Genomic DNA, 130,714 nt, shown 5'->3' on the forward strand with positions numbered 1-130,714 from the left:
TGTGTTGATTTGAAGGCACCTCGGCCTGCCTGTCAGCCATGTCACCCTCCCAGAGGAACACCCCTTTTCCTCCTTTGACATAATTTTCTGGTGTTTTCCCTGTCAACTTTTATTACCTTTCCTTTCCTGACAAAGCCAGCCCTAGAATTGCCTTGGCCTCTTACCTCTCTCTTGCACTTCATTGCCTTGCATGCCCATCTCCTGCCTTGACTTGCTTGCAACTTTTGTCCCTGGCCTTGCTCAGCTTTGTCTGCCCTTCCTTTGCCTTGCCTTTCCCATGTGAACCTTGCATTTCCTTACTTACACCTCCATGTCCTTCCCTTGCCCTTCCCACCATTCCATTTTCTTGCTTTGCCATAGTCAGTCACACTTCACCTTGGCTTTCCTGCCTCTTTTTTTTCCTGTCTTTGCCTTGCCTTGCTTTCTTCCATGACTCTCATTGCCTTGCCTACCCTTACCTTGCCCTGTTTTGCCTTTCTCTGTTTGGTAGACTGCACCTTGCACCAGAAACACCAAAGAGAAGTGCTTTCCTTCCCAAAGAGTGGAAATGATGTTCTCTGGCAAGAGCTCACCACCAACATTTAGATACTGCTAGCAATAAAGATCTCACAAACAAATAGACCCCATATGAAAGGTGGTAGGACAGAAAGTCTCCTGATATCAGCTCCCTGGGCAGCCTATAACCTCCACCTGAAACACTGGCATTGCATGCTTTCCTTCCCATGGAAAAAAACTTCCTGAATTTTTCAAAGGCCTGCCAAAAATTAGGTTTTGGCTTACAACAGTATATTCAAGGATTGCTCTCACACAAGAGAGAGAAGGACAGAAGTAAAGGTGTGTGCCACTTCATATTCGAATACATGTTTGAAAATAAAAGTAATGTCAGTGAAATCTTTCCGTCCTCGAACATTGTTGGAGAGCAGTGACGAGACTTTTTCCGCGTTGGATCTGCATATTTTGTGGTTTAAAAATACCATGATACATTTACTTCTTTGGTAAGTGCACCCTGCCATCTAGCAGAGCTATTGAAAGGCAGCTGTCCTGGTTTGGGGCACATTTTGGAGGAGACCTCTGAATTGGGGTCCCTCTAGAAAGCAAACCCAAGTGGCCCTTCCCCCAGCTGATTTGGGAAAAGATTTCCTTGGAGAAAAGTGGAAAAAACCTGTTTATTTAACAGGCAAAGCATTCACCAGCAAGAATATTGAACAATATTAATCAATAAACCCTCCTGCAGGTCCGAAGAGGTGACAAGCTCCCCTCGTGGGCCATAGCTCGACTCACTCTGTGACCAGTCACTCCAGGACAGTGGCATCAAGAAGGTAAAAGCCAACAAGTCCTGGCACCCTTAGTATGGGATCAGTAAAGGGGGTGGTTCCTTTTCAGATCCTGCATTGGTGAGAGAGAAGAAATGTGGGTGTACATAAACCTGAGAGGAAAGTGAATAACTCTGTGTTATGTGAGCACATTAAGGACTGGGAAAGGAAGGAGATGCCTACATATGTCATTTTGTTCCAGGATCTTGTTTGTGGGAGCACTTGCTGGATGGTTTAAATTTTAAATATCATTTCTACAAGATAGAATATGCTGCTGAGAGGCAAAGCACATAACACCAATGTGTGTGGTGCAGTTCAAGGGGAGTGAGGGAAAGGTGAAGCCAGCAACAGCTTTCTCCTCTTGCCCATTTTGTGTACATGGCTTTTGTGTGATATTTTAAATTTTGTAGCTAGTGTCTTCAAAAGTGAAATAAGTTGATATTACATACAACTGGAGAGGAATTCATACTGCCCCTTGATTATTGTGCGAATTAAGCATTTCAAATGGACAGTGAAGAGTTTATGCAAATTCCTTCTCAGTTCAGTAACTGCTGCCACCATTAAAAAAGTCCTAGAACAAAAAAGAGTGCTGGGCATCACTTTTCCCCCTACAGTCTTAAACTGCACAACACACATTGTTGCTATGCTTTTTACTTTCAGCTGTGTGCGCTCATATTTTTTTCTCTCTCTCTGAGCCCAGCCCTGTAATTTTAATCTGGCCACAAACAGCGACAGGGACAAAACAGTTTTTGGGTTTAACATATATCAAAGAATATCAATAACAGCATGCTGCCAGGGTTTTGAACTTTCCTCTCCTACCATGTGTCCTACCACTTTCTTTCTAACACACAAAACAAATGGCTCTGGCAGATTTCCTGTAAACTGCACTACACACATATGTCTTCCTTGAGGGAATTTCAGAAATATTAAAATCTTGTAAAAATTAAGTCAGGATTGAAAATATTAAAGCAATTAAAGATGACCTTGAATTCTTTTTTTACCTATGTGTTTGCCTCCTAAAGTTGCATGGGGCAAGACTTCTCCCAGACCAAAGCTGCAACAACCAAGAACTCAGGCTGTCCTTGAAGTGCCAAAGGTCTCCTCCGATATGACATCAAAACACTGGGGGGGTGAGATTTGTTTGAGAGGGAAAAGGGCCAGCATTCATGTCCAGGAACATGTGGCCCTGAGTGGGCTGTCAACTCCTAAAATTCCCAACGGTGCAGGATTTCACCCAGACTGAACCTACTACCATGTACAACTCAGGAAGCCCTGGGAGTGCCAAATGGCTCCTGCAAATTGACATCAAGAAACAGGGGGTGAGTCTTGGTTCCCATGGAAAAGGGCCAGTGTTCAAGTACAGGGACTTGAATCCCACCCAGGGGCTATGACCCTAAGTGGCCTTCTGCCTCCTAAAATTATGAATGGTGCAGGATGTCTCCCAGATAAAACCCAACACGTGCCAGCTAGTGTGAAGAAAGAAACTGAATCCCAGTCCAAGCTAGAGCAGTGGGAGCACGATGAGCGTTCCTTGCAAATCCCGATTTATTTAGAGCAGAGGCACAGCAGAAGTCAGTGAACTGCTAACAAGAGACTCTTCCTGCCCTCCACAGCCAGTTCAGGAGAGCTCCCCAGAGACAGAAGAACGTCAACTCCCTTTGTCTCTGCAGGATCTCTCTCCTCAGGCACACAGTAGTGGGGGCTTCCAGCTGGGAACAAACGTCCCGGGAGCCGTGGGCTGGATGCTGCTGGCACCAGCGCCCTTCCAGGTGCGCCCCTGGCTCCAGGGAACGATGCCTTGCCACGGGCTGAGCTGCCCTTCTCCCTGCCAGCAGCTTTCTCTGGCCACATCCATCTCCAGCCACGAGCCGGTTCTGCTGCCCTCGGGAGCGGGCTGGGCTCTGAGGGCACAGAGGGGCTGAGCGCTGCCCTGAGGCAGGGCTGTGATGTCCCAGGGCTCTGATGTCCCCGGGCTGTGATGTCCCTGGCCTGTCATGTCCAAGGGCTGTGATGTCCCCGGGCTGTGCTGGCCGCAGCACTGTGACATCACCGCGCTGCCGCTTTATAAGCCGGGCCAGCGCCGGCGGCCGCCAGTGCAGTCGCGATGGCACGTGCCGGAGCCACGAGTGACGGCGGCGTCCTGGGGACTGTGCTTGTCCTGCTGCTGGCCGCTGGGGCTGTCTGGTGGGCCCTTGGCCACCGGCACCCACCGAGCCGGCCGGCATGGACGGCAAAGAGGAGCGAGCGCCCCGGGGTCTGGCCCCGAGGCTCACGGAGGAACCGAGGAGCCCCTGTGGCTCCCAGGGCCCCCAGGCCTCGGGCGACTCGGCGCAAGCGGCCACGTGCTCCCGCCAGCCCCCTGGGCAGGCCCTGCAGCTGCGGCCCCTGCGTGGCTCTGGCCCAGGAGCTGCAGGAGCTGATGCGGCTGCTCTGGGATCGCAGCGGGACACGTGCGCCGCTCTACTCGGGGATGTGGCAGGCGCTGTGGAAACAGCTGGAGGAGCTGGTGAAGCGAGGCCACCTGCCCTGCTGTGGCCCCTCCAGCTCCTCCCGAAGCCTCCATCCCTTCAAGAGGCTGCTCCCAGCAAGATTCTCCATCGCTGGGAGAGCCTCAAGGCCTGCAAGGATGGCACAGCAGGGGAGAGCCATCCGTGCAGGAACATCAGGCTGTCAGAGACCCTGCATCCTGCCAGGAGCCTCTGCTATCTCTGACAGCCTCCATGCCTCGCAGAGGCTCACTGAGACCTGTCAGCCTGCAGAAGATGCAGGGCCCATGGACAGGTCTCCCAGCTCCCTTGGACGCACGGGCTTCAACAACGCGGGCGCACCCCTGTCCCCTGACGTGGCCAGGGACAGCCCAGAAGTCCAAATGGGAGCCCAGCCCGACCCAGGGGAGCCTTCTTGGGAGAAGCTGGCCAAGCAGCAAACGTCCTGGAGCCAGCAGTGGTCATCCCACGGCTGCCAGGACGCTGCGCCGCTTGTGCCAGCTGGAGAAAGCCCGAGCCTGGTGGTGGAGACCAGCCTGGATACAGCAAGGAGGCTCCTCCATCTCCAGGAAGCTGTCCCAAGGCAGCCCTCGACTGCCACGAAGGGCTCTCCAATAGCAGGTGAGATCTCCTGAAGAGCTGTCTGAGGCTCCCCCGGAGCTCTTGAGGAGCACGGCCAGGCCAGGCCAGGGCCCCTGGGAGCAGCCTGGTCGCTGGCTCTTTCCAGTGCCTCTGATGGCACGGCTTCAGAAAGCCCTGCTTGCTTTGCAGCTGCTCCTGGCACCCCCCTGGGTGAAGAAGCCTCGGGCTGCAGCCCCGGCCATGGCCAATGGCAGAGTCCAGCCCACGAGGCCGGGGCCAGCGACGGTGCCGCCGTGCCCCGCTGCCCCGGGGCTCCTGCAGCCGCCTGTGCGCGCTGCCCAGGCCCGGCTCTGCCGCTCGCCAGCCCGGCGGCTGCGGAGCAGGGGCCGCTGCCCGGCGCGCAGCAGGGAGCAGGTGAGAGCGGCGCGGCCCGCGGGGGCCCGGCCCGCCGCACTCGCGGCCACTGGGGGGTTCCTGGGCGCAGGGCTGATGGCTGCTCTCGGCCTTTTGCAGGGCACAGGAAGGAGCTGCAGGAGCTGTACCAGCTGGGCCCGCAGCTGGGCAGGGGTGGCTTCGGCACCGTTTTCTCGGGCATCCGCCTCTCCGACGGGAGCCCGGTGAGTGGCCGCGACGGCCGGGCGTGGGACGAGGGGCAGCGCTGGGGAGGGGCAGGACCGGAGCTCAGCCCTCCTCTCTCCATGGCTTGCAGGTGGCCATCAAACGCGTGTCCCGGGAGAGCGTCCTGCAGTGGGACGAGCTGGTGAGGGAGCGGGGCCGGCGGGACAGAGCGGGCCGGGGCGGGCAGGGAGAATGCCGGGGCGCCGACTGGCAGCGGGAAGGGGGGCAGCGGGCGCGGGCTCAGCGTGCAAGCCGCAGCATCGCGGGCCCGGCCGTGCCAAACAGCGGCGGCGGGGCCGGGCAGGGGCACCCCCCCAAGCATCCCCTGGGCGGGAGGAAGCCCCAGCTCCGGGTAGGCCGCGCAAGGGGGCACGGCGGCATCCCAGGCAGGGCGCAGCGCAGCGCAGCAGCCACGGGGCAGCATCAGGCCTGCCAAAGGCACTGGTTTTCCCCTCCTCGCAGCCCAACGGCACCCGCGTGCCCATGGAGGTCGCGCTGATGGAGAAGGTGGGCTCCAGCTGCTACAACATCATCCAGCTCCTCGACTGGTTCGAGCTGCCTGACAGCTTCGTGCTGGTGCTGGAGCGTCCGGAGGCATGGCAGGATCTCCTGCAGCTCCTGCTGGAGCAGGAGTTCCTGTGCGAGGAGATGGCGCGCTGGCTTTTCGTCCAGGTGCTGGAGGCCGTGCGGCACTGCACCGCCTGCGGCGTCCTGCACCGGGACATCAAGCCGGAGAACCTCCTCGTTGACCCGGAGAGCGGCGACCTGAAGCTCATCGACTTCGGTTGCGGCACCTTCCTCCAGGAGCGGCCCTACACGCGGTTTGCCGGTGAGCCCATGGCCCGGGCCCCGCTCCCGGTGCCAGGCACTGCAGGGCCCCACTCCCTCCTGGGCTCTGGGCTGCGGCCTTCAGCCAGCTGCCCTTTGGCCCGGGCAGACGCCGTGCCCCGGGACCCGGCTGCCGGCCCTGCCAGCAGAGGGGGGGGCGGCAAAAGCCAGCTCCGGGCCTCCCGGCTCGGCAGGCCCGCAAGGGCTCGAGACGCTCCACTGGCCTTCTCTGCCTGGCAGAATGGTTCCTTGGCATTGGCCAGCTGGCTGGGGGACGCGGGGTGGCCTCGGGGGGAAGCTGTGGCCGCGGGTGCAGCCCCTGCCTCAGCCAGGAGCCTGGCGCTGGGCTCTGGAAGGCAGCAGCCTGTGCCTGGACAGCGCCGCCCGTCTCCCCCAGGAACGCACGCCTACAGCCCGCCCGAGTGGGTCTGCCTTGGCTGCTACGACGGCCGTGAAGCCACCGTTTGGTCCCTGGGCGTGTTGCTGTACGTCATGGTCTGTGGGAGACTCCCCTTCCAGGACGACCATGCCATCCTGCTGGGGCAGCCCTTCTTCTGGCAGCAGGTCTCTCCAGGTTGGTCTCCGGCCCCAAGCAGGCGGCTATGGCAGCCGGCGGCGCGCAGCCCGGCACGGCCCTCCCCAGCTCCGCGCACCGTCCATCTGCCCCCGGGGCCGGCCGCAGGAGGTGGCCCGTGCCCACGGGGTCAGCGTGGCCCACGTGGCCGAAGGAGGCGGCCGTGTCCCGCCGTGCCGCTCTCTGCCCGCGGGGCACGGTCGCTCGGGAGGCCGGCGCAGCCCCGAGCACACGCAGTGCGGCCCGGGCCCCGCGCGCGCCGGGGGCAGCTGGGCAGGAGCCTTCTGCCAGTGACCGGCGCTGTCTGCCTTCTCTCCGCAGAGTGCCAGCATCTGATCCGCTGGTGCTTGACCAAGCACCCGCTTACAGGCCACAGCTGGAGGAGATCTTGCGCCACCCTTGGGTGCAGGGCAGGCGCTTTTGACACCTTGCTGGAGCCCCTGCTGCACCCACTTAAAGAATCCCACGCGGGACTGAGGACCCGAGAAATAAAACAACAACAAACCCATTGCAGCAAGTCAAGTCTGGTCCTTGTCAGCAACTTCAGCTAAAGAAACCTCTTGGGAAAAGGGGAGATCTGAGTGCTCCCCTCAGCCTTTGTCAAGCTTTCCATGCCTTTCCTCCAGGATGCGCCTTTTGCGTCTCCAAGCACAGGCTGTAGTGCGGGTAGGAGGGGCTTGACACAGCCAAGAAACGCAACAGTGAAACAACAGCTGCCCTTTGAAAGTGACAGGGGCTTCTTGGTGCGTCTCCTGAAGTGACACACTGTCTCTGTGCGCATTGCAAGGGCCGGCGAGTGTCTGGGACAGAGAGGTCTCCTCTCCAAAGCTCTGTGAAGAACCAGAAGCAGCAGAGCGTCATTTCCGGTTGAGCCCTGATGACCTCTTCCTCTTTCTTTCCCTCTCATCGGCAGCAGGCAAATGCGCACCAGGCCTCGTGGCTCATGCCAGAGCCTTCTTCCTCCCCAGGAAGCCTCCTCCCAGTAAGGAGGAGCCCCCACAGCCCAGGACTCTCCAGCTCAGCCCCCACCCTGAGCCAGGCCGCCCTCTGAGCCCAAGGTGCCCTGGGCCAAGCGGGGATTGGGGGCCCTCTTGGCCACAGCTGCCACAAATGAATGGAGGCTCAAACCTGTGACAAGAGGAAAAGGGCCAGCAAAGCCTCAGCTCGAAGCATGAAGAGAGCAGACTTCAGGCTGCTCAGGGAACTGCTAAGCAAGGTCCCCGGGGAAAATGGTTTTGAAGGTGCTGGGTCCATCAGTGCTGGTCGCTTTGGTAACATCACCTCCTAAGGGCACGGAGCGCGTGATGCCCAAATGTCAGAAGCCAAGCGGGTGGGGCATGAGACTGGCTTGTCTGGACGGGCATCTTCTCTGGGAAAGGGGATGGAAAAGGAAGCTTTGTGCCTTGTGGAATCCAGGTCAGGAGAAGAATACACAGACGCCTCTAACCCAGTGCAGGGAGAAATTTGGTGTTGTGAAAGCTCAGCGGGAGATGAAGGTGGCCGGAAATGCAGGGCACGATAAAAAGAGTGGTTTGAAATGCATTAATGGAGAGAAAACCCCATTGTAGAAATAACCTTGAAATAAATGTTCCCTTCCAGAATATGGATGGTCACCTCCCAAACAAGGACACAGACATGGCAAAGGAATTTAGGGTGCACTTGTTGCCTCTGTCTTTGACGCTCATCCCTCCCTTCCCAGTGGGAAACATTGCACTGGTGTACCAAGGGACGCTGCAAAGTGCTTGAAGAGGGCAAGCCCTGCTCAGCAGAAAGCAAAGCACCTCTGTTTGGAGCACAGCATTCCTTTCCACCCAAACCCAACACGTGCCAGCTAGTGTGAAGAAAGAAACTGAATCCCAGTCCAAGCTAGAGCAGTGGGAGCACGATGAGCGTTCCTTGCAAATCCCGATTTATTTAGAGCAGAGGCCAGCAGAAGTCAGTGAACTGCTAACAAGAGACTCTTCCTGCCCTCCACAGCCAGTTCAGGAGAGCTCCCCAGAGACAGAAGAACGTCAACTCCCTTTGTCTCTGCAGGATCTCTCTCCTCAGGCACACAGTAGTGGGGGCTTCCAGCTGGGAACAAACGTCCCGGGAGCCGTGGGCTGGATGCTGCTGGCACCAGCGCCCTTCCAGGTGCGCCCCTGGCTCCAGGGAACGATGCCTTGCCACGGGCTGAGCTGCCCTTCTCCCTGCCAGCAGCTTTCTCTGGCCACATCCATCTCCAGCCACGAGCCGGTTCTGCTGCCCTCGGGAGCGGGCTGGGCCTGAGGGCACAGAGGGGCTGAGCGCTGCCCTGAGGCAGGGCTGTGATGTCCCAGGGCTCTGATGTCCCCGGGCTGTGATGTCCCTGGCCTGTCATGTCCAAGGGCTGTGATGTCCCCGGGCTGTGCTGGCCGCAGCACTGTGACATCACCGCGCTGCCGCTTTAAAAGCCGGGCCAGCGCCGGCGGCCGCCAGTGCAGTCGCGATGGCACGTGCCGGAGCCACGAGTGACGGCGGCGTCCTGGGGACTGTGCTTGTCCTGCTGCTGGCCGCTGGGGCTGTCTGGTGGGCCCTTGGCCACCGGCACCCACCGAGCCGGCCAGCACGGACGGCAAAGAGGAGCGAGCGCCCCAGGGTCTGGCCCCGAGGCTCACGGAGGAACCGAGGAGCCCCTGTGGCTCCCAGGGCCCCCAGGCCTCGGGCGACTCGGCGCAAGCGGCCACGTGCTCCCGCCAGCCCCCTGGGCAGGCCCTGCAGCTGCGGCCCCTGCGTGGCTCTGGCCCAGGAGCTGCAGGAGCTGATGCGGCTGCTCTGGGATCGCAGCGGGACACGTGCGCCGCTCTACTCGGGGATGTGGCAGGCGCTGTGGAAACAGCTGGAGGAGCTGGTGAAGCGAGGCCACCTGCCCTGCTGTGGCCCCTCCAGCTCCTCCCGAAGCCTCCATCCCTTCAAGAGGCTGCTCCCAGCAAGATTCTCCATCGCTGGGAGAGCCTCAAGGCCTGCAAGGATGGCACAGCAGGGGAGAGCCATCCGTGCAGGAACATCAGGCTGTCAGAGACCTTGCATCCTGCCAGGAGCCTCTGCTATCTCTGACAGCCTCCATGCCTTCGCAGAGGCTCACTGAGACCTGTCAGCCTGCAGAAGATGCAGGGCCCATGGACAGGTCTCCCAGCTCCCTTGGACGCACGGGCTTCAACAACGCGGGCGCACCCCTGTCCCCTGACGTGGCCAGGGACAGCCCAGAAGTCCAAATGGGAGCCCAGCCCGACCCAGGGGAGCCTTCTTGGGAGAAGCTGGCCAAGCAGCAAGCGTCCTGGAGCCAGCAGTGGTCATCCCACAGCTGCCAGGACGCTGGCCGCTTGTGCCAGCTGGAGAAAGCCCGAGCCTGGTGGTGGAGACCAGCCTGGATACAGCAAGGAGGCTCCTCCATCTCCAGGAAGCTGTCCCAAGGCAGCCCTCGACTGCCACGAAGGGCTCTCCAATAGCAGGTGAGATCTCCTGAAGAGCTGTCTGAGGCTCCCCCGGAGCTCTTGAGGAGCACGGCCAGGCCAGGCCAGGGCCCCTGGGAGCAGCCTGGTCGCTGGCTCTTTCCAGTGCCTCTGATGGCACGGCTTCAGAAAGCCCTGCTTGCTTTGCAGCTGCTCCTGGCACCCCCCTGGGTGAAGAAGCCTCGGGCTGCAGCCCCGGCCATGGCCAATGGCAGAGTCCAGCCCACGAGGCCGGGGCCAGTGACGGTGCCGCCGTGCCCCGCTGCCCCGGGGCTCCTGCAGCCGCCTGTGCGCGCTGCCCAGGCCCGGCTCTGCCGCTCGCCAGCCCGGCGGCTGCGGAGCAGGGGCCGCTGCCCGGCGCGCAGCAGGGAGCAGGTGAGAGCGGCGCGGCCCGCGGGGGCCCGGCCCGCCGCACTCGCGGCCACTGGGGGGTTCCTGGGCGCAGGGCTGATGGCTGCTCTCGGCCTTTTGCAGGGCACAGGAAGGAGCTGCAGGAGCTGTACCAGCTGGGCCCGCAGCTGGGCAGGGGTGGCTTCGGCACCGTTTTCTCGGGCATCCGCCTCTCCGACGGGAGCCCGGTGAGTGGCCGCGACGGCCGGGCGTGGGACGAGGGGCAGCGCTGGGGAGGGGCAGGACCGGAGCTCAGCCCTCCTCTCTCCATGGCTTGCAGGTGGCCATCAAACGCGTGTCCCGGGAGAGCGTCCTGCAGTGGGACGAGCTGGTGAGGGAGCGGGGCCGGCGGGACAGAGCGGGCCGGGGCGGGCAGGGAGAATGCCGGGGCGCCGACTGGCAGCGGGAAGCGGGGGCAGCGGGCGCGGGCTCAGCGTGCAAGCCGCAGCATCGCGGGCCCGGCCGTGCCAAACAGCGGCGGCGGGGCCGGGCAGGGGCACCCCCCCAAGCATCCCCTGGGCGGGAGGAAGCCCCAGCTCCGGGTAGGCCGCGCAAGGGGGCACGGCGGCATCCCAGGCAGGGCGCAGCGCAGCGCAGCAGCCACGGGGCAGCATCAGGCCTGCCAAAGGCACTGGTTTTCCCCTCCTCGCAGCCCAACGGCACCCGCGTGCCCATGGAGGTCGCGCTGATGGAGAAGGTGGGCTCCAGCTGCTACAACATCATCCAGCTCCTCGACTGGTTCGAGCTGCCTGACAGCTTCGTGCTGGTGCTGGAGCGTCCGGAGGCATGGCAGGATCTCCTGCAGCTCCTGCTGGAGCAGGAGTTCCTGTGCGAGGAGATGGCGCGCTGGCTTTTCGTCCAGGTGCTGGAGGCCGTGCGGCACTGCACCGCCTGCGGCGTCCTGCACCGGGACATCAAGCCGGAGAACCTCCTCGTTGACCCGGAGAGCGGCGACCTGAAGCTCATCGACTTCGGTTGCGGCACCTTCCTCCAGGAGCGGCCCTACACGCGGTTTGCCGGTGAGCCCATGGCCCGGGCCCCGCTCCCGGTGCCAGGCACTGCAGGGCCCCACTCCCTCCTGGGCTCTGGGCTGCGGCCTTCAGCCAGCTGCCCTTTGGCCCGGGGCAGACGCCGTGCCCCGGGACCCGGCTGCCGGCCCTGCCAGCAGAGGGGGGGGCGGCAAAAGCCAGCTCCGGGCCTCCCGGCTCGGCAGGCCCGCAAGGGCTCGAGACGCTCCACTGGCCTTCTCTGCCTGGCAGAATGGTTCCTTGGCATTGGCCAGCTGGCTGGGGGACGCGGGGTGGCCTCGGGGGGGAAGCTGTGGCCGCGGGTGCAGCCCCTGCCTCAGCCAGGAGCCTGGCGCTGGGCTCTGGAAGGCAGCAGCCTGTGCCTGGACAGCGCCGCCCGTCTCCCCCAGGAACGCACGCCTACAGCCCGCCCGAGTGGGTCTGCCTTGGCTGCTACGACGGCCGTGAAGCCACCGTTTGGTCCCTGGGCGTGTTGCTGTACGTCATGGTCTGCGGGAGACTCCCCTTCCAGGACGACCATGCCATCCTGCTGGGGCAGCCCTTCTTCTGGCAGCAGGTCTCTCCAGGTTGGTCTCCGGCCCCAAGCAGGCGGCTATGGCAGCCGGCGGCGCGCAGCCCGGCACGGCCCTCCCCCAGCTCCGCGCACCGTCCATCTGCCCCCGGGGCCGGCCGCAGGAGGTGGCCCGTGCCCACGGGGTCAGCGTGGCCCACGTGGCCGAAGGAGGCGGCCGTGTCCCGCCGTGCCGCTCTCTGCCCGCGGGGCACGGTCGCTCGGGAGGCCGGCGCAGCCCCGAGCACACGCAGTGCGGCCGGGCCCCGCGGGCGCCGGGGGCAGCTGGGCAGGAGCCTTCTGCCAGTGACCGGCGCTGTCTGCCTTCTCTCCGCAGAGTGCCAGCATCTGATCCGCTGGTGCTTGACCAAGCACCCCGCTTACAGGCCACAGCTGGAGGAGATCTTGCGCCACCCTTGGGTGCAGGGCAGGCGCTTTTGACACCTTGCTGGAGCCCCTGCTGCACCCACTTAAAGAATCCCACGCGGGACTGAGGACCCGAGAAATAAAACAACAACAAACCCATTGCAGCAAGTCAAGTCTGGTCCTTGTCAGCAACTTCAGCTAAAGAAACCTCTTGGGAAAAGGGGAGATCTGAGTGCTCCCCTCAGCCTTTGTCAAGCTTTCCATGCCTTTCCTCCAGGATGCGCCTTTTGCGTCTCCAAGCACAGGCTGTAGTGCGGGTAGGAGGGGCTTGACACAGCCAAGAAACGCAACAGTGAAACAACAGCTGCCCTTTGAAAGTGACAGGGGCTTCTTGGTGCGTCTCCTGAAGTGACACACTGTCTCTGTGCGCATTGCAAGGGCCGGCGAGTGTCTGGGACAGAGAGGTCTCCTCTCCAAAGCTCTGTGAAGAACCAGAAGCAGCAGAGCGTCATTTCCGGTTGAGCCCTGATGACCTCTTCCTCTTTCTTTCCCTCTCATCGGCAGCAGGCAAATGCGCACCAGGCCTCGTGGCTCATGCCAGAGCCTTCTTCCTCCCCAGGAAGCCTCCTCCCAGTAAGGGAGGAGCCCCCACAGCCCAGGACTCTCCAGCTCAGCCCCCACCCTGAGCCAGGCCGCCCTCTGAGCCCAAGGTGCCCTGGGCCAAGCGGGGATTGGGGGCCCTCTTGGCCACAGCTGCCACAAATGAATGGAGGCTCAAACCTGTGACAAGAGGAAAAGGGCCAGCAAAGCCTCAGCTCGAAGCATGAAGAGAGCAGACTTCAGGCTGCTCAGGGAACTGCTAAGCAAGGTCCCCGGGGAAAATGGTTTTGAAGGTGCTGGGGTCCATCAGTGCTGGTCGCTTTGGTAACATCACCTCCTAAGGGCACGGAGCGCGTGATGCCCAAATGTCAGAAGCCAAGCGGGTGAGGCATGAGACTGGCTTGTCTGGACGGGCATCTTCTCTGGGAAAGGGGATGGAAAAGGAAGCTTTGTGCCTTGTGGAATCCAGGTCAGGAGAAGAATACACAGACGCCTCTAACCCAGTGCAGGGAGAAATTTGGTGTTGTGAAAGCTCAGCGGGAGATGAAGGTGGCCGGAAATGCAGGGCACGATAAAAAGAGTGGTTTGAAATGCATTAATGGAGAGAAAACCCCATTGTAGAAATAACCTTGAAATAAATGTTCCCTTCCAGAATATGGATGGTCACCTCCCAAACAAGGACACAGACATGGCAAAGGAATTTAGGGTGCACTTGTTGCCTCTGTCTTTGACGCTCATCCCTCCCTTCCCAGTGGGAAACATTGCACTGGTGTACCAAGGGACGCTGCAAAGTGCTTGAAGAGGGCAAGCCCTGCTCAGCAGAAAGCAAAGCACCTCTGTTTGGAGCACAGCATTCCTTTCCACCCAAACCCAACACGTGCCAGCTAGTGTGAAGAAAGAAACTGAATCCCAGTCCAAGCTAGAGCAGTGGGAGCACGATGAGCGTTCCTTGCAAATCCCGATTTATTTAGAGCAGAGGCACAGCAGAAGTCAGTGAACTGCTAACAAGAGACTCTTCCTGCCCTCCACAGCCAGTTCAGGAGAGCTCCCCAGAGACAGAAGAACGTCAACTCCCTTTGTCTCTGCAGGATCTCTCTCCTCAGGCACACAGTAGTGGGGGCTTCCAGCTGGGAACAAACGTCCCGGGAGCCGTGGGCTGGATGCTGCTGGCACCAGCGCCCTTCCAGGTGCGCCCCTGGCTCCAGGGAACGATGCCTTGCCACGGGCTGAGCTGCCCTTCTCCCTGCCAGCAGCTTTCTCTGGCCACATCCATCTCCAGCCACGAGCCGGTTCTGCTGCCCTCGGGAGCGGGCTGGGCACTGAGGGCACAGAGGGGCTGAGCGCTGCCCTGAGGCAGGGCTGTGATGTCCCAGGGCTCTGATGTCCCCGGGCTGTGATGTCCCTGGCCTGTCATGTCCAAGGGCTGTGATGTCCCCGGGCTGTGCTGGCCGCAGCACTGTGACATCACCGCGCTGCCGCTTTAAAAGCCGGGCCAGCGCCGGCGGCCGCCAGTGCAGTCGCGATGGCACGTGCCGGAGCCACGAGTGACGGCGGCGTCCTGGGGACTGTGCTTGTCCTGCTGCTGGCCGCTGGGGCTGTCTGGTGGGCCCTTGGCCACCGGCACCCACCGAGCCGGCCAGCACGGACGGCAAAGAGGAGCGAGCGCCCCAGGGTCTGGCCCCGAGGCTCACGGAGGAACCGAGGAGCCCCTGTGGCTCCCAGGGCCCCCAGGCCTCGGGCGACTCGGCGCAAGCGGCCACGTGCTCCCGCCAGCCCCCTGGGCAGGCCCTGCAGCTGCGGCCCCTGCGTGGCTCTGGCCCAGGAGCTGCAGGAGCTGATGCGGCTGCTCTGGGATCGCAGCGGGACACGTGCGCCGCTCTACTCGGGGATGTGGCAGGCGCTGTGGAAACAGCTGGAGGAGCTGGTGAAGCGAGGCCACCTGCCCTGCTGTGGCCCCTCCAGCTCCTCCCGAAGCCTCCATCCCTTCAAGAGGCTGCTCCCAGCAAGATTCTCCATCGCTGGGAGAGCCTCAAGGCCTGCAAGGATGGCACAGCAGGGGAGAGCCATCCGTGCAGGAACATCAGGCTGTCAGAGACCTTGCATCCTGCCAGGAGCCTCTGCTATCTCTGACAGCCTCCATGCCTCGCAGAGGCTCACTGAGACCTGTCAGCCTGCAGAAGATGCAGGGCCCATGGACAGGTCTCCCAGCTCCCTTGGACGCACGGGCTTCAACAACGCGGGCGCACCCTGTCCCCTGACGTGGCCAGGGACAGCCCAGAAGTCCAAATGGGAGCCCAGCCCGACCCAGGGGAGCCTTCTTGGGAGAAGCTGGCCAAGCAGCAAGCGTCCTGGAGCCAGCAGTGGTCATCCCACAGCTGCCAGGACGCTGCGCCGCTTGTGCCAGCTGGAGAAAGCCCGAGCCTGGTGGTGGAGACCAGCCTGGATACAGCAAGGAGGCTCCTCCATCTCCAGGAAGCTGTCCCAAGGCAGCCCTCGACTGCCACGAAGGGCTCTCCAATAGCAGGTGAGATCTCCTGAAGAGCTGTCTGAGGCTCCCCCGGAGCTCTTGAGGAGCACGGCCAGGCCAGGCCAGGGCCCCTGGGAGCAGCCTGGTCGCTGGCTCTTTCCAGTGCCTCTGATGGCACGGCTTCAGAAAGCCCTGCTTGCTTTGCAGCTGCTCCTGGCACCCCCCTGGGTGAAGAAGCCTCGGGCTGCAGCCCCGGCCATGGCCAATGGCAGAGTCCAGCCCACGAGGCCGGGGCCAGCGACGGTGCCGCCGTGCCCCGCTGCCCCGGGGCTCCTGCAGCCGCCTGTGCGCGCTGCCCAGGCCCGGCTCTGCCGCTCGCCAGCCCGGCGGCTGCGGAGCAGGGGCCGCTGCCCGGCGCGCAGCAGGGAGCAGGTGAGAGCGGCGCGGCCCGCGGGGGCCCGGCCCGCCGCACTCGCGGCCACTGGGGGGTTCCTGGGCGCAGGGCTGATGGCTGCTCTCGGCCTTTTGCAGGGCACAGGAAGGAGCTGCAGGAGCTGTACCAGCTGGGCCCGCAGCTGGGCAGGGGTGGCTTCGGCACCGTTTTCTCGGGCATCCGCCTCTCCGACGGGAGCCCGGTGAGTGGCCGTGACGGCCGGGCGTGGGACGAGGGGCAGCGCTGGGGAGGGGCAGGACCGGAGCTCAGCCCTCCTCTCTCCATGGCTTGCAGGTGGCCATCAAACGCGTGTCCCGGGAGAGCGTCCTGCAGTGGGATGAGCTGGTGAGGGAGCGGGGCCGGCGGGACAGAGCGGGCCGGGGCGGGCAGGGAGAATGCCGGGGCGCCGACTGGCAGCGGGAAGCGGGGGCAGCGGGCGCGGGCTCAGCGTGCAAGCCGCAGCATCGCGGGCCCGGCCGTGCCAAACAGCGGCGGCGGGGCCGGGCAGGGGCACCCCCCCAAGCATCCCCTGGGCGGGAGGAAGCCCCAGCTCTGGGTAGGCCGCGCAAGGGGGCACGGCGGCATCCCAGGCAGGGCGCAGCGCAGCGCAGCAGCCACGGGGCAGCATCAGGCCTGCCAAAGGCACTGGTTTTCCCCTCCTCGCAGCCCAACGGCACCCGCGTGCCCATGGAGGTCGCGCTGATGGAGAAGGTGGGCTCCAGCTGCTACAACATCATCCAGCTCCTCGACTGGTTCGAGCTGCCTGACAGCTTCGTGCTGGTGCTGGAGCGTCCGGAGGCATGGCAGGATCTCCTGCAGCTCCTGCTGGAGCAGGAGTTCCTGTGCGAGGAGATGGCGCGCTGGCTTTTCGTCCAGGTGCTGGAGGCCGTGCGGCACTGCACCGCCTGCGGCGTCCTGCACCGGGACATCAAGCCGGAGAACCTCCTCGTTGACCCGGAGAGCGGCGACCTGAAGCTCATCGACTTCGGTTGCGGCACCTTCCTCCAGGAGCGGCCCTACACGCGGTTTGCCGGTGAGCCCATGGCCCGGGCCCCGCTCCCGGTGCCAGGCACTGCAGGGCCCCACTCCCTCCTGGGCTCTGGGCTGCGGCCTTCAGCCAGCTGCCCTTTGGCCCGGGGCAGACGCCGTGCCCCGGGACCCGGCTGCCGGCCCTGCCAGCAGAGGGGGGGGCGGCAAAAGCCAGCTCCGGGCCTCCCGGCTCGGCAGGCCCGCAAGGGCTCGAGACGCTCCACTGGCCTTCTCTGCCTGGCAGAATGGTTCCTTGGCATTGGCCAGCTGGCTGGGGGACGCGGGGTGGCCTCGGGGGGGAAGCTGTGGCCGCGGGTGCAGCCCCTGCCTCAGCCAGGAGCCTGGCGCTGGGCTCTGGAAGGCAGCAGCCTGTGCCTGGACAGCGCCGCCCGTCTCCCCCAGGAACGCACGCCTACAGCCCGCCCGAGTGGGTCTGCCTTGGCTGCTACGACGGCCGTGAAGCCACCGTTTGGTCCCTGGGCGTGTTGCTGTACGTCATGGTCTGCGGGAGACTCCCCTTCCAGGACGACCATGCCATCCTGCTGGGGCAGCCCTTCTTCTGGCAGCAGGTCTCTCCAGGTTGGTCTCCGGCCCCAAGCAGGCGGCTATGGCAGCCGGCGGCGCGCAGCCCGGCACGGCCCTCCCCCAGCTCCGCGCACCGTCCATCTGCCCCCGGGGCCGGCCGCAGGAGGTGGCCCGTGCCCACGGGGTCAGCGTGGCCCACGTGGCCGAAGGAGGCGGCCGTGTCCCGCCGTGCCGCTCTCTGCCCGCGGGGCACGGTCGCTCGGGAGGCCGGCGCAGCCCCGAGCACACGCAGTGCGGCCCGGGCCCCGCGGGCGCCGGGGGCAGCTGGGCAGGAGCCTTCTGCCAGTGACCGGCGCTGTCTGCCTTCTCTCCGCAGAGTGCCAGCATCTGATCCGCTGGTGCTTGACCAAGCACCCCGCTTACAGGCCACAGCTGGAGGAGATCTTGCGCCACCCTTGGGTGCAGGGCAGGCGCTTTTGACACCTTGCTGGAGCCCCTGCTGCACCCACTTAAAGAATCCCACGCGGGACTGAGGACCCGAGAAATAAAACAACAACAAACCCATTGCAGCAAGTCAAGTCTGGTCCTTGTCAGCAACTTCAGCTAAAGAAACCTCTTGGGAAAAGGGGAGATCTGAGTGCTCCCCTCAGCCTTTGTCAAGCTTTCCATGCCTTTCCTCCAGGATGCGCCTTTTGCGTCTCCAAGCACAGGCTGTAGTGCGGGTAGGAGGGGCTTGACACAGCCAAGAAACGCAACAGTGAAACAACAGCTGCCCTTTGAAAGTGACAGGGGCTTCTTGGTGCGTCTCCTGAAGTGACACACTGTCTCTGTGCGCATTGCAAGGGCCGGCGAGTGTCTGGGACAGAGAGGTCTCCTCTCCAAAGCTCTGTGAAGAACCAGAAGCAGCAGAGCGTCATTTCCGGTTGAGCCCTGATGACCTCTTCCTCTTTCTTTCCCTCTCATCGGCAGCAGGCAAATGCGCACCAGGCCTCGTGGCTCATGCCAGAGCCTTCTTCCTCCCCAGGAAGCCTCCTCCCAGTAAGGGGAGCCCCACAGCCCAGGACTCTCCAGCTCAGCCCCCACCCTGAGCCAGGCCGCCCTCTGAGCCAAGGTGCCCTGGGCCAAGCGGGGATTGGGGGCCCTTTGGCCACAGCTGCCACAAATGAATGGAGGCTCAAACCTGTGACAAGAGGAAAAGGGCCAGCAAAGCCTCAGCTCGAAGCATGAAGAGAGCAGACTTCAGGCTGCTCAGGGAACTGCTAAGCAAGGTCCCCGGGGAAAATGGTTTTGAAGGTGCTGGGGTCCATCAGTGCTGGTCGCTTTGGTAACATCACCTCCTAAGGCACGGAGCGCGTGATGCCCAAATGTCAGAAGCCAAGCGGGTGAGGCATGAGACTGGCTTGTCTGGACGGGCATCTTCTCTGGGAAAGGGGATGGAAAAGGAAGCTTTGTGCCTTGTGGAATCCAGGTCAGGAGAAGAATACACAGACGCCTCTAACCCAGTGCAGGGAGAAATTTGGTGTTGTGAAACTCAGCGGGAGATGAAGGTGGCCGAAATGCAGGGCACGATAAAAAGAGTGGTTTGAAATGCATTAATGGAGAGAAAACCCCATTGTAGAAATAACCTTGAAATAAATGTTCCCTTCCAGAATATGGATGGTCACCTCCCAAACAAGGACACAGACATGGCAAAGGAATTTAGGGTGCACTTGTTGCCTCTGTCTTTGACGCTCATCCCTCCTTCCCAGTGGGAAACATTGCACTGGTGTACCAAGGGACGCTGCAAAGTGCTTGAAGAGGGCAAGCCCTGCTCAGCAGAAAGCAAAGCACCTCTGTTTGGAGCACAGCATTCCTTTCCACCCAAACCCAACACGTGCCAGCTAGTGTGAAGAAAGAAACTGAATCCCAGTCCAAGCTAGAGCAGTGGGAGCACGATGAGCGTTCCTTGCAAATCCCGATTTATTTAGAGCAGAGGCACAGCAGAAGTCAGTGAACTGCTAACAAGAGACTCTTCCTGCCCTCCACAGCCAGTTCAGGAGAGCTCCCCAGAGACAGAAGAACGTCAACTCCCTTTGTCTCTGCAGGATCTCTCTCCTCAGGCACACAGTACTGGGGGCTTCCAGCTGGGAACAAACGTCCCGGGAGCCGTGGGCTGGATGGCTCGGCACCAGCGCCCTTCCAGGTGCGCCCCTGGCTCCAGGGAACGATGCCTTGCCACGGGCTGAGCTGCCCTTCTCCCTGCCAGCAGCTTTCTCTGGCCACATCCATCTCCAGCCACGAGCCGGTTCTGCTGCCCTCGGGAGCGGGCTGGGCACTGAGGGCACAGAGGGGCTGAGCGCTGCCCTGAGGCAGGGCTGTGATGTCCCAGGGCTCTGATGTCCCCGGGCTGTGATGTCCCTGGCCTGTCATGTCCAAGGGCTGTGATGTCCCCGGGCTGTGCTGGCCGCAGCACTGTGACATCACCGCGCTGCCGCTTTAAAAGCCGGGCCAGCGCCGGCGGCCGCCAGTGCAGTCGCGATGGCACGTGCCGGAGCCACGAGTGACGGCGGCGTCCTGGGGACTGTGCTTGTCCTGCTGCTGGCCGCTGGGGCTGTCTGGTGGGCCCTTGGCCACCGGCACCCACCGAGCCGGCCAGCACGGACGGCAAAGAGGAGCGAGCGCCCCAGGGTCGGCCCCGAGGCTCACGGAGGAACCGAGGAGCCCCTGTGGCTCCCAGGGCCCCCAGGCCTCGGGCGACTCGGCGCAAGCGGCCACGTGCTCCCGCCAGCCCCCTGGGCAGGCCCTGCAGCTGCGGCCCCTGCGTGGCTCTGGCCCAGGAGCTGCAGGAGCTGATGCGGCTGCTCTGGGATCGCAGCGGGACACGTGCGCCGCTCTACTCGGGGATGTGGCAGGCGCTGTGGAAACAGCTGGAGGAGCTGGTGAAGCGAGGCCACCTGCCCTGCTGTGGCCCCTCCAGCTCCTCCCGAAGCCTCCATCCCTTCAAGAGGCTGCTCCCAGCAAGATTCTCCATCGCTGGGAGAGCCTCAAGGCCTGCAAGGATGGCACAGCAGGGGAGAGCCATCCGTGCAGGAACATCAGGCTGTCAGAGACCCTGCATCCTGCCAGGAGCCTCTGCTATCTCTGACAGCCTCCATGCCTCGCAGAGGCTCACTGAGACCTGTCAGCCTGCAGAAGATGCAGGGCCCATGGACAGGTCTCCCAGCTCCCTTGGACGCACGGGCTTCAACAACGCGGGCGCACCCCTGTCCCCTGACGTGGCCAGGGACAGCCCAGAAGTCCAAATGGGAGCCCAGCCCGACCCAGGGGAGCCTTCTTGGGAGAAGCTGGCCAAGCAGCAAGCGTCCTGGAGCCAGCAGTGGTCATCCCACAGCTGCCAGGACGCTGCGCCGCTTGTGCCAGCTGGAGAAAGCCCGAGCCTGGTGGTGGAGACCAGCCTGGATACAGCAAGGAGGCTCCTCCATCTCCAGGAAGCTGTCCCAAGGCAGCCCTCGACTGCCACGAAGGGCTCTCCAATAGCAGGTGAGATCTCCTGAAGAGCTGTCTGAGGCTCCCCCGGAGCTCTTGAGGAGCACGGCCAGGCCAGGCCAGGGCCCCTGGGAGCAGCCTGGTCGCTGGCTCTTTCCAGTGCCTCTGATGGCACGGCTTCAGAAAGCCCTGCTTGCTTTGCAGCTGCTCCTGGCACCCCCCTGGGTGAAGAAGCCTCGGGCTGCAGCCCCGGCCATGGCCAATGGCAGAGTCCAGCCCACGAGGCCGGGGCCAGGACGGTGCCGCCGTGCCCCGCTGCCCCGGGGCTCCTGCAGCCGCCTGTGCGCGCTGCCCAGGCCCGGCTCTGCCGCTCGCCAGCCCGGCGGCTGCGGAGCAGGGGCCGCTGCCCGGCGCGCAGCAGGGAGCAGGTGAGAGCGGCGCGGCCCGCGGGGGCCCGGCCCGCCGCACTCGCGGCCACTGGGGGGTTCCTGGGCGCAGGGCTGATGGCTGCTCTCGGCCTTTTGCAGGGCACAGGAAGGAGCTGCAGGAGCTGTACCAGCTGGGCCCGCAGCTGGGCAGGGGTGGCTTCGGCACCGTTTTCTCGGGCATCCGCCTCTCCGACGGGAGCCCGGTGAGTGGCCGCGACGGCCGGGCGTGGGACGAGGGGCAGCGCTGGGGAGGGGCAGGACCGGAGCTCAGCCCTCCTCTCTCCATGGCTTGCAGGTGGCCATCAAACGCGTGTCCCGGGAGAGCGTCCTGCAGTGGGACGAGCTGGTGAGGGAGCGGGGCCGGCGGGACAGAGCGGGCCGGGCGGGCAGGGAGAATGCCGGGGCGCCGACTGGCAGCGGGAAGCGGGGGCAGCGGGCGCGGGCTCAGCGTGCAAGCCGCAGCATCGCGGGCCCGGCCGTGCCAAACAGCGGCGGCGGGGCCGGGCAGGGGCACCCCCCCAAGCATCCCCTGGGCGGGAGGAAGCCCCAGCTCCGGGTAGGCCGCGCAAGGGGGCACGGCGGCATCCCAGGCAGGGCGCAGCGCAGCGCAGCAGCCACGGGGCAGCATCAGGCCTGCCAAAGGCACTGGTTTTCCCCTCCTCGCAGCCCAACGGCACCCGCGTGCCCATGGAGGTCGCGCTGATGGAGAAGGTGGGCTCCAGCTGCTACAACATCATCCAGCTCCTCGACTGGTTCGAGCTGCCTGACAGCTTCGTGCTGGTGCTGGAGCGTCCGGAGGCATGGCAGGATCTCCTGCAGCTCCTGCTGGAGCAGGAGTTCCTGTGCGAGGAGATGGCGCGCTGGCTTTTCGTCCAGGTGCTGGAGGCCGTGCGGCACTGCACCGCCTGCGGCGTCCTGCACCGGGACATCAAGCCGGAGAACCTCCTCGTTGACCCGGAGAGCGGCGACCTGAAGCTCATCGACTTCGGTTGCGGCACCTTCCTCCAGGAGCGGCCCTACACGCGGTTTGCCGGTGAGCCCATGGCCCGGGCCCCGCTCCCGGTGCCAGGCACTGCAGGGCCCCACTCCCTCCTGGGCTCTGGGCTGCGGCCTTCAGCCAGCTGCCCTTTGGCCCGGGGCAGACGCCGTGCCCCGGGACCCGGCTGCCGGCCCTGCCAGCAGAGGGGGGGGCGGCAAAAGCCAGCTCCGGGCCTCCCGGCTCGGCAGGCCCGCAAGGGCTCGAGACGCTCCACTGGCCTTCTCTGCCTGGCAGAATGGTTCCTTGGCATTGGCCAGCTGGCTGGGGGACGCGGGGTGGCCTCGGGGGGGAAGCTGTGGCCGCGGGTGCAGCCCCTGCCTCAGCCAGGAGCCTGGCGCTGGGCTCTGGAAGGCAGCAGCCTGTGCCTGGACAGCGCCGCCCGTCTCCCCCAGGAACGCACGCCTACAGCCCGCCCGAGTGGGTCTGCCTTGGCTGCTACGACGGCCGTGAAGCCACCGTTTGGTCCCTGGGCGTGTTGCTGTACGTCATGGTCTGCGGGAGACTCCCCTTCCAGGACGACCATGCCATCCTGCTGGGGCAGCCCTTCTTCTGGCAGCAGGTCTCTCCAGGTTGGTCTCCGGCCCCAAGCAGGCGGCTATGGCAGCCGGCGGCGCGCAGCCCGGCACGGCCCTCCCCCAGCTCCGCGCACCGTCCATCTGCCCCCGGGGCCGGCCGCAGGAGGTGGCCCGTGCCCACGGGGTCAGCGTGGCCCACGTGGCCGAAGGAGGCGGCCGTGTCCCGCCGTGCCGCTCTCTGCCCGCGGGGCACGGTCGCTCGGGAGGCCGGCGCAGCCCCGAGCACACGCAGTGTGGCCGGGCCCCGCGGGCGCCGGGGGCAGCTGGGCAGGAGCCTTCTGCCAGTGACCGGCGCTGTCTGCCTTCTCTCCGCAGAGTGCCAGCATCTGATCCGCTGGTGCTTGACCAAGCACCCTGCTTACAGGCCACAGCTGGAGGAGATCTTGCGCCACCCTTGGGTGCAGGGCAGGCGCTTTTGACACCTTGCTGGAGCCCCTGCTGCACCCACTTAAAGAATCCCACGCGGGACTGAGGACCCGAGAAATAAAACAACAACAAACCCATTGCAGCAAGTCAAGTCTGGTCCTTGTCAGCAACTTCAGCTAAAGAAACCTCTTGGGAAAAGGGGAGATCTGAGTGCTCCCCTCAGCCTTTGTCAAGCTTTCCATGCCTTTCCTCCAGGATGCGCCTTTTGCGTCTCCAAGCACAGGCTGTAGTGCGGGTAGGAGGGGCTTGACACAGCCAAGAAACGCAACAGTGAAACAACAGCTGCCCTTTGAAAGTGACAGGGGCTTCTTGGTGCGTCTCCTGAAGTGACACACTGTCTCTGTGCGCATTGCAAGGGCCGGCGAGTGTCTGGGACAGAGAGGTCTCCTCTCCAAAGCTCTGTGAAGAACCAGAAGCAGCAGAGCGTCATTTCCGGTTGAGCCCTGATGACCTCTTCCTCTTTCTTTCCCTCTCATCGGCAGCAGGCAAATGCGCACCAGGCCTCGTGGCTCATGCCAGAGCCTTCTTCCTCCCCAGGAAGCCTCCTCCCAGTAAGGGAGGAGCCCCCACAGCCCAGGACTCTCCAGCTCAGCCCCCACCCTGAGCCAGGCCGCCCTCTGAGCCCAAGGTGCCCTGGGCCAAGCGGGGATTGGGGGCCCTCTTGGCCACAGCTGCCACAAATGAATGGAGGCTCAAACCTGTGACAAGAGGAAAAGGGCCAGCAAAGCCTCAGCTCGAAGCATGAAGAGAGCAGACTTCAGGCTGCTCAGGGAACTGCTAAGCAAGGTCCCCGGGGAAAATGGTTTTGAAGGTGCTGGGGTCCATCAGTGCTGGTCGCTTTGGTAACATCACCTCCTAAGGGCACGGAGCGCGTGATGCCCAAATGTCAGAAGCCAAGCGGGTGAGGCATGAGACTGGCTTGTCTGGACGGGCATCTTCTCTGGGAAAGGGATGGAAAAGGAAGCTTTGTGCCTTGTGGAATCCAGGTCAGGAGAAGAATACACAGACGCCTCTAACCCAGTGCAGGGAGAAATTTGGTGTTGTGAAAACTCAGCGGGAGATGAAGGTGGCCAGAAATGCAGGGCACGATAAAAAGAGTGGTTTGAAATGCATTAATGGAGAGAAAACCCCATTGTAGAAATAACCTTGAAATAAATGTTCCCTTCCAGAATATGGATGGTCACCTCCCAAACAAGGACACAGACATGGCAAAGGAATTTAGGGTGCACTTGTTGCCTCTGTCTTTGACGCTCATCCTCCTTCCAGTGGGAAACATTGCACTGGTGTACCAAGGGACGCTGCAAAGTGCTTGAAGAGGGCAAGCCCTGCTCAGCAGAAAGCAAAGCACCTCTGTTTGGAGCACAGCATTCCTTTCCACCCAAACCCAACACGTGCCAGCTAGTGTGAAGAAAGAAACTGAATCCCAGTCCAAGCTAGAGCAGTGGGAGCACGATGAGCGTTCCTTGCAAATCCCGATTTATTTAGAGCAGAGGCACAGCAGAAGTCAGTGAACTGCTAACAAGAGACTCTTCCTGCCCTCCACAGCCAGTTCAGGAGAGCTCCCCAGAGACAGAAGAACGTCAACTCCCTTTGTCTCTGCAGGATCTCTCTCCTCAGGCACACAGTAGTGGGGGCTTCCAGCTGGGAACAAACGTCCCGGGAGCCGTGGGCTGGATGCTGCTGGCACCAGCGCCCTTCCAGGTGCGCCCCTGGCTCCAGGGAACGATGCCTTGCCACGGGCTGAGCTGCCCTTCTCCCTGCCAGCAGCTTTCTCTGGCCACATCCATCTCCAGCCACGAGCCGGTTCTGCTGCCCTCGGGAGCGGGCTGGGCACTGAGGGCACAGAGGGGCTGAGCGCTGCCCTGAGGCAGGGCTGTGATGTCCCAGGGCTCTGATGTCCCCGGGCTGTGATGTCCCTGGCCTGTCATGTCCAAGGGCTGTGATGTCCCCGGGCTGTGCTGGCCGCAGCACTGTGACATCACCGCGCTGCCGCTTTAAAAGCCGGGCCAGCGCCGGCGGCCGCCAGTGCAGTCGCGATGGCACGTGCCGGAGCCACGAGTGACGGCGGCGTCCTGGGGACTGTGCTTGTCCTGCTGCTGGCCGCTGGGGCTGTCTGGTGGGCCCTTGGCCACCGGCACCCACCGAGCCGGCCAGCACGGACGGCAAAGAGGAGCGAGCGCCCCAGGGTCTGGCCCCGAGGCTCACGGAGGAACCGAGGAGCCCCTGTGGCTCCCAGGGCCCCCAGGCCTCGGGCGACTCGGCGCAAGCGGCCACGTGCTCCCGCCAGCCCCCTGGGCAGGCCCTGCAGCTGCGGCCCCTGCGTGGCTCTGGCCCAGGAGCTGCAGGAGCTGATGCGGCTGCTCTGGGATCGCAGCGGGACACGTGCGCCGCTCTACTCGGGGATGTGGCAGGCGCTGTGGAAACAGCTGGAGGAGCTGGTGAAGCGAGGCCACCTGCCCTGCTGTGGCCCCTCCAGCTCCTCCCGAAGCCTCCATCCCTTCAAGAGGCTGCTCCCAGCAAGATTCTCCATCGCTGGGAGAGCCTCAAGGCCTGCAAGGATGGCACAGCAGGGGAGAGCCATCCGTGCAGGAACATCAGGCTGTCAGAGACCTTGCATCCTGCCAGGAGCCTCTGCTATCTCTGACAGCCTCCATGCCTCGCAGAGGCTCACTGAGACCTGTCAGCCTGCAGAAGATGCAGGGCCCATGGACAGGTCTCCCAGCTCCCTTGGACGCACGGGCTTCAACAACGCGGGCGCACCCCTGTCCCCTGACGTGGCCAGGGACAGCCCAGAAGTCCAAATGGGAGCCCAGCCCGACCCAGGGGAGCCTTCTTGGGAGAAGCTGGCCAAGCAGCAAGCGTCCTGGAGCCAGCAGTGGTCATCCCACAGCTGCCAGGACGCTGCGCCGCTTGTGCCAGCTGGAGAAAGCCCGAGCCTGGTGGTGGAGACCAGCCTGGATACAGCAAGGAGGCTCCTCCATCTCCAGGAAGCTGTCCCAAGGCAGCCCTCGACTGCCACGAAGGGCTCTCCAATAGCAGGTGAGATCTCCTGAAGAGCTGTCTGAGGCTCCCCCGGAGCTCTTGAGGAGCACGGCCAGGCCAGGCCAGGGCCCCTGGGAGCAGCCTGGTCGCTGGCTCTTTCCAGTGCCTCTGATGGCACGGCTTCAGAAAGCCCTGCTTGCTTTGCAGCTGCTCCTGGCACCCCCCTGGGTGAAGAAGCCTCGGGCTGCAGCCCCGGCCATGGCCAATGGCAGAGTCCAGCCCACGAGGCCGGGGCCAGTGACGGTGCCGCCGTGCCCCGCTGCCCCGGGGCTCCTGCAGCCGCCTGTGCGCGCTGCCCAGGCCCGGCTCTGCCGCTCGCCAGCCCGGCGGCTGCGGAGCAGGGGCCGCTGCCCGGCGCGCAGCAGGGAGCAGGTGAGAGCGGCGCGGCCCGCGGGGGCCCGGCCCGCCGCACTCGCGGCCACTGGGGGGTTCCTGGGCGCAGGGCTGATGGCTGCTCTCGGCCTTTTGCAGGGCACAGGAAGGAGCTGCAGGAGCTGTACCAGCTGGGCCCGCAGCTGGGCAGGGGTGGCTTCGGCACCGTTTTCTCGGGCATCCGCCTCTCCGACGGGAGCCCGGTGAGTGGCCGCGACGGCCGGGCGTGGGACGAGGGGCAGCGCTGGGGAGGGGCAGGACCGGAGCTCAGCCCTCCTCTCTCCATGGCTTGCAGGTGGCCATCAAACGCGTGTCCGGGAGAGCGTCCTGCAGTGGGACGAGCTGGTGAGGGAGCGGGGCCGGCGGGACAGAGCGGGCCGGGGCGGGCAGGGAGAATGCCGGGGCGCCGACTGGCAGCGGGAAGCGGGGGCAGCGGGCGCGGGCTCAGCGTGCAAGCCGCAGCATCGCGGGCCCGGCCGTGCCAAACAGCGGCGGCGGGGCCGGGCAGGGGCACCCCCCCAAGCATCCCCTGGGCGGGAGGAAGCCCCAGCTCGGGTAGGCCGCGCAAGGGGGCACGGCGGCATCCCAGGCAGGGCGCAGCGCAGCGCAGCAGCCACGGGGCAGCATCAGGCCTGCCAAAGGCACTGGTTTTCCCCTCCTCGCAGCCCAACGGCACCCGCGTGCCCATGGAGGTCGCGCTGATGGAGAAGGTGGGCTCCAGCTGCTACAACATCATCCAGCTCCTCGACTGGTTCGAGCTGCCTGACAGCTTCGTGCTGGTGCTGGAGCGTCCGGAGGCATGGCAGGATCTCCTGCAGCTCCTGCTGGAGCAGGAGTTCCTGTGCGAGGAGATGGCGCGCTGGCTTTTCGTCCAGGTGCTGGAGGCCGTGCGGCACTGCACCGCCTGCGGCGTCCTGCACCGGGACATCAAGCCGGAGAACCTCCTCGTTGACCCGGAGAGCGGCGACCTGAAGCTCATCGACTTCGGTTGCGGCACCTTCCTCCAGGAGCGGCCCTACACGCGGTTTGCCGGTGAGCCCATGGCCCGGGCCCCGCTCCCGGTGCCAGGCACTGCAGGGCCCCACTCCCTCCTGGGCTCTGGGCTGCGGCCTTCAGCCAGCTGCCCTTTGGCCCGGGGCAGACGCCGTGCCCCGGGACCCGGCTGCCGGCCCTGCCAGCAGAGGGGGGGGCGGCAAAAGCCAGCTCCGGGCCTCCCGGCTCGGCAGGCCCGCAAGGGCTCGAGACGCTCCACTGGCCTTCTCTGCCTGGCAGAATGGTTCCTTGGCATTGGCCAGCTGGCTGGGGGACGCGGGGTGGCCTCGGGGGGGAAGCTGTGGCCGCGGGTGCAGCCCCTGCCTCAGCCAGGAGCCTGGCGCTGGGCTCTGGAAGGCAGCAGCCTGTGCCTGGACAGCGCCGCCCGTCTCCCCCAGGAACGCACGCCTACAGCCCGCCCGAGTGGGTCTGCCTTGGCTGCTACGACGGCCGTGAAGCCACCGTTTGGTCCCTGGGCGTGTTGCTGTACGTCATGGTCTGCGGGAGACTCCCCTTCCAGGACGACCATGCCATCCTGCTGGGGCAGCCCTTCTTCTGGCAGCAGGTCTCTCCAGGTTGGTCTCCGGCCCCAAGCAGGCGGCTATGGCAGCCGGCGGCGCGCAGCCCGGCACGGCCCTCCCCCAGCTCCGCGCACCGTCCATCTGCCCCCGGGGCCGGCCGCAGGAGGTGGCCCGTGCCCACGGGGTCAGCGTGGCCCACGTGGCCGAAGGAGGCGGCCGTGTCCCGCCGTGCCGCTCTCTGCCCGCGGGGCACGGTCGCTCGGGAGGCCGGCGCAGCCCCGAGCACACGCAGTGCGGCCCGGGCCCCGCGGGCGCCGGGGGCAGCTGGGCAGGAGCCTTCTGCCAGTGACCGGCGCTGTCTGCCTTCTCTCCGCAGAGTGCCAGCATCTGATCCGCTGGTGCTTGACCAAGCACCCCGCTTACAGGCCACAGCTGGAGGAGATCTTGCGCCACCCTTGGGTGCAGGGCAGGCGCTTTTGACACCTTGCTGGAGCCCCTGCTGCACCCACTTAAAGAATCCCACGCGGGACTGAGGACCCGAGAAATAAAACAACAACAAACCCATTGCAGCAAGTCAAGTCTGGTCCTTGTCAGCAACTTCAGCTAAAGAAACCTCTTGGGAAAAGGGGAGATCTGAGTGCTCCCCTCAGCCTTTGTCAAGCTTTCCATGCCTTTCCTCCAGGATGCGCCTTTTGCGTCTCCAAGCACAGGCTGTAGTGCGGGTAGGAGGGGCTTGACACAGCCAAGAAACGCAACAGTGAAACAACAGCTGCCCTTTGAAAGTGACAGGGGCTTCTTGGTGCGTCTCCTGAAGTGACACACTGTCTCTGTGCGCATTGCAAGGGCCGGCGAGTGTCTGGGACAGAGAGGTCTCCTCTCCAAAGCTCTGTGAAGAACCAGAAGCAGCAGAGCGTCATTTCCGGTTGAGCCCTGATGACCTCTTCCTCTTTCTTTCCCTCTCATCGGCAGCAGGCAAATGCGCACCAGGCCTCGTGGCTCATGCCAGAGCCTTCTTCCTCCCCAGGAAGCCTCCTCCCAGTAAGGGAGGAGCCCCCACAGCCCAGGACTCTCCAGCTCAGCCCCCACCCTGAGCCAGGCCGCCCTCTGAGCCCAAGGTGCCCTGGGCCAAGCGGGGATTGGGGGCCCTCTTGGCCACAGCTGCCACAAATGAATGGAGGCTCAAACCTGTGACAAGAGGAAAAGGGCCAGCAAAGCCTCAGCTCGAAGCATGAAGAGAGCAGACTTCAGGCTGCTCAGGGAACTGCTAAGCAAGGTCCCCGGGGAAAATGGTTTTGAAGGTGCTGGGGTCCATCAGTGCTGGTCGCTTTGGTAACATCACCTCCTAAGGGCACGGAGCGCGTGATGCCCAAATGTCAGAAGCCAAGCGGGTGAGGCATGAGACTGGCTTGTCTGGACGGGCATCTTCTCTGGGAAAGGGGATGGAAAAGGAAGCTTTGTGCCTTGTGGAATCCAGGTCAGGAGAAGAATACACAGACGCCTCTAACCCAGTGCAGGGAGAAATTTGGTGTTGTGAAACTCAGCGGGAGATGAAGGTGGCCAGAAATGCAGGGCACGATAAAAAGAGTGGTTTGAAATGCATTAATGGAGAGAAAACCCCATTGTAGAAATAACCTTGAAATAAATGTTCCCTTCCAGAATATGGATGGTCACCTCCCAAACAAGGACACAGACATGGCAAAGGAATTTAGGGTGCACTTGTTGCCTCTGTCTTTGACGCTCATCCCTCCCTTCCCAGTGGGAAACATTGCACTGGTGTACCAAGGGACGCTGCAAAGTGCTTGAAGAGGGCAAGCCCTGCTCAGCAGAAAGCAAAGCACCTCTGTTTGGAGCACAGCATTCCTTTCCACCCAAACCCAACACGTGCCAGCTAGTGTGAAGAAAGAAACTGAATCCCAGTCCAAGCTAGAGCAGTGGGAGCACGATGAGCGTTCCTTGCAAATCCCGATTTATTTAGAGCAGAGGCACAGCAGAAGTCAGTGAACTGCTAACAAGAGACTCTTCCTGCCCTCCACAGCCAGTTCAGGAGAGCTCCCCAGAGACAGAAGAACGTCAACTCCCTTTGTCTCTGCAGGATCTCTCTCCTCAGGCACACAGTAGTGGGGGCTTCCAGCTGGGAACAAACGTCCCGGGAGCCGTGGGCTGGATGCTGCTGGCACCAGCGCCCTTCCAGGTGCGCCCCTGGCTCCAGGGAACGATGCCTTGCCACGGGCTGAGCTGCCCTTCTCCCTGCCAGCAGCTTTCTCTGGCCACATCCATCTCCAGCCACGAGCCGGTTCTGCTGCCCTCGGGAGCGGGCTGGGCACTGAGGGCACAGAGGGGCTGAGCGCTGCCCTGAGGCAGGGCTGTGATGTCCCAGGGCTCTGATGTCCCCGGGCTGTGATGTCCCTGGCCTGTCATGTCCAAGGGCTGTGATGTCCCCGGGCTGTGCTGGCCGCAGCACTGTGACATCACCGCGCTGCCGCTTTAAAAGCCGGGCCAGCGCCGGCGGCCGCCAGTGCAGTCGCGATGGCACGTGCCGGAGCCACGAGTGACGGCGGCGTCCTGGGGACTGTGCTTGTCCTGCTGCTGGCCGCTGGGGCTGTCTGGTGGGCCCTTGGCCACCGGCACCCACCGAGCCGGCCAGCACGGACGGCAAAGAGGAGCGAGCGCCCCGGGGTCCGGCCCCGAGGCTCACGGAGGAACCGAGGAGCCCCTGTGGCTCCCAGGGCCCCCAGGCCTCGGGCGACTCGGCGCAAGCGGCCACGTGCTCCCGCCAGCCCCCTGGGCAGGCCCTGCAGCTGCGGCCCCTGCGTGGCTCTGGCCCAGGAGCTGCAGGAGCTGATGCGGCTGCTCTGGGATCGCAGCGGGACACGTGCGCCGCTCTACTCGGGGATGTGGCAGGCGCTGTGGAAACAGCTGGAGGAGCTGGTGAAGCGAGGCCACCTGCCCTGCTGTGGCCCCTCCAGCTCCTCCCGAAGCCTCCATCCCTTCAAGAGGCTGCTCCCAGCAAGATTCTCCATCGCTGGGAGAGCCTCAAGGCCTGCAAGGATGGCACAGCAGGGGAGAGCCATCCGTGCAGGAACATCAGGCTGTCAGAGACCCTGCATCCTGCCAGGAGCCTCTGCTATCTCTGACAGCCTCCATCCCTCGCAGAGGCTCACTGAGACCTGCCAGCCTGCAGAAGATGCAGGGCCCATGGACAGGTCTCCCAGCTCCCTTGGACGCACGGGCTTCAACAACGCGGGCGCACCCCTGTCCCCTGACGTGGCCAGGGACAGCCCAGAAGTCCAAATGGGAGCCCAGCCCGACCCAGGGGAGCCTTCTTGGGAGAAGCTGGCCAAGCAGCAAGCGTCCTGGAGCCAGCAGTGGTCATCCCACAGCTGCCAGGACGCTGCGCCGCTTGTGCCAGCTGGAGAAAGCCCGAGCCTGGTGGTGGAGACCAGCCTGGATACAGCAAGGAGGCTCCTCCATCTCCAGGAAGCTGTCCCAAGGCAGCCCTCGACTGCCACGAAGGGCTCTCCAATAGCAGGTGAGATCTCCTGAAGAGCTGTCTGAGGCTCCCCCGGAGCTCTTGAGGAGCACGGCCAGGCCAGGCCAGGGCCCCTGGGAGCAGCCTGGTCGCTGGCTCTTTCCAGTGCCTCTGATGGCACGGCTTCAGAAAGCCCTGCTTGCTTTGCAGCTGCTCCTGGCACCCCCCTGGGTGAAGAAGCCTCGGGCTGCAGCCCCGGCCATGGCCAATGGCAGAGTCCAGCCCACGAGGCCGGGGCCAGCGACGGTGCCGCCGTGCCCCGCTGCCCCGGGGCTCCTGCAGCCGCCTGTGCGCGCTGCCCAGGCCCGGCTCTGCCGCTCGCCAGCCCGGCGGCTGCGGAGCAGGGGCCGCTGCCCGGCGCGCAGCAGGGAGCAGGTGAGAGCGGCGCGGCCCGCGGGGGCCCGGCCCGCCGCACTCGCGGCCACTGGGGGGTTCCTGGGCGCAGGGCTGATGGCTGCTCTCGGCCTTTTGCAGGGCACAGGAAGGAGCTGCAGGAGCTGTACCAGCTGGGCCCGCAGCTGGGCAGGGGTGGCTTCGGCACCGTTTTCTCGGGCATCCGCCTCTCCGACGGGAGCCCGGTGAGTGGCCGCGACGGCCGGGCGTGGGACGAGGGGCAGCGCTGGGGAGGGGCAGGACCGGAGCTCAGCCCTCCTCTCTCCATGGCTTGCAGGTGGCCATCAAACGCGTGTCCCGGGAGAGCGTCCTGCAGTGGGACGAGCTGGTGAGGGAGCGGGGCCGGCGGGACAGAGCGGGCCGGGGCGGGCAGGGAGAATGCCGGGGCGCCGACTGGCAGCGGGAAGCGGGGGCAGCGGGCGCGGGCTCAGCGTGCAAGCCGCAGCATCGCGGGCCCGGCCGTGCCAAACAGCGGCGGCGGGGCCGGGCAGGGGCACCCCCCCAAGCATCCCCTGGGCGGGAGGAAGCCCCAGCTCCGGGTAGGCCGCGCAAGGGGGCACGGCGGCATCCCAGGCAGGGCGCAGCGCAGCGCAGCAGCCACGGGGCAGCATCAGGCCTGCCAAAGGCACTGGTTTTCCCCTCCTCGCAGCCCAACGGCACCCGCGTGCCCATGGAGGTCGCGCTGATGGAGAAGGTGGGCTCCAGCTGCTACAACATCATCCAGCTCCTCGACTGGTTCGAGCTGCCTGACAGCTTCGTGCTGGTGCTGGAGCGTCCGGAGGCATGGCAGGATCTCCTGCAGCTCCTGCTGGAGCAGGAGTTCCTGTGCGAGGAGATGGCGCGCTGGCTTTTCGTCCAGGTGCTGGAGGCCGTGCGGCACTGCACCGCCTGCGGCGTCCTGCACCGGGACATCAAGCCGGAGAACCTCCTCGTTGACCCGGAGAGCGGCGACCTGAAGCTCATCGACTTCGGTTGCGGCACCTTCCTCCAGGAGCGGCCCTACACGCGGTTTGCCGGTGAGCCCATGGCCCGGGCCCCGCTCCCGGTGCCAGGCACTGCAGGGCCCCACTCCCTCCTGGGCTCTGGGCTGCGGCCTTCAGCCAGCTGCCCTTTGGCCCGGGGCAGACGCCGTGCCCCGGGACCCGGCTGCCGGCCCTGCCAGCAGAGGGGGGGGCGGCAAAAGCCAGCTCCGGGCCTCCCGGCTCGGCAGGCCCGCAAGGGCTCGAGACGCTCCACTGGCCTTCTCTGCCTGGCAGAATGGTTCCTTGGCATTGGCCAGCTGGCTGGGGGACGCGGGGTGGCCTCGGGGGGGAAGCTGTGGCCGCGGGTGCAGCCCCTGCCTCAGCCAGGAGCCTGGCGCTGGGCTCTGGAAGGCAGCAGCCTGTGCCTGGACAGCGCCGCCCGTCTCCCCCAGGAACGCACGCCTACAGCCCGCCCGAGTGGGTCTGCCTTGGCTGCTACGACGGCCGTGAAGCCACCGTTTGGTCCCTGGGCGTGTTGCTGTACGTCATGGTCTGCGGGAGACTCCCCTTCCAGGACGACCATGCCATCCTGCTGGGGCAGCCCTTCTTCTGGCAGCAGGTCTCTCCAGGTTGGTCTCCGGCCCCAAGCAGGCGGCTATGGCAGCCGGCGGCGCGCAGCCCGGCACGGCCCTCCCCCAGCTCCGCGCACCGTCCATCTGCCCCCGGGGCCGGCCGCAGGAGGTGGCCCGTGCCCACGGGGTCAGCGTGGCCCACGTGGCCGAAGGAGGCGGCCGTGTCCCGCCGTGCCGCTCTCTGCCCGCGGGGCACGGTCGCTCGGGAGGCCGGCGCAGCCCCGAGCATACGCAGTGCGGCCCGGGCCCCTGGGCGCCGGGGGCAGCTGGGCAGGAGCCTTCTGCCAGTGACCGGCGCTGTCTGCCTTCTCTCCGCAGAGTGCCAGCATCTGATCCGCTGGTGCTTGACCAAGCACCCCGCTTACAGGCCACAGCTGGAGGAGATCTTGCGCCACCCTTGGGTGCAGGGCAGGCGCTTTTGACACCTTGCTGGAGCCCCTGCTGCACCCACTTAAAGAATCCCACGCGGGACTGAGGACCCGAGAAATAAAACAACAACAAACCCATTGCAGCAAGTCAAGTCTGGTCCTTGTCAGCAACTTCAGCTAAAGAAACCTCTTGGGAAAAGGGGAGATCTGAGTGCTCCCCTCAGCCTTTGTCAAGCTTTCCATGCCTTTCCTCCAGGATGCGCCTTTTGCGTCTCCAAGCACAGGCTGTAGTGCGGGTAGGAGGGGCTTGACACAGCCAAGAAACGCAACAGTGAAACAACAGCTGCCCTTTGAAAGTGACAGGGGCTTCTTGGTGCGTCTCCTGAAGTGACACACTGTCTCTGTGCGCATTGCAAGGGCCGGCGAGTGTCTGGACAGAGAGGTCTCCTCTCCAAAGCTCTGTGAAGAACCAGAAGCAGCAGAGCGTCATTTCCGGTTGAGCCCTGATGACCTCTTCCTCTTTCTTTCCCTCTCATCGGCAGCAGGCAAATGCGCACCAGGCCTCGTGGCTCATGCCAGAGCCTTCTTCCTCCCCAGGAAGCCTCCTCCCAGTAAGGGAGGAGCCCCCACAGCCCAGGACTCTCCAGCTCAGCCCCCCCCTGAGCCAGGCCGCCCTCTGAGCCCAAGGTGCCCTGGGCCAAGCGGGGATTGGGGGCCCTCTTGGCCACAGCTGCCACAAATGAATGGAGGCTCAAACCTGTGACAAGAGGAAAAGGGCCAGCAAAGCCTCAGCTCGAAGCATGAAGAGAGCAGACTTCAGGCTGCTCAGGGAACTGCTAAGCAAGGTCCCCGGGGAAAATGGTTTTGAAGGTGCTGGGGTCCATCAGTGCTGGTCGCTTTGGTAACATCACCTCCTAAGGGCACGGAGCGCGTGATGCCCAAATGTCAGAAGCCAAGCGGGTGAGGCATGAGACTGGCTTGTCTGGACGGGCATCTTCTCTGGGAAAGGGGATGGAAAAGGAAGCTTTGTGCCTTGTGGAATCCAGGTCAGGAGAAGAATACACAGACGCCTCTAACCCAGTGCAGGGAGAAATTTGGTGTTGTGAAAGCTCAGGGAGATGAAGGTGGCCGGAAATGCAGGGCACGATAAAAAGAGTGGTTTGAAATGCATTAATGGAGAGAAAACCCCATTGTAGAAATAACCTTGAAATAAATGTTCCCTTCCAGAATATGGATGGTCACCTCCCAAACAAGGACACAGACATGGCAAAGGAATTTAGGGTGCACTTGTTGCCTCTGTCTTTGACGCTCATCCCTCCCTTCCCAGTGGGAAACATTGCACTGGTGTACCAAGGGACGCTGCAAAGTGCTTGAAGAGGGCAAGCCCTGCTCAGCAGAAAGCAAAGCACCTCTGTTTGGAGCACAGCATTCCTTTCCACCCAAACCCAACACGTGCCAGCTAGTGTGAAGAAAGAAACTGAATCCCAGTCCAAGCTAGAGCAGTGGGAGCACGATGAGCGTTCCTTGCAAATCCCGATTTATTTAGAGCAGAGGCACAGCAGAAGTCAGTGAACTGCTAACAAGAGACTCTTCCTGCCCTCCACAGCCAGTTCAGGAGAGCTCCCCAGAGACAGAAGAACGTCAACTCCCTTTGTCTCTGCAGGATCTCTCTCCTCAGGCACACAGTAGTGGGGGCTTCCAGCTGGGAACAAACGTCCCGGGAGCCGTGGGCTGGATGCTGCTGGCACCAGCGCCCTTCCAGGTGCGCCCCTGGCTCCAGGGAACGATGCCTTGCCACGGGCTGAGCTGCCCTTCTCCCTGCCAGCAGCTCTCTCTGGCCCTGTGTGACGCTTTTCAGCGGGGTCTTAGGTTGAGGGAAGAGACGAGGATCTGATTCCATGTTTCAGACGGCATGATTTATTATTTTATGATATATACTATATTGAAACTGTACTAAAAGAACAGAAGAAAGGTTCTCTTCAGAAGGCTAGCTAAGAATTGAAAAAGATAGGATGAAAACAAAGGCTTTTTTCTTGGACAGAGAATCCAAGAAAGCTGGCTGTGATTAGCCATTAATTAAAAAGAGCCACAAGAGACCATTCATAGATGCACCTCTTCCATCCCACAGCAGCAAATAAACCTTCTGTTCATTTTCTTCCTGAGGCCTCTCAGTTTCGCAGGATAAAAAAATCCCAAGGAAAGGATCTTTCAAAAATTTCTTTTTTTTTTTTACGTGTCCGTGCCATATGTCTCAGATCTTCACCTCCAAGTTTTCCCTTCATCCTTGATTGTTTCCCCTCCTTTTACATCATCTGTGAGCTCAGTTTTTGCATGTTTTGGTCCATTGCAATGCCACTTATTTCCTCACAGCCTGTTTTTTTGACTTACGGAATTTCTGGGGTTTTTTTTAATTATCCATGCCATGTCCCTCATATCTTCACCTCCAAGTTTTGTCTTTCTCCTTGACTTTTTCCCCTGCTTTTGCAACATCTCTGAGCTTAGTTTTGGCATGTTTTGGTCTTTTGCAATGCAGCTCATTTCCTCACAGCCTATTTTTTGAAGACATTATAAATCCAGATTTTCTGGTCTTTTAGATTTTGTCAATTGCATTTCATTTGATCCTTTCTCCTTTCCTAAATGATTGTAAGCCTTTCCCTTTGGGTTCGCAAGATTCCTTTTGCCTTCCCGAAAGGAAATTTCATTCAATGGGGACCAAAACAGGAATCTTTGGGGCATGACCCTGCCCTTGGTGACATCCCATGCCATTTCATGACTTTGGCTTAGGGATAGATTGGTTTTTGTTGTTTTTTTTTTTGTTTTTTTTTAGAGTATCCGTGCCATGTCCCTCAGATCTTCCCCGTCCAAATTTTGTCTTCCTCCTTGACTTTTCCCCTGCTTTTACATCATCTGTGCGCTCAGTTTTGGCATGTTTTTGGTCCTTTGCAATGCATCTCATTTCCTGACAGCCTATTTTTTGGACTTAGGGAAATTTCTTTTTTCTTTTTTTTAAAGTAGCCATGCAATGTCCCTCATATCTTCCCGTCAAAGTTTTGTCTTCCCCCTTGACTTTTTCCCCTGCTTTTACATCATCTGTCACCTCAGTTTTTGCATGTTGTTGTCCTATGCAATGCAGCTCATTTCCTCACACCCTATTTTTTGGACTTAGGGGAAGTTTTGGTTTTCTTTTTTCTTTTTTTTTTTGAAGTATCCATGCCATGTCCCTCATATCTTGCCCTCCAAGATTTGTCTCTCTCCTTGACTGTCTCACCTGCTCTTGCAACATCTGTGAGCTCACTTTTGGCCTGTTTTGGTCCTTTGCAATGCAGCTCATTTCCTCAAACCCTATATTTTGGACTTAGGGAAAGTTTTGGTTTTGTTTTTATTTTTTTGTTTTAAGTATCCATGCCATGTGCCTCATGTCTTCCCATCCAAATTTTGTCTTTCTCGTTGTCTGTTTCCCCTGCTTTTGCAACATCTGTGAGCTAAGTTTTGGCATGTTTTGGTCCTTTGCAATGCAGCTCATTTCCTCACACCCTATTTTTTGAAGACAGTGAAACTCCCGATTTTCTGGTTTTTTCAATTGCATTTCATTTGATCCTTTCTCCTTTCCTGAGTGTTTGTAAGCCTTTCTTTTTGGGTTTGCAAGATTCCTTTTCCCTTCCTAAACAGAAATTTCATTTCCTTTCAGAAAGTGAAAAGGAATCTTGCAATTTCATCGGGGATCAATAGAAGAATCTTTGGTGCATGTCCCTGCTCTTGATGGCATGCCATGGCTTTTGATGACTTTGACTTAGAGATAGAGTTTTTTGGGTTTTTTTTTAATTTTTTATGTATCCATGACACGTCCCTCATATCTTCCCCTCCAAGTTTTGTCTTCCTCCTTGACGTTTTTCTCTGTTTTTTCAACATCTGTGAGCTTAGTTTTGGCATGTTTTGGGTATTTGCAATGCTGCTCATTTCCTCACAGCCTATTTTTTAAGACACTAAAACTCCCAATTTTCTGGTCTGTTCAATTGCATTTGATTTGATCCTATCTCCATTTCCAGAGTGTTTGTAAGTTCTAAGTCATGGTGTGTCCCCTGAATATCAAAACACTACAAGACATGACCATCTGACATCTCTCCTTTATATTAAAGAGTTGAATGCAAGTGGTGAAGAATAGAAAAATCTCTTTTGGTCTGGGCTATGGTGTTCTCTGGAACTTTGGAACACATCCCATGAGGTCATGCTCAATGCAAACAAAGGCACACAATGCACTGCTGCTTCCTCCACAACCTGTTCTGTAGTGTGTGAGATTGCAAAGATCAAAGAGATTCAAAACACCAGGGGTATATAAAAATATTTCTATTCTAATGCAATGCAAACAGCGCATGGGCATAGAACAGTTTGACCTTATTTCACTTTCTTTTGCTTTCAGAATAAACATCACATCAGCATGGTCACTCTGGTTGGTGATGGAGCAGCCCTTTTGTTGTGTCTGCTGTGCTATTTCTATACGCAAATACAGCACTAACAGGTAGGGTGATGCATCAAGAAAGGCACTGGAGAGATTTCACTGGAGAGATTTCCCTTATGCTTTTGTGGGACTCAGGTTAACACTTTTAACAGAACCAGGTCAAACTTTCAGGGGAGTGCTGACACAGAGGAGACATTCCCAGCGTCATCATGTTTACAGTGCTTCTTTCAAAGACAATATGCAGATGATGGGGATGGGGATGGGAGTGTGGTTGCTCTGCCTTCTCAGAGCCAAAGTGACAATTTCTACTAGAGCCTCAGCTTACCAAAGATGAAAGTGACTTATTCCATAGAGGTCACAGATCCAGGCTGCTTTAATACAACAGTCTTCTCACCTTATTGACTGCCATGCACTCCTTTAGTCTATAGCATCAGCTCCTTCATACGACTGTAGTAGCTTTTTTGTTTATAGAGCCTCCCTACTTTATTTAAGGAGGAAAATACCTCACAATCCTATTAAATAAGGATAATATTAGGTGCATTTACAAACAGAGGGGTTCTTTGCCTACTGTAACCAAAGTGAAGGCAAAATGAGAACAAGCAATGGTTTGGGCAAGGTCCTGTCTTACTCTACTGAGGTGTTCCTAGGGTGAAGAATCAGGCTGTACCAAACATGTCAGCACCCCACCACCATTAATTACTACCACCCCTGGGCTCAGAAAGGAACTGATCACGAGCTACATCTACCTATTTTGGGCACTGCTTTGTGTGAAGGACAGCTGTAAGCACACACATGGACCTAAGATATTAAGGTGAGTGGAGACTCTTACCTTCCCAACTCACACATTGAGTCACCTACAGAAGGAGGATGTAAATGCTGGGGAATGTATCGTCCCAGAGACCAGCACTACTATCTGCAGGAAAGTCAGGCTAAAATGACTTCCAATTAATTAGGAATATGCAAGGCTTCAGAAAAGGATAAAATCTACTTGTGTCTCCTGGACTACCTCTGTTACAGAGGACATAGAATCATAAAACATATAGAATATTGTCCTAAGAGCAAAGATCAGGAAAGATTCTGATCACAGGACTTAGGACCCCTCAGATACCTCTCTCTTGTTTTATGTCAGACTTTGTGGAGGCTGAAACAAAGATAAAATTTTGTGACATTTTCACTGAAGCCAGACTTGCCTTTAGCTTAATTATAATGCTGAGTTTTCATCATATAAACCAAGTAACCTGTGATGTGAGTGAAATTACTCTCTTTTAAAACAATGGAGAAGTACCTGTAAAATCAGATGATTGGCAACCTCTGGTAAAATCAGACAGATGCGAGTTCACAGAAACAAATGGATACCTTCTCTTTGATGCAGAAGCAGCATTTCAATATCTAAGACTTTAATGTGCTGCAAACATCATGATATTGTGAGAACAAAACCAGCATTCCCTTGCAGTGGCATCTTTTTGTTCTCTCACACACCTGTCAGTCACCCAGGCCACATTTCTTCAGCCTTTATGTGTGCACAGGTAAATCTTGACTGCAAGTCCAAGAGAGTACTTCAGCATTCCTGAGAACACCCTGCTGAATGCAGTAGGGATGGACAGGAACAGGAGTCAAAGCAGATGCTTCTAATCTGAACACAGAATCCTACAGATGTACAAATCAGGTTCAATTTCAGTATCAAGTGAAATGCCTGAGTCCTTCTGGGTCGAAACCTTCATGGTACAGCAGTCTGCTTTGCCTGTAGGATCTCTGCTGGTGAAGCATCTTGCAACACACACACACATTGTAAAACATAACAATTATATCCCTGTTACTCTTTTGTGGTAACCCACAGTTATTGCACTCTTTCATATCACACTTCAAACTGTGTCGAAGGAAGGGGACTAGGACACCATATGGTTCATCACAGGCTTAAAGGTCCTTCAGGTCCGGTCTCAGTCTTTCAGGTCATTCAGGTCCGGTCCAGTTTATTAAAGAAAGTATCAAACACTTATACAGCAAATAATAAGCTTATGAATATTCTGTAAGCTAAGCAATCTACTGGTTAAACTATACCATGAACTCTTCTTCATTCCTTAGGGGTTACATCTCTCTTTTCTCATGTCTCTTTCACTGTTTGTTATGTTACTACAGCTAGGCCCCAAGGACACACTATCTTGCAGGTGCAGGACTTGGAATTAACCACGGTTTTGTACTTTTCCAGTCCTTAGCTAGCCAAATTCCCAACACTTCCCCTGTTTTTATAAAAAAAAAAAAAGTTGTTTTAGCTTAGTATTTTAGAAGCAAGCCTGTAAGTTATAGTAAATGCTATATTCTATTTCTATAGTAAGTTTTATTTGTTACTAAGTAGTTTAAGTTATCTATTAAATGCCATTAAATGTTAAATACTGTTAAAGTTAAGTGTTTTTAAGTTTCATTTTTGTTAAATTTATTATTTGTTAAGTCATATTAAGTTTAAATACTTTAAATATTTTAAGTCTAGATGCTATTAAGTTTAAGTAACATTAGATAGATTTTTGCTTTTATGATAAGCGTTTATTTTATGACCTGTGTGCAAAATATTGTTGTGAACATTAGAGAAACCTTGCTAGCTGAGAATACTGTTCAGTTGTTAGAATTGCCTATTTTTGTGTTGCAAAGAGTGTGACACAGTTAGCCCATAGAACTTTTTTTTTAAAAATAAAAACAGGGGAGATGTTGGGAATTTAGCTGCTAGAGAATGGAAAATTACAAAGCTGTGGCTAATTCCAAGTCCTGCACCTGCAAGATAGAGTGTCCTTGGGCATAGCTGTAGTATGATAACAAACAGTGAAAGAGACATGAGAAAAGAGAGATGTAACCCCTGAGGAATGGGGAAGAGCTGATGTTGTGGTGTGGCCAATGGCCGGTGTAAATTACAGAATATTCATGAGCTTAATGCTCGCTATATAAGTGTCTGATGCTCTCTTCAATAAACGGAACTTGCTTATCACTCATATTGAGTGTCCGAGTCTCCCCTCACCAACAAATGGCTCATCCCCGACAAAGGCCTCATTCTGCGACAAAAGTGACGTCTGTAATTAACCCATAAGGAATCCACATATGCATCAGATGACACGTCAGAGCTGAAAATAAATAAGCACAGGTTAGGATCTCTGGTTTCATCTGAAGAGATGCAAAAACGAGCAAGTGATGAAATCTGTTGCCCACCTCTCACTTGTTTTCTGCCAAACCAATCCTGACTTAATAGATGGGCTCTCATCCAGTCTGCCTTGTAGCTGAAAGGGCCAGATTCAGACTGCTAGGTGGAAGTGACAGTAGACTCACTCTAACACCAGACAACAGGTTCCCAGCCCCTAAGTTGCCTTTTATTTATGTAACTTCAGATAAACCATTTGAAATTACCCCTTGCATTCTTAAATTTAAACCTGAGGGTTATAAAGTGACAGTTTCATCTGAACTCGTGAAATCTATTCTATTTCTTTGCTCATTTGCACATATTTTTGTGGCAGCATTAAAGTTTCTAGACTGTGCAAGATATGCAAAAGCAGCAGGGCATAGTACACCAGTGGAGTAAGTGTACTGTCCCAGCATTATTTAAAACCCAGATTCCAATCTAGAGCAAGAGAGATGGACATGACTAAGAGAAAGCTATCTATTTTTTAAAGTCTTGCTCCAGCTACTGGCTTCACAACACACACTGTGGTCTACACTGATAAGAAGCAGAAATTTGCATAAGAGCTGATGACACTTTATATACTCCAAAACCCCTTGTGAAATCCACAGGGTACATGGATATGGACAGCACATTACAAGCACCATGTGGCTGACCAATATCCCAAGCAACCAGAAATTTTTGGCAGCCTGCACATAGTCCAGTAGTTAACATCAGGGAGGAAAAAAAAATACTTTCTCTTTGGCTAATATAACACTCTGCCTTTTTAAAGTAGCACTTGCAAAATAAATGAAGTTATTAATGACAAAACACACAGGATGTGGCCTAGATATCAGACTTTCTGAAGTATCCGATGTCTCATAGAAGGCGTACTTAGAGATATTTGGGCTACTTTGTGGGTTTGGCTTGTGGATTGAGGATGTGGTGCCAAGATATGATCTGCTGTTCTCTCTTGGTTTTTTGTGCAGAGCCAGCCTAGCCTGCAAGTAACTCTGCTCAAGTATTAAGATAATTTACAAGATGCAGGGGCATAGGGAGACATGAGAGGAGCTGAACAGTATGGTCAGGTCTGTCTCTGGATCCCGCAGGCAGATATGAGCATGGGATCTGAGATGCCAGCACTCACACACAGAGCTCACTGTCCCCTCCAGGCCCTACACATCTGCCAGAGGAAAGCAGATGGCCTCAAGGGCAGGTTAAAACAGTCCAGTTCCCCTTGCACTTCAGCAGGGTCAAGCAGGTGAACAAGTCATGGCACAAGATGAGGGAGTGCTCTGAGCCCATCAAGGATCAAATCTAAATTTGCAGAGAAGCAGCTGTTTAGACAATTAGAAATGGACATTTCTCCATCCCGATTTCTACCACTGTCATGGGGAACATTACAGGGAAAATAGAGAGAATTTCTTCAATTTTTCTTTTAGAGACACTTATCTTCTAAAAGCTCTAACATTCTTTGGGTATAATTACCTTTAGGTAAAGCAAGAAGATACATCATTCAGTTCTACATTAATTTCCTTCTCTGCTCAACTCCAGCCTCACTACCCACAATCCCAAAAGGCCAGCAAAAGAGAAAGCCACATATATACCTTTTGTTTCATGATGCTTCTTTTCTGTTAAGTATCCAAACCCACCAGTCCAGGTTAACCTGCCCAAGCAGCTGAGCTGGCCAGCACTCCTTTGAGAGGGAAATGAGAGCAAGATGTGGAGGTTGATACATAGCAGAAATGTGACAGGTAGACACATCAACCACCAGAGCAAAAGGAAGAAATTGAGCATTTTAAACTGTAAAAAGTCTATTCAGATGTCTAAATAGCATGGGTAGCTGTCCCACAGCCAGCAGACACTGTTTAAATAGTCTATAGTTCAGCCAGCTGAAGAGATTGGACAGTTGTGAGAGCTTGTCAAGTTCTAAGACCACTGGTTTTTTAAAAAAAGTTGCCTAAAATCACTTTTGCCCTTGAGGCAATGTTCGGAAAAAGATTTTTCCTACAGTATGTCACAAGCCATTAACCAGTGCAAGGAATGCAGCTTATAGCTCTGCCTCACACACCTACAAGAGGAGGAGTGAGATTCATCTTTCTTCTGAAACACTGGAGATGCACCTTTACTTGTTCCTCAGTGCTCTGTTGATGATACTCAACCCAGCTGAAAGGATCATGTATCTTGCTTCTATGCTCAGGGTAAAATTATTCCCAGATGTGAAATCCAAGAGGAATCCTCCCTTAGCCCCTGTCCTGGTCAGGTCACTGGGGCTGCCAATGAGGCTGCTGCAAACTTTCAACTAATATATTTCTTTCACAGCCTTAGTGATGTCCTTGCTTTCTTCTTCTGCTCTCCTCTGGCTGCTTACCTGTGAAAAAGCTTATAGGGCCTTTCTGGCTTGTTTCTGCATCTTTTATCCATAGAATATGTTCAGACTATGGCAAAGTCCATGCCTGTGACCAAGAGAGTCACCTTTTGTGTTGTGTTTTGAAGTGCCTTGCATTTCTCAAATGCTTTAGGCAATGGGATTTGAAGTACTTCAATATCTTAAAAAAACCCACCACTTAAGTGACATTTCTTTATCTTCCCCATCTCCCACATGGAGTCAAGCCCAGGTCTGCTACTCACTCACACTGCCTGCAGTGATGGTGCTTTTGGGCTGCTCCAGAATGCTTCTCTCCTTGACTCTGAGCAGGAGACCAGATTTCATCTCCTCCCTATCAGCAGTCCCATAAAAAATTCTTTACTAAGAACTCAGCAACTCCTGTGGATTCATCCTCACTTTAATAAATACCTCAGTAGTAGCAATAAAAATGACCCAACTGTAAAGACAGCGCAGAAAACATTCCTCACCACAGACACCGTAACAGATATGTGGTGAACCTGTTTTTTTATTAAGGATTCTCATTAATATGCTTTTTCAGAGTCTGAACTCAGGACAAACTCTGCTTTAATTTACCTGACAAATATTTTCACAGCACACTTACTGACTCTGTTCATAGTCCATCTTTTGATTCTTTGATTCTGAGATAATACATCAATGGGACAATCTGGGGATACAATAATTTTCACCACTAAATAGAAAACTCTCAGCATAAAGTCTCAGTCTTAAAACCTCATGAGATATTTCAGACCAAGCTGGGGTCTCCAACAAGATGCTGCCCTAAAACATGCTTCTCTGTTTTGTATTCAGCTTGTATTATTTACTTGATCTTACCCCAGGACTCTTGCAAAATACAAACAAAATTTCCAGCAACCATCCATATATTACTTATCTCCTCTCAGCTCTCCTTCTCTAAAGTAATGAGACATTAAAGAAGACATCCTCAGGTCTGTGCACATTTGAGGAAAACATGCGGACAACAGAGAAGAGAAACCAACAATAAGGCAAACAAATATACATTTGGGACTGGAAAGAGAATAAAAATGTTCAGAGCTCTGCCCTAACTTCAGGAAGCCACTCCTATTCAGTAGTAGATGTAAGCATGAGTACCAGCATGATTCTGAACCTATGTTTTCTGGTTTCAGTTTGGGCTAGAGTCAGCAGTTCCAAGGACATTCTCTGTTTGTTTCCACTTAACAATTTAAAATGTCCACCCATGCTTTCCCACAATTGCATGAGTTTGGTTTTTATTCCAGTATCATTTTTCCATTTTGAATCCTGCTTTGCCTTTAGGACAATTATTTTGCTGTATTTCATGAAGTCATGTTGTGCTTGCTTCCAATAAATTAATCATGTTTATACTACACGAAGATATTTGGCAGCATTACAAATGCACCAAAATATATTCACAATCTGATAATCTATACTTTTTATTTGCAATCTTCTTTCTGCCTTCTGCTTAAAAGCAAGATGGCCAATTTCCAGTCCTAAGCATTCATGTGATCAGGATCTCAGAGCCAGAGTAGGCCACAGCTTGGGCATTCCTAATGCTCTGTTTTCCTGTTTTATGAGCTTCTCATAATCCAAAATACCTACAGCGTCTTTTACATCCATGACAAAATCAAGGATGCAAATGCAGAATTTTCTTCCATAATGTGCACAGCCAACCTATGGGGTGATTAACTTCAAAAGATGGTTTGATAAATAGAGAAAAATTCAAGTTCCAAATTTGGGACTATTTTTCATAGTTTTAAAAATAATATTACTAAAATATTAAGAATTCCTGAAATAAAGTCCCACCTTAAATCTGTTGCAAAAATTAAACCTATGCAATTATAAGGACCTAAAATCATTGAAGGAATTCAGAAAAGTATGTACTCCTTAGGAGAAAATTTTTCAACTAAAAGAGTGTCCTAGCTTCCCAGTGCTTCCTGAGCACATTGAGAACCTTTAGCAGTGAGAAATCCCTGCAGCTCTCAAAGCACTCCTGAAAAACAGGTTTAACTTTTTTAACTCAGATAATTTCAGGGTGAGACTCCCAGGAACAGCTGCCACTGTGTGAAAATTAAGCTTAAGTATTTAACTCAAGATCATTAAAAAACCATAAATCTTCAGAATGCAAAGAAGACACAGAAATTCTGGCCTGGGGTATTGTTTTTTAAATGACCACACAGAAGAAAAGACATAATTATGCAAATTGTAAAACTGAATTGGTTAAATAAACCAAGCTGGTTACAGGCAAGTTATTCAAATAATGACTTTTTTTTACTGATTAAAAACAGGCTGTTATACTTGGATCCTGACTTATCCTTAGTTAAACACCACTTAAATCCACATTAAGTCACTCTGTTCTCGTCAACAGATTTTGGATTGAGTCAGGTCTGTGCACCCTACAAAGGGTTATTTACTCTCTTAAAACAAACACCATTTAATATGACTGTTGGATAGAGGGCTGTGTGAGTTTAATCAGGCATAACTCACTCATTCACTCACACACTCACCAAACAAGCTTGAACAAATGGTACCTAATATTTGTCAGAAAAATATTTAACCAGTTTCCCAAACCCAGTGTTCAGAGCCATCTGGAAAATGAGCTAAAAAAATGTTTCCCCCCGCCCCAGGCAGGACTAAGCAAGCAGTCAGTTTAAGCTCTACTTAGAAAAGTTAAATGTGAGAATGATACAGGGAAAAGCAAGGTCTGTAGCTATGCCCCCTTCCTGGCTGGGCAGGAATTTCCAGAAATGCTTTCTCAGTACTGTGCACTAAGCTGTACAGAAGATGAGTAAAGAGAGGGGTAAGCCACACTTGTGCGGCAATCAGTGTCAACACAAGCTTAGGGAAAACAGCTTTTGGCTCTTGGTCTTTTGTTGTTCAGTTGAAAACAACCATGAACAACCGTGGAAAAAAAGCTGTTGCTAAAAAGGAAGATAAAGCACTACACATGCTGAATACCAAAATAAACACAGTCTCATTCTGAAATTTAAGGGGGGCAAAAAGAATCCAACCACATTCAAATTCTCTGTAGGTCAAGAGAAAGTTTGTTTTTTTTATTTTGTTTGAAATGACATTTTTCCAACACCCAACTTCAATAAATGCACCTTTTCATATAGAAAATAGCACAGCATTTCCTATGAAAATATTTTTCTCCTGGCAGAATCAGGTTTCATGTCTAACCTCACATAGTCTGACTGCACTGAAAACAATCAGCCACTTTTATTTATTAAACCAACATGAAAAGACATTTATTCTCTTTAAAAAGCAGTTTTCTTCAGCTTTCATAACACAGACAACAGAATAAAAAATAGGGTCATTTTGCACTACTTCCTTTAATTTTATTGAGTGTCAATATATATCATTAATATAAAGTTACTTCATTCTATGAAGATCAAGACACCTTACAGTATAAAATTCCCTGAGATACAATATGTAATTTGAGGGATCACACAATTCTCTATTCCATTTACATCATGACCAAAAAGTAATGGTAATTCTTCTTTTTATAAAACCCAGAAGATAATGATCGATCTTCCTTTCTCTCCCTCCACCCCAATATTTTAAGGCATGGGATAAAAAATTTTCCAAAATGTATTCAAGGAAATTTTTCTACTAAAAATAGAAAATAGCTTTCCCCAATTTTTATAACTGGATTGTATACATCATCTGCAATGCCTTGGTACCCAATGTACAAACCAGTTTGTTCAGGCAAACTTTATATTTCTCATTGAACTAGAGCTCTACAAAGTGCATTACAAAAGCCAGTCCTTTGCCTGTAACAGTAAACTCTTAGCTCATGGTGTGGATGACCAAAAACCAGAGACCTATAGAAATTCTGCAATACTGACTTCAGCAGCAATAGGCCTGGACTGAGTTCCCTCCCAAATGGGAAGCCACAAATTTGCAACATCCATGCAAGAATGATGAAATTAGAAAAGGCTTCTCTTCTCCCAATGATGCAAGTGCTCTGCAATAATTACTACAAATCTGCAGTTTTCACCATATAGTTCTTGAAAAGCCTCAATGTACAATTTACAAATACTGTGCAATTTTGACCACTTTACCCAAAGTATGCTTTAATTTCTTTGTAGCTCTTTTCTGAATTTTATAAAAAGATTTCAACTCTTTTTTTAGAGAGGTTGAGAAGAAAATTAATGTTTGCAATCTCTGGAAATTCCCATGCTCCTGCAGCCTGATCTTCTGCACATGGCATTACTAATGATTACACAGCAGAACTGTGTGCCTGGAAGCTTTCACAAAGCGCTAAAAAAATTAGGAGGACTCAAAAAAATGCACTGATTTCAGCAGATTGATAAAAAGTATTGCAATCTTAAATACTATTTCTTTACTTTTAAGATTGTGTTTTTGTATACAGTTCTGCAAACTCTGGTAAAAACTGAACAGAAAAAAAAATACTTTACATTCAAAGGAAAAGAGGGAGCCCATCATCCTGACATTTGGGTATTACTCTTAATACTATACCTATATTGGAGTTTTAAAAATATCAAACCCAGTATTACGGGAGCAGTAACTACTGATGAGAAACAGATGACCACACCATGAAGACCCCTCTTTTACTTTAAACAATCACTTTATACTTCTTGGAGTGAAAGTGCAGCATTAGGAAACATCCCTACTACATCCCACATTGCATAGATTATTTTCACTCCCTTCCCAGTAAATATTCTACAGCAACTCTGGCACTGACAACAGAAAGGTTCATCAAGTACTTTCAGCCAACCCTCCCTGCATAAAAGCAGAAGGGAATAATTGGAGAAGCCTGCAAGATCTGAACTGGTAAAACTGTGCAAATTATTAATGAACTTCATTATTATTAGGGGTTTTTTTCCCAATAATCCTTGGCTCCATGCTTACCTAATCATGGGGAACATCTAACTACAAATAAATTACAGCAGATTGCCAGTTCATACATCTTAAAAGCATTCATTCAATATCCCAGAGAGCTTAAATCAAATCTAATCCTTTCCTAACCTAAATATGACTCACAAATGCCAGCAAGGTTGCCAGTTCTGATGCCCATCTTTTATTTGCAACTGACTTTCTCCTTTTCCCACCTGTTCTGTGCCCATGATTTTATTCTGAATGAAGTTTCTGAGTAGCTCCATGGATTAAAAAGCAGCAGAATTAAGATCTTATTCAGATCTTATTGTAGGCTGCCATTTTTTGCCACCAAACTTCACAGCTGCGGAAGACAGGGAGGCTGAGCTTGGCAAAGATGTGCAATTGTAACTGAAGTCTCTTTCTGGCTTAGGCTGAGCAAGATTACATGTAACCAAAAAGTAACCACACATCCACTGCTAGGATGGCTCCAGCAAAATGTGGGAGTCTAAAAGGGAATGATGACTGTAAATGTTCCTTGACAGGTACTGAGCAAAGGGAGTTCTACCTTAAGAACCTATTTATTGATTAAAAAGCTGAGCCACAAAAAGACCTCAAAACCAAATGAAGAGAAAATAGTAAATCCTTCCCTTTTCCTATTCTTTCCTCACACAATCAGCATTTTACCAACAATGTAGATCTTATTCTCTACAGTGATTTTCTTTCTGAATGGAAGTGATTTGGGAGTTTTGGGAATTTTGTTTTGTAATTACGATTTTAAAAACAACAAATTCTGACTAGTCTGTCCCCCAGCAGAATTTTTTTAAATGCATGCCAAACATCAAAAGAGTTGCTACACAACAGCACTGTCTGCTGATACTTGAGAAAAAAGATCGCCTTTCTGTATATATATTCAATACAGCAATAAAACCCCTGCAATTCCGAGCCTTTCCCTGCATTTTTCTGTATGGCAATAATTTTGCAGAGAAAAGCATGCAGATACCTGTAAACATTTTCTAATTCCTGAATAAAGGGAGGGTGGAAGTGTTCCAACTTTCTTCCCTACAGTCTTTGTTTTCCTGTACTTAAAGTTCCAATCTACTCCCATACAGGATAAACATGCCTATGGTTTCAGCTGGTAGAAGGAGAAATACTTTACATCATCTGAGCTGTTTGTCCGCTCAGATTCAGTCCCCCCATACACTTTTTCCTAAACAGAACAATTATTTGGTTCAAAGTATTATTAACTGGCTGCTGCAATTTCAAGCATCGCTAAAAGGTGCTACTGTATCATCAGATTCTTACATTCAACACTTGCGGCTCAGAATTTGTCTGTAAATAGCTTTCACACGCATAAAAAAACAGTTTAAAACATTCATTTTTGTCTTAGTGTTACAGAAAACCAGCACTGATCATGTGTCTTCTGTGAGCAAAGTTTCACGGTCCAGGAAGTTGTCATAGCCACAAAAATTGGTTTCAGCTGTACAGCTGAGGAATTTGGCATCAGATATTTATGTTGAGCTGTGCAGAAGTTTAAAAGTTCTGTAACTGTACAACTTCTGGAAATTTAACTTTGCTCTTTAGGAATCATCTGGCATAATGTCTCCTTGTAATTTTCTCATTAATAAAAATCTTCCTTTTGTAGGCTTTTCACAGCTTGTTTTCCTGTATCTGTATGCTTCTCCAACTGATGTCAGTCTCCTGTGGCTAATGCCGACTACCTGGGCTAATGATCCCTGTGAGAATCATCCTTCCTGACACCTTGACACTTGGCCCCGGCTGTCCAGGCAAGCCTCACCCGCCAGGAACATCAGCTTTCAAACCAGCTGGCCAGATTCTGAACAGTCTTGATTTGATTCCCAGCTGTCCTAACAGCCTCGCAGACCTTGCAGAAATGCTCATCCCAGAACGAGGTGACGTGGACTTCGTACTTCTTCCTCCAGGCAAAGTACCGCCTGTAGTTGGGCTTGTTTTTATCGAGGAATTTCAGGTAGGTGGCAAGGAGCCGCGGGCTGGGGAAGTCGTCAACGTGGATGAAAGAATCGGGGGGAATGAAGCGCTCGTAGTTGGCCCTGCGGGGTCCCAGGACGACGGGCACGGCGCTGGCGGAGAAAGCGTTCCTCCAGAGCTTCTCGGTGATGTAGTCGGTGTGCTGGGAGTTCTCGAAGGCCAGGTAGAACTTGTAGGCTGAGACGGTCTCCACCAGGCCGCCCTCGGCCAGCGCCAGCCCCCGCGCCCCGTACACGTCGATGGGCAGGTGCTCCTTCAGCTGGCGGTAGTAGCGCACCCGGGCGTGCTCCTCGTTCCAGTTGCTGATGACCCAGGCCACCAGCCGCGTCTTGCGGGGCAGGACGAAGGGCCGGGGCGCCGGCGGGACATAGAGGTACCCGTAGGGCACGAACACGTCCGAGTCGCGGCGGTAGGACATGGTCCAGTTGAAAACCCCGGCGAGCCCCCGCAACCCGGGCGAGTGCGACGGCGACTCGAAGTTCATCCACACCCAGCGCTGGCGCGGGGGCCGCGGCGGGGACCCTCGGGGCAGCCCCTCGGCGCCGTGCCGCGCCAGGTCGCGGTGGTGGAACAGCACCGCCTGCGCCTCGCCCAACCGGCTGCGGTCGGCGCTGAGGCGGCAGCCGCTGATGTTGTAGCGCCGCCGGCAGTCGGGCAGGCGCCGCGGGCGGCCGAAGGGCTCCCACCACAGCAGCACGGTCACCGCCTCGCCCTCCGCCCGGGCCGGCTCGGGCAGCGCCGAGTAGAGGGCGAGCGCGGCGGCGGCGGCGCCCAGCAGCCCGGCCGCCAGCGCGCACCGCCGCCCGCGCAGCCGCCAGCGCCGCCCGCAGCAGCGCCGCAGGGCCGCCTCCATCCCCGCCGCCCGCTGCCACCGCTCTGCCCCCCGCAGGGCACCGCCGCCGGGCAGCGCATCCTGGGGCTGGAGCTGCTGCCGCCGCCGCCGCTCTGCCCCCACCCCAGGCCCCGCTGGCGGGGAGGTGTCGGTGCCGCCGCCCCTCCCGGCCATGCCCGCCCGCCGCCTCCCGGCCCCGGTGCCGCCCCCCGCCCCTGGTGCCGCCTTGCCCCGCCCGCCGAGGCCCTGCCGCTCCGCCCTCAGAGACAGCGGAGCTCGGGCTCCTGGCGGGGTTTCGCGGCCTCGCCGCTTGCTCCGTACGGCAGCACCGCCACGGCAGCCGGGGAGCTGCGACACCGGGCCCCTCGGTGCTCATGCCCGGCTCGGGGCCGCAGGGGGAATCCGTGTCTCCGCACTCAGGAGGGATCCCCGTGAGAGCCCAGGCCCCAGCACGCACGGGAAAAGTTGAAGGGACGCTCACAAGGGGTCTCAGGGTACCCGCACCCTGGCACCGCTGGCGCTTTGTCTCTGCCTTCATCAGGCGCTTTGTCTCTGCCTTCATCAGCAGGGCAAAGGAGAGAAAATACAACGAAAGGCTCTCTGATCGATCTAAGGACCGGGAGAGATCATTCAGCAGTTAGAGTCACAGGCAAAACAAAACCGATTTGGGGAAATTAACTTAATTTCTCGCCAATCAAATCTGATTAGGGTAATGGGAAATGAAACCAAAATTGAAAGACGCCTTCTCCCCACCCCTCCCTTCTTCCTGGGCTCAACGCTGCTCGCAGTTTCTCTGCCTGCTCCCCAACAGCAGCGCAGGAGGATGGGGAGTGGAGGCTGCGGTCAGTTCATCACATGGTGTCCCTGCTGCTCCTTCCTCCTGAAGAAAAGGACTCCTCACACCCTTCCCCTGCTCCAGTGTGGGTCCTCCCACGGGTGACAGTCCTTTGAACTTCTCCAACGCGAGTCCTTCTCAGGACCTGCAGTTCTTCATGAACTGCTCCAGTGTGCGTTCCTTCCACAGGGTGCAGCCCTTCAGGAACAGGCTGCTCCAGCGTGGCTCCCCAGTGGGGTTACAAGTCCTGCCAGCAAACCTGCCAGCCCAGCCTGGCTGCCTGCTTCAACACACAGAGTTGGCTGAAAGGGATCTCCAGGGAGCGCTAGTCCTCCCTAGTGGATGAGGTGAATCATTGCCGGCACTAGCAATGTCTGATTGTCTTGATAAATAACAGATTTTAGTCACAAAATGGGAATATGGGAAAGCTACAGTAGAAAACTGCAAAAAAATACAGAAATGCTCTTCCTTCTAAGGAAGAGCAGAATCCTGTGAAGCCTTAAGCTGTACATAGATTCAATCCAGAGCCCACCTGATAAAATGAACACTACATAAAATGAACACAATCCCTAGTCTTCATTAATCAAGGATTCAAAATGGTCCAAACTCACAGCTGTTAGTTATTTTGTTTATTCAAACATTTTTCTGATAATATGAGAAATCTGGGAATTGTGAAAGTGACTGGGAGAACTCAATTGTCTTCTGGAATTCTGATTCACTCAATAAATTTGATCATATCAACTGCAATGACAGTTCTTATTTTCCTTCAGGAGCTTTCAGCATTGGAGGACTTTGGAGGAGTTTGGAGGAGTTTTATCTAGTCATGCTTTCATTTCCATAGCTGCTAAGCATTTGCTGCTAAGCATTCCAAATTCAAAGCCTGACTAGTTACATTGATGATGTAAGGCCTAATCCTGCCTAATCCTGCCTGTAATGACATTGATGATGCAAGGCCTAATCCTGCCTATGGTAAGTCAACAAAAATGTTGGCATTAATTCAGCATTTATGAAATGTTTCATGAGAATGTAACATGGAAATCTCTATAAGCCAAATAGTGACAAATTTGAAAGACAAAAAAACCCCAAAAAAATTCCCTTGTGATGATTCATAGCAAGAGTTGCCTAGTTACTTTTGATTTTTTGCAGTCTCACAGTGAAACTTCACTGTGACTTTCATCTGCACTTCAGTGGCATCCATATTAAGATGATTGTTATAGTGAGACAAATCTGTTGAATTATTTAGCATGAAATCAAAACATGCCTTTCTGTATTCCTCAACACAACATCAGCTAAAGCTGTAGATCTCTCTGCATCTTAAAAAAAAGCTGTTGCTGAAATCCACAAAGCTATTGCTGAAATCCACAGTGAGTTGTAGTTGTATATACAACACAGATATTCAGAACTATTATTATGGCAAATAAGAATTTAATCATTTCAAGATGAGAGGATAGTAGCCTAAATCATTTCTATGAGTAATATTGTCACCTTAAGTTAATTTTCCTGTTACACCTGCTGCTGTGGAAGCTACATGTATGTTTACATTTACGTGTTGTAAGTAGTCCACTAGTTAAAAAATCTTTATGGAATTTATATCTAGAGCAAGATGAAATGTATATTTGAGATATGTTTTAGAATTTTTACAAATCACAGGTCCGACTGTTTTGTTGCTGCTGTCTTCAAACCCTCCCAGTATAGGAAACAGCAGAAATACATTTTAATTGGGTATTCATCATAGTCACTGCTGAAAGCAATGATAGTTGTGCCCTTCATATAGAAGTCCAGCAGATTCCTAGAAATCTTGGTGTGGTAAATTTAAGACCCAGATGGGATGTGTTGCTGTAGAGTGAGGTATGTAGGGAGTGACAGTGATGACCCGGCTGACAGTGATGAAGGTCCTCACTGTCAGGACCAAGGCTGGAAGTCAGGTGTCCTCAGATCTGTGTGTAGGTCAGATGTTTCTCTCCCCTTCTTAACGTCTCATTTCTTATCTAGAGAAATAAATACCAGCCTGGCAGTAACCCATGTCAACTTCAGTTTGCCTCATTTCTGCCATCATACACAGCACATCCATGACACAATCACTTCAGCTACTTTGTGCTGGCAGGGTTTTGTCAAGCAGTTTTGTTCACTCTGACTCAGGAAAAACTCCATGGACATCCCTGAGAAATACAACATGATGAAGGCTGAGTAGTGTTGCCAGATGCCTGAAGACCTCCCACAGGGAACACATCTGGTTTTGTGTGCTTTGGAGATAAACCAGTCCAGGAGATAGCTCCATGGACTGAGGACCACCCAGGCTTCTTGGCACTGTATATGCAGCTTGGGAGTGCTTTAACTGCTCCATGGAAAATCACAGCAAGTTCTCATGTTGCTGATAGTCAGGAATTTAAAATAATATAATGTGTGTTAGTAATGAAGCTGTTGCAAAATAACAAATATTTTGCCTATTTGAAGGTTGAATAGATGCCATCACTAACAGCAGTAAATATTTCTGCCTGGAACTTCCCAACTGGCTTCCTCCTCTACTCTGACTCACTCTGTTCTGTCACACTTCAGAAATATTTAAACCTGGAAAAGTGTTTGAAGCTATTTGTCAACTGTTTTACAAAGGCATTTTAAAAGGTACTGTAAGACATGGTTGTGTTTTCAGCCAGAGCTATCAACCCAGACATTCTGACAGAAGGGGAAACCTTGTGAAGTTTTTCATCATAAGAAAATAAGATCAACTTCAAAGCGTAGGAGGAAGGATGCTGTCTGGTACCAAAATGACACTAAGGATGATGTTGCAGTCTCTTCATAAATAGTCCCCATGGTTTCAATGCAAGTTTTGCCAAGAACCTAAATTCTCTATGAAAAGGCGTGAAAAAAGTTTTGTTCTGTATAAATGATACACTTTGTATTTCAGTATGAATTTTAAATGTCTGTTATTTGATTACCTTCTGTTTCATATGTAGGATTATGATCTTTCTGCTTGGAAATTTAAAATTTGGAAATATGATGAGACGATCCAGTTGAAAGCTGATGCCCGAACAGTTTCTGGACAGACAAATTCATGTTTCTGCATATGCAACAAAGGCAGTGTTAACATATTCTGCCTGGCTACATTTTCACTTGTGACTGTGAGCAATGCTGGATTAAAACCATGAGAAGTTAATATTTCCAGGTCAAGGCACTGGCATGAAAAAATGTACTGTGCACACTGTGAATGAAAGATCCTGTCCAGGACACTCTTCAGTTTTCCATTGAAGTGCACAGCTTTGTTGTTCACCAGTGTAGACCAGAGCAGAAATCAGAGCAGAAAAATTTTCCTAGCAGTCCCACATGATCCTCAAACACTTTGACACATGTGTGGGTACCAGCAAGTCAGAATTTGACTCTGTGGATATTTGTAAGCAGTTATCAATAATTTCAATCTTCCTTGGGTTTTTTCAGCACTGGCCTTCACCTTGTGCAACCATAGTGGCAAGAGTGATGTGCAACCAGCACTGATGCTCTCATTTTACCCAGTGAGCATCTCCCAGGACAGAGAGCAAGGATTTGTGACAAAACTTCTCTGTGGACATCTTTGAATATCAGGGGTTAGGGTCATATCTCAGTCCTGGAGACAAAACTACCCTAATTTGAAGCAAATCTAAAACACACATAATCTAGTTATGGGGCTCTCAATACCAACTGCTTCAATAACTTGACCCTCTCCTGTTGTGCTTCATTACTTAATAATGTAGATGCAGCCTTGGAAAAATATAAGTGTTTAATCACTGGTACTGATACAGGCAATAATGTAATGATATAAGCAATTATAACAATTGTCTTTCAAAACAGTAGTGTTGAGTTTGGCAATGAAATAATAAAATAAAAAAAGAGAAAAGGAGAGCCAAACTGTTAGTCAGTAAAAAGTCACTATGATAAAATGTGAGCACTGTTAATTTAAATTACCCAACACCCTATTTAATAAAATATTATAAAATATTATAAATATCACAGTAATATTAATAGCATTATTATTATGCAAGATTATATTTTAACAAATTGCTTTGTTTTATTCAAATAAAAGAGGAGACACATTAAAAGGTCACAAACATGAATATATCAGACTAGGTAAGAATTACCACAGCCTCATAAGTGAGGTAACATATTCAGTAGAAAAGATCTAACAGGGATTTCTCTATTGTAGAAGGTCACACAAAAAGGAAGAGGGAGAAGGTGAGCACCAAATGCTGCATCAAAACTGAGTTAGTGCAGGAATTCAGGATAGAGCCAGGAAGTCTTCTCATTTGGAAAATTTTAAAACAAGATTATGAAACAGAATGGGAAAGCAAGGAGAGGAAAGTAGGGTAAAATGAAACAAAGCAGAAGCAAGATGCAACAAGCCTAACCGAAGTCTCTGTCCAAAAATCCAGTGCTTTTCAAACATTATTATGTGATTCGTGTTCAAATTTGCATCTAGAAAGCAAGAACAGTATTTTCAAAAGGAGCTATCCCTCTAGTGTCTCAGGTACAATATTCAGTGCAACAACCTTTTTCATTTAGAAGTCAAATGGAAACACTGAGAAGAGTTGGCTTGAAACCTGCTGAGCGGCTGTTTTGGTTTTGGTTTTTCTCTTTTTTTCCTTCTCGCTGATACAAAAATAAAATCAAATTTCTGCTGTCAGAGCAGAGATCCAGAAAATCAAAGGGCAAACATCTGATTTAATTCACAGATAATTGTAGAAAAAACCCAAAGGAAATCAAATTCCAGTTTCACAAAGTTGTCACTGAGACTTCCTTTTTAAAAATATTCAGTGTATTATAGATACTTCCAGAGGAACTGAGAGGCCCAGAAACAAATCTCATCTCCACCTCTTATGCAAGGTTTTGGTACCAGGGGCTGACTACAGGAGTGACTTCTGTGAGGAGTTTTAGAAGTTTCCCCTGTGTCCAACAGAGGCAGTACCAGCTGGCTCCAAGAGAGACCCGCTGCTAACCAGGGCTGAGCCAATGAGCAATTGTGGTAATGCCTCTGGGATAACAAAATAAAGAAGGAAAAAGGTACTGCACCAAAGCAACTGCAGCCAGAGAAGAAAGGAGTAAGAATGTGTGAGATGAACAGCCTGTAGACCCCAAGGTCAGTGGAGAAGGAGGGGCAGGAGGAGCTCCAGGAGCAGCCATGGTGAGTCAGCTGTGCCCCTGTAGCACACAGAGGTCCATGGTGAAACTGCCTCTGGAGGACTCCATATCTTTTCTGGTTTTATACAGTATGAAGGATCTAGATTTGTTTTGTAAGTGGCATGACAATACAAAGCAAACTAATATTCATTTGGTGTTACCTCACTCTAATAATGGTTTAAGAGTGAGAGTGGTAAGTTATTTCAGGTTCCATGCTGTCTCTGTGGTTCTTTGATACTATGATAGCTCTTACATGGAGAGAGGCTTGTTTATGTTAAACTTTCATGAAATAAGGCTAGATACTGAATCACAAACTCTTGCCTTCTTGTCATTGTAGAGACAGACAGAAATTACACACCAAGCAATGTATCAAAGGCTTTTTTTATTGCTGCCTGTTCTCCTTTTTTTACAGTTTTACGGACCTCATGTGTGACTCCAATTGGTTAGTAGCTTTCTTTCCAATTAATCTGTTGGTTAGCAAATGCTATTTTTCTTGTCCATCAAATCTTTCTATTCTTAAATTGTTTACATATTTTCTTCACTGATTCTCAGGGGATAGATTTAATGTTCATGCAGGTGCTAGTTGTTTTTCACCCGGGAATAGATTGTTATGTTAACAAACTGTTCACACCAGGATTGTTTTCACATGGGAACTTGCAAAGTGCTAGCTTCACTTAGAAAAAATTACAGATTAGCCTCTGATCTAACAGAGCAGGCCTGATTTTTTGAGGCCTTTCTTTTATAATTTTTCTGCCTTACTGCAACACCTTTCGAAATGCTCAGTTTAATGGATGAATTCAGCCTAAAGCATTATGAGGCACTTCATCAGTTATATTAAAACCATCTGCTGGAACTTAAAATCACTTTGCAAAAGAGCACGTTTTTCAGCAAGAACACCTTGTAATCTTTGGATTGTGATGTTTTCATCCCTGGTGGAAATACAGTTCAGATTTGACTACTTACAACATCAGATTAAAAAGTAGTATAAGGATGTGAATAAAACAACAAAAAGGAAATAGCTCCATATTCAAGTAGAACTTTATTAAAAATCCTATAAACAAACATCTACATTTCCAAAGGTAGCTAGTTATGCTGATGTTTGATTTGACACATCAAAGCAGCCTCAGGTCTTCAAAGCACTGACATTCAGCAATCTGTAAAAAAGACAACATCTGCTCTAAGGATAGATGAGACAACATCACATAGTGAGCCCTCCAAACCACTGGTCACTTTAAGGGAAAGGCAGAAAAAGGAAGAAGGAAAATGCATTTACTTAAGTAAATTCAGCAATATGAATATTTTTTCTTTTTCTCTCTTCTATTTATATCTTCTACATATTTTCACTTCATTTTTTACAGTTTCTATCTCTGTGTTCCTGAACTGTATTCTCTTTTCTGTTTCTTTCAGGAATTTCTAACCTTCTGTATGTCTCCTCTTTCATTTCCCTTATCAGTGATTCTTCCTTTTCCTTCACTGGTTCCTCTCCTCTGGTACTAAACACAGCAGGCTCATCTTCTCTCATCATCTCTTCCCTTTTGTCCATTTCTATAGCCTGTACCTACTCCATCTCCCCACCAGTCTCTCCTTTCTTCCCCAGATCCTTACACAGAAAAAAATGCATGAATGGAGATGGTTTGGTGAACACAGGAGCTGAAGCCAGATTGCTCCCAGATTTTTCCCATTGTGTATCTTTTCTGCCACCTCTTCTCTCATGATGCCTGCCTGCCCACTGCAAAGCAGGCAGCACAGCTAGTGAGGAGGGCACCACTTGTCCCTAGCAGCAGTCCCTGGGAATGAAATCTCATTCAAATTCCCAAAGGAAATTCACAGATTTGCAGCACCTACATCAATCTCGATGAACTGCTTTGTTTTAAAGCTCTTCTTTCTTCAGGGTTCTGAGCAGGAAATGGAGAAGATCATGATCTTAGGAAACTGTTTGCCTTGATTAGAAGCCTGAGGTACATGAGCTTTAAAATGATGCTAACATCTCTGAGTCATTCTGTAGTTGTTAGGTCTGTTCTATAATTAATGTGGTCCTACAAGAAACTCTGAAGTAAAGGCAGTGTGGTGGCAGAAGGCTGTACTGGTTAAACACTTCTCACACCAGTAACAGCTTAACCCATGCTGCTCTTGTAACTAAGATGCCACTATCTCCTGATCCCACAAGATCAAGACAGGAAGAAAGAGGTGCTAGTCATGTGTTTTTAAACTTGTATTTTTAAACCACTATCCCCCAAGAATAGAGGGAATGAGCTTCATGTAGAGGCAAAATATGCTGAGTTCATATATTCTGCAAGCTCATGGCACTACAAATATTCCTCTTAAAAAGCAAAATACCTCTGTTTTCTTAGAGTTTAAGGAGAGTTAGGTTAGGAGAGAATGTGAGCAGACACTAAGCTAAAATCTATAAAGAACAGGTGTGCTCCACAAAACCCACACTCTACAGACTGTAAAGAGAGAAACAAATTTCCCAGAGCACCAGCTGACCATTGCAAGCAAATACTAATATGCCTGAAAGAATACCTGGATCAAGCTCTTTTCAGGAGGTGTGCTGGAGGAGTGCTTTTCCAAACAATTGAATTTCTTAGGGCTGTATGCTAAGAACAATAAGGTTCATAATGAACATGAAACCAACACTCACCATCTATCAGTTGAACCCAAGTGATTATTCCACAAATAGGTGTGGAACTTTTAAAAAAGGTTTCAGAATATGAAATAAGGGGACTCAACACATTAGCCCTGAAATGATTGCTTCTGCAAAGATTTCAAAGTCTGTTGCCTACTTACTAAAAGAAGAGATGGGTTAGTTCTGCAGAAAGATGCCTTGCAATTTAAAAATGAGGTGTTATAGTGAAAGTTTCTTATTATTGACTCTTACTTTTCATTCTTGCATGTCTTGAGTAGAATTGAGGCTGTAAAAGTAAATCACTGTTGTTCTGTGACACTGGTTTCAGGCTTTTGATGGAGAAATTGTTCTTCACATTCCAAACTCCTTCCAGAGCCACTGTTAACAATTTGGCAAAATATTAGCTTTATAACTAATTACTTCAGCTTGTTCTAAAATTAATATAAAACTACACAATAATATTCTTCCATAATTAATGAAAACAGATTGACATCTTCAGAGAGAAGTTCAGATTGCTAAAGGTGCAGAGTGCTCTCTACTGTTTATAGAAGTTCTTAGGACTACTCAGGCACCCAACTGAAGCAGGATATAGCTTCAGTTAATTATTCAGTTTATTATTGTTTATAATAAACAAGAAACAGCAGTAATACCACTGATGTAGGCATCATCCTTTTTTGGTCATAATGGAATACCAAATAGTCTCAGAAAAATAGAGAAAACAACATGCCCTCCCCAAAAAACCCAACTCAAACAAAAAAACTAAGCAAACAAATAAAAAACTAAAGCCATCACCATCAGAACAAAATTAAAAGCTAATTTATTTTAAAGATTACAATTTACTAGCCATCTAATTTCTTTTAAACAATACACTTTAGCAGTCTAAACTGTGTAAAACAGTAACCATCCAATGTGACAACTGTTGCCTATCAGAGCCCAGGCCACTTAGTAAGCATCTCTAATTGTCCAAACAGCTGAAAACATGAATTCAGTATTCACTGAATAATCTGTACACCAGCATCTATATTTACCATATTCATCATTCATCATTGTTATGCTATGCCTATAACATTATGCTGTACATACCATTTCTGTACTGAGCTTGCTGTAGATCCATATTATACAGTCCTGTAACAAATATTTATGTAGTGTTTCTCTATTATCTTTGTACTTTAAGCCTTTGTAACATACATTTCTTTGGGACACTCCTCAAAAGTCATGAGAGCATGTAAAGTAACATCCATTTATTCAGCCAGACTGAAATGTAGACTCCAGACAGTTTTGATCCATTGGCAGATGAATGCAGAAAAAATAGTTGTGATCAGCACTCAGTAACATTAGGCACATGAGCAGATTGAGCAGACCAGTGTTAACATCTGCAAATCAGCTCTGCGCTGAGGTCCCCTTTTCAGTCAAGAGGAAAAGAACACTTTTAGAGCATGACACATGCACTGACAGGTGTCTAGGACAAGTCAAAAGAATATCCAAAGTGCCTTTTTCCCTCTGCTTACTACACACAGATGCTACCCAAGTCAGTCATTTGCAGGTGTGTGCTGTAATTCCCTACAGAGCCTAGTCACAGTAATAAGAATTGCAGGCTCAAATGACCTTTACATCTGCTAGGTACTGATTATATCACCTAATTAAGGTACATTTTTGTCTGTGAATCCAACTGTTTTAAATTCATTTTGAGTGAGTTTAGAAATGGGTCTCAATCCTACACAAGTGTACTAATAAGCAAATGTACTACAGCATTTCTTTCAAAGAGAAAGGTAACAAAATCTCCCTACTGCTTGGCAATTGTTTCTGGTTTATTAAACTGATATATCATATGGAATTATCTGTGTTCTTCTGGTCTCCTAATTTCTCACCAAAAAAAAGCAAAACCAGAGAGAAAAGATAATAAAGACTATATGCAATTCTGCTGTTTCTAAATGTTCTGCATGATATTACATAAATGTTGTCTAATTTTGCCACAATGACTTCTTCTGACAAACACTTGCCATTTGCTGGTAAGGAGGATTACCTGCAGTTGGATTATTAACATTGCATTCTTCTTCCTGCAAATGAAAGTGCTCCTCCAGTATTTCTTTAACTCTCCTAGGTGGCTCAACATATACACATTTCTGTCCTGTTAGTAAAATATATTACAAAACAGCCAGTTATTATAAATCCCCTGAATGCTGATGTACTTTGCTGAATGCAATTGTCAAGCTATGCTACTCTGCATCCGTCTTCAATGCACAGTGAACCAAATCATTTACAAATATATGATGGTGTTCAGTCAGGCCCTACTCCCCAGGACAGGAAGATGGTAAGGACAGGACCCTGGTGGGTCCACCCAGACGGGGCGTGTTGGTAGCCAAAGTCACCCCAGGGCCACTGGGGAGCCGGCCACCGTGCCTTCCCCATGACAGACATCCGAGGGCAGGGCCGAAGATGGAGAGGCATCTGAGAAGATGTCCTCGCTGCAGGAAGTCTCCAGGGAGCTGGAGAGGGATGCGGACGCCCCATGGCACCAGGGCCAGCACCCGCCGCGGCGCTGGGGGACATCACTGAGGGGGATATCAGCGGGGAACGGCTGGGCTCCCGAGGGGACTGCGCGGGCTGGGCCCGGGCTGGGGCAGGGCTGGCCGGGGACCGGGGACGGCCGTGCTCACGGGGCTGCTCGCCGCGGACATCGCTGCCCGGCTCCCCGGCCGCCGCCGCCGCCGCGGGTGTGTGCCCGTCCGCCGCCCTCATGGCTGCCGCTGCCGCTGCCGCTACCGGGCGGTTGGGCCGGGCTGCGGCGCGGGGGTTGCCAGGCTGCCCGGCAGGCGGGGCCAGCGCGGCGCTGCCGCTCCCGGGGCACCGGGGCGGCCCCGAGGCGGGTTGGGGCAGCCGGCAGCCCCGGGACAGCGGGCCCTGGCACGGGGTGCGGGACAGCTCCGGGTGCCAGCACCAGCTGCTCCTCTGTGTCACTCGGCATGGCCGCGGGAGCGGGGCTCGCACATCACGAACTCTGCACCGCTGTGGGCTGTCACCGCGGGCCTGGCCTACGGAAGGGTGCCGGGCTGAGGGGAAGAACAACAGAGTTCAGTTTAAGTGATGTTTATCTACTGATACTCAAAAGTACTAGTTTGGTCATAAAATGAAGCATCTTCAGACACTGCATATTGGACTGAAGTGGCTTGTAACCCACGTCTCTATTATTCCTTGATGCTTCTCAAGGTATATTCATCTTCTTCCACTGATGTCCTGAAACCAAACTTTTAAAAATAATACACATTAAAATCATGTTACATCATTCATAGTTCAGAAGCTGTGCTTCCATTTTCGAACAGAAAGTGCTGAACATTACACACTGCTTCTAAAAGGTGGGTGACCAAGATGCCCTCAATAGTAGCTTGATCAGAGCACTAAATGTAGTCCAACATATCCCAACCCTGCTGCTACTGCTACAATTGTGCTGCATGTTAGTGGAAGGAGCTTGGGATCACTCAGTAAGGCATCTGCATAGGACAGTGCTTGCTACAGCTCTCATAGTGACAGTACTTCAGCACTTGCATTCAATTTTCAGTTGGTTTAACAGAGAAGTAAATTTCTCCACTTCTAAATTACAGATGGCAAAGTGGAAGCTGAAAATCATACTGTGTGCCCTTACCATGGCAAAATTTTAGTGTACTAACTCAAAGGGCAATACTAAATTACCTGTAACTACAGACACGACAGTATGCTGGCTGTTTATCCTCACATGGTTGTGGCTCATTTTTTCCAATTAATGCCACATTCTTGACATTAAGTCTTTATGCAACTTAATTGCAAGGGAAAAGTAAAGAGGATCTTGATAGAAAATCCCTTCCTTGAAAAGCACCAGGAAAAAAATAAACCAGAACTACTTTCTATCCTATGAATAATGTGTTTGATTTATGAACAGGTGATTGCATTGATAAATGGACTTTTAATTAAAAATATAACAAAATACTTTGAGTTAAACATTTTATTTTATAATAAGCCTTACATTAGGTTCATTAAACATTTTGTGTATCACCCAAATAAGTTACATTCATTCTGAGCTTTCATGCAGTTTTAAAAAAGTTAGAATTTCTCAAAAAATAATTTTCAAGTGAGCCGTAATAAAGTCTGCATAACCAAGCCAGAATTTTTTCACATCAAGTAAATATTCCAGTTTTCCCTCCTGCTTTGACACTACAGACAACTTACAAAGGCCTCTCCAAATCTGCATTTATTAAACAGAAACTCATAGGAATTACTGAGACTTTCTGACCACCTCGGCTAACTGCAGGAACGCTTTAAAGTACGAGCATGACCACTGAACTGCGCTGCAGGAGGTGACATTTTGCCTGAGGAGAATACTGAAATATCTTACGTTAAAACCTCGTTACAAAGAGACAGACCACCAGCGACAGGCATGCAGAACACTAACAAGAAAGAGGCAGAAAACCTCACATTCACAAGCTTTTAGGGGGACACAGTGTTTATGCAGTCTTCTACTATTTCAAAAAGGTAGTGATATATATCAGTCCTCCTTGCAATGTCAAGGGCAGTTTCATCCAAGTTGTTTTTCAAGTCTGGCTTCACGTAGCGATTCATCAGCAGGAGCTCAAGGGTTTCCCTGCTGTTCTTGTTTCCTGCAGCGATGTGCAGGGGTGTCAGCAGCCCGTTTGTCTGCGCGTTGATGTCTGCGCCCTGCTGCAGCAGGAACGCGGCCACGCTGGTGTTGTTCCACTTGCAGGCGCTGTGCAGGGGCGTCCAGCCGTCCACGGTCTGCGCGTGCACGTCGGCCCCTTGGGCCACCAGCTCGTGTGCAACGTCCAGGTGCCCGCTGTAGGCAGCTCGGTGCAGAGGAGTGTACTGATCCTCATCACGAGCGTTCACAGGAGCCAGCTTTTCCGTCAGGAGCCTCTTCACCGTACCCAGCTGTTTAAAGAAAATAGGGAACTTCACGTGACTCTATGAAACAAGATGTATAGCTTTTGTCACGGACATATTTTATGAAAAATCCTTTGACAGGATCCTTTTCTCCTGAGAAGCTGTAAGGCCTCATAAATGACAAGTAAACAATAATTATCTGCTGCTGTGCAATGCAACAGGTGCATCTTTGGTCTGATGTGGTTGTTTTTAATTAATGGCCAATCAAAGTCCAGCTTAGACTCTCTGGACAGTCACAAGATTTTATTATCATTCCATTCCTTTCCTTTCCTAGCTAGCTTTCTGATGAAATCCTTTCTCTCTATTCTTTTGCATAGTTTTAGTATATAATTTTCTTTTAATATATCATAAAATAATAAATCAGCCTTCTGAAACATGGAGTCAAGATTCTCATCATTTCCCTCGTCCTGGGACCCCTGCGAACACCACCACATGGCTTTGATGGTCCTGAAGTTTAATTTCTGTCAGTGCCAGAAGCACTTATAAAATCTCAGGTACAGCCTCTCCACCCCAGTTAAAAGGCTTATTTGCCATGAAGAGCCTAGCATGCTTTCAGTTTAGAGAAGTTAAAGAAAAGTGCTGTTACTTGAACTTTGAACTGGAATCAAAATTTGTTCTAAAAGCCAATGGATCCAAAGACGCTTCAGTGTGTACGGGCTACAAAGGGGGATGGTTTACATAGAGTGGCTTGCAAAACCAAATCAGAAGAGCTCAGAGAAAGAAAGAAAAGTATAGGTAAATTTTTGTTTGTGGATGAGACTACAGACACGCTCAAAATAACATTCTTGTAAATTACATATGTGAACAGAGCAAGTGCCTTACCCGATTGTTTTCAGCTGCCCAAAGTAGCAATTTCTCTGGATGTTTTTCCATTTTCTTTTCTTGCATTTCGTACCATTCCTCCGTTCTTTCTTGCTCATCATCATCATCATCAGACTGTCCTGACCAACAGCTCTGAGTTCCCACAGGAATCAAATGCCTGTGAGTCTCTAGCAGTTCAAGTTGGTTAAAATGCTCTGTGAAGTCTTCGAACAGCTCGCTGTCATCATCGTCCTCATCAGCTTGCTTGTCTTTATTCATTTTCAGTCAGCATCTGTAGAACAGTATTTATGCCAACTGTAACTGTTATCGGTGCACTGTCAATAAAACTATCTGATGGATGATGCTGGTGTCAACAAACAGCAAAACTCAAGGGAAAACTCAGTGATCCTCTGCTAACCCAGGCTTTGCCAGCTCTGTCAGAACTCACAGATAACATCCACGCTAAAAAGCACCGCGTTACCCCGACCCCGGCACGGCACCACCTTCAGACTGCAGCACTGCACGAGGCTTTGCTGAGCGCACTCGGAACGCTGCTCACTTTACCAACAAAGGGTCTGGAGAGCAGCCCGGACTTTGGGGCAGAGTCTCTGCTCCGCCACAACAGCCCAGCCCAGCCCGGCCCGGCCCGGCCGGCAGCACCGGCCCCGCTCCCCTCCGCGGAGCCCGCATCACCCCGGGCAGGCCGCACCGCCCCGCAAGACACCGGCCGATCCCCGCCCGCCCCGCGGGTCTCCCGTCCGCCCCGCCCGGCCCCGCTCCGGTACCCGAGGTCCCAGCGCCGCCGGGGCTCCGCGCGGGGCGCGCCCGCCGAGCGCTTCCGGGCCGCGCGGCCGCCGGACGTGACGGAACGGGCCGGGCCGGGCCGGGCCGGGGGCGGTGCTCGGCCCGAGCCGCGGCGGGAGCGGGAGATGGAGCGGCGGCAGTGATCGTGCAGAGTGATCGCACCTCACTGTGCCCCCTGGCCCGGCGCCTGGTTTGGTCTCTTGTGCTTCGCGTAGCGCCTGTGAAGAGAGAAGCTGACTCCCTGAGCCGTCAGCGCTGTGCCAGAGCCTTCCCGTGAGGAACTTCGCACCAGGATGAGCGCCGTCAACTCACAGTAAGCTCCCGCTGTCTGCAGCTCCCTGCAGTCCTGACACACCAGGCAGCAAGTGCTTTATGTGTCTGGGACGAGTTAAGAAGAGCCGGGATCGTCAGCTGTGTTTCCCTGTGGTCCTTATGATCACCGTGCTTGCCTTCATGCACGTGTAGATTACCAGTGCAAAAAGAGAATTAGACTTTCCACAAGTATTTTTAAAAGCAAGAAACATACAAAGGGTTCTTTAGTTTTTAATTAGATACTTCAAAGGAGTGCTTGCATCCCTTTACTGGAGCAGAATGACTGGGATAAACCAATCTTCCGACTGGCTGGTTTGGCGATGTGCTGTTTGCAGTACAAGTAGTAAAGTATTTTGGACTGATACTTGGTAGAGTTTTATGGCAAATCTTCTTGTTTCATGACTTTGGACAGATAAGCTTACCTTAGTAAATGCTGTGTAGAAATTCCCTATGTGTATTGCTCTCTGACACTAGTTTTCCTGTCTTATTCAGGGATGATGAAGATACCTTTAAAATACTCGTTGCTACTGATATTCATCTCGGCTATTTGGAGAAGGATCCAGTGCGTGGAAATGATACATTTGTAACTTTTAATGAAATTCTGGACCACGCTCAAAAAAATGAAGTAAGTGCTACTTTTTGGAGAAGGGAAAACTGAAGCTGTTAAAATATGGTCCAATCTGCCAGAAGCTGTAAAGCTTAGTCCTGGTACAGTCTCTAGTAATACCAAATCAAATGGCTGAACTATTTGTTACATTCAGTTTCATTTCTGGTTTAGTAAAAGGAACGCCTGATTCTTTGTGAGAGCATTCTTACTGAATCATGATTTGGTTGCATTAGCAGTGGTTTTGGGTTTCAGTGGTATCTAGAGAGGGTTTGTCTCTGCGAGGGGGAAAAATAATTGAGGAGAGTGAGAGTAGTGATATACAGTCTTCTGACAAACCAGTAGAGATTTGTTAGAAGCTTTTGAAGTGTCATGCAGTGCTGAGTCGCTGAAGTGAGCAGTTCTGCTGCCAAGCAGCTCCGGTTCCTGCACAATCGGTGGCAGAATCCTGTAGTGGGGTGGACAGAGGGATTTCCTGAACTGGGACAATGTCGGAGGAGCCGGGAGCCACCAAGAGCCCGCAGCAGCTGATGGGACCTGGGTGCAGTCAGGAGCAGTTGCAGCCAAGACCCCACCCTACACCTGTGAAAGAAGCTCCAGGGAAATGGCAGCAAGCTGGAGCACTTCCAGGATGGCAAACAGACCTGCCGTGGTGTGACTTTTTGTGCAGGAACAGCACTTGAGCTCTGCCAGCTCCACCAGGGAGCGGTGGTGTCTATCTGGCAGAAAGCCATGGCCTTTCCAGAGAGAAGTCCCTGTTCAGACACAGCTCTGGTTGAGGAGTATCAGGGAATGTGTATGAGAGAGACAGAGAGAGACAGAGACTCTGCTGGAATCAAGTCTACTTTCCTTAGGGCAGGCCTGACAGGCAGGCAGGACACATGATCCAGGGGATTCCCTATCCTCTGGATGAACTCACTGAATTAAGGGACGAGGGCGGGGGGACAATAGCAACAAGTTCCCGCCCAGCACAGCAGGTGCATCTCCTCTGTGACTGCCCCACATCCCCACATGCCCTGACATAACAGGTGTGGGGCTCTGCAAGTGGAACTGAACAAGGACAGTGGTTCATCTAGCGTAGAGGTGTTGCTGAGGTTGGTGCCTGTGCCCAATATCAAAACTCCTTCCATGAAGAAAAAGGGTGGGTTGTTATAGGAGACACGCTTCTGATGGGAACAGAAGACTCAATATGGTCCAGCATGTGCCAGGTGGCCAAGAAGGCCGATGGCATCCTGGCCTGGATCAGCACTGGTGTGGCCAGCAGGAGCAGGGCAGGGACTCTCCCCCTGTACTGGGCACTGGTGAGGCCACACCTCGAGTGCTGTGTTCAGTTCTGGGCCCCTCACTGCAAGAGAGACATTGAGGGGCTGGAGAGAGTGTCTAGAGAAGGGCAACAGAGCTGGGGAAGGGTCTGGATCACAAGTGCTGTGAGGAGCAGCTGAGGGAGCTGGGAGTGTTTAGCCTGGAGAAAAGGAGGCTCAGAGGAGACCTTATTGAACTCAACAACTGCCTGAAAGGAGGATGTAGCCAGGTGGGAGTTGATCTCTTCTCCCAAGCAACAGGACTAGAGCAAGTTGTCAGAAGGTGCACCAGAAGAGATTTAGACTGCGTATCAGGAAAGATTTCTTCCCTGAAAAGGTTGTCAAGCACTGGAACAGGCTGCTCAGGAAGGTGGTGGAGTCGCCATCCCTGTAGATATTTAAAAGATGTACGGATGTGGCACCTGGGGACATGGTTTCATGTTGGACTCAGCAGTGCTGGGTTAACACCTGGGCTTGATGATCTTAGAGTTCCAACCTAAAAAATTCTGTGATTCCATTTTTAAGGACTGGATGTTCATCAGTCAGATTCTTTGTAATTTTGATAAGGTTTTTTCCTAATGCTTTACCAAAAGCTAAATATATGCAGTATATGCAGAAAGAGCAGCTAGCACCTTCTCAGAATAATGTGGTGATGGATGCTGGTTTCTTTGCACTAGGTAGTGCAGCAGTGAGAAAATAATGTAGCTTTTCATGCCTGTCAAAAATGTTCGGGAGCCAATTTGGAGCCCCTTATTACAATAGTAGACTAATCCTTTTTTTACCATTATTAGTTGTTTTCTCCTGTGGCTCTTCATAAATGGGTCTTTTTGGGGTTGACTTTGTTTTAATCAGTAATTTAATTAGGTTTTTTCTAATTAGGAAGTTAAATATTTTTTCTCTTACAACTAACTCCTTTTACCTAGAAGTATTCTTTTCTCATATTTGAGGAAATATATGAAACTCCCCAGAAGAAATAATTTAAACAATTTGCTTAGAAGTCTTTCAAGGTAATACAAAATGTTGTATTAAAATAATAAAGCTTTTTGTTACATACAGGTGGACTTTATTTTATTAGGTGGAGACCTTTTTCACGACAACAAACCCTCCAGAAAAACAGTACACTCTTGTTTGGAGTCACTAAGAAAATACTGCATGGGTGATCGTCCTGTTCAGTTTGAAATTTTGAGTGATCAGGCAGTTAATTTTCATTACAGCAAGTAAGTATGTTACTATAAATTATCATGTAGGGCTTGGTTTGTGTATTGGGTGAGTGTGTTGTGATTTTTATTTCATATTCTCCATGACTGGAACCTGGAATTTTTAGGCCTGTGTGGGGCAGTTCACAGGATAACTTCACCTGTCATCTAAGTCTGTAAAGAAATGTGTACAATATTTTGAGAAACCTCTGAGTGTGGTATGAGTCTTGATATATTTATGTGATGTGCAGTTTCCATTTTGGAAGTACAATACAAGTAATCCAGTTCACATTCAGCAGAGTTCCCTGTGTGTAAGCAAAGGTTGCACAGCCTAATCCACTAGTTCTACACAATTTTTTGTACAAATCTTTTCATGGCTTGTTCTAAAAAAAAGAGGTCTCTTTTGCTACCCTATTCCCATAGAAAGTGGCATTCCAGACCATGAGTAAGAATCTTCTTATGGTTAAGCTTAAGCTTTGGCTTATTCATAATCACTTCTTTCTGAGTTTTACCACATCTATTTGTGATGAAGTTAATTTGAAGAGAATATTGAGAATCATACACAAATTTGCAGATACAGTTTAATTTCTTTTCCTATTTTTGTTTAGGTTTCCTTGGGTGAATTATCAGGATGAAAATCTCAACATTTCTATTCCAGTTTTTAGTATTCATGGCAATCATGATGATCCCACAGGGGTAATTCTTATCATAATTTTACTGTTGCATTACAAAGATACAGAAATACAGTTCTGGGAGACCATGCTACTTTTAGTCAGTTGCTCCACTCTGTGTGTAAATATTCTGTGCATCCTTAGGACTTACCTTAATGAGTGACAACAAGTTAAGAGTAAGTGTGACATTTAAAAGCAAATGTAAATGAGAGATCCATATGAACTGTTTTTAATTTCTTAATGCATGTAGGTTTCTGTCATTGAGAACAGAATCACTTTTCATGCCTAGAAGTAGCAGCCTTTCTGAAAAAGTTTCTAAAACATTCCAACTGTAGAGGCTGAAAGCTTCTTTCCTAAAAAAGGAGAATTTTGCTGTTTTGATTGTGCATATGTGATTGATATGCATCATTTATTTTCAAGGAGGATAATCTGATAATAGTGAAATGGTAGCTTAAAAACAAGCTAATCAAAGTAAACAAGAAATGGTTTAGAAAGCATTAAAATGCACGTGTTAAATTAATGATTTTGCATTTTATATCAAATAGCAGTGTATCACAGAGATGAGGGTTTTAGCAGCAGTTTAACTTTGAACTTACTATAAGGTAGTTACCTTAACCAGATAATTTTTGTAGTAGTTTAGAGACTGGCTAGTTTGAGTGGTTTTTTGCGGTTTTGTTTTTCTGAATGATTTAATGTTTAGTTTCATATTGTTCAAATGAAGTATGACTTGTAAGGAAAAGGGATTTGCTTTTGTACTCTAGAGTATTAGCAAAACCCTTAATATTTGTTGTGGGACTTCTTTTCAACTGCAGAAGTTACTTAAGGAAATATATTCTCTCTTACTTTTGAGACTTTCATTTAGACATTAAACACTTAATGTTCTATTCAAATTCTGTATTTGTTTCTTAGGCAGATTCACTGTGTGCATTGGATATTTTAAGCTGTGCAGGCCTGCTGAATCACTTTGGGCGTTCAACTTCTGTGGAGAAAATAGATATTAGTCCCATTTTATTGCGTAAAGGTAGAACAAAAATTGCTCTGTATGGCTTGGGTGAGTATTTATCTGCCAGACTGTGACTAGACTGTTCATGTATTACTGAAATTTAATAGGTATAAATAAAATTGGAACAAATATATAAGGCTGCAACAAACATGAAGGTCTATATGATTCTAAATTAAAGCATATAAATTCTGTGACAATGTCAGATTTTCCTCCTGCTTTGTGTTACTAGCTGGCAGGGGGTTTTTTTTGCTCATTTAGATAAATCTTCCTAAATTTAATTTTTGTATTTTATTGGTGATAAATGAAGCCTGCTTCAGTTAACCATAATGCTGGTGTATCAAGTCAGAGCAATCACTCTTAAATTCTCTCTGTTGTGTATTAAGTTTATTTCATCCTACTTGAGCAAAACTTAAACACCCAATGTTTATATGCCATTTTGGTTATATTTAAAAACATAATCTGTCTGAGCAGAAATCTAATGTGTTATGTCTCTCTCTGAAGTGGTTCATAAGTAGCACTGGCCATAGGTAGTCTCAGTTACCTTAAAGAAACTTAAGAGTTTCATACTTTAAAGTGGTTCTGTGATATGTTTTCACCTTCAGGTTTGTTCCATTGTATTTTCTCTACTGAATTCCTCTCTACCCTCACTTCATCCTTAGTATGGTTATTTTTGACTGCTCTCTGTCTAGAGAAGTTAACTATTAAGGTCTTATTTTTCCACCCTTATTTTTTGTCCAGTCATGAGTGCTTAAATACCTAATTCCAAGCAACTTTTATAGCTCTAAATTAAGTCCTAGTTGGCCATGATTTTGTGTGTTTAATGAGACACTTGAGATGCTAGGTTTTTGAAAGGTTAGTAGTTAAGATGTTTGAAATGTTAGTAGTTAGTGGAACGATCTAATATCAAAATATAAGAGTTTTCAGTACCAAAGTTGATACTGGGAAATGCAACAACTTTCTAAAGTACCAGTGTTGCTACATGAAGGTGTTCATGGCATGTTTCTTTGTGTTTGTGCCAGAATTATTTTTACCTGTATGACTTTCTCTGATTCAGAGAGCATTTGCTCTTATACAAAATATGGACACTCCACATGGAATTTATTGATGTCTATCATAAGCCTGGCTAAAGATAATTTGGGGTTTTTTTTCCCCACTTAAAAACATCAAGGAAATAATCAATGACTTCCAGGGATGGGGCATGCACAACTTTCTTGGGCAAGCTGTTCCAGTGCCTCATTACCCTTACAATAAAGAACTTCATAGTAATATCCAACCTAAATTTGTCCTCCTTCAGTTTAAAGCCATTCCCCTGTCCTATCATGCTTTCCCTTCTGAAAAGTTCCTCTCCAGCTTTCTTGTAAACTACTTTGGGTATTGGGAGGTTGCTATATTTTTGTTCCTCATGCTTTTTTTAATAGAGTTGCTAGTAAAAATGCTATCAAATACAGACTTGTTTACCACACAAATTTGTTTTTGCTTGTTTGTTTGCCCACTTCAGGAGCAATTCCAGATGAGAGGTTGTATCGTATGTTTGTCAATAAGCAAGTAACCATGCTGAGACCAAAGGAGGATGAAGATAGTTGGTTTAACTTGTTTGTGATTCATCAAAATAGGTAACAGTACTAAATGAATTACAGCAACTTACTGTGTTACTACATTAAATTGTCTGGAAAAGGATAGGTGAGCAAACCAGCTGTGTTATTTCATGCTTCTTGTGAGTAGCTGGTTTCTTAAGATTTTTACAAGTGAAAACATTGTTTTACAGCTCTTTTTGGAGAAGAATTGTAAAGGAAAAGGTTTGAAATAAATGAGTTAGGGAGTTGGGAGATCTCTTCCCAAACTTTTATAGTCTGAGGCAGAGGAGGGTTTGTAGTGTTATGTGCATAAATCTGCTTGTTAGAGCTGGGAGAACACCAAACTTCATATTGTATTTTCTATCCTTGTTTGAGCCATAGTTCAACAAGTGCCCTGTGTTCCCTTGCACTGCTCTGCTTTACAGATTGGTAACATGTTCTAGCTGCCTGCAGGCTGCTACCAGCAGTGGTAGTAGGAACAGGCAGAGTTCTTTTCCAAATAATTTCTTCTGATTTTTCCTGAAGAAGAGGGCAGTCCTCATGCTCAAATAATGGTGAGGCAGACGTAAACAAATAGAGCTCATATTACCCTGTGTACTGATTTCTGTCCTGTAGGCTGAAGGAACTCACTCCTCCACCTGCCTTCTCTTTCAGAAAGGGATTGGGGATGGCGTGTCCCATGTCTGTTTAATTCAGTTGGTTTTCCCCCACCATTTAAAAACAAAAGACAACCAAAACTGATTGCCATGAGATGCTATAAAAGTATTCATATAGTAAAAACCCAAAAGTCTTACCAGCCAAGTAAGAAGAAAAGGGAGATCCAGATAAAAGGAGGGGAGCAGAAAACAGTGAGCTGTGTAAAAAAGTGAGCTATGTAAATTGCCGTATTGTTTAACCAAACACTAAACAACTGTGTAAGGAATAAATGTGAAGAAGAGCTGACATGTATGTCTGATATTATTGCTGGAGTTCCTGTATCATTTTAAATCACACTGATGTTTTTCTCCTTCACTCTCTCCTTGCCCATCCATTATTCTTCTCTTCTCTTGAACAGGAGCAAACATGGAGCGACCAACTACATTCCAGAGCAATTTTTAGATGACTTTATTGATCTTGTTGTGTGGGGTCATGAACATGAGTGCAAAATAGCTCCATTCCGAAATGAACAGCAATGTTTCTATGTTTCTCAGCCAGGAAGTTCAGTGGTGACATCTCTGTCCCCTGGAGAAGCCGTTAAGAAGTGTGTGAGCTTTTCTCTTTGTTCTTGTCTATCCCTTGTCTTACATGTCTCAGATGTTCTTTTGAGAACAGAGAAGTACTTGAATACAGTATGAAAAGACTTGTATTACTGTGTGGATTAGCTTCAGAGTGTGACATAATAAGCAAAGTAGATGGAATGAGTACCTGGTATAACTTCTGCTTTGCTCACAATTTAATCTAACATTTAAAGCAAATGGAACTTAGCTAAGAGGAGTTACACACTGATAAATTGGAATACAAGTAACTGAGTGCAGGTGCTTGTGTATGGAATAAGCATAATCTAAGTGTAATAAAATGGAAGTTTTGCCAGGCCAACCCTGAAGTACAGATCTTTCTGTAGCTTTTGAAATTTTTTCCCTGAAAAGTAAACATGAATTTGAAAACAAATCTTTATACCATAGTTCTTTTAATTTTATCTTCTAGTAAGTTACCTTTCTCCTTCTAGACACATTGGTTTGCTGCATGTTAAAGGGAAAATAATGAAAATGGAGAAGATTGCTCTAGAGACAGTGCGAACTTTCCATATAGAGGACATTGTTCTAGCTGATCATCCAGATCTTTTTCATCCTGACAATCCTAATGTTACTCAGGCAGTACAGGCATTCTGCATGGAAAAGGTAACTTGTGATGATAACAGTTTATAGATAACTGTATGGACAGGGGATGGGATGTGTGACTGGTTTTGAGACTGGAAGATGAGAAATCTTGTGCCCCATATTAAAACAAACTTAGACATTGTTTCCATAGGAAGCTAATTCCATGACATTCACTCTGCAGCCTTGGCTTCCAGATTCCTTGATTGGGATGAGCTATTAAAGTAGGCTGGAACTGCTTTTTAGGTGTCCATATGATTTTTGTACAAAAGCTTGCACCTAAGAGTGGGACAGTGTTGGATGTGCACTTCGGAACCAGCATAAATACATTGACCTAAACCCTGAGAGCTCAACCAAGCAGTCTGAAGTGGCAGAAGTAACTAAGGAAGTTTATTAATTGTTTAGTTCTTAGGTTTATATGGCTCTTTCTGCTTTTCCCTGGAACTAGAAATTTAGCAAAGCATAGTGGCTATAAAATATGAGAGATCAGTGGTGTAGATACTGCTGGACTACACTATATCTGAAGGATAAGCCCTTCTTTGTCATGTTTTTCTCAGTCATTCTTAATGGCTTTTGGCTGCATTTTGTGACATACGTGTTCAGAAACAAGAGCACATTCTATAATGATTTATTTTGATTGCTCCCTTAGCAGCTGGATGTATTTAAAGTTATACTTGAATCGTTCAGGCATCTGTAGGAGAACAAAGTAGAACTGAATTTATAATTCTCCTTCACAGGTGGAATTGATGCTGGACACTGCAGAAAGAGAACGCTTGGGAAATCCTCGCCAGCCAGAGAAGCCTATCATAAGATTAAGAGTAAGAAATTGTTCAGCTTGGATTGCTTTGTTTTTAAAGGTCACTGTGAAAGGTTTCAAAGCAAAGTCATGCTTTTTGTTTAAACACATAATATATAAATTTTTTTTGCTGTGTACAGTCAAATATAAATCACCTACCATACTTCTGTTTACCTGTGTAACCAGTACTCTAAGTTAAAGGATGAGATTGGTCATAAATGTACTTCACTGCTATTCTGAGTAAGGGCATCAAAAGTGGCTATTTACTGTGAATTTTTATAAGTCATATTATCCTGTGTGCTTTCCCAACCCAATTGGAAACTGTTGTGAAAGCTAGTAAATGAAACAAATTAAGAACAAGTTATAAAAATGAGCTATTATTAGCTATTCTGTTAATGTTATTATTAGCTGTTAACTGTTCGGCATAGTAAGGCATTAATTTTAGGTTGACTTATTTCTTACTATTAATTTTTTCCTTTGAAGCATAACAAATATGTTTTGAATTGTGTGGCTTCTCCACTTCTTTTTGTTTCATTTGTCCTTTCCTCACTTAGGTTGATTATGCAGGTGGCTTTGAACCATTCAGTGTCCATCGTTTCAGCCAGAAGTACATGCATCGGGTGGCTAACCCAAAAGATATCATACACTTTTTCAGGCACCGTGAACAAAAAGAGAAAAAAGGTGATTATGAAAGAAGGAATCATTGGCTTGCTTTTGTTTGCATTCATCTCTCTGTATTTTGTTGCCCAGCACTTGCAAAGGTTTGGTGTCTAATGTCTTACAGGAGGAGTAAAGATGCATTGCCTTATTGAAGTGTATATATTGCACAATTATTTCTTTTCTATTTTTGTGTTTGTTCAAAAATTGTGATATTCAGCACAGTGTCTTCTGACAGTTATTCATAAACAGTTTCATTCTCCTTTGGCCTCAGACCTTACTGAGTTATTTATAGTAGTACATATAGCCCCATGCCAGACTGAGTTACTCTATGCTTCTGTGGTAATTACCATGAAAGGCATTAAGTGGCTCACTCCCGAGGATTCTTAGAATAAGCTAATTTGGTTTGACCACTCTGAAGGAAAAGAAGTGGATATAGTGCTATTTCTCTTTATATTTTAATTTTATTTTGTAGTAGTTAATTTGTTCATACCTAAAATAGTAATGAAGGGTGTGGGCTTAAGAGCTGTTGATATATTTTTTTTAAAAGGTCCAAATGTAGGATAGCATTTTGTTTGCCCTAATTAATTGTGTGTATGAGGTGCTCTTGGCTTGTCTCTTCCAGGTTTGTTTCTATTCAAATATTTGTGCAAAACCAATAATAGCTGTTAGTATTGCAGCATTTCTCACTGTTTCCTAGAATTTTTAATAAATGGTTAATACATGTTGTTCAAATACTGGATTTGTAATAGTTGCTAATGAAGATTCAGCTTGTACAGGAACATAATGTGCTAAAAAACTCTTTCTAGTTTGCATTAGTACATTGCAAGTGCATTGTCCAGTTCCAGTGGCAGTTTTTATGAATACTGTCAGTTCTATAAAGTTCAAAACATCATTTCATGAATAAAAATTGCTTTTAGTGAGGCATTTTTAAAATTATACTGTATTGATCTTGGTTTATTTTGCTTTGGTTTCCTTTTTTTATAGTTGTATAATCTTATTAACATTTTCAGAATACACAGTAGCTGCCACATCTACCACCATGTTTCACTAATTTACTTTTCCTACTTAATGGGCATGTCAGCTTCGGGAAGGGAAGGTGAAAGTACTGCCATGGCTTTTGTGTTGCTTTATTAGATAGCCTCTTATGCAAGGGAAGTGGCTGAGGAAGCACACAATGTTGTCATTACGTGCACATTGTGGTACACTACAGGGGATGTTAAAACTGCAGGAATTCAGTCTATAGTCTAAAGCTGGCTATAGTCACTTAAAATTATTTGTGTGGTACGTGCTAACCTAGGATGATTATCCTTGTCATCCTTCTGCCATTCCTACCTTGCTGCCTGAGAAGGGGGGATGAGCTATGAGCGTTTCCTATTGAAAATCAGTCAACGTGCTACAGAGGAGAATCTCTTTTCTAGTAAATGGGTTACTTATAAAAAACTTTATGCTTTGACTACTCCTATGATTTTCTTCTATTTGTGACCTTCTAGAGTTCAATTATAATAACCTTCAGAACACCCTGTTCAATATATAATTCCAGATATATGTTAGTTGGAACACTTTATATCTGCTAGAAATGGAGTTGTCTGCACAATTATTATGTTTCTCTGTGTTTCCAATGAATAGACTCTAAAAAGAGCAAAAAGCTTTACATATAAAAGGGACTACAATTCTTAGGAGACTTGCATTAACCTTTTTTCCTGCTACTGTCAGTGGGATGGTTCAGTCGGATGGGAATAATTAAAAGCTGTAAATCTGGATGATGCCACTGTGCTTTTCTATTCTAGACATTGATCTTAATTTTGGAAAATTGGTTAGCAGACCTGCTGAGGGAACAACACTGAGGGTAGAAGACCTTGTAAAGCAATATTTCCAGACAGCAGAAAAGGTATATTTCTACCTTTTATAATTTTCCTTTTTAATGTCATATATTTTTATCACCTTTTTTTTTTCTTTCTTAGGGGAAGCAGTGTGCCCTGAAAAGACTCTGACATTCACCGAGAAATGAATTTATTTCCCAAAACACTGTGTGTGTGTTTCAGATGACACATGAAGTGTGTGTCTTAGATTAGCAAGTTACTGCTGTGTATAGATTGTGTAGGTGTGTGAACACACACTGCTTTGAGAGCATGATAGTTCTTTGTGTGAACTTGCAGTGTGTGCCCTGTACTGTGTCATGTACTCAAGTACAGGAGGAGAATCTCAGGCAGTGTGTGAGGGAAGATCTGCCTTAATTTACTCTAGAACCAGTGTGAGACTGTAGGATTTACTATTACCAGCTGACTTAGAGTCACTTGTTGCTTTGCAGTGTGTTTGTGTCCTCAGATGTAGTGCACATCCACATTTTATTTAAAGTAGAGCAGGGAGAAGGAAGAGAGACTCATGATAATTTGCTTCCTTCCCACCCTGTTGTTAAATATAGTATATTTCCCTTTCCCAGCACCAGTGCAGTAACATCTATGAGCCAGGTGCACAAATGCTTGATGTAGTTGATCAAACATAACTTGCAGAAGCTATTTCAGTTGTAGAAAGTCTTTAAGCAAGAATTCTTGAGGTAAAGATCCTTCAAATTACGTCATCCTGCCTAACCTTAGACACATGCTAGATGTGAGTATTAGGACAGCATAAATCATGTTCCTTTGTTATACTTATTTTACTTAAGCATTTTATTGTATAATAGTTAGGAAGTTTATTCTTCTGGGCAGCATTATTTCCTGGAAGATTTTATTTTAGATATTACTAGCATTGCAGTTTCTTTACTGTCCATAAAGCCTTTGGCTTTGACTAGTTTGAAAAATACTCTGTAAAGTTAATGTGACATGCTAGTAGCAAGAGAGTTGTATGTTTATGACACATAATATTTGCTTATTGCTGTGCTTTTCTCTGATTTAAATAAGCAATGCACATTACTGTTTTTGCAACCAATTTAATGTAATATTTATCTGAAACAGCCGGAATATTGCTTGCTTTCTCTAATGGCAGATGCTTCTTAACAAATTGTTTTCCCCAATTCTAAAGAAAGTACAGCTTTCACTTCTAACCGAAAGAGGAATGGGAGAAGCAGTGCAAGAGTTTGTGGACAAAGAGGAAAAAGATGCCATAGAAGAGCTGGTGAAATTTCAGCTAGAAAAAACGCAAAGGTTTCTCAAGGAGCGTCGCACTGATGCAGTGGAAGAAAAAATAGATGAGGAGGTAATGTCTGTTAATGTTGATTCCCCAAGAGAGGTCAAGACAGTAGAAAAATCCGTGCTCAAACACAATTTAATAGAATTGCCTGTGTGGAGCATCTGCTTGAGGCAAGCGTTGCCTCAGTTGTCAAGCAGAGGCAACACTTGACTCTAGTAATTTTCTGCAATTAATAAATGAATAATTAATTTATGAGGAAGTTTCAAATACGTGATTTCAAAACTTGTACTGAAAATGGAACATGCGCACATGTTCACAGAAAAAAATCTGTCTTAATACATGTAGAACTACATATTTACTACTGTTCTGAGAAAGATGGCCGGTATAATCTCTTTGTAGCTCTTTCGTATTGGCTTAGGGAAGAGTACAAGAACAGGACAAGCAAAAAAGAAATTTATACTTCAGGTGCTCTGCTTGCTTCTAACTGCTTGCAGGTCAGGGTATCCCAAAGACAGGCCTGGTTTATGTGTATTGAGGAACTCTTGAATGGTATTTTTGTCAACCAGTTGAGCTTCCACGTGAGCCCATGTATTCAGCTGTAATATTCAACACTGTAGAAGTAATTGTTCTGCAGCTTATCTGTGCACTGTTTAAAGAATAATTTGGTGGGGAAGGAAGGCTACATGTACATGTTTTCTTACTGATTGCTTTAATTCATGAGGGGTTGAAAGACACAATAAGTAATCAGTGCCTGCAGGCTTTCTGTGACACTTCAGGGTATATTTTCTGTTGTTGTTTGTCCTTAGAACTAATGTCTTCTTTCTGTCATTCCTCATATCTTTTTCCATATTTTTCAAGTTGAACTTCCTTAGTTGTACAGCATTGTCTCTTCTCATAATAGTTATTTTCTGTCTTCCTTCTTCATCTCTACCTCTTTTTCCAGTTATTCATATTCCAGTGTCCCTTATTGTCAAAATTACTATCTTATTCTTCTCTTAAACATAGTATCTCCTTCATCATGTGCCAGGCTTTCTTCCTTGCCCTAACCAAACTGTTCAGTTATTCTTGGACTCTCCACTTCTCACATGAGCTTGACTTAATGATTCAGTGATTAAGGCTTCACACTGGCTGTATTTTGATTGTTGTATGCCATGAATTGTTATTTTGATGGGAACTGGTTTTTTATTCAGGTGCGAAAATTCAGAGAGAGTAGAAAAAAGAATACCGAAGAAGAAGATAAGGAAGTCCGTGAGGTAATTTCTCTGAGTTTTGAACATAGACTGAAAAATGGAGTGGTGACTTCTGCATATAAATGCAGTCATTTAGCATTGTCCTTGACAAAAATTCTTCAGCATTGTCCTTGAAAAAATGTGCCTGTCTGCCTTTGAGGCTTAGTAAGTCTGTTTTAAATCTTTGTTAGGATAGTTATGTACCTAAGCTACTGCTCAATTTGGCTTTTGAGGTCTCTTTTTTGTACAAATTTGTGAATCTGATTGTTCATTATTTCTTGTTTTTAATGGAGGTTAGACCAGGCAGGTGACTTTCAAAGACCTTTCAGCTTAAGCTCTTTGTGATCTCATTGCCAGTGGACATGTGGCTGGAATGTATTCGGTGGTATTACTGGAACAAATGGGGAATATTGATAAACCTTTAGGTACTGTGTCCTTATCTATTACAGCGACTTGATGAGGGCTCCTCAGGGTGAGAGAGATGGACGAGAATCTTGGTTCATGATCAGAAGGCTGGATTTATTAATATATGATATATAATACATTATGACTATACTGAAAGGAATAGAGAGAAAAGTTTCAGAAGCTGCTAAGCTAAGAATAGAATAAGAAAGAATGAATAACAAAGTTCTGTGTCCAGGGAATCTGTCCCCAAGCTTGCTCCTGTGATTGGCCCCCAATTGTAAACATGGAACATGAGCCAATCACAGGTGCACCTGCTACATTTCACAGCAGCCGATAACAGAAGAATTGTTTACATTCTTCTTCTGGGGCCTCAGCTTCCCAGAAGGGATAATCCTAAAAGAAAGGATTTTATGAAAAAATGTCTGTGACACTTATCAGCAATCTTAAATCTCCCACATTCATACTTCGATTGCATATATATTTTCAGAGAAAACTGCCAACCTCTGTTAGCATGGGTGCTCCTTTGTCTTTGCAAGTTATGTGAGACTGGAATGGAATTTTGAGATAAAGGACACTGGGATGAGATTCAGTTCTCCTGGTCTGGGATATCATCACCTGAGCTAGTTGTCTTAAGCACTGTACTCTATTAATCAATAGAGTGCAAGTCAGTGGAGCCCATAGGGTGCTTTCTCTGAGCAGGCACGTGGAGCTGACACAGGATGAGCTGAGCTGCTCACCAGACTTCACCGACAACGTGTCACATTAATGAGCTCCACTCTGTTATCAGTCTTAGATAACTACTTTATATGTACACATCTAATTACGGATTTTCACAGATGTCCTCATCTTCCGTAACACTGGATTTGTGTCTTCTAAACCTCGCTGGTTTAGAATTACACATTTTTATTTATAGTTTTGTTATATATTTATTGTACATAACTAGGATTTAACAATGGTGTGTTTCATGATTTAAGATTCTTTTTCCTGTAATTATTTTTCCATTTCAGGCAATGATCAGAGCCAGAGCCCACCGATCTGAGGGTGATGCTCTGGTTGCAGCCTCCAGTGATGAAGATTCCATGGATATAGAGAGGATGGGCACTAGCAATCCGAGTGATGGCCTTTCTTCAACACTGAGCCGAGGAAGGGGTCGGGCAAGAGGCAGGGCAAGAGGTGCAAGAGGACAAAATTCAACAGCAAGAGGTTCATCTCGAAGAGGAAGAGGTAAGAAAAACTTTGCACTCCTTGTAATGCAGTTCCTGACTTTTTTTCTTTAAAAGTTGACTCTTTTCTGATGCTTCCATCAAATGGAAATTTGCTGCTTAAGAACTACTGGAAAAAAACTCTTCTCAAATACTTGGGGTATCCTATTACATAAAATTACTGCCTTACAAGGCTGAAGTTGGGACTTTTTCACTGTGATTAAAAGAAAAATATCATGCTTCCCTGCTGTGGAAACATAGCATACTCCTAAAAGATGCATTCTTGGGAAGTTCTGTGCGATGAAGTGCATGGATAGACCTTTGTTACTGCTAAAGATAATGCATTTGATCAGTGTAAAGAGGAGGTACATCTCTTTACTAATCATCTCTCCTAATGTAATTTACAGGAGACTTTATTGTTTCTAGTGACTGACAGTAGAGGGAGTGTTTCTTAAGCAAAAAGAGTTAAATAGCTCCTGCACTGAGTGTGATTGTACACTTTTGCAGTGGTACTTCCTTTACAGTTGCACTTTCACTGAGTACATATATATATATATATATATATATATATGTAAATAAGTGACTCCTTTGAGTTATCTCAGTAGTATGCCCAAATGTGTGAGTGGGTTGAGTTCAAATGAAGGCTGTCATCTTGCCTCTGATTTTGTTAGTGCTTTTAAACTAGTTCTGTGAGCCTGTGCTCCACCACTGTTGTGATCCCATCAGAGGAGAGCCCTCTGTGTTAAGAGGTTGTGTCTGGGGACCTTTGAACAGTTGTCCCAGAGCAGTTCTTCTGCATGTAGGGAGGGCTATAATTCAAGGAGAAAGTGAGGAGTAAAGAGGATTGTAGATTTTTTTAAAGTGACTAAGTGACTTCCCGCTCAGTAATAATAGACTAGAGAGGAAAAAAAAAACCTGCTGAACAGATTTGCATTTTGTTTGTTATATCTACAGGAACCACTAGCCAAGAGTCAGCTTCTGGCAGCAGATCCTCCAAGCCTGTATCTGTTCCGGGCAAAAATATGTCTATCCTGGATGGTAGGCCTGTGATCTATCTTTACTCTCCTCAAATTGTAGTGAAGCTGTTTGTTCAATGATGAAGTGCTTTAATTGCCTTTTATTCTGTCAGTCAATTTCAGCTGTGAGAGATTATTTCAGCAGTAATGAAATATAATAATTAACAGTGATGAGAGAAAGAAAAACGAAAAGGAAAAAAATTAGTGATATTCTTCTGTCATGGGGTAAAATGGAATGTGCTAGATCTGCAAATAGGAAACATATTACATAATGCAGTTTCTTAAGGAGTATGCATAGAAAGAATGCGTCTTAATATTTTAGGCAGAATTTTCCTCAGGGGATAAAAAGTTACATTTGACTGATGTTTACAAGTTAGTCAGCTTTAATGCTGATCCATGTAGCCTTACATTGTAGTGAGTTTTGTAAATTCCAGTTTTTACTAGAGAAGAAAACCTTATCTTTAAGCCACCTACATATGTGAGAGTAGCTGTTCCTTGCTGTAGAGGAAAGGCACTGAGTAACCAGCATAGGTCATCTGAGAATTAAAGAAAAAAATACTACACATAAACCCCTCAGAAAATACACCAAGGTAGACTGAATTTTAAATTATTCAGCAAATTACCTTAATTGTAAATTGGTCAGCAAATGAAAGACTGCAGAGAAATGAATTTTAGCAGGGGTGTTCATAATTAGCCTGTTAGATATACAGGAATTTCAGTCACAGTAATATTTTTTGCATCCTCTTAACCAGCATTACTGATGGTTTTTCAGCCAGACTGGGAACCTGCAGCTGCACAGAGGGTTATAGCCCTGGGCTGACAGACTTAATTTATGTTTTGGTTTGGTTTGTTTGTTTTACAGGGGTTTTTGCAGTGGAAATGCATGCTAGGCACATGTTAAATAAGAAGTGTATAATGTTGTTTGTATTTGATTGTGTGAGCATTTTAAAAGTATTGCATATGTTTTATTCCAGTCTTTAGGTCTTCCAAAACAGACCACTCTTCAAATTCGTTCCAGTCTTACTCTGAGGTAAGCACCTTGTTGTATGAGTGAAGTTGTGCTTTTACTGTTGATTTTAAGAATAAATACACAGTCAAAGCATTAGCCTAAATCAGCAGATGTTCCCAAACTATCAGTTCCAGCTTTAAGTTTCTACATATTAATCTGTAGACCTTTTGTATCCTTTTTTTGTTATGGTGTTTGTCTGAGAGAAGCCATGCTTTATTTGTGGCCATAGCCTAAGATACAAGGTGTCTATACATGAGTGTTTTGGTGGGTTGTGCTAGGTCAAAGATGTGAAGAATAAACTTGTGCTGTATTTGCTAATTTGTGCAGTTCTAGCCTGGAGCCCTCTCAAGTGTATATTATTCTAACTAAATAGGTGTATAGTTGGAAAAAACCCAGAGTTTCTGTGCTAGAATGCTGACACATTATGCACTCTCTCTGTAAGGAGAAATTCTGTGGAAAAACTTTATACTTTTTTTTTCCAGGATATTATAGATATTGATTCTGATCCAGAAGATACTTCTTTTGTTCCTTCTTCCAAAATAAATCAAAGGTCAGTATGTTTGCTTCATGAATGCAATATATGCCTTATTTTTGGCTAGCAATTGGCAGTCAAAGGGTCTGATTGACTACCAGATTTTTAGGAAAGTCACTGCACTGCTAAGAAAATTTATATAAATTTTTGCTTGCTAATATGGGTTATCTTTTTGTAACAGAAAAAATTAAATTACTGATTGAGGTCAACTTGATCAGAACTTTAGTATGAAGATGTTATTTTAAGAGTTTGTATTGTTCTACTTATTGTTATGCCTGTTTATTTTTATTTTGTGTATTGGTGGTCCAACTCTTAAGTTAAAAGAGAAGTTATTGGAATGTCTGGTGACTGAGAACATGCTGGTGCCATTTTTTTTCTCTTTGTATGTTTCAAGGTTGCCAGCTACGTCTTCACATAGTAAAAGAGGTTCACAAAGCCAAGCATCTAGAGGAATTGAGTATGAGTCAGATGAGGTATGGTATATAGTACTGTTTTTTCATTTTATTTCATGTAAGTTTCTATAGCTCACTGTTTTACACCTATTTGAATAAAGCATTTCAGAGTGAAATTGAATTTATTATTTTTTTCACTAACAGGGCTAGATTATTGCAGCCAAGTACCTACATAATTACCAAAAATAAGGCTAGAAAAGTACCTCAGAAAAATACCCGATCCTTTTTCCCTTCAATTTGTAATCAGTGAATTGTCATTACTGAAATGTGGGCCTGGAATTGCCTGGGAGAGAAAGTAATTATAATCTCTTCTAGTGCTTAGCTATATCCTTTCATTTAGTTATATATTTTATTCTTCTAAGAAGGAAGATTTTTTTTTTTTTGCATTTAGAAACAGCAATTTTCAGGGCATATTATTATTGCAAATTACCTAGGTACACTTCTTAAAAAATTTAAAACACTGTCTTCAAGTCTAATATGTCTGTTCTTGCAGTGTATCTTTGAACTGCTAGGAAATGATTTCTTCCATAATGAAACAAGTAGAACTTTTTACACAGTTTTGCACTGAATAGAAGACATTATTCTGTCAAGCACTGTGCAGTTTGTTTTCAGAGTCTGTCCTGCATGCTCAGAATCCATTCCTTAACAGTGTCAGGTGGTGGCCACTTCAGAGAAAAGACTACATTGTTGTCTCTTCTCCCCGCTGTGCTATCTCTTCTTGTACCTGGAATGAAACCTACATGTTTGCTTGAATATGCAAAAATAAACAGTATTTTTAATTCATACAAATATTAGTAAACTATGATGTGCAACGTGTTTATAGACATAATTTAACTGAGGAATGTGCTGCTCATTTACAACTGAAATATAGATTGTACCTTATGTCAAAGTAGCTGTTCTGGTCATATTGACATAAACTTCTATTCTCTGCACACATCTCACACTGGCTTCTAAGTTAATAAATGACCTCTTTCCTTTCAAAACCAGGTCTGTCAGAAAACATGGAATAGTATGGCTAGGCTTTCTAGTTTGAACTAAAGGTGACTTTGCTTTTTTATGACTTGTAACACCTGCTAATTTTAGTAATGTGTGTCTCTTTGGAAACTGCAGGATGATCCGTTCATGAGTTCTGCACCGTCAAGAAGAGCTAAGTGATTTCTGACTCACTGTGCGAGAGAGAGTGGAAGTTTGTGAAGAAAATGGAAAACAGTTTGCAAAACTTTGTCTATGTGATATTTCCCTGTAAATGATGGCTTGCCTTCCATTTTCACTTCTGTGTAATGGTTTGGTTTGGTTTTGTTGGTTTCTTTCAGCGGCACCAAATTTGCTGTAATGTCTGTTACATTGCTTGATGCACTAGGCTAGAAGGGCTCATATTCTAAAGTACTGCCTGAAAGTGCAAGTTCTTTCTAAAGCTCTGAAACTCTGTATTCTTTTTAAGATGATAATAAAAATGACAGTTATATCTTTTCTATAAAACTCCATCTGTGGTTTGAATTTTGCAGAGAAGGAAGTTTATAGTCTGCAGGTATGAATATGGACACAGTGTCAGTACGGTGGAACTTGTACTTACCTGCAATCTGGTGTGAATACAGTTGAAAACTCTGAGTTCAGAGTCATAGTTTGACACAAGGATGTGATTTTCAGTATTGAAGCTATAAAATGTCTTAATGATTTCAAGTCTACCAAGAGAACCTAAACCCAGTATTGCACAGTTATTAAACATTATTAAGTTATTATACATTACAAAGTTATTGCTAAAGTTATTATATATAATTAAAGTTATTATTATATTATAAAGTTATTAAGATGTTACACACATCTTAGGAAAATATTTTAGCTGAATGTGTATGAATAATAGGAATCATATCAAAGGCTCTCTCCCTTTTTGTAGGTTTTTTTTTTCAGTCAGCTGTCAGATTCACAGTGTCTTTGTGTTTTACCTGTGGGAGATGCTTTGTGTTTTATCTATGGAAGATAAACATAGCAGCCTTCACTTCAGGGGAAAACATGTAACTGGAGTGTGCAGAAAGACTGTACTGTAAAGAGATGCTTGTCCTAAACATTAATGTGATTGATTATACAAGGGGGCAAGATGCTCTGAAAATCAACATGATTTCTCAGTGGTCACACTGGATAATTTTTTAAAAAATCACTTTTCACCCATGTAATTTCAATTCCCCTGCCCCAGAAAAGCTCAAAAATTCATTAAAGCCATAGTAGTGAAAGATTGTTCCCAGGAGCAGGGGCAGGGGCAAAAGCACACTGTGCTGTGTATTTAAAAAGAAAAAAAAAGGCATTATTCCTCTTTTTGAACACTTCCAAACTTTTTCGCATGTCTAGCTGACTTTTTTATATTCTTCTTATAATCTTTTATTCCCACCAAGCCTGTTTTCTAATTTGTTATAATTTTGTTAAGAGTATTCTTGCAAAGGTATTTTTGATGACTTTTTTATTACCTGAATTCGTGATCCATCCATATAGCTTCATTTCAAACATTATTTTTTTCACTTTAGAAATGGCATAATCTCACAGGCACCTTTTATAAAAACCGTGTTCAGCATGCCAAATCCTGACATTTCTGTGCAGCTGCCTGTTTTACTGTTGGAGTGCTGGGGATTGATGAGCAAGGGTGAAGTTGGCAGAAACAGGTACCAAGCTGCCAAATCTGTTATAGCCTGTTCTCTAGTAACAACCAAACATAGGTGAGCTGCTTAAACAGCTCATACTGGAGCGTGTTTTAAATACAAAATTGAATCAGAAAGGTGTTGTGAAGCAGAGAAAGGCACACCAGCAACATGGGAGACACCTGACACAGAGAGCTTCCACTGGGCTTTTCCATAACCCTTTGTGGGTATTTTGGGGGTGCCTGTCCAGAGTGGCTGGACCACCTCCTCTGGATCACAAGACAGAGAATGCAGCTCAGAGGAGAGTGGGCTTGAACTGACTGAGGGGAGAAGATTCCCATCCTGCAGCAGCTTGGCTTAGGAGGTAAGATACCCTGCTGTCCTGGGTGCACCTCATCTTCAAAGCTCTATCTACATCTGCAAGGGTACCCTACTAGAAATTAAGGATTAGATTAAGGGGCATAAATAAACAAAGCTGATAATTTTTGCTGAAATACAGATTATAGTACAGGAGAAGAGGATGTAATAGATGTGAAACAATAAGAGCTGGTGTTTGAGTGGCAGAAGAGGGAATGCCTTTACACACTGGCCAGTGGTGCTGGAAGGGAGAGGGGGACTTGGGAGCTGCTGGAGCAGCATAGCAAGCAGGGGAGACATATGCCATTGACCCTTCTGTTCTCATCCCAAACATATAAGAGCACTGCTCTGTCCTACTGTTTTCTTGAGCCTTTATTTGAGACTGGTTTCCTGGCAATGCTTCTGAGTGGGACGTTTCTTCTCTCTGAATGGTCAGGTGTGACTGCCACCTTAGCAGCTCCAGCAGGCCCACCGGAAAGCTTTCTCTGAGACAGCTGAATTGCCTGAAGAGCTTAAATTGTTCAATTTAATGGAAGAAACAGACTGTGGCAGCAGTGTGCAGAGTAGCTCCATGGGTTGTCTATTCTGCTTGTTCTATTGTGTCCAGCTCCTGAGGAGTGGTGAAGAGAAGGCAGCCTGAGCAGTTCACTGAGGCAGTCCCAAACATCTTTTGGAAGAGTTGTTGTCCCCAGTGAGTGACAATCTTATAATAATACAAGCTTTTCAGATAGTGGTCATTTAATTAATGGTTAAGTAAAGCCTTTTATGCATAACACCAGCTCTGGCTGGGGTTAGTTGGCATGACCCAAGCAGATCTGTCCTCAGCAAAGGTGCAGCACTGTACATGTGCACTTGGGAAGTGGCACATCTTTCTGTGTAAGATTTGTGGGTCTTGGTCTCTTGGTCCTGATTTTCAGTTTCCTGCTGTGTTTTGTGGGAGAGGCAGAGGGAACACACATGCTGCTATTTCATTAATGCTTGGGAAGAGCATACAGCTTCTTTTGCTTTGGATACTGGACTCACTGGGCTGGGACAGTTCCTGTTCTGTGTCCTGTATAATCACATCTTTGTAACTACCTCTATTCCTACAAACCCTACAAGGCAGTTTCACATCAGACTTTTATTCCTTTGGCTGAGAGGAAATACCTGCCAAGGGGAAACTTGAGTATTCCATGTTTCTCTGAAAGAAAAAATGTCATTGGAAAAATACTCTTAAGTACAATGAGGCAGCTTGTTAATTACAGTTCATCTGTTACATTCTATTCTATTCTATTCTATTCTATTCTATTCTATTCTATTCTATTCTATTCTATTCTATTCTATTCTATTCTATTCTATTCTATTCTATTCTTTATGCTAAGAAATAAGCTGAAACTTGCCTGCCAGACCTGTAAAATGGCTCAGATTTGACCTGTCCTGAGAGAGCAGAGCTGGCACATGTGCTGTTGGTGAATAAACAGCATGGAACTTGCTTGAGCTGGGCTGCTGGTAGAGAAAACAGATTCTGACATCTGAAGGCAGTGATTTTGCCATTCTCACAGATGTACTTAGCTCGGAGTAGTGCCCGGGAGCGCAGCTGCATGGAAAAGCAGCACGTCAGAGCACAAATTATGTCATGCAGCCCAATGACTGCAGAAGATCCCGGCTCGGAGCTCGCCTGGGGATATAAAGCCGGCTGAAGGACAAGAGCAGCGGCGAGCTGAGCGGGAGAGCAGCACATTGCGGGAGGCAGGAGCATCTCCTGGCTCCCCGTGTGCCGTGTTTGCTGCCCCCGGGCGCGCCGGGCTGAGCGAGGCGGGAGCGGCTCTCCCGGCGCCCGGAGCGAGTTCTGCTCCCGCCAATGAGCCCTTCCAGCACCGCAGGAGCGGAGCAGCGGTCCAGAGATGTTGTCCTGTTTTGTCTGGCTCACCCTCCCCGACTTGGTTACCGCCTTTGTGAGCCCAGGAAAGTTGCCCCTCAACGGGAGCCTTGAGAAGACTTTCGTAGTCCCCAACGTGTCGGGTTTCTTTTCCTGGGATAATGACAGCCTGGCCGACTGGCGGAGCTTTGTGGACAGGAGCCGCTACGGAGCGGAGTCGCAGAGCGCCACGGTGAAAGCCCTGCTCATCGCGGCGTACTCCTTCATCATCGTCTTCGCCCTCTTCGGCAATGTCCTGGTCTGTCACGTTGTCATCAAGACGAAGCGGGTGCACTCTGCCACCAGCTTGTTCATCGTGAACCTGGCTGTAGCCGATATCATGATCACGCTGCTCAATACACCTTTCACGCTGGTAAGAGGGGGCAGAGATGCCTGGGATGCCCACCCCGGAGGGAAAATAAGCACCTCAGCATCCTCGGACATGGTGCAGACTGGGATGGGGAGGGGGAGGATGCACCACCACAACTTCCCCCATGACTAAAGTAAATTTCTCTGGGCCTCTACAGTGCCATAAAGGTGCTTTGGTGGTTTTTCCTGCTTTACACTGCTATGGGCAGTGTGTGGACATTCTGCAGATAGCTGTCCACTCCAAATTACAGCTATTGGAGTTGCCTTTGGAAAACGCCTCATGTATTTTTCTTCTCTGGTTCATGTTATCTAGCTGAAGATTGGAAATTACGCATTTTTTAAATGTGGCCCTGATAGTACTTGAGAAATAATAGCTTTGAAGTGAGTGCTTAGTACTTTGTAGCATCTGATCTTTTTTTTTCCCCTTCTTTTTTCTAAAGTATTTTGAAAACAAGGCTATAAACCTCTTGAAAAAATTAAATGCTTAGCATTGTTTAACAAGCTGTTCTGAAAAGCTGTAGTTTGCCTGAAGTGAGATAAGGTGTACAGGTCAGCCCTATCCCATGAGTGGAGGTTAAAAGGAACAGCAAATGTATTGACTGAATAGTGAGGCTGCAGAAGGATACACTGTAAATAAAACAGAACAAACAGCTTTTTGTGCAGCACTGCTGTATTGTTCAGGAGGCCACTGAGCAGCAGTAACCTGCCTCTTCAGTGTTCATATAATTATACAATTATACGAAGAATCTGCTATCTAATATGTGTCTTTTACACAGCACAGGAGATTGTGTACTGGAGGTGTACCTAAAAGCAGTTGACAAGTGCACAAAACTAATGGTCTTCTTTTTTAGGTTCGTTTTGTGAACAGTACCTGGATCTTTGGGAAGGGGATGTGCCATGTCAGTAGGTTTGCACAGTACTGCTCCCTCCACGTCTCTGCCCTGACCCTTACAGCCATTGCTGTGGACAGGCACCAGGTGAGCCCTCTCTGAAGCAGAGAGATGGAAAGCTTGGGAGGGCATAAGTAAACTGAGAAGGACGATCCCATGTCCTTTGCCTTTCAGCTCCCAGGGTACCGTAAGATTCATGAGAAGCTGACAGGGTAGGGGGACAGTTCTTGTTGTCAGAATAGTTTCAAACCCACAGCCAGGTAGGAGATATCCATCACCTAGCTGTCTCTTCCAGCTGAGTAAAGGGAGCTTTTTATGCAGCAGATAATCCAGTAGCAGTAGCAGCAGTAGCTCTCAAACAAGGTGAAAGATCAAGATCCTGATTGGAATTCATGTGGACAACTCTCCTTTGAGGTGGCTTGTCCAGCACTAGGGTTGTAAAGGACATCCTGGTTAACTTTCTCAGCTCTATCTCCTGATGTTCTGAGATGTCCCACCTCCTGTTACCCTGAATACTGGAGATCTGACTGTAGCACACTGGTGTTTGTCACAAGCAGAGCTGTAGCTTGCTGTTGATAATGGGCTCAAAGCCAGAGAGATTTGGGTATTATCAGCTTGGAGTCACCCAACAACCACCCAAAACTGTTTACAGTTGGCATTTTCTGCTAGGAAAATTGTTTCCAGAAAAGGCACTCACTATCAGAAGCATTCCCATGGAGGTCTGGTTAAACCCTTTGGTTCTTTGGGTCATGGATAGTGAAGAGTTTAAGACTTTTTTCTCCAATTTTTTTTTTTTTTTTTTTTTTTTTTTTCGTGAAGGAAATTGAACCTGGTAATGAACATGTGTTAACAGCTCCTGGTATGCAGTTTTTCCCACCTAGATGAAAGTACTGAAATTTGAGGGTAGGAACTAGGATCTAACTTGAACCATATTTCATGGTGTTAAAATTCAGGTTTTCATGTACAGCTTACACTCATTGGGAGCTGGGTGATGGCTGCACTGCTTGCATGCTAAATTACCACATTAAGTAATAGATTTCAGGCTGGAAGGTTGTATGGAAAAAAAAAAAGTATAATTTTTAAATTTTTTCCAGAAATGTAATAAGCCTAGATTTTGGTTTATTTTGCACAGGTTATAATGCACCCCCTGAAACCTCGCATATCTACTGGAAAAGGTGTTATGTACATCTCTGTAATCTGGATCATGGCAACTTGTTTTTCCCTACCACATGCTATCTACCAAAAGCTCTTTACCTTTGAATACAGGTAAGGATGTGCTCTGCTTTCCTCCACAGTCTTCCTGGAGGCCAAACTCTGAGCAGTCATACTTTGGTATATTCTACTGAAAATCTTGAACATATGTTAAGGTCAGCCAAACCTGGATCTAAACTACAATTTTCATCCAATTCCTTCCACAATGTCTGATATCCTGTCCTTTTTATTCTTAAATATTTTATCTTTATTCTGTTCCATTAACCACATGAAACAGGCTAAGAAGTTAGAGGATCTGGCTTGATCCTTTACTTCTAGGCACTGGCATTTTGTGCCATATACCAATCTGGCCTGTTTGGGCAGACCAGAAATGGGAAATAAAAAAGCCCAACCTACCAACCAACCAAACAGAAACCCACTAAAACCCATGAGGTTTTAATCTAGTCTTTTGCTCTAGGAAAGTACGTAAATCTGTCTCAGCTGTCAAGAGCCTTAGTATTTGGAAAGTGCTTTAATGAGGGAAAGGTCCTTAATATGTGCAGAAAATGTGTTCCTATTTGCCAAAGGACAGAAAATAAAAAACTGCTTATATGCAGCTGGAAATTTTGTAATTGATGAAATTCATAAAATTATCATAAGGTCATGAATGCCCATAAGAAATTATCACCGCATTGCTCACTGGCTTAGATCCTTGAAGAGCAGAGCTCTGCTCAGCTGTGACATTTGTGAGATAAACACAGTGTTTGCTTTCAGGCCCTGTGGCAGGAGCCCTCTCCCAGCTGGGTCCTTGTTTCTGATGTACTTATCCCGCCGTGCCTGGCCATATGTGCCTCTCATGCTGTCCCATCTCTCCGTTTGCAGTGAGGATGTCACCCGGTGCCTGTGTCTGCCAGATTTCCCTGAGCCTGCTGACCTCTTTTGGAAGTACCTTGATTTAACAACCTTCATTCTGCTCTATGTCCTGCCCCTTCTGATCATCTCCGCTGCCTACGTGACGGTGGCAAAGAAGCTCTGGCTGCGCAACGTCATCGGGGACGTCACTGTTGAGCAGTACTTCGTCCTTCGCAGGAAGAACAAGAAGACCATCAAGATGCTGATGCTCGTTGTCGTCCTCTTTGCAGTCTGCTGGTTCCCCTTGAATTGCTATGTCGTGCTCCTCTCCAGCCAGACCATCCACACCAACAACGCCCTGTACTTCGCCTTCCACTGGTTTGCAATGAGCAGCACCTGCTACAACCCCTTCATCTACTGCTGGCTCAATGACAGCTTCCGATCAGAACTGAAGGTTTTGCTCAACATGTGCAGAAAAGCCCCCAGGCCCACGGAACAGAGGCTTCCCTCCACAGTCCCAACCTACCAACTGGCTTGGCCAGAAAACGGCAACTTCAAGAGGTTGCAGGCCTCTCATGTCCTTCCACCATCCTCCAACATCCAGTCGGGAAAGACAGACATCTCTGCAGTTGAGCCAATAGTAGCTGTGAGCTAAACAGTGGCCTTGGACTGCACATAGATTTGGCAAGAGCTAAAATGGTGGGAAGATGTGGAGCCCTGGCCACACAACAGGTGATAAAGCCAAGAAGGAGGTTCTGCAGGAGGCAGTATGAAAGAGCTGCATGTTTGATGCAGGCTGGTGACAATGGTGAGGAGGCCCTAGAGGGGAGAAAGTAAACTCTTCCCAGGAAGGAACTTTTGTCTTTGCCAAGGTGACTTTGGACTGACTTGCAGGATGGGGTTCTCTGCATGTGTGTTGCTGTAACCTGCATGACTAAGCCTTTTTAGAACTAGGACTCTGTGTTTTGCTGGTACTTAAACAACATTTTCATTACATCAGATCTCCCTTCCCCTTTCCTGAGTCTTCTTGTAGCAACATGGAAATGGTTGAGGTGTAGACCTTTAGGTTAGTATCTGAGATCCAGCGCAACTGGGTAGAAAGCATTCTTTCTGAACTGGGGTCTGAAAAGTCAAGACCTGTTCAGAATGAAGGAAGAGATCTATTCCATAATTTGTGTGTGTGTAAATACGCTTGCAGAAGTGGAGGATATGATAGACTTTGATAAATAGGAGCCTCTTACATCACAGGCACTTTTTCTAAGATAGCTTTGAAGAAAACTGGATGCCTATTCTTCAAGTAAGTCAATGGTTTTTCTTCTAATAGATAACTAAACCCAAAAAACATATAAAAAGTTGGACATAACATTCACAGTTGGAGAATGGATAATTAAGTCCTATTGTGGGTTTGGACTAGAACCTTTTATCAAAATATCTTTTCATCATTGTCAAGTTGCAGCTAGAGGATCACACAATTTGAATTTTTAACTTGCCTTTGAATGTTGCTCTCTTACCCTGTAAACCACCTGTGTACTAGGGAGAATATATTTTCATGAGGGCACTGGCATTGTGCCAGCGTCAAACCATGACAACTTGTCACTTCAGACATTTGGGACATTTCATTCCAGCTAAGATGTTAGCACTCTGGAATCAGTTCATAAATTACCTGCTTTGAGAGAAGAGATGGTATCTCTGATAGCAAGTAATAAAAATGGAACATTTGTCTGCAACTTATCCTCTGGTTGTACAATTTTGGTGCATTTAAGGATAGCTGAGATGTGTCCTATTTGGCTAAGTGGCTAAGAAAATTCATGACTGCCAAGTGTCTGAAGTAGATTTCAGAACTCAATGTTCTTAGCAGAAGAAAATATGGGTTTGAAAAAATGGTGTTCTAAAACCTGTACCTTATATAGCACAGAAAACAAATACTTCCTTGTGCTGTGGAAATTAGCCTGAATATCACACCAGGATGACCCCTTCCACATTTAATTTGCAGTATTCAGCAGTGAAGTGAGAAAAATCTTATTATAAATGGAAAAATAAAAGAGTGAAGCTGTTTTTCTCAGTGTCCTGTAATAAACTGACAGTTCTGAAATTATTTTAAGCCTTGTGCAGAGTTTTCACACCTCAGCATGTAAAGAGACTGAAATATCTACCACTCCTTGCAGCTAACCTGCCCTTGCACAAGTGGTTATCACTCTCTTACTGTGAATCCAGTGCTACTTTACTGCCCTTTATCAATGCCTCTGGAGTCAGAATATTTTGTATCACTGATATCACTGATCTGCAGAGTCAAATCTTTCCTCCTTTCTTCTTTGACCCCTTACACCAAGTCCGATTTCCTCCCTCAACACTTGCAGCACATCAGCCCTGAATTGTTCAAGGAGTTGAACTGGATGATCATTGTAGGTCCCTTCAAATGAACTATTCTATTCTATTCTATTCTATTCTATTCTATTCTATTCTATTCTATTCTATTCTATTCTATTCTATTCTATTCTATTCTATTCTATTCTATTCTATTCTATTCTATTCTATTCTATTCTATTCTATTCTATTCCCCAGTTGTGCAGAGCTTGTGAACCATGCTCCCCATTGCAGTGGCAGCAGAATCCAGCACTTTACTAGCAAATAAATCTCTGAGAATGCCAAGTACCTCAGTAAGATATCCTTTCTTTCGAGGCTGAAAGAAACATCTTAAGATTCACAGGTTTTGAGTGCAGTTGTCATCCTGCTATATATGAAGAACACTGCAGTAACTCCAGTAGACAAAATCCTCAAATGCCTTCTCAAATGCTCCTGGTGAGTCTGAGTGAGGCTCCTGCAGTTACAGCTCTGCATCCTGCACCCCTGCACTGGGTGGCAAACCTTTCTCCTCCAGGCTCTGCTCAATCCTGAATCTGGGCACAAGGGGGGATGCAAGAAGTTGAAGCTGTTTGATTTGAATCAAAGGAACAGGAGGGATGGACTGGATGAAAGGAAAAGAAGAGCTAGATTGGACAGTGAACTTCAGGAGCCTGTCCAGGAATGAACAGGTGGCTGGTGGCCAGCAGAGGTACAAGTCTCTGAGAGACTTGGACAGCATGGAAGAGAGGGACATGATTAAAGCCCTGGAAATGGTGTCCTTGGAAACTGTACATCATACACTGTGTGTGCTACAAAGTGCTTAATGTGGTACAGCTTAATTTTGAATAATCAGCTATTTTTCATTTTCTTCATGTCTGATTTGGGATTCTGGACAGACATTTGGCATTCACCAGTGCTGCTGAAATCAGTGGGGGGGGTTGCGTTCTGCGCACAAAGTGCAGTATGATGCAAAATACTCAAAAAATTTTACACTTTGGGCAATTTAACTTGGGTATGCAGACTTCATAGGTATTTTTCCATTCTACCCCATCTCTCTTGCAGACCAGAGGGTTCTTTTAAAATTCTAATACAGCCATTGGTTCATAAACTTCATTCAGATGCCATCTTGGTGGGTGTGAAGGGAGGATGTGAGTGTGGATATAATGAGACACCTGTACAGGATGGAGATTGATTATCTTCAATTTTCCATTTAGTGTGTCTTTGCTTGCTGTAGCTGGAGTTTTTGATCTCTTTTGAATTTGAGAGGTGTTGCAGGAGGCACTGAACAGCTATTCATTGCAGATCTGCATAGCCCAAGAACAGGTGTATTTTACTAGTGTTTTATTCATTTTCTCTGTAGAAAGATGCAGAGACCTTGCAAGGGAACACAGACAATGCCATAATGTATTTTGCAGCTTGTGCTATTCTGAATAGCACTCAGGGAAAAACAAATCCTTGAAACCACCTCTTGCTTTTACACATAAAAGGAGGACAACTCTTCGAAGCATACTGAGATCACATAAGAAGAAGATGACAAATTTGTCCTGAACAGAAGAAAAACACTTCACCTCTGATTGGTGTTGTTTCTAACTGCAGGGCAACCCACTTCTTCTCCTGTCAATGTGGATTGAATTTCTCCACTGAGCTGATGGAGATGAAAAGGCAACTGCTTAAAATATAGTGATGTCCTGTAACTTCAGGAATAGTAATTCCATTGTCTCTCTGGCATTTTCAAAGGATACCATCTCCAGGCTGTCTTTATTTACTTCCACCCTTCTTATAGAAAACGTGCTGGGAGATTCCAGAGACTTCAAAATCACAGTTTTCTGAGAAGCACAAACCTCTAATTTCTTCAATTAATATATTGCCTAGCCACCACTAGCTGTTACAAACACGGTTTTTATATCTGGCAGGCACTGATCTCTCCTCTCTGGTGACCAGGGACAGGACACAAGGGAATGGCCTGAAGCTGAGTCCAGGATAGTTTAGGCTGGATATCAGGAAAAGGTTCTTCACCCAGAGGATGGCTGGGCCTTGGAACAGGATCCCCAGGGAAGTGGTCTCAGCACCAAGCCTGACAGAGCTTTGTTGTCCAAAGGAGCATTTGGACAGCACTATCAGGCACAGGATATGATTCTTGGTGTGTCCTGTGCAGGGTCAGACGGATCCTGATGGGTCCCTTCCAACTCAGGATATCTTATGAATATTTTATTTGGGGACATCTTAAATATTTGCATATTAAATGTGAAACTTCATGATGTATTTGGATGCAGTTTGGGTAGAACACGATTAAGAGTCTGGCTATGAACTGCCTAGAACTCATGAATGGATTGCTCCACAAGACCACGATATCATTGCTGGCTACAGACTTGTCTGCTTGTTCCAAATTTCAGGCTACATTTGTGCACTGAAGCTCCCTAGTAGGGAGCTTATGGTGGCCTTAGCAACAGCTGCATGAAGCTGTACAGCTCTGGGGTGTGAACAGGGACATCTGCACAGCACTGAGCTGTGACCTGTGCATGCACTCTGTTGTTTCAAGAGCTCCAGGGATGTCATAGTCCTCTAAGCAGACTGACCTAGAAACTGCATGTGGACACACAGAGAGAGCTTTAGAATAGCAGTTTCCCAGGAGACTGAGAATAACTATTATTCACATCTGCCTTATTCATTCAAAGCCCTTGAGTGCTGGTGAATGCAGCCAGGTCCCTGCTGATGCAGTCTGCAAGCCTTGCGTCGGGGCAGCGGGCTGTGAACACTCTGCACCCAGGAAGGCACCTACACCACCCTACAGCTCCTGGAGGCTTGGCTGGAAGTGCTGTGCCTTCCCACAGCCTCAGTGTCCAGTCCTGGTGGCTGATGACTTGCTGTTGAACTTCCTTGTGCCACCGAAGGGAAATGAGGATGGGATCCTGCTCTGCTCTCCCCATCCTGCACAGCCCAACAGAAGGGCAGCCCCTGCTCCTTCCTGGGGGTGGCACAATGGGTTTGGGAAAAGGTCTGGACTGGCACTAAAGAAGCAGGGAAATTATTTAGCCCATCCTTTTTTTCCTTCTGGGTGCAATGTCCCCCATAGGCTGTCCTCTGGCTTCCAAGTTTGAAGGGATTTCTGAGTCATGGTGCAATGAAAATTTCCACCTCTTGCCTTAGGCTCAAAGCCATTTAATGATAGTTAGAGAGGCAGAGGTGAATCCAGTGATCATCACAATGTCCTGACCAGGAAAAAAATTGCCTTTATCTATAAAACAAATGAGTGCCTCCTGGCCAACTGACACAGTTTATAAACTGAGTGTGGATAATCCCTTTGGCCACTTTGGGTTAGCTGTTCAGGCCATGTCTCCTGCCAGCTTCTTGTGCACCTGCTCTTTGGCAGAGCTTGGGAAACTGAGAAGTCCTTGGCTTAGGGTAAGCACTGATCAGCAACAACCACAACATCAGTGTGTTATCAGTATTATTTTTGTACTGAGTCCAAAACATCGCATTGTGCCAGCTACTAAGAAACAAGTAACTGTATCCTGGATGAAACCAGGGCACCGATTAAATAACTGAAGGTCTAATAATTGATTCCTGGCTCTAAGGTGTTAGCTTACTTATTTTCACAACATGCAGGGTGAGGTCCATCCAGAGCAGATATGTGGTGGCACAAGTGCTTGACTTTTAGCCCCTGAGGTCACAGGGATATGACGATTTTAAGACATAGTTACATTTTTGTAGGCTTTTTTTCAGTTAAAAACACTATGATGTCATAGGTTTGTCAGAGGTCACCAGTTTTTACCAATATGAAGGACAGGTATCAGATGTTCTAAAAGCACATCATCAGCCTCTGAAACTTGGTGGAATATGCCAGAGGAACCATTTAGGGTGGTGATAACCAAATTGTTATGGTCTCATCCCTAGTGATTTTTGGAAGTTGCTCTAGAAGTGAAGTATTTGCCCAGAATTTGTCTGAAGACACGGCTCAGGAATGATATGACACTTGAACAAGGAGGACAGCAAGGAGCAAACCCTTGAGCTTTGTACCCAGCATTCCTGTTCAGCAGTGCAAACACATTCCAAGGGAAGCAGACAGTAGCCTTAGGCTCTGTTTCTCATCCTGCAGCTCAGATTCCCAGCAGAGAGGCCTCCTTCCGAACTGTGCAGCAGCACAGATTTCTCTCATCCCAACTGAGCTCAGATGAGAGGGGAAAAGCAAACAAAGCCCCCAGTTCCTCTGCTGCTGAATGGGAGATTTCACTGCTGTTGGTTTAGGTACATGAAGTTTGTAAGTGTGCAAGAGCTAAAGCAATTCAAAGGTAGCACAAGCAGGGTGAGCCCAGGCTGTTTTCATCCCTGGACTGCTTACCCATTCAAATGCCTTCCAAGGCACCCAGCACTTTCCCTGGACTCTGTGGGGAAAGCAAGGATCTGACTTAAGGGGACGAACTCAGCAGCCCCTGGGCTGGGTGGGAGTTTGTTCGTAGGCTAGGAATGTTGTTGGCATGAAGGTGTTTGGTTAATCTCAGTGATTATAAAAAGTTTGAGATTACTCACATCAAAGAATCTGAAGAAACAATAGAGAAGATGCAAATTTTACTACCTAAAAAGATTGAGTACTGTTATAGTGTGAGTTCTTCGTCGCAGTCTTTTAGGGGAGGGTTGATAACATGACATGAACCAAACAGATGTTTGAATATATAATGACAAAGTCATACTGTTTTCATTACATTGTGTCACTTCAGAAATATACTTTTTAAATGGTTAATAGGAGAAATTACTTCTTATCATTACACTAGTAATTTAGTATAATAAGTCAAATATTCCATTATGAGGAAAGCGGTCTTCTGGAGCTTCTGGCCACACAGCCTGCATGACAGAAACACCAAATTGCCCCTTATCAACAGCTAGGCATTCATTTATGCCACTGTCATGAGGTCTGTGCGAAGTGGTGCTCAAAGAAAAGATTTCTAAGGAAGTTTATTCCCACGACACAGCTTTGATTTTTCCCCGCTTCTGTGACAGACTCACCTGTGTTTGTACTGGGGGTTAAATCCCTCCTTCCACCTCCATCTTCAGAAAACCACTCACAACCCAATTTCTGTCTTTGTGATCACAAAGTGCAGTCAGGACATCCTTTGTTAATGGAGTTTTAGGCTTAGGCACTAAACCAGTAATCAAAGCTGCCATTAAAACATCCACTGTTCCCCATAAGGAAAAAAAATGGACCTAAAATATATATCTTTATTCTGAAAGTGACTGACAACATCCAGAGGCAGAAAACCAGTGGGGTACAGCTGATTTTAGAGGCACACCATCTGCTAATGGAATAAACAGTTTTACTTCTTCTCTGCAGTTTAAATCACAAGTTTTAAATCTCACAAAAGCCACTGTAAGGCAAAGCATGTGCAGAAGAACTGGTTGCAACTCTCCTACATTTAGAGAATTACTAATACCCAAGTGGTGGAGAGAGAAGGGGCAAGAAGGAATGGCATGGACCAAACCTGCACCTTGACATTGTCACTTTCTGGAATATTTAGAAGAATATTTAAGAGAGTATAGTGGTGAAGGGGCTGAAGATGGACTCTTTTCCATAAGGCCAAAAGAATACCATAAATTGGCATTCCACCCATCTTTTGAAAACGGCAAAACACAGCAGGAGCAGTGCCACTAAAACATAAGTACAACTGAGCTGGGCAGTACAGAAACATCTTAAAACAGGAAGACACAGCTGAAAAGTATGTGCTGACAGTGCGGCCAATTTGTAGATGGTAATTACATAGTGGATGTGCTATTTATCATGTGTTGGCATTTTCTGTTGCTCTGACAATTTTATGAGAAAATAAAAAGAGCAGAATCATAACCACAGTCCAAAATGTTTTCTCAGGGTTTAGCATCAGACCACATGTATTGCACTATGGCAACACGTGACTGTTCCTGGAACCTTTGGACACTTAGGCTGTTGGAGGTCACAAAATCGATTTCATTTCAATAACCAAGGAGGATTGACAGGCATTTTATTGAACACCTTAGAAGACAACAACAAATTCACTGTAGCAAGTCATATTTTTTAATACAAAAGGGGAATTAGTAAAAAGTTAGGTACATATCCAACATGAAACATGAACATGTGGCTTTCAGGAGCTTTGAATTTTAAGACTGGAAAGTCTACTTACATCAAACAGTTCAAACACATCCACATCACAAAATCTTAGTATTGCACTATAGCTCCTTGTCCAAGACATACAATGCACAGTGTGCACCTGGCACTGCCTATATACAAAGGACCATCAGCAACACATCAGCACAGCCAGACAGAATCTAGGGAAGGTCAAAGGGATCATAGGCTTCATGGCAGAATTATGGCAGTAAAATTCAGCAGTGTGGACCACCAGTGTCCAACATAAGCCCTGTTTTGTGCTGGTTATGCAAGAGACATTAGGATTGCAGCTGTGCTGCTGTCCTGGGCAGAGGTAGCATAAAACTATGGCTTGAAAGACTTCTCTTAAAACAAGGCTTGTCTTAGTTGAAAGCCATAAGAAAACAGAAGAGTTCTTGTAATATTAGCCCTAAGTGTAGCACAGCAGCACTTTCAGATCCACTCGGCTTCAGACCCACTTCAGTTCACAGCAGCTGCCAGATTCAAGTATGGGCACAATCTCTGAAATCTGCTGCAGCACATGAAGAGTTCTGTGCAAAAACGGTACCACCAGTTACTCCTGTTTGCCCCTCACCCACAACCATATGGAGAATGCTAGCAGATGAGAGCACAAAAGTGGGTGACACTAAGGAACTGGAAACTGGAAGTCCTACCTAGCCATAAAAGAAGTCCTCCTTTGTTTAAAAAGCCAGCTTGGAAGAGGTGACAGGTAAGTCATTTCACTTTCATGGACAATACAGAAAAACAAGTCAGTATATCGCATTTGTGAAAGATATACACTGCCACTGTGGTGCTTCACTCTCCCCATCCACCTCACCTCACCTCACATCTAATATTTCAAGACAAAGGTCATTTTAATACTCAGTGAAGGTTGAGGTCTTGGGCAGAAAAGACAACACTAAAGCTGAATCCTACTCTCTCCAAATGGTCTGATAACAAACCTTTGTACAAACACTCCCCCTTATTTTGTCTCTTCCAATACACTTAAGGATATTTAATTAAAATCCAGTCACAATGTGTGTGGGGGAGAACAACTTGTCACACTATCCACATCTACTTCACCTTGGCTGTTGGGCACTTGGCTCTGCTGAGGCATTTGGGTGCTACTTTAATACAAGTTAGTTTGTCTTCTCAAGTGTGGTTTAGAAAACACCACAACTAATACTGCATTTGATACTACAAACACATTGAGAAAAATTCTATGCATAAAAACATTACAAAACAACTTCAATAAACCGTTACAAAAATAGAACCAATTTCACTGATCTTGAGTCCAAAACTCCAAGGCGGATTTATTAGACACTAAGACCAAAAAAAAAATTGAGGGATAGAAATTAAACCAACACTTAGCTTACACATCATTACATTTTGTAAAAACATTATTAAGACATTATTAATTTATTAATACATAGAAAACTCAAAATCCCTAATATTTACAGTACCTTCTTAACACTAAAACTGCTTGTATTTCTTTTTCCACCAGTGTCAAGTACTTAATCCCAGACATGAATGTTGGGATGACTAACAGAGACATCTCAGGCAGAACAGAGTAACCTCTATTTTTCCCATGAAGACACAGCCAGTACCAGTGGCAGCCACCATCCAGGACAGATTAACCAGATTCACTGTAAAACCCCAACCCCAGCCCCCCTTTTCCAGGTCAGAGAGCCCAAAGTTACCTTACTTAAACCCCAGAACTGAGACGGCCACTGCTGCAGAGCAACACTTCAGAATGCAATCAGTGGTCATACCTTTTTGCTACCTGCAGGGTTATGTTCCCATCCCTGTCCAGCATGGAGCGAGCTCTGTCCAGCTGCCAGCTTCAACTGCATTCAATGCACATCACTTGCTACTCACAACAGAATTGTTTTGTTCTTGTTCCTCCTTGTGTGTGGTTTGATTGTTTTAATAAATAACGGAAGCATACAACGTGCTTTTTCACGCACATGACTCCTGATTATTATACAACAAACAGTCTGTAAACCAGTTTGGCCTCTGGGGAACTGTCAGGCATTAAAGAGCAGCACCTTGCACTGAGTGCAGCGGAGGAGCCTTCCCATGGAATGGGCTCCTGCAGCTGGGAAGCATCAGCACGAAGAATCTACAAGCCTTTGGCGAAGTCTCTTGTCTTCTCTCGTATTCGCACTGCCACTCGCATCACGGTCTGTCAGCACTGAGGAGAAGGCAAAGCTTTAGAAGAGAAAGGGCCACCAAACCACCCAACACCTCGTGGTGCACACAGGAAGCGCCACCCTGCCCGTGCTGCACTGCTGCCTGTCCCGAGCCGCCTCCAGCCCCCACGCCCAGCACCAGGGTGCCCTGCACGTCGCTCTGCCAGAGCCGGCACAGCCCCTCACAAACACATGCTGACACCACAAGGGACAGAGGAAAAGATGATGAGGTGTGGGCGACGCTTTGCTGATGGGTGTGGAGCCTGCAGCTGTCCCCAGGCAGAAGGAGAGGGGCCACACCAGTCTGAGCTGGTCACAAACACAGCAGCTTCTTTTTGCAATCCATTTTAACAGCGCTTCAAGCATTAGCTTGCTCTGATCTGGACAGAAATAAATCTTTGAAGTGTTTTCATGAGGTGAAAACAATCTCAAAAATTCTGCTTTCAGATAAAAATGAGTCATATTTTCTATTAACTTTTCAGCTCCTTGAGCCCAGATCTCCACCTCAGGCTTTTATATTTCACTTCCAAACCCACCTGTCATTTCAAAACTGGACAGATTTAAAAGGAAAACTAAATGCTGTCAGAATTACTCCAAGCTGCTGCACAAGAGATGGCTGCCAAAAGGGGTTCTTCTGGTTCAAAAAGAATTCTGCTTGTTTGTTCTGAATTCTCCTGTTGTACAATTTGACTTCTCCAAATCTCAGCCTACCACAACTGCTTGACTCAAGTACAGGAACAGCTAACCCCTGGGTACTGATGCCTCTTTTTTATTAATTACAGGCCATAGCTTTCTGAAGAGAGAATAGATTTATTCTTTTCCTACCTTTAAAACAGTTCTTTAACTTTCTCCCTGCATTGTGCTCACATACTCAGGTAAACTTCTAAATATTTTAAATCATCATCACTTTTGGTTTATACCTCTCCCTGGATGTTTGGCTTCTCTAATTCTGCACTTGAGGAAGGAACTGGTTTCACAATTAAGGTATGCCACATTTTTTAGGACAGAATGCTAGACTGCATTGTATATGAGGGATTGCTCAAGGTGACCATGTCTGCAAACTGATGGGATATCCAGAGAGCCATTGCACCAATCCAGACTGACTTGGACCATTTTGATAAAGATCTCTTTACAGTCAATTTTCCTTGCTCTCTATGAACGCAGGAACAGGAGCATGGTCACTGACCCAGTCCCACTTCCCTTCTTTTGTCATTTCCTGCTCCTCTGCCAGCAGCATTTCTGAGCATCAGACTTATTTTTATATGCACCCATGACTTCTGCCAAATCCTGCATAGAAGCAGCAGCAGCAGTTGCTGCACTTTGGAGCCAGCTTCTGAAGAAAAGTCCTGAACCCACCAGCTTTCTCACTGGAGCTGCTTCAAGCACAACCCAGCCTAGAGCTCTCCTGCTGTGCAGGGGGGTCTCAGGCAGGTAAAGCTCAAACAGCTGAAGCCTCTTAGTGCCAGAGCAGAGACGTCAGCAAGGACCACCAACCCAACAAACAACCCAGGGTTCAGCTGCGCCACACACTTACACCACCACGTACCTCTGAGGTTATAGCACTTACACAGCAGGCTACAGAGCAAGGACTAAGCAGAATTACCTCACAGAATATATTAATAAGGTTTTGGTAGGAATACACATCTAGATCAGCTTACCTTGTAACTCTGTTGCATCTTTTTCCAGCTCTTCTGTAGTTGTTTCTTCAGGCTTCTCCAACTCAGCAGTCCCTGGCTTCCCATCTATGGTATCAGTCTTAATAGTACCAAGGTTTACCAAAAGCTGCATGACATCAAACTTCTCAGAAACTGCAATGTTCTCCAGCACTTTAAGGCATTTATATGATTTAAGTTCACTCACATTTTCTTCAAGAAAGAGGAGGTAAAGGCTTAAGTCATCAAAATGATTTGACTTAAGTTTCAGAACATCAAAAGTTGGCAGGATTTCATACACTTTGAGAACACCTGAATTCCACCTCCATGGAACAAACATTGCATACACTACCAGGGGCATCACCATCAGATAGACTATCAGGTTAATGTAGCTGAGTACCTTGAAGACACCAACAGCAATAAGCTTGCACTGAACCACTTCTGGAACAGTTGTGTCATTCTTAAGGATCCCAGTTTTGATAGTGCAAAGAAACTCATCACTCAGAGAGGAGAGGCGGATGTAGTAGCCCAGATAGAGGCATGCAATGAAAATAATTACTAGTGTGAGCAAACGGCATGTAATGTATTTAATTATTAAGCACTTGGATTTCTTTTTTGTCTTCAGGTACTGCTCCACAATTGGGTATTTAAAGTAGCTTTCAGATATTTCCCACAAACTGAAAAAGAAAGAAAAAAATCCATCAAATCATATAGATCAGATGCTGCAACATTCACCCACCCCAAATATCAACAAAATTTAGTACTCTAAATGAGATAAAAGATTGAAACCCTTCTTAAAAATCACAGAATCACAATATGGTTTGCATTAGAAGGGTTCTTTAAATATCATCTATTTCCAACCAACACCCGTGCTCTGCCATGGACAGGGACACCTTCCACCAGACCATGCTGCTCAAAGCCCCATCCAACCTGGCCCTGAGCACTTTGAAAGGTGGGACATCCACAACTTTCCTGGGCAACCTGTGCCAGCCTCAACATCCTCACAGGGAAGAATTTTTTCCTAATGCCTAATCTAAACCTACTTTCTTTCCGTTTAAAGCCATTCCTCCCTATCCTGTCACTACATGCCCCTCTAAAAACTCCCTCTCCAGTCTTTTTTGTAAATATCCCTTTTAGGTACTGGAAGGTGCTTTAAGGTCTCCCTGGACCCTTCTCTTCTTCAGGCTGAACAACTCCAGTTTTCCCAGCCTGTATCTGTGGGAGAGGTGTCCCATCCCTCTAATCATCTTGATAATACTCCTCTGGACTCACTCCAATATGTTCACATCCTCTTATTGATGTAAATCAAGGGTAGTTTTATTGAAGTCAGTAGAAAACCAATAGAATAACAGACAAATGAAAAATATCAACACTCTAATACAGAAAATTTGTTTAAGAAACAAAAGAGTTCAAACACTGGAAAATGGGAAAAACCCATAGCCCTCATGGGAACAAAATATTTCTGTTCCTTTCCAGTACAAAACAGGTGCAGTAAGCACAGAGAGAGAAACAGGTACCCTGGCCCTACAAGGGAGCAGGAACTGGATCTGGTTGGAACAGTGCACCAACCTGATCAGAAGGGGGGGAGGGTGTCGCTTTTGTGGGTTTTGATGTTTGAGTTTTTAATCATTTTTCTAATCAGAAGCTTTGCAGACCTGTATCTTAAAGAACAGGAGATAACAAGTAACTTGACAGTGTGCAAGGGACTGTCAAGAACACTGAGCACTGAGGACTGAAGTATCTCTTTTCTTACACTGTGGAGGGCAAAACTACTTAACACCTACTGCAACTAAAGACATCAGAACATCTCAGGTAATAAGTCATCTGAAGAGCTCATTACATGTTTTCTTTAAAAAAAGAAAGTTATAAGTTCCAGCTCCAAGGGCCAAAGTAATCATTTCAGATATCTTTTTTCTTTTAACTAAACTTAAAATTGTGTCAAGTCACCATTCAAACCCTTGCAATAAATTTCTAAGTGGGTACAGATGTCACACCTGCTATGAACCTGAAGAGTAGAGAAAGCCAAGCCCCAAGATCTTACCTCTGTGTCAAGTTCTCATTAGCAGCTGGAATCAAGTCAGCAGGGTCCCTGGGGTCTCCACTTCGAATGCTATTAGCAGCTTTGATTGCCCTGTTGTAGGCTTTGTCGAGTTCTTCCATAATAAATTTCAGGTCTGAGGAAAGGTGAGGGGCTGCAGTGAAGCGCCAGAACAGACATGGCAGGTACAGCAGGATAGCAACAAGCAGAAGGATGTATGGGAAGAACTGCAGGGAGAAAAAACCCTGATTAGGCTTCACCTGCATAAATAATAAGTCAGCCAATCACCATCATTCCCCATAAGCATTACATTTCCTAGAGGCCTACTAAATCCCTGTAATTTTATTTAAATCCTTCTACTAAAACCCAATTTTGTGATTATTTGGGACATGCAGGGAAGCAAAATCTCTTTTCAGACAGCTCCAGTAACTCTGCTGCTGCTTAGAGCTTCTCCCCACCAAAGGGAAAAAAAAAAAGCACACAGAATAAAGGTGCTGGGATCCTGATAACAATTTCTGCATATTCAGAACCACTGGAGCTGACACTGAGAAATACAGCACTAACCTGGGGAAAAAACAAACAGCACAGCAAAGCAGCTATCAGAGGGGCTGACTGAAAGCAGAAGACAGCACCACCTAACTCTCCCTCTCCAATGTGTCACCACTGTTCATAGCAACTAAAGCACACCAAATACCAGCAAAACCTCTCCTGCTTTCCATTTGCTGTCAGGAGGTTAATGACTAGAGCTGCTACAGCTCTGCCTCTGCCTGCAAACACACATCTGTTCAGAGTGCATCCAGTGACTGTAAAAGATGTAAGTGTGGCTGTAACACTTCAGGGTATTTGAACATTTTCAGGTAACACCTAAATGGAAACCAACACACAGCATCAGAATGGTCTGGCGTCAATGCAGCACTGAGAAGTCAGCCCTTACATGGTCACAGCTGCCTAGGAAAAGGGCTGAAGCAGGTATAAAACACAAGTTTGAAGTTTTGCCATCTTTCTTCTATTCATCAACAAGTAGTTCTTGTCGCTCTAATTCCTCCCAGCTGCAGGAAAGATGGTGTTTCTATGTACTCTAACATTATATTCAAAGCATAAAATCATACATAACATTACCCTTACAGAGACAGAATCTAAGATCTAAGAGACAAGCAGTTTGTAATGAAATGTACTGCAAATTCAGCCAACCTCTAATTCATTACAATCAACCTTTGCTAGCAAGCACACAACTCCAATCTAGCATCAGTTCATAAGGAACTTTGAATTAGTTGAACAAATATGAAACAGATGTAAGACAACACAAGTGTTACAGCCATGTGCCCATGCACGTTCACTGGCAAAGCCAGTGGAGATTTTTAGAGGAAGCCTGAACTGAAGTCATTAATCACTGCAAGTGGAAAAGCTACACGTACCTTTGCAGGTATTTAACAAGATGAAAATCTAGGCCTAATATAACTATGCTAACTTGTGTTTGTATTAATCGAGAGAGATTAAAGTTTTGCATGCACAAAGTAATTTGATGTTATGGAACATTTTATTCAGGAAAATTACTTCTAATATCACCTACCATTAAAGCAAAACCCTGTGTTATTACTGGCAGTAGGAATGCGTATGATGTATTAGACCTTAAATGACTGACTTCCCCTATCCACAGCAGCCCATAAAAACTGTGCAGAGCTCTGCCCTCACCACTGCCTCTCCCTCCTCTTTGCACACAACAGATAACATCAGACCATCTTCCTTCTCCCAGGTGCAGACCTTCCAATTGAGATGTAAAACTCCGGTATGTCCAATGCATTCTGGACATCTCATCATCAACACAAGAATTTGATCTTCTTATTTATCTCTGTGGACAATCCCACCAGGTCTGAGTCCTGATACCTCGGTTTACCCAAAATTTCATGGTTTCACATCCAGGCTCTATCAGTCCTCTGAATTCTGTATTATGTAGAAATAGAAATGATCTGTCTTTGAACCCATCTTATACTTACCTAAGCACCTCTAAGCTGCTGCAACACATTTTCCATAGGTCTTAACAAATGCTTAACATTGCCTGTATAGCTGCAAAGCCTGTTTGACTTCACTTACACCTGCGTTATACACCTCTGAGCCCCTTTCCACTGGTGCCAGATGGGGAAAGAAACAACAAAGACACATTTGATTCAGTAAGGAGCAACCAAAATATATTAGTTATGTTATATATATATGTATATGTATATATATATATATAATGTATATACCTTATTTTTGTTTACACTGCTTGGATTTAGTACTCACTCATTTCAAATTTTAGCAGCATAAGAAGATTCATTAATTCCCTTTCTGACCCTCAAAACTGGAAACGCCATCAGCAGTATCCCATATAATCCTAGAGATCTCTTTAACCCAAGCACTACAAGACATGTGGTAAGAGGCAAGATAGTTTTCACAGTGGAGTTACAGCCCCAAAATTCCATTGTTCCAGTCTCCACTTCTTCCTTTATAGCTTAAAAGAATTCTGCACTTGTGCAGCACATTGGCAACAGCCCTCTTGCCCTGTCCCAGATGTCCCCCTCTAGCCTGCCCTCATTAGGCTGTTGCCTTAAAAAACCAGCCTCTGCCATCTTGCCTTGCACCTCCTCCTCTCCCCAGCTCCTTCACCACTGCCTCCTCACCTAGAGCATCACACTGCTGGGAAAAGGCACATTTCCTATGCACCTGCTGGGCTTCCTCTTGCCAGGCTCTCATCACTCCCAAAGCTCAGTTCATTGCAGCATAAGTGAACTCTGTGCAACTCTTTTCTGAATAGTCTCAAACCAGGGCAGTACACGATCATTAGTGCAGCTCTTTTTGTTTGCGAACAAAAGTCTGTATCTGTCATCTTTTCCACAGCACCTGATGCACAATTCCATCCTTCTCAAATCCTGGCTTTTTTAAAAATGAAAGATATGATTGTTCTATTTGTTAACAGTAGGCTTAGATAACCAGCAAATTGTTTTGAATCATTAACATTTAAGGTCCTGAACGACAAGGAGAAGTGAAAATGCAAAGTCATCTGGCATGAGTCCTAGGCTTCTCTAGATTGCTCTAGAGCAATAGACTTGGGCTGTCCAGCTCATCTGACTACATTTGACAGTCAAACATAATAACTTCCCATTTTAAGAAGAGGACTCTGTGGTACTTGTGCACAGACAACCACGTGCCATCAGCCTTTCTTTTATGGTTTATGGTTTTATGGTTTATTTGCTCCCAAGGCGCCGAACAAGGGGCACAAGGAGGAAGTGCCCCTTCAGTCTTGGGTAGTTTGGGCATTGATGCAGAAGGAAGTGTCACTGATCCCAAGATCTGTATGGTCAAAGGTATGCCAGAGAAAAATACAGGCCCAGAAGTGAAGCTCAGTTTTTCCTTTGCTGTGTAATTATCAAGTTCCTTCTCACCATATTCAGTAGGAGACTAATAAAAGGAGCGGTGTGTGCAGCAGGGACTCAAACTGCAGTGCCCTTTAGTTTTCTGAGCTTCTGAATGCTAGTATGATGGAAGCAGGTTCTCCTGCCTTGCTTGGCCCTTATCCTGATGGCACACAGCGGGGAACAGCAGGCTCCCAAGGAGGCAGAGCACTTGGAAGCCAAGAGGCTGCCCCTGTACTGCTGCAGGTCACGTCACTTGACAAGCCCTTGAGCCCTGTGCACATTCCAGGCTGTTTAAGTAAATTTGTTAGCACTCAGCCACTGTTCAGCAAGAACACGTGCATGGGTAGAGGAAGAAGAGGCATTTGAGCAGTCCATTTGCAGAAGCACATAAAGTGGTGGAATCACAAAACTGTCTTTTGAAGATGCACAAGCATCACATTCCCCTGAAGGTGAAAGATAAAATCAGACTAAAGCACAAAAGAGTCTGTCTCCAGCTTCAATTCTGCTAAGGTGAAGTAAATACACAGAAAAGAAGTTTAAAAGGCATTTAAAATAAGTGCTTTACAACCTCAAATATGCTTTTATCATGCAAAAAAATAACAAACAAAAAAGCTGGAATTGGAGTGATGCAAAGGGCATTTTCAAGGACCTAATCTACAGAAAGCTTGCCAGGGTCTGGATAAAAATGGCCGCAAGAAGATGAAAATAACTTTAATGGTATTTAGAAAACAACAGCTTTCTAATTTTACTGTATCTTCAGTCCCTATTTCCTCTGGGCAAACACTATACAAGTGACTGAAAGCAGTCTGACTTCCACCTACCTGACCATGGCCAAAGAGTAACTTGAGTACAGTAGCACAAAACTTGAGCTGCACAGGTCTGGGTAACAGCTTTGAGAAAAATTAATTGGCAGACAATTAAAAGAATGAAGCACTGAAGTGCCTTCATTAAAATACATGAACATGGTGAGATGTCTCCCTCTCCATTTCCAATTTTGGAAAAAGCCCAAGCAGAGGCACTAGTCCCCAAACAGGCTAATGGCAGTAATTAACATTTCCAGAAGCAAAGGCTTTAAATTCCCTCTGGATATGACCCTATTCCTCTTTGCAGCAATGGGAGGTGTCTCACTGGTGCTCAGCAGAAACAGCTGTGAATGACTGATTATTCTAAATGAGATCTTGTCCTGTCTCCAAACCTACAGTGAATCTCAAACCCTATGTGACCTTTATCCCTCCTGTTACATACTTTCTTTTCTGGTACAGCTTCAAAAGCATTCTCCCGTTTCAATTAGCTCAAGCCATGATCACCAGTGAGGCTGTGATGGCCGTATCCAGTTTATTCTGGACTTTGGGGGACATATGGCAACGTGGTAGTCAAGGGCTGCCAGGAGCAGTGACCCAGGCCTCTTGCTGGTGTACACAAGACCAACATCACACTCCATAAGCAGCGGGCAGCCCTGGGCCTGTTAAGCTTTCCTGCTTGGCTACAGACTGCATCCCAGCTTCTCCCCTTGAGCAGGGATACCTCTCAAGGTTCCTCCTCAAGGCTGAGAAACTCCTTGCTGTAACACATGGTCTGTAGGTGATTATTAGCATGCTTGAAATCTTAGCTAAGTGATTCAAAGGATTGACAGTGCACATACAAACCTTTAGACATTAACTGTTGAGAGAGAGGTCTGGGACTAAGTTTGAACCTATCCACATCTGAACTCCCCTCTGAGAAGTTTAAAATACAAAGAAGTTCTTTCTGAACCTCATAACTCAACAGGAGGGTCTCCCCAACAATTTTGATTCTATCCTCCATGCACTAAATAATGTAGTGTATCACTGAACCTTGATAAACCACTGTCACATTCACATTTATTGAACTGTGTTAACTCACTGCTATAGATCAACACGTTGCCTCTCTCTTATGAGTGAAGTGGATGACTCCATCTGCAACAGAATGAAGTTCCTCTAGCGCTACAGTTTCAAGAAATTACTTCAAAATGCATCTGCATTTATAAATACATCTATGGGTGTCCTTGCTCTGACAGCTCTTAATCTCTCTGGGAAGGGTTTACAGGTGAAACATGAGGAGCCCTGAGTCAATTAAGAAATTGTACAAATAATGAGTCACTAGAACCAGGTAAAAATCTCAATTATAACTGTACCTTCAATATAATAACCCCAAGGTTTGTTTTGGCGTATTCACAGACAAGTGACTCAAAAAACAACTCAAGGGTCCATGGTAAATCTTACTTCTTTTATGAAAAGTAAAGGTTTTCACATAATCTCACTTCACGCATACAAAGACTGCAGACCCACTCTCAGCAGGTCCCAAAGCACTTGTCCTGCACTTTGAAAGACCTGAGTGAGACAAGTGACCTCTTCTGGCTGTGCCACATGTGAAGGTCTCGTCTTTCAGTCAGATGAATTCTTTGCCTGCATTTCATGTGAGTACAAATCTCCTTTTTCTGAACAGCCTATACTTTTTCTTTGCTTACTTTTATCTTCTTTGCTTCTCCCCAGTTAATAGCAGACTAGAACATACAGTAATTTTAAAAATCCCTAGAAGACTCTTGATCATAGGCAGCTCCATCCTAGCAATCCAAATTTCAGGGCTATGAAGTGGTCATCACTCCGGGTTCAACCACCCCTCAACTTGCTTGGTTGCTATCAAGAGCTGGTAAGATGATGCTCACTGTTCTCTTGCTTGAGTTTTCATAAATTCCTCTGTGCACTATGGATTAAAAAGGCTTCACAGTGCAGTCCCCTCCTCTCCTCCTCCACTACATGGCCAAAAGCTTTTCTTCTCCTTCCAGTTAAGGACCAAGACAAGTTTTACCAAAATAACTTGTCAGGTGGAACACTCATCTTTAGAGACAATAAGCAAACTGCCTGCACAGGGCAGGCAAATACAAAACTCCTCCATCCCCATCACCACTGACTGTCTTTACCACTCATGTCTAGAAACCAACATCTCTGTTCTGACACTTCAGACAGACACAAGAAACCTCTTAAGGGAACTAAACCTGAATGGAAAATCCCATAAGAAAACAGAGGCAACAAAACAGTGAAGCCTGACCAGAGTAAGTTTCCTCAATGACAAACCTGAAGAGGAGTCAGAGGACTCAGCCATATAATCATTTTGACAGCTCTTTCACTGACAAAGAGAAGGAAATCTTAGCATTAAATTAAAAATGCAGGCAGGACCTACCACAGTCTCTTCTTTATATGTATCTGCAGGTATTTTGTTCATTGAATTGTGCACTGTAGAACACAACTCATTTTGCTTCCTGCTGAGGGTTACCCAGTGTGAGGAGTTTCCAGGACAACTGGAAATTTCAGAACTCCTGTTCTCCATGGGGAGAGGTCCTGGGCACCCTCTAGGAGCACAATGACCACTAGAGAGTCAAAGAACCCAGAAGTTTGCAGTATGGTCCTTTTCAGCTTCCAAACTGATAAATTCAACCCCTGGGAGAGACCTCCTAGAGCAGAAAGGACAACCAGTAAAGGTGCCAAGCTTTAGGGAGTGCCCAGAACTGAAACTTACATTTTATTGTTCAAAAAACCAAAAATCCCAGAGCAAACTTGAACTCTGAAACAGGAGGGAGATGGAAAGGTTTCAGTTTTTCTGTAAAAAAAAAAAAAACTCTGGAGAGTTTGATAATCCTCCAGAGCAACCAGATGTTGAGAAGAAAAGCAGCGCAGGTTACTACATGCTGGCTTTGTCACCAAAGAGTTCCCTGCTCCTCCTTCCCTCTGTACCACACTGAGCCCTGCCCCAGGAGGCAGTACTTCTGCCAGAGCACAGAGAGCATGCCAGAAGGAAACCCATCCATTTTAATCGGTAATGGGGCCTACAATCTCATTGCCCCAAAACTTTAATATAATGCCTCCTTAAGTGTTTTTTATGGAGCCTTCCAGCATGCCAATATAGTGAGATACTAAGTGAGTCAGAGTTTTGGAAAGAATCCGAGATGCCCTGCAAATAAAAGCTCTGCTTCCCAGAAAGCAAGAAAAAAGTTTTAAGTGAGGTTTTAAGAAGAACTGGGCCTAATGACCCCTGCTGTCCCTCTGTGTGCATTGCTGTAGATGCAGAGTCAGGTCTCCTCTAACCACTGACCTGAGTACAGGAAGTCTCCATTTTCTCCTTAACCTAATCCCTGTGCTCCCAAAAGGCTCTGCTCCAGCCATTTTTAAAATAATTATTTAGCCAAATCTGCAGAGCAATGAGCTTGTGCATACTTTGTAGTGCAGTGGTGGGGGGAGAACCCAAGTCTTCCTGCAGAAGTGATCCCAAGCACTGAGCAGCTGTTGGCCCTGGATGCAAAGAGCAGCCTTCAGACACCAGAGTGGGAGCTAAGTTCACTGTTAAACAGCTGTAGTGCCCCTCCTTCCGTGTAAACTTGTAAAGCATGGAGGCTGATGAACAACCAGAAGTATATTAGTTAGTATTGACTTCCAAAGAGCATCTGCAGCTCCCAGTGCGTGGATCAGAGGGTGGGTGTCTAATCATGGATCTGGGAAGATGAGTCACCAGCCTCTGTAACAGCCCCTGGCTCAGCTGAGCAGATGCACTTCCTGCAGACAGGCTGCAGGACATTTACAAGGAAACATCATACGCCATACACGTCATGGAGAACTGCAGCAATTTCTGATACAGCACTAGTCAGCAAATTAACATGGGTTGCACCATAAAAGTATGAGTGCTTAAGCTATTTGTGGCTGGCAAACAAGCAGACTTCTTGCTATCAGCAGGTAACTATCACATGAAATTCAACACAAAAAATTTGGGTAACAAGAGCTTATTCCTTTAAGAGAAAGGGGCAGCAAAATATCTAGGTTTGCAGGTGGAGTTCCCAGCACTGTGAAATGTTCCAGTAGCTTCGACTGGCCTCTGTAGAAGGTCTGGCTGAAGTGGAGTCCTAACTGTGCAGGGAAGAGTTCAGGCTAGAAACCAACAAGTCTGGCTTTAATATTCATGAAACACATACCTAATGGGTCAAGGTTATCAGTGGAGCTAACTGGAGAAGCCAAATGTAAATCCTCAATTAATGATTTGAGTCAGCAAACAAATCAGCCTTGAATAGCCCCTCAGAGATTATACCACCAGATGACTGGAAAATAAAATCTGAGGCTCAGGATAGAGAAGCAAAAGCCAGAAATACAGGTGCTGCAAGTCTCATACCTGAGCTCCCTCTAGCACCAGGCTCTCCTCTGCTCCCAGGTACCAGGGGTTTATTTGCTGGGGCAAGTAATACAAGGGCTGAGGAAGGCAGACAACAAATTTGCAGAGCCCAACAAGCATTTCTTACCTTGGCATCAGCACTGCTCCAGCAGGCCAAAGCTGCCTCTCGAGTTGAGTCAGCTCCAGGCACTGGCATGGCATTAACCCAGTGTGTAACTCCTGCCAAACCTCAGCAACTGCTTTGAGCCAGCTCAAGTATCTTAAAACCCACTGCACTTTTAACCCATAAAATAAATCTCTTTCTGTGCTTTATATGATACTGCTTTACCTGAGGCAATGAAAGCCAGCTCGTGGCTGGCCTGCAGACATGCAGAAGAGCAGCTGAAGACAGGGTTAAACCTGTTGGTACCACTGATTAATTTCATCTCCCCCAAAATGTCTATCTGCCACAAGTCTCTCTCTCCATGCACAACTGGGCAAGAGTAACACAATAAAAATATAAAATGTTTTTATTTCCCTGTTTTTCTAAAATAAGCTTTTACAAGCATCAAGGCAGTTGTTGTGTCCTGTAATCCAGTTTTAAAATAGTTCCTGGCTAAAGCCAGGTGAAGCATCCACTCCAGAGCAACACAGCAACATTAACATTACTCTTGTGTCAGATAACTGGTGACCCTTTATTTGAAGGCAGAAATTACTTTCTCTAGTACTTCCCTCTTTGGAAGTAAGGGAAAGAAAACATTCTAAAAATAGAGAGTCAAGTCAAAGGCAAGGACTACAGCAGAGCAGAGAAACCAGAAAAGAGAGGCAAAGGTAGGTTTCTATGTGGGAATAACTTTGCCAGGAGATGGAGAGCTATACATACTTTATGCAGAGACAGGGGTATGTTTTCTAAGTTGTTGTGGGATGGTTGCTTCTGCTGCACAGCTGCCCAGCAGTAGGAGTCCACATAAGCAGCTTGTCGCCAGGAGAAGGAGCTGGGTGCAAAACAGCTTATCTGAGCACCTGGGAAAACAAAGCAAAGGTTATTGCAGCCTCAAAAGATATAAAAAAAAAAAAAAAGAAGAAAACAAGTTTAGGAAGAAGAGCTCCCATTTAATATGTTGTGGTACCCAAAGCTATCAGGTTAAGTGACCAGACGAGGCCCAGCAGTTCTGCAGGGAGGAGGGTCCTGAGTTCCCACTGCCCCCAAAGGCTGTAACTCCCACAGGGATCCATCTAAGGATGTCCCTAAGGGCTGAGACAGCATAGTACAACACTTATCTTTTAGGCCTATTTCTGTAAGTCTTGTGGGAAATGTGACCTTTAAGATCTTTCTCACTTGCACTTAACTCTTAATCTCACTCACAAACACTTAAAGTTTGGCCAAAGGGAACTGACAGATACAAAGTGTGAGCACATCAGGCCCGAGGCAACAAATGCCATCACATAACACGATGTCACAACTTCCCAAAAGCACAACCTGCAGCTCACATGTCTACTGCAACAAGACCTCAAACACCACTCTTGCAGCCCAGAAGCCCTTGCAATGATGGAAGGGCAGGTTTTCCCAGGGTGCTGCCACTCCTGCCTCTGAGACTGCAAATTATTTGGAGGGCTTCAAGCTATATCTGTGAAAACAAGGATTTCCCCCTGTAATTTCTGGCAGAGAAATCGTGGCCCCAGACACATCCAAGGAATGCCAGGCCCCTCCTCATTGGTGCAGTGATGTGCTGTGTCCAAGACTATGCATAACACTGTCATTCCCATTTACTCCCAGGACCTCTCCAGCTGCTCAGGAGCTTCAAATTAAGATCAAGGCCCCAGCTGACAGCAAGAGCAACTATTTACCAGCCTTAGGGTCAAATTCTGCTCTGGCTAGTCACAGGCACTCCTCCCACAGCATACTTCAACCAGGAAAAGTGGTGATGGGACATGGAGCACCAGTGGCTCCTCAGGTAATGCCAGTAAAACAGGATGAAGGGGTTCAACTTTATTTCTGAAGCTTTGACAGTGAAAGCAATCCCCCCAGCACAAATACATTTCCACCAGACTTTCATAAATGTTGCAACAGGACAATCATTTCACCAAATAATACACAGAGTGGACATGGCCATGCCATGAACATTTCTTCTAAGAGCAACACTTCCAACGCTTTTGCCAATATCAAAAGACCAACAGGGGAAAACGTGCTATAATTTTTTCTCCTGAACACATTAATCTAAGTTATGCTAATGGAATTTCTGTGTGCTTTATGGGAGTAAGTATGTAATGCAAGCCTGTGTCATTTGTTGTGCCTTTTTTCTAGTTTAGTTTCCAGAGAGTAACAACTTCTTTTGGAAAAGGAGCCAACTGCATTCGCCTTGTAACTTGTACAGCCTCTTCACAATGTAGCATAGTCAAGGAGCTTTATGAATAAAAGCCTTTCCATATGAGTCACTATTATAATTATTTCTAGGGCTGTAGTATCACAAGGACATGGTTTGATCACCATGGTTTGACCTGCCACAAGTCTCCCTTATGAAAACCAGTTACTGTTTACCAGAACAGAGCTCATGTGATTTAGCAAAGTTGGTACCACACAAGCACTTGCACTCCCCCAAAGCCTTGGGAGTTTTTGTTTCCCAGATGATTTCCATTAGTTGTGGAAACCAAAGAAATAATATATTGCAGAAAAAAAAGGGGGGGAAAGAAAACAAAGAAAAAAGCAGGCATTTAATGTCTGCTCTCCACGAGATAGGGACCATTCATGCCCTGCTCTCATCATTTAACCAATCTCCTGCTGGTGGCTGTGCCCAGTGTGGAGCAGCAAACAAGTGACCCTTTCAAAAGGAGAGCAATGGAGTGTTCAGAAAGATGCTTTGTCTTATTCATGTTTGTGCATCCACAAAAAGAAACACATTCCATGTGTTCATTCTCATTAACAGTTGGAACACCACTTAAAGTGATGGAGTGTTTAAAAGGCAGAAGTGAGGAAAAAGGCAGGCATGCCTCTTCTCCAAAACTCGTGATGAAAAAGGCAGCCAGCCTCCTTCTCCAAAATGTCATGTGCACAGCTTCCTACCAGAACAGCTACAGCAAAGCCAGTGCTGCAGCAGAGCAGAGACCATCACTCACAACCCCCAGTGTTCCAGCAGGGATATTGGAAACCTGACCTGGGAGCCAAGCACATAGAGCTCACCCTCAAGCAGGGGGCACTCCAGTTGTTGGACTGGTTTTTAACTATCTGACTGCAGTCCTGTTTGTAAACACTTGTTAATTCGAATTACAACTTTGCAGTGACAGTACTAAAGTTAGGACTTATACAGGGAAGATGTTTTTGTGCATCATCCACACAAAACACAGACCATTACATGCCTCAGAAAATGGCCACCATTTCCCATCTTTTATTTCCTTCCTTCCTTCTCTCCTCCAAAGGAGTAACAGCAGTATATATAGAGAGATAATTTATTTTATGTTGGACTGTTCTGGAGGAAGTTGAAAAGAAAATCTGTAGTTTCTATTAGAGAAATTTGGCACAGGGCTACATGCCTTCCACAGACCCACTGTGCTCACAGCTATGCACAGGGCTAGCTTATGAGAGGCTAAGGGTCCTCTGCTATCACAGGAGCAGCCTCCTGGCTTGGTGACATGAAGCCAATCCTTTCCCTTGCTCCTGCAAGTAATAGCTTGGGAAAGAGAAAAGCAGCTAACAAGCCCATAACAACAGGGAGATAAAATATACAAGCAAGAAGGATGAGGAATAACAAAAGACTGCATTTGTTAAGCAGTTGCCACAACAGTCTTTGGCCAATTTATCATTACTCTTGGCAACAGACTTTTTTTGTAATCATTTCCTGATTAGCTTTGGAGAGGGAGCAATAGGGATTTGTCCTTTACTTTTGCAAAGAAATGAGGACAAAAAAATGCCATTTATGATGGCTGTCCTAAACACAGACCACCCAAAAGAGCTTCAGAAAGCTAGGCAGCAGCAGGTGTGCAGCCACATATGATGAAATGACACTTTTCCAAGAGTGCTAGGATTACAGATGGGGCTGGTTGTTGCAGCAGGAATTACTTGCAGGCTGAGTGCAGAGTGCAAGGCTGAGTCACTGCAGCCAGTGCACAGCAAGGATGAGCTGTCACCCCACGCAGCTGTGGTGCCTCTTCATGGGTGCTTTGCCAACAAACTTCCAGCTATTGCCTCCACATCTCTACCAGGAATACCTTTTCTTCCCCTGCAACTGGCTCTTCTGCAGCTCCTATGCAGGAAATCTGTGTATGAGAAGAAACTCTCAGAACCCCAAGGAAATCTCAGATTGAAAGGAGAATCCCTGTTCAGTACTGGAGTGCTTTGCTGGGTCCAAGGCAGGAGGAGCTGAGGGATCAGCACCCTCTGGCTGCATCCTTCACAAAAGAGAGGGTAAAGCCAGCAAGCCAGACGGGTTTCCTCTCCAGTGGCTCAAAACCTCTCTGCTGACTTACACATCTAATTAAGAAACTGCAGCTAACAGACAGGACAGTCAAAAATCAATGCTAATCATAGGCTTAACTATTTTTCTTGAGCCAGGATCAAATGATTGCAGCTGACAGGATTGAACCTTCAGTAAGTAATTATTTGGGTTCTAATACACTGCAGTTACTGCAAGAAGATTTGCATAGGCTTGGAGGAAAACCTGGCCATTAATTTTTACTATAATTTTCCACAAGGCAAAATGAACTTGCCATGATACTCAAACATCTGACTTCATCTAGCAAGAATTATGCTCCTTAGTAGGCACTGAACAAAAACGTAAGCAAGAAAATCAAGGCACATATAGACAATGCAGACTGCCAGGCACCATCCAACATATATCCTCCACACCAACATTAAAAAGTATTTTAAAGAATAAAAAAAGGAATCCCAATGCATGCCAAGGAGAAGGTTGGGAGAAACAGAATCCGTTGAAGAAGAAAGTATGGAGCAAAAGGGGGCACTGGAGAAAAGAACCTCCTCCCAGGGGTCCTTTGGCAATGGAGCAGGAGCAGAGTATAAAGCTCAGGTGATACAATGTTTAAGGAAGTGGGTCAGAGAAATTAGCAGGTATATTTCTTTCTACAGGGCTGCAAGTTACCCCTCAGAGAAGTCACAAAATCGCACAGCGGGAAAAGAGATGGCATTTATCAAGCACAGACTTCAGAGTGATAAATTTTTTGATTCACAGGAAACAGGAATTGTGAATTAAATTTCCACCACTGAGATTTCCACCACACCATTAAACAAAGAGTTTCCCTTCATCTCAAGGAGAAGCACTACAAAACAGTGACAATGACCATCTAGCTTCCCTGCCAACATGGGTGGTACCCCAGATCTCAGGCAACACCAGAGGCCCATGATTTTTACATTTACTCTGGCAGCTAAAGCAGCTTACCATCATTTCCACAGGAAATGTAAAGCTGGCTCTATAGGAATTAAAAAGAAAAAAATCTCACCAACAGCTGAAGATGCTCACACAATGACAGTTTATAGCTTGATATTAAAGCAAATGTTTTTACAAGCTTGCCCTGGCTGCCCAGGCAGGCCTGTGCCTGATGCTGGAACTTGTGCTCTTTCCTGAGCACTCCTGACACGCCAAAGAGCAGCACAGTGTATCCTGCCGGGATCTGCCCCTCTCTGACAGAGGGTCTCAGCCTGCCTGGCTGCTCTGGGCTGAGGCAATGCATTTGCTGTCTCAGTTCTTCACTAATGCCCTGGGTCTCACAGCGCCCTGCTGAATCAAACAAGGTGTGCAGCCCTCAGCCATTGGCGCACAGCCTGCTCCAGCAGCAGCTGCCACAGTAATAGTCCTTGGCTTAATTACACCCAACCCAATTTAGCCCCCAGCTCTTAGCAAGTCACAAGACAGGATTATTCCCCAAGAGCCTCCCCAGGAACTTGGGAACATGAAAGGAGAGGGACATCAGCAGGGAGGACCAAACAAGAGAGGAAAGGAACCCAGTTTGAGAGTTAAGACTATTTTTTCAGTATATTTGTTGTGATTTAGTCTCACAGTTGTTTAGGTTTTTTTTTTCATTTTCTACACATTTTATTCTCATGACTGCTTCAGACACATGATTAACTCATCTAGAGAGATCCAGGCCCAGCTGGACATGCAGTAAGGGGCACTGATGCTATCGTGGCTCCCACAGAAGCTTCTGGGATGCAGCATCCAGAGCTCTCCACTAACACCCTTCACTCTGCGTTTTCTGCCAGCCAAAGCACCTTAAATCCCACAGGCAGCCAACTGCAAGGATGGAAACTGAAAAAAACCCCAAAAAACTGGGTGAAAAAAGATGCCCATAAATTAGGTGGAAAAAGAGCAGGGCAAGTAAGGATTGTCACCACTGGGCAAGTCCAGAGTGGTCAATGGGGACATTAACCCTGTGGTGTGCAGAGCATAAGGCAAGGCTCCACCTTCCCACCTCTGAGCATCCTCCAGCATGGCAAGATACACCAGAGAGCACCAGTGGGAAATAAGATGGTTTTAATGCAACCAATCTCCATTTTGACAGATTCATGCAGATGCTGTGGGTTGGCCCATGGTCTGGTACTTCCCAGCCCAGCATCCTGCCACAAGTGATAAGCCAGCTGCAGAGATGCTAAAACACCTGGATTCCTTCATCCCAGCTACCTGTGAGCCATGCACAACCAACACCCAAACCAAACACGTAAGGGCTGCTGTGGCCACCACAAAATTCCATTCTTGTCCACTCTCTCCCTCCCTTCTCATCCCTCCCCAGGCATCACCTCCCACACAGGCTGCAGGGAATGCTGCCCATTGCACAGCTGTGCCTGAAGCTGCTGCATGCAGGAGGTCAAACATCATTTGGTGACAAGCACAGATGAGCAGCTCACAGTTGGCCTTCCTACAGAAAAAGATGAAAATATTTGATGTTGAGTGGACAGCTCTCACATCTGTTTTTCTTTCTGCTGCAACCCGAGACAGCCATTGATATTTTTCCCAGAACTAAGCTGAGTTTTGGCAGAGGCCAAAATGAAGCAGCTTGTTTTGATTTCCTCTCTGCTCATCTGACTGTACCTGCTTAGGGCTGCAGCATCCTGCTCCAAGCAGCACCCTGGGAATAAATATCTATGTTTTCAGCCAAAGTGCTTACAGTAAAAAAGTACATCTTGCAGTACTCACAATCTGAGATCAGAAACTGGAATTCAATTCTGACTCAGAATTGTTCTTACTAAAAATGGCACAGATAAAACTCTTTTCATTTCTCATTCATACACTGCTGAGGGTGCCCCATCTTTCAAGGGTTTTTTTCCCCTTTATAAGAAGAATTGCTGATTTAGCTACATTTAGGTGGTTTCTGTTACCACACTACCTGACCACTTCTAGTATAATTTACCCAAGAACTGCTAAATAATATAAGGAAATAATATCAAGCCACAGTATAAGGAATATACATGTACAGCACAATACACACAATCCTATCGTTATTTCCATTTTCCCATTCCCAGTATATATAAAATTATATAAAATTGTATAAAAAAAGGTCTAGCTGCAAAGAGGTAACAGGTGCAGGATTTCAAGCAGCAAAGATTCCCAGGGATAGCAGACAATAGCTCAGTCACTGTTTAACTACTACCAGAACCAGCTTAAAATCCTCACAAAACTATAACTGACCATGGGTTTCTAAAATATAGCAAAAAAGCACACTCAGGTTAGTTCTCCTCCTGCTCCTGAAGAATGCCAAAGCAGGGTGCAGGCACTAACCCCAGAATTCCAGCACTGTTCACTGGCTGGGTGCTCCAGCTGAGTTTTCCACACCTCCAGCAGAGAAATCCTCTGTGATTCAGCTGGAATCTCATTTATTTCCTGAAACTCCCATCAAAACTAAAAGTTGCTTGGTGGCTTCAGAAAACTTCCATAGCCTTGGCAAACATTTTAATAAATTTGCACAATTCGAGCAACCACGTGTAGGAGGGAAATTGCAGGTGTCTGACACCAGGCTGCAACGGAACAGGAAAGCACAGCAAGAAGGGAAGGTGACAGTATGAGGTGCCAGGAGAACCTGAGGTGGGAAGAATGCAATTATCCCAACAGAAATAGGAGCTGAGCATTCATTTTTGGAAAGGGTGTTCAGTTTTTGTACTCTGAGCAGGTATTTCCACCACTTTCACACCCACCTCTGAGTTATTCTTTTTCAGACCTAAAAATGAACCCTGACAGTTTTACTCAGTTTAGCACTCCTGAGCTTTTTCAGAGGATGATTATATCACAAAGTGTTTGAAAACAAACTACACTGTCTATTTCATCGCCAGCTGAAAATGACAGCACAGACAACCAGGCATTTCCAGCCCCTAAAATCCTCAGTGTTCCCCCAAATGCCTTAATGGAAGCAGTTTTGGGCTGTCCCACAAGCAGCCAGCCTGCTGAGCTGCAAGGAGTGTGTGGGAAATAGGTGACAGCTGTCCCAGCAGCGTGGCTGCTTCACTATCACTTTCTGTATGGACACCACGTGGTGCAGTTTCACCCCTGCCAGGAAATAACAGTGACAAGTACTTCTCATAGTTATTTACATATTTATTTCTCAACTAAAAAAGCTCAGTTTTCAACCCACTGTTTCCTTCTAACAGGTTCTCAGGATTATAAACAAAAACACTAGCAAGATGCAGCCCTTGTTTTTATTCTTGCTTTATGAATCTACTGCACTCACAGATTCAACTTGAAATAATTGAAAGACAAGAACTTAACTCATCTGAAAGAAAGGCACACTTTGCCGAACTCTGCAGTTCAACTGTGTGTTTGATCTTTGTGTAAGGGAGTAAAATGAAAGAAATAAAAGAAACATTGGTATCCAGGCACTGTTTCAAACTGGATCCAGCAATTCTAGAGCAGAAGCAGAAAGAAGAATTAAGGGGCCCATATACAAGCTGCTGTATGGAACGGCAAACTTTCTCTTTTTAATTGCTTGAAGAGGAAGAAATGTGCCTATATCAGCAGCAGATCTAAAACTAAAAGAAGCAGGTTAGAGTGCAGAAACATGGATGTGTCCATCCAGTTTCTGGATGAACAGAGGTGCCATGGGACTCAGATCTGGTCTCCAGTCCGGTTGTCCTTCAATTCCCTGCGCAGTTATTGTGTGCCACAGCAATCCGGTGCAATAGGGGTGTAGCTGTGTGTAAATACAGCAATCTGGGGCATCCTATCTCTCAAGCAATCTGGTATCTGACTAATGCTACTCATAATGGCTTTGCACAGATTCACCACTCATCCAAAGCTGCACTCCAGTTTCCACTCTCCTGACATTCACTTGGCTCAATCCTGCAGATGATGGAGATCAGGTGTATAACACTGAATGCCAATAAACAGGTGCAGGCAGCAAATCAAACTATCTCTATGAAAGGCTGGAAATCCTGTGATTCACCTCTTTCTCCAAATGGATAGCATTACATATAGACCTTTGAAATCTTCATTCATATAGTGCTATTCTTAGAAAACCATAGGAAGGCTTGGGTTGGAGGAGACCTCAAAGATCATTTAGTTCCACTCCTAATGCCAAAGGTTGCTGCATGATCACTTTTGTAACTTGGGGAGGTGGGTAAATAAAAAGATAGTAAAATAATTGGGGAACTTGGCCTTTTACCTGTAAAGCATAGTTTCATCTACCATAGAGTCACAGCAGAAATTGACAACCGAGCGGGAGCAGCTGCAGGAGGGCAGAAGAGCAGCGGAAAGCTTCAGGGAGCTCTCCCACTGCCGTCCTGCGGGTGAGCAGCCCCACCGAGCCGCCCGCAGCGCACGGCAGAGCTCTGGCAGCCCTTCCCCGTGGCACCTGTTCCCGACAGCTGAGCGACACCGAATCCTACTGCCCAACACCCGGAGCGGCAGCACACGGGCACTCCCCTAGCACATCCCGGCTGGCAGCTCCGCTCCCAACTGCGCTGGGAAACAAAGGGCAGCGCGGCTTCGGCGCTCCCATCGCTCCCACGGCAGAAGATGCGCTCGCTGGGCTGACAAAGCCCCTGCTCGGGAGGTGTCGAGAGAACGGCAGCGGCCAGGGAATGCCCCAGCGAGGAGAAGGCCGGCCGGGCAGCCCAGCACACCTGGATGAGCCTGCCGCCAGGGATGCGCTCCGGGACGGCGGCTTTCCGGGAAGGCAGCAGCGCTCCCTGCCGCGGCCCAGAGGCGCCCCCTGCCCTGCCCTGCCCTGCTCCGAGCGGGAGCCCCGCCGGCAGCCGAGCCCGCCGAGCCCCATTCCCGCCCGGAGCTCCGCTCCGCCGCCGCACAGCTCTTTGTCCGCCGCGGGAGCCGCCGGGAACCGGGAAAGGGGAGCGCCGGAGTTACCGATGGAGACCTCCTGAGCGAAGGCGAGGGAGATGAGGAGCAGCGGCAGCCCCACGGCGATGCAGGTGACGATCTTGTCGAGCGCCAGCTCCAGGCGCAGCCCCTTGTAGCGCGTCTCGGGCGGCTCCTTCAGCAGGAAGTCGGAGAACACGTACTCGGTGGCGATGTGCGCGATGGCCATGGCGGGCACGGCTCCGCACGGCAGCGCTGGGCCGGGTCAGGCTGGGCCAGCCCCGCCCGGCTCGGCTCGGGAACGCCCCCGCAGCCCGGCCCGGCCCGCCCACAGAGGGCGGGGGGCGCCTAGCAGCGCCCTGTGGGTCGGGAGCGGAACTGCGGCCGTGCCAGGAGACCTGCCGGGCACGGAATCGCTGAATGGCCGGGCTTAGAAAGAACTTTAAAGATCATATATTTCCAGCCCCGCTGTGTGCAGGAGCGCCCTGCCTGACCTTAAACACCACCAGGGATGGAGCATCCACAGCTTCTCTGGGCAAGATGTGCCACCTGTGCTCCCATCCTCACAATAAAGAATTTCTTCATAAAATCTATTCTAAACTCACCCTCGTTGCGTTTAAAGCCATTCCTCTTTCTCCTATCACTGCGTGTCCTTGTAAAGTGTCATTCTCCCTCTAAGTCCCCCTAGGTCCTAGAAGGTCACAGTGAGGTCTGTGTAGAGCCTTGTCTTCTCTGGGCTGAACAGTCACAACTCTCTTACTCTGTCTTCTAGGAGAGTTGCTCCAGCCCCTGCATGGAGCGTCTTTGTGGCCTCCTCTGGAGGCCTCTGTACAGCTATGTGCTGTAGCATGTCCATGTCTTTCTTGTGTTGGGGGCCCCAGAGCTGGACAGAGCACTCCAGGTGGGTGTCAACAGATCGAAGCAGAGGGGCAGAGTCACTTTTCTTGTCCTGCTGGCCACACTCTTTCTGATGAGGCAGCCCATGATGAGGTTAGCTTTCTGCATTCTGAGCAGTTTGTTCATGTCCAGATTTTCATCCACAAGAACCCCCAATGAGGGCGGCTCACCATGGGTTCTCCCAGTCTGTACTCATGTCTATGGTTGCCTCAACGCAGGTGCAGTGTTTGAATGGAGACTCCTTGCTGCAAGTTTGTGTCCATCAGCTCAGGTCATCTCACCAGGCACTGCCAAGAACAACCTGACTCTGTCCATGCTACTCCTCCATCAGCTGTTTGCACGCACTGTGGAGAGCCCCTGAGGCACTTTCCCCAGGCTGGTGAGCCCCAGCTCTCTCAGCACTCATGGCCCCACCACAGTCTGACAGATGCTCCAAACTCCTAACCTGCCCAGCATCATGTACTGTGGCATTTTCCCCACCCATAATGAGCACTGCTTTTCAGGTCAGTTTTTTGGGGGAGTCACTGGGGTATCTTCACCTTGAATAACCTTTAATTTGTTTGCCCCTCTGTACTTTTCCTGTTGGTTTCTGGACCTCTGTGAGCTTGGAGAATCCTCAGCCCAGGAGTCACAGAAGAAGTCACATGTCCACTCCATGTAGAGCCACTTCCTGTGTTGTGCTTTTGTGTAACCCTCCCCCAGCTCACTGCTTTCTACAAAAAGGACAAAATATTCCCTCCTCCACTCAAATTCCCCTTTATAAAACTGATGTCCTATCTGCTTTCAATTGCCCCTCTGTTTTTTTCCAAGCCATAAGCCAAGGAAATCACCCTTCATATGGAAACTGTTCTACAATACCGATTCCCCTTCTTGTTCTTTTTGTGCTGTTTTTGTGCTGATTTGCTGGATGAGACCAGGAGATTTGACTCTGTGTACAAGATGCAGGTGCCCCAGACATTTATGTAATGGGACAAAGGACAAAGTGGTTTTCTGTTTTGCTGTATTCTTAATTTGTACCGATTCCCAATATTTAATCGCCTTTCTACCCACTGAACAACATTGGAGCTAATGTTGTCATTAAAGTATTACAGATCTCATTTCAGAGATGTTTAGACAGTATGATACACATAAGGGTAGAATTGCTTTTTCAACATGTACCACTGTAAATGTATCAGTAATAATTTTTGTTCTTTTTTTTTTAACTGATTTTTCATGCTACATGTTCTTAAGATTGTCACTCACCTTGTCCACTCTTTCTCACAACACTTAGATAAAACAGTGAAAAGCAAGGACAAGCATGTCATGTAGCAACCCATGAGTGACTTCCAACATGAAATCTGACCACTTTTCACTGCCTTTTAACCAGTTATTTAACCTTCATGGACTCCTCATCCCATGGTGATTTCATTTCCTTAAGAAGCTTTAAGAAGACCTTCTCAAAGATCTTATGGAAATGTAAGCAGGTTATATTCATCCACGTTTCTTACCTATGCACTGAGTCCTTCAAAAACCTTCCTAAGGCACAATTTTCTTGTGGGGGAAAAAAAAAAGTATAAACTCTTCCGTGTTCTCTTCTGTTCCTTTGGACACTTTCCTGGTTTTGTTTCTAGAACAGTTTCAACCAGCTCCCATTGTGTGGCTGACAGAGCTTTTAGTCCTCTGGAAAGTTTTTAAAGATTGACCTTGTCACCTTTCAAGCTTTTTAATTTAGGACAGTTCCCAGCTGCTACCCCACTTTATAATCCAGATTTTTCATACTTGAGGGCCTGTAGCATTCCATGGAAAACATCCCAGCCTTGGTGACTTGATCAGTTCATTTTGTTGCTTAACTCTGTTGCTGCTGGTGCTTTAGCCCAGCACAGATGCTGTCCTTCAACACAGGTGTCAGGGCACAGCTGGCACAGGGCTGCCTGCACCAGGCAGGCAATGGTACACTTGCTGCTTTACACTTTCTGTGATGTTTCATGATCCCTGTGGCATTCTGTGTCCCTGGTCTGGCAGCAGCAATGTCCTGCAGCCCTTTGGAGCCTTCGTTCTGCTTTCACAGCCACTGTCCAGCTGAGCAGCAGGACAGAGGAAATGAACTGGGCCAGAAGCTTCATACAAATAGCTGGGGTTTTTTTTATTATCAATGTAATCACTTTGGCAAGCTAGCTTCTACAGTCAAAACATACTTATGACTGTTTCTATAACAGCAGGTGCATTAGCTATCCTAGAAGTAAAGTACCAAATAATTTCCTTTCTTAATAGTGCATTTTGAGTGAAAGGTTTTAATTTTATATGTACACAGAGAGCTAAAGTTCTGCACAGACAGTATTTTTGCACAGAACAGGAGACCCCAATGTTAAAGTTTACAGGACAGGAAGATGAAAATACCTGTATTTGCCAGCTCAAATTGGAGTTTTTGAGTTGTTTATTGATATAATGTAAAATCTATAAGGGCTCAGTCCTGCATTTCTACTTCATGTGTGTGCTTTCAAATGACTGAGGAAAACAAAGAAATTACTGAGAACCTTCAACATATTGTTTGACTGGACATCAATGAAGGACACATTTAAGTTACAATAAGAGTGTTGCACAGTAAAATTTCCTACCTTTGAATACATTTTAAAGTACAGGAGTGGAAAAAATAAAATTTAAAAAAATCAAACTAGCAATTTGAATTTACATTCAAAATCAAATTTGTGTAAACAGTTTTACAAAGGTTTTTGTCCTGGAATTCCTCTGCTAGAG

At 48.1% G+C, this 130,714-nt stretch overlaps 6 protein-coding genes across 8 annotated transcripts; 3 read left to right on the forward strand and 3 right to left on the reverse strand.

Moving 5' to 3' along the window:
• The first annotated feature begins 20,986 nt into the window (after positions 1 to 20,986).
• On the forward strand, positions 20,987 to 23,185 carry LOC135460822 (serine/threonine-protein kinase pim-1-like). Its single transcript, XM_064737803.1, has 6 exons — positions 20,987 to 21,152; positions 21,252 to 21,355; positions 21,448 to 21,498; positions 21,819 to 22,185; positions 22,584 to 22,760; positions 23,082 to 23,185. The coding sequence occupies exons 1-6, from the start codon at positions 20,987 to 20,989 to the stop codon at positions 23,183 to 23,185; spliced, it is 969 nt and encodes a 322-aa protein (XP_064593873.1).
• Positions 23,186 to 47,059: 23,874 nt separating this feature from the next.
• FUT4 (fucosyltransferase 4) lies at positions 47,060 to 51,870 on the reverse strand. The gene has a single exon (XM_064718807.1). It carries the CDS (start codon positions 51,868 to 51,870, stop codon positions 50,665 to 50,667), a length of 1,206 nt encoding a protein of 401 aa, XP_064574877.1. The 3' UTR covers positions 47,060 to 50,664.
• Positions 51,871 to 64,266: 12,396 nt separating this feature from the next.
• On the reverse strand, positions 64,267 to 67,136 carry ANKRD49 (ankyrin repeat domain 49). 2 transcript variants are annotated; one of them, XM_064718834.1, is made up of 3 exons: positions 66,818 to 66,892; positions 66,054 to 66,324; positions 64,267 to 65,219 (listed from the first exon to the last, which is right to left on the reverse strand). In XM_064718834.1, exons 2-3 carry the CDS (start codon positions 66,309 to 66,311, stop codon positions 64,761 to 64,763), a joined length of 717 nt encoding a protein of 238 aa, XP_064574904.1. In that variant the 5' UTR covers positions 66,312 to 66,324; positions 66,818 to 66,892; the 3' UTR covers positions 64,267 to 64,760. The 2 variants fall into 2 exon arrangements, with proteins under 2 accessions (XP_064574904.1, XP_064574913.1); XM_064718843.1 differs by lacking the exon at positions 66,818 to 66,892 and adding an exon at positions 66,999 to 67,136 and having other exon boundaries at positions 64,269 to 65,219.
• On the forward strand, positions 67,011 to 87,259 carry MRE11 (MRE11 homolog, double strand break repair nuclease). 2 transcript variants are annotated; one of them, XM_064718814.1, is made up of 19 exons: positions 67,011 to 67,149; positions 67,641 to 67,773; positions 70,110 to 70,270; positions 70,858 to 70,945; positions 71,830 to 71,971; positions 73,422 to 73,536; positions 74,552 to 74,737; positions 75,203 to 75,374; positions 76,088 to 76,168; positions 76,701 to 76,827; positions 78,594 to 78,694; positions 79,825 to 79,998; positions 81,123 to 81,185; positions 82,574 to 82,790; positions 83,723 to 83,806; positions 84,759 to 84,814; positions 85,276 to 85,343; positions 85,720 to 85,798; positions 86,888 to 87,259. In XM_064718814.1, exons 1-19 carry the CDS (start codon positions 67,130 to 67,132, stop codon positions 86,930 to 86,932), a joined length of 2,112 nt encoding a protein of 703 aa, XP_064574884.1. In that variant the 5' UTR covers positions 67,011 to 67,129; the 3' UTR covers positions 86,933 to 87,259. The 2 variants fall into 2 exon arrangements, with proteins under 2 accessions (XP_064574884.1, XP_064574892.1); XM_064718822.1 differs by lacking the exon at positions 67,011 to 67,149 and having other exon boundaries at positions 70,129 to 70,270.
• Positions 87,260 to 90,350: 3,091 nt separating this feature from the next.
• Positions 90,351 to 96,222, forward strand: GPR83 (G protein-coupled receptor 83). Its single transcript, XM_064734298.1, has 4 exons — positions 90,351 to 91,031; positions 91,879 to 92,004; positions 93,050 to 93,183; positions 93,991 to 96,222. Exons 1-4 carry the CDS (start codon positions 90,645 to 90,647, stop codon positions 94,613 to 94,615), a joined length of 1,272 nt encoding a protein of 423 aa, XP_064590368.1. The 5' UTR covers positions 90,351 to 90,644; the 3' UTR covers positions 94,616 to 96,222.
• Positions 96,223 to 102,329: 6,107 nt separating this feature from the next.
• On the reverse strand, positions 102,330 to 127,358 carry PANX1 (pannexin 1). Its single transcript, XM_064718855.1, has 5 exons — positions 127,133 to 127,358; positions 117,721 to 117,860; positions 108,298 to 108,521; positions 106,263 to 106,933; positions 102,330 to 104,606 (listed from the first exon to the last, which is right to left on the reverse strand). Exons 1-5 carry the CDS (start codon positions 127,311 to 127,313, stop codon positions 104,521 to 104,523), a joined length of 1,302 nt encoding a protein of 433 aa, XP_064574925.1. The 5' UTR covers positions 127,314 to 127,358; the 3' UTR covers positions 102,330 to 104,520.
• Between the last annotated feature and the right edge of the window lie 3,356 nt (positions 127,359 to 130,714).

This window comes from Zonotrichia leucophrys, chromosome 1, assembly GCF_028769735.1.
Source record: "Zonotrichia leucophrys gambelii isolate GWCS_2022_RI chromosome 1, RI_Zleu_2.0, whole genome shotgun sequence".
Taxonomy (NCBI): domain Eukaryota; kingdom Metazoa; phylum Chordata; class Aves; order Passeriformes; family Passerellidae; genus Zonotrichia; species Zonotrichia leucophrys.

Coding starts and splice junctions, on each gene's coding strand:
- LOC135460822 (XM_064737803.1), top strand. CDS start 20,987: ATGGCAGAGTCCAGCCCACGAGGCCGGGGCCAGGACGGTGCCGCCGTG. Junction 21,499..21,818: donor TCCTGCAGTGGGACGAGCTG/GTGAGGGAGCGG, acceptor CCCTCCTCGCAG/CCCAACGGCACCCGCGTGCC. Junction 22,761..23,081: donor CTGGCAGCAGGTCTCTCCAG/GTTGGTCTCCGG, acceptor TTCTCTCCGCAG/AGTGCCAGCATCTGATCCGC.
- FUT4 (XM_064718807.1), bottom strand. CDS start 51,870: ATGGCCGGGAGGGGCGGCGGCACCGACACCTCCCCGCCAGCGGGGCCT.
- ANKRD49 (XM_064718834.1), bottom strand. CDS start 66,311: ATGAATAAAGACAAGCAAGCTGATGAGGACGATGATGACAGCGAGCTG. Junction 65,220..66,053: donor GGGCAGCTGAAAACAATCGG/GTAAGGCACTTG, acceptor TTCTTTAAACAG/CTGGGTACGGTGAAGAGGCT.
- MRE11 (XM_064718814.1), top strand. CDS start 67,130: ATGAGCGCCGTCAACTCACA. Junction 67,150..67,640: donor ATGAGCGCCGTCAACTCACA/GTAAGCTCCCGC, acceptor TGTCTTATTCAG/GGATGATGAAGATACCTTTA. Junction 83,807..84,758: donor AAATATGTCTATCCTGGATG/GTAGGCCTGTGA, acceptor GTTTTATTCCAG/TCTTTAGGTCTTCCAAAACA.
- GPR83 (XM_064734298.1), top strand. CDS start 90,645: ATGTTGTCCTGTTTTGTCTGGCTCACCCTCCCCGACTTGGTTACCGCC. Junction 91,032..91,878: donor TCAATACACCTTTCACGCTG/GTAAGAGGGGGC, acceptor CTTCTTTTTTAG/GTTCGTTTTGTGAACAGTAC. Junction 93,184..93,990: donor CTCTTTACCTTTGAATACAG/GTAAGGATGTGC, acceptor CTCCGTTTGCAG/TGAGGATGTCACCCGGTGCC.
- PANX1 (XM_064718855.1), bottom strand. CDS start 127,313: ATGGCCATCGCGCACATCGCCACCGAGTACGTGTTCTCCGACTTCCTG. Junction 106,934..108,297: donor AATGAGAACTTGACACAGAG/GTAAGATCTTGG, acceptor TTTCTTTTTCAG/TTTGTGGGAAATATCTGAAA. Junction 104,607..106,262: donor AGATGCAACAGAGTTACAAG/GTAAGCTGATCT, acceptor CCTTCTCCTCAG/TGCTGACAGACCGTGATGCG.